Here is a 117,012-nt window from a genome sequence, read left to right on the forward strand (position 1 = left end):
CCTCCCATCATTTTTTCGCGCCCAATTCTGTTCAAGATTGGCTAAAAGAGAATGCTACATCCTCAAATTCTGACCTCTACCTGACTGGCCTTTGGTGGATTTGGAGACACCGTAACCTCATGTGCCTCGGTAACGAAACTTTGTCCTTAACCCAGCTGTGTTGCAAAATTTTTGGCCTGAAGGAAGCAATCAGTTCGTCTTTTCATAATATTGCAGCAGCTCCTCCGCATGACAGGCTTATCCGATGGAATACCAACGACTTTCAATGCACAATCCTGAATGTTGATGGCAGCTGTAGTGGAGACCCTATCCGAACAGGGTATGGAGGCATTCTCAGGGATCCTTCCGGCAATTTCATATCAGCTTTTTCGGGGTTTATCAGTCATTCAAATGATATTCTGTTCGCTGAACTTTCAGCCCTTCATCAAGGTATCATCATCGCCATTAGTCTGAACTTCGACACAGTAGCTTGCTATTCAGATTCCTTGCTGGCTGTCAACTTGATTCAAGAGGATTTAAATCATTTCCATGTCTATGCCGTGCTCATCCAAAACATAAAAGATCTCCTCAGCTCAAGAAACTTCTCTGTCCATCATACCTTAAGAGAAGGTAACCAGTGCGCTGATTATTTGGCCAAGTTTGGTGCTTCGAACGACGTGGGTTTAGCTATTCACTCCACCCCCCAAGAGGGCCTTCTCCCTTTGCTGCAGTCGGATGAGCTAGGAACGCTGTTTATAAGGCGTTGATCTCTGTTGTTTTTTGCTGTTTTCGCTTTTGTTTTTTTTCCTTTTCTGATTTCGCATTGTAACCAAAAAAAAAAAATTCAACAGAATCACAATGGAATGGAAACATATCCTTTTTGGATAATTTCTGTGGTACATCTCAAATTTAATAAATCATGTTGGGTTTTTTTGGGTATACCTTTTAATTGTTGCCCAAATTCAAATCAAATAAGCCAAAATGTAAAATGTAGAGGGAGAAATATTCTTCAACATCGAATGCGTTTTTTGTTTACAAGGCATCATCATCATTTTGGTTTCTATTGATCAATTTCTAGTAGATGATGCCATGATTTAGTTCACCTTCAAATTGTTCACTTAACCAATCTCTATCAACCTAATTAAAACCTGAAATTTTACTTTAACTATTAAATTAATTAAGTTGTTCAAATTTGTTTTAAATAAAAGTGTTTATTTTATTTTGTTAAATTTAAAGACTCAGTTCTCTGACATTTGCATCATACACAGATACATGAAATTTGCATCATATATATTCCGTATGCCGGTGTGCTTACATATGTATGTTTGTTATAATATTTAAATATTGAGTTTCTATGTTATTCAACAACTCTCCCGATCCTCTTTAAAAAAAAAAAAAAAACTCTCCAAACATCAACCGTAATGTAAGGGTGAAATAAACAAGAGTTTATATCACGTGTAATATTTTATAGGATAATTTACACACACATTCAATCATAAGATTTCACACACAATATTGTTCATATAGAGTCAAGTAATTGAATATGTTAGAACTCAAGCGTCAAAATTTCTTTTTAAAAAATTGAATATGTTAATAGACACATGAAATGAGGGGTTAAATTGCGTTGACAATTTAAAAAATCTTTTTCCCAAAGACATATATTTAGTTAAAGTGTGGTCTTCTTGAAATTCATTTTCACAAACAACTTAGTTTTTTTTTTTATCAAATCATTTAACTTCGTTTGAAACACTCTAGATAAAAGGTAAACTTAAATAAATAAAAAACCTAGAGCAATTAAAGTAAAGAGAGAAATAGTTGAGTAATGACACAATATGTTTATACCGGTTAACCAAACGATAGCTAGTCCAATCCACCTGTAACACGATGATTTGTCTTCTCCATGAGAAGGACTTCGTACAGTATGTTTAACGATTACCATGATTTTTGTATTTATACCATGATCTACACTCATATATCAACCTTAAAGATCTTAATCGGCCAAGTCCTTTACTACTCAATCTGATTTCACTTAACTAGTCCCTTTGAGGTGTCTACTCTTTTTCTTGAAGGGTTAACATTTTGACATTACAAGGGATGAGTTTGTATCAAAGTGATACAAAATCAACGCTCTCTTGAAGTGCTAAGATCGAACTCTCTTCTATAGAATATTATATTAATACAATCATATATCAAGTCTAGTGTATCTTGACAACTTGGTTGATTTTTTTTTTTTTGGTGGCCGGGGTTCGAATCCCGAAACTTGCATATATTATGCATTGCCCATATCAACTGAGTTAAGCTCACGAAGACACAACTTAGTTGATTCATTATATGATCTAATGACACTCTTTTCACTGGATTTATAATTAATCTCGAGATTAATATTCATGCCTTTTTCAAATTTTGATTTGAATAGACTTGCCTCTTTCTTGCAACCACCAAACTTAAAACTACGAAAACAAGACACAGTTGAGAAACTCCAACAAAATTAATGTTGATAAAAAATTAGAAAAAAATGTAAATTTTTATAATAAATTGATTTTTAAGACAACGATTTTGTAAATTTTCATTCATGGGATAAGCTACATGGAAGAGTATGAAATGTGATTTGACCTAGGGGTGTTCGCGGTGCGGTTCGGTTCGGTTTTAAGGCTAAATGTCATCCGAACCGCAAGATAAAAAAGCATGCGGTTTGGTTTGGTTCGGTTGACTTTTAAAATACAATCCAAACCAAACCAAACCAAACCAATGCGGTTTGGGTTGGATCGATTGGTGCGGTTTTTTTGAGACAATACAATTTTTTGTTTCCAACATTAAAATTAAGTTAAAAAGGTAAAATACAACATATTTTTAACAATGTTTTCGACAATGTTTTTAATTTCATTCCACATTATATTTTCATTTTCATCAAACAACATAAACCAAATTAAAAACATGGACAAAAATTAAAATACTAAGATTTTATCATTCTCTAAAAGTTCAAGTAGCATATAAATATATTTTTGACATAAAAAGCAAAGAAGAAAGTTAACAAGAGAAAAAATATGTCATTTTATAAAAGTTTTCATTGAGTTTCTATGAGTATTGGTCTAGGTGACATAAAATTAATTAGTGCTTTTATTATGTTGCGGTTTGGTTTGGTTTGGTTCGGTTGGTAAAATTAAAACCGCAAACCAAACCAAACCATGTGGTTGAGTGAAAAAGTGATCCGAATACATCCAAACCAAATGCGGTTTTTTGCGGTTTCGGTTTGGTTTGGTTCGGTTTGCGGTTTTTCTATTGGATTGGTTCGGTTTTGAACACCCCTAATTTGACCTAGCAGCACTAAGCTTCCAAAATAATAGAGAATAAGGGAAGGTATCTCGTTGTTTGATGGTTGTGTGGAGACAAGTCTCTTTTTCCCCTGTAATATGAAACTGTGAATATCAAAGTGGCTGTAACTAACATATCACAGTGTTAAAAGGCATCATCAAATAATAAGGTATTATTCAAAGGTTCTTGCTAATGAGTGTTTAAGGGCACTCTTTAAACAGAGGTGACAGTGAGCATGGTGGGAGGGAGGGCCGACCGTCCAGGGTATAATTTTTTAAGAATAAATCTATTAAACTTGAAACAAACATCCTCTTACAATTTTAAACTCTTAAATAATGTCATTAGGACACTCATCGTCAGCATTCCCCTTATCTAAATGGCATTGTCAATGAAACTAAAATTAAAAGGCATCATCAATGTACTAAAATAAGTTCCGACTCTCTTATTTGCCAAGAGCAGCAAGAACATCCATGAACTCTTGTTATTTCTCAAACGGAAATTTCACAAATGTTAAAATAAGGGGAGGCGAATGCTTTTAGGAAATTAGATGGGGTGTGACTGACATTTTGACATATCTTAAGGGAATGAAAGCACGAAATTAGTATGAAATTAGTGTAATTTGCCTAAACAAAAATAATATCATTTGCTGGGACAAATAGAAATGTTATTTCTTTTGTACTTCTATTCCTGATGAAGTTAAATACTCCCTCCGTTTTAAAATGAGTGTCGTTTTAGCCAATTACACACAGATTAAGGAATGAAATGAAATAATCATTAGACATAACACTTTTACTAAACTGCTCTTACTTTATAAGAAAAAGACGAACTTAAAGTGCATTGAAAATTGTGTGAGAGAAAAGTTGAAGAGAGTAAAGTTGGAAGAAAAAAATAAAGTTGTATTGCAAATCTAAAGTGACATTCATTTTGAAACAATTTTTTTCAGTTAAAGTGACACTCGTTTTGAAACGGAGGGAGTAGATGTTTAAGAATATGATGGATGAAAGGAAAAGCTAAAGAGGAAAATAATGAAGAAGGGGCTGCACAAATACAGAAAGCTAAAGGAACCAAGTTAGCAAAGCAGAAGACAATGAATGAGGTGTTGAAAGATAGAGAAGCAGTGATTCAACATATATGTAAATGCATATATGGCAATTCTTTACTCCCTCCATCTCACAATATTAGTCGTTTAATGTTTGTGCACGATTATTAAGAAAATGATTAATTGTGTTGATTTCAATGGTAAAATTAATAGCATTTACTAAAACACCCTTATTAATTGTAGGTAGTGGAGTAGTTAAGTTGGATGAAATTCAATAAATAAAGGTATAATAGTGGAAAAAAAAATAAATGTTGCATTGGTATTGTAAAATGACAATTATTTTGAGAAAAAGAAAAAATGCTAAAGAGACAATAATTGTGAGACGGATGGAGTAGCATTCAATTTGGTAAGAAGTCCATTGTTTATTAATTACATTTTTCCTTTTATAACTCTAATTAATACTACTTTCATCATTCTCAATTCAATATATTTCACTTTACATTTATGATAGTGGAGAATGCACCAATACTTAACAAGTGCACTTAAAACTATTTTTCTCTCTCCTTCATTTATACATTTTTCTTAATACGTGTGAAATGAGCTTTTGACTCAGTTAATCCAGAACGGAGGGAGTAATTACTATTAGAATAAACAATAAAAGATCATTATTTTATATGCAGGCAAACTAAAATATTTTGAGTTCATAAATAATTTTGTTATATGCCTTGACAATATTTTGTTTATAAATCAATATATCAATAATTTCCATTAATATTTAAAAATTTAAAAAATTTAATCAAAATTATACAAACAAACATAATAAAATAATCACATGCGTTAGTGTAACACCCACTTTGATATTTAATTATTTTTATTAAGTTAGAGTCTATCTATGTGATTTATTTTAAATATGTGAGGTGTTGGTATTTTATTAAGTGGCTTTATTCTATTATTTATTAGAATATGAGAATTATTAGAGTAAGTAGATTTGGGGGTTCGAATAGAAATAAGAAAGAGTTATTGGGCCTAAACAGATTTAGGAAGAGTATTTAGTATTATAAATAAGGAAGCTTACGTTAGAAAGAGTTTTTACGTTAAACCGCTTTTTGGAAAAGAGGAGAACAAGGAGAGAAGAGAAGAGAGAAGAGGCTGCATCGATTGTTAAGGTAAGGGTGAGACTATCATTCGGTAATATTAAGTCTGTAATTCTGAATTTGCAATAAACATGTTCTAGGATTAGTTTGTGAGAATTTGCAAATTAGGGTTCTGAGAAAGAATTGATGATTAGATGATGAGAAATTGTTAGATTGATGTAGAAATTGTGTACAGACCTTAGATAATCCATGGGTAATCATAATCATAGAGCTTGAAGTGAATTTATGTTGTTCTTGAAGGTTTTCATGAAAAATGGGTCAAATGGTGATTTTTGTTGAAAGGGTGTTTTAGTTCAAGTTTTATATGGATTTGGGTGTCTTTTCATGTTTAGAAACGTTTAAACAAACTTTGGGGCCAAATTTGGGCTTAGGGGATTCAAAATTGGGATTTTGGGATGAAAAATGGAGTTTTCCCAAGAGCTATCTCTGACAGCATTCTCTGTTTCATGTTTTTGCATCTTTTTCACACATTTCAGTTTTGAATTGGCTTTAGGTGTAAACACGAAAGTTGTAGGTATGGATGTTAGCTTTCTAATGCCGTTGGTTTGATTTCAAAAGGATTTATAGAACTTGAGCTATGGTCAGATTACTGCACGTAGGTCACAGTGAATTTTTATGGACTTTCAGCACAACTTTTCCGAATTTAAAATGAAAAATGGTATTGATAGGTACAGAATTGGTCTTAGGCGTAAACATGAAAGTTTTAGATAATTTTGTTAGCTTTCCAGTGGCTTTGATTTGACGTGAAAATGATGTTTGGTCTTTGAGTTATGATGAAAATACTACAAGGAGGTCTTAGCGAAATTGCACAGTGACAGCATTCTCTGTTTCATGTTTATGCGTTTTGTTCATATGTTTCTGTTTTGAATTGATCTTTGTTGTAAACATGAAAATTGTTGATAATTGTGATATCTTTCCAGTAGCCTTGGTTTGACATGAAGATTTGTTGTGCATGATTATTTATGTTCTTACAAAGATGCATGATGAATTGTTGATACTTGAATACGATGATATATGATGAATTGTTGATGTTTGAATACGATGTTATATGATGAATTGTTGATGTTTGAATATAATATTAATGATGATCTGTGAAGTTGTTATAAGATGATTTAATGTTGTTACTGATGATATATATAATCGTATATGCACTATATGTGTTATTTATGATGCTTATGTTGATGTGATGTTTAAGATGTTGATGTTTATCGTTTGATGTTGTTGTACCATGATACTGATATGATATGAATTAATATGTGCTGCATATGTTGCTGTTAATCTTTATTAAGATGTAAATGTCGGTCTAAGTCAAAGAGTTGTAAGATGTTCATGAAGTTTCTAAGACGTAAGATGTTGAGTCCATGCATACTCATTTAAAGATGAGGGCTCATGCCCTGGAGCTTTTGCTCAATGACGAGGAGGGCTAATGCCCTGGAGCTTTTGCTCAACGACGACGAGGGCTCATGCCCTAGGAGCTTTTGTTCAACGACGATGAGGGCTTATGCCCTAGGAGTATATTTATGGTCAACGACGATGAGGGCTTATGCCATAGAATGGTACCACATGCATTTGCATTTCATGATTATTCGAGATGGTTTAAGACGTTAAGAGTTGCATAGTCGAGTCTAGATGCATTGTCAAGTCAAGTTGTTAAGTTGTGATGTTTTAACGAATTACCTTGTGATGTCTTTTAGTATGATGATATGTGACGATGATTGTGACGGCTATATGATGATATATTGCTAAGATGAAATGATGATGTCTATGTATTTGATTATAATTGTTAAATTATAAGATGTTTATATTGTTAAATGTAATTTATGATTTATGAGCTTAATATTATTGTTTGAGAAATCTCACCCCTTCTGCTTGAAAATGTTGCTCTTCGTATGAGTAACTTGCAGGTAACCAAGATTAGTTGCGGTCGTGAGTGGACTCCTCATAAGTGTGCCTTAGGTGCTCTGATACGTAACGGGATGGGAATTTGTTATTGCTTTCTGTTCCTTACGTATTATTTAAGAAGTTTTCATGAATTATTATCGAACTAAGTTGCTTTGAGATTTTATGTTGAGGCCCTTGTGCCAAAGATCATTTAAGATGTTGAAATAATTTCCGCTGCGAAGTTTTAGATATTACATTGTTGGATTTTGAAGGATAAATTATTATTTATTCCATTTATGTTTTTTAAGAAGTGTAGAATTCCGTTTAAGTTGTTAAACTCTGATTTTTATTAAGAAATTTTTATGTTGGGAAAACGGGGTGTTATAGTTAGCGCAGTAGACAAAGCGGACAGACGGGCACGATTTCCGCTAGTTTGCATAACATACTTAATTTGCTTCTTCACATAAATACTTTTTCTTTGACATATCGGTTTTTAGACAAAAAAATATGTCATATCAAGTTTTTAAAATGTCAAACTCAAATCTACAAAATCCTTATTTATTAATTTTATTAGGTCTGCATTAACTTAACCTAATAATTTTTCTCTAAAATGATGCATTAGGTTAGCAGCAATTTAACCTAACAAATTCGATATAAAATGTAGCGCACCAATTTAACCTAACAAATTCCCTCTAAAATGCAGCAATCCCTAATATTTCTCCTCACTGATGAGCTTTTCATTCCTATCTTGTTGTGTCATCGTTTGTATATATCTATTGTTTCTGTAGACTTTTTTTTACAAGTTGTTGTACACTTATTTAATATGTTTACAAACAGAATACCCTAATTTTCATGCAAACTCGGCTACCCTAATTTCCATGCAAACTCGGTTATATATAGCAAACTCTAAACCGTGGTAAATTGCACAGACAGCAGAAGAATCATATATTTTGATTTTTTGATTTTTGCAAATGGAAGGACGTGACCTTGCAACCTTCCTCTCATACCACTGCTTAACTTGTATTCTAATTTAACATGCATTTTATCGATATGCATATTTTTTTTGAGAATTAGAATATCCTTTTTGCGTTTTTTGTTTTTAGTTTGAGATGTTTACACCAATTTTGGCAGTCTTCCTATTTAATTTTGTCTCAATTTCTTGGTCTATTATCTAAGGATTCAGACTGTGTCGTGTAATGTCATGTTTTTTGAACTTAATCTGAATTTTATTTCGTTCAAAACCTTATTCTGTTGTTAGCCTTTATTTCCTATGCATACTTTTATTATTTCTTTCTTTGCAAGCAAAGTTGTGCAACTGTGAATGAATTTTTAGGTGAGCATCACCTTTCCTTGGATCGGATTGCATATAGAGGAATGGGAAAATGATTCTGCAACAGGACTCGATGGTCTTTTGTTTTGTTAAATAAGTAGTCATTTATTTTACTGGTGATCATTGTTTTTAACTAATAATATCATCATCAATTTAATTGTATTAATAATTATGGAACAGCCGCTCAAAAAGAATTAATTATGGAACAGAATGTGAAGATACCAATGTGACGTCTAATGTCGTATATGAGGACGTATTTCGTAATGTGTGATGAAACTACATGCCAATGTACTAAAACTTTCATATTTCTTTTACCGAATTATTGATAGGATTACCGAATTTTCTATTATAATATTTTTCAGATTTTATACATTTTATGAAGTGTTTTATTTTGTCTACTATGGATTATCACCTGTTCTTTTTTTCACTGTTACCAATTATATATTGCATTTTATTATTCGTATGCCAGTCCCTTAACAATAAACTCGTGCGACGCACGGGTCAACTGTGACACCCTAAATCCCAAGAATAATTATTGCTATTATTTAATTAAAAATAGAGTTTGATTCGCAGCGGAAAGTGTCAAATAAAAACTTCTCTAATGATATAGGAATTCTTCCACAAAATTTAGGATATCACATTGACTCATAACAAACATAATTCATATTTCACTTCATTAAAAATTATAGTAATAATAACATCGAATCCTTTTCTTTTGAAAATATTTCATTTTACATCATAGACAATGGTTTTCTTGCACAAAATTAAATAAGTAAGCATATCCCTTTTCCCGTGTCACTATCAGAGCGGTGCTTTTCCCCAAAATAAACGACGACACAAGACAAGTCCTCACGAAAGGCATGCACTTGACTCCAAGACTCATAACCTATATAACTACGGTTTCGCAACCGCAGGGCCAAGCCAGCAAACACAAACAACGAAGGGGTGAGTTCCGAGAACATGTAATAGTATAAAAAAAAATGAGAAGAACACGTAAGCAATTAAGTCAAAGTCGTTTCACATCACAAACATAATATTCAGAACCTTGAAGAATATACTATATCATCTCAATCTATATTAGTAGAAAATATCATTACAACTTAAGAACCAAAAAAAACTTCACAAACACAATGTCACGTTTCACATCACAAACATAATATTCAGAACCTTGAAGAATATACTATATCATCTCAATCTATATTAGTAGAAAATATCATTACAACTTAAGAACCAAAAAAAACTTCACAAACACAATGTCACAATTCAATTCCAACTAGTCACATCACATGCAGTCACCAATAACCATCTTCATAAGAACATCAACAAATAATCACCTTCATCGTCTCACACAATTACATTAATAGACATCACAAAGTAATTCGTTAAAACATCACAACTTAACAACTTGACTCGACAACACGACTCAACTTGACAATGCACTCTTAACAACTTAACAACTTAAATCATCGTGAAACTTCTTGATATGCAAATGCATGTGGTACCATTCAACAACGTAAATGAGCGTAATTAGGCTCTTCAACATGTGAGCACAAAGGCTGCCGGGCTTAAAGCCCCCAACTTTAATGAGCACAATGGCTGCCGGGCCTAAAGCCCCCAACTTTAATGAGCACAATGGCTGCCGGGCCTAAAGCCCCCAACTTTAATGAGCACAATGGCTGCCGGGCCTAAAGCCCCCAACTTTAATGAGTATGCAATGGACTCAATCTTCCTACAACTTAGACAACAACGTGAACATCTTATACAACTTCATAATCATGGACAACTTCTTAAATTCTTGCAACTTAGACCGACACTTACAACTTTATGACATTAATGGTCAACAACATCAAACGATAAACATCAACATCTTAAACATCGCATCAACATAAGCATCATAAATAACACATATTTAAATCACACATCTTCCAAATAGCACTTCGTTATATAACACATCTTTAAAATAGCATCATTATCAAATACACATCATTAAATAGCACTTCAGTTATACATCATCAATTAACACATCAATTTCACATCATCAAATAATTCACAAATTACACTTAGTCAAATAATACATCAACTATACTTCTTAAATATCACATAGTCAAATAATATATTTCATTTACACATCTTAAAATAATACATTTAGCACTATGGTATCCAAGACACATCTATAAGGAGAATAAATCTTATTTCAAACACATTCAAAGATAGTAAGAATAATTTCAATTATTATCTCTATAAAATCACTTAAAAAAATAAACTATTATTTATACTAGACATACAGCACCACTACAATTCCAACTTCTAATACATAACATCACATCTATATCAATCATTAAATAAGTCATCAATCTAAATAGTGTAACACCCCGTTTTCCCAACATAAAAATTTCATTTAAATCAGAGTATTTTGATCACAACGGAATGTCACATACTACTTAAAAATCTTAAAAACAGATAATAATAATTATCTCTCAAATTCAACATCATGAAAATCTTAAACTGTTGCAGCGGAAAATAGTTCAACAATTGAAAGTCTTGGCACACAGGCCTTATTGAAAATCTCATAATTTAATTTATAAAAGTGACACGTATGGAATAGAAGTAAAAGTAAGCCCCCATCCCGTTACGTATCAGAGCACCTAGACACCAAGTGAGGAGTCCACTCACGAAAGCCTCTAATCTTTATTACCTGCACATTACCCACGGTCGAGGCAACATATACGCAGAAGGGGTGAGATTTCATAATCAATACATTAAGCATATAATCCAATAAAATGCATTTAACAACTTAAACATTAATAACATATCAACAATTAACAATTAGCATATTTTTCATTACATAACAAATACAATCATCAAATACCATTACTAATTTTCATCACAAATCATAATCAACTTAACACTCAACTTGACGACACAACTCATCCTTGACCATGCAACTCTATCAACTCAACAACAACCTAACAACACGACTCATCTTTGACCATGCAACGCTATCAACTCGACAACAACTCGACAACTTAAACATCATGAACTTCTTGATATGCAAATGCATGTGGTACCAATCAGCAACAAAATGAGCATAATAGGCTCTTCAACGTGTGAGCACAAAGGCTGCCGGGCCTAAAGCCCCCAACTTTAATGAGCACAAAGGCTGCCGGGCCTAAAGCCCCCAACTTTAATGAGCACAAAGGCTGCCGGGCCTAAAGCCCCCAACTTTAATGAGTATGCAATGAACTCAACTCCCAACAACTTAGACAACGACGTGTACAACTCATATGACTCATAATCATGGACAACTTCTTAAATTCCAACAACATAGACCGACTCATGCAACCTCAAGACACTAACAGTCGACAACAGAAAACAGCAACAACATACAACAATTAACAACGCTTGAATGTGTTAACATTCACGTAAAGAATTAATTACATCAATATAAATATCATAAAACATCATTATAGCATTCATGCAGCAACACTTCTAATTTCAGTCACCATAACAGACTTCTGGAGCTTATAAAAGCATCCTAAACAGCTCTCTAACTTACTTCTAAGGTCATCTCAAGACTACACGTGCGAAAGGATCGCATCGGGACAATTTTGGGCAACTAACAGCCTAACTCGCAGTGGCGAGTAACTTCACTCGCAATGGCGAGCAAAGTGTGCATTCTGGGTGCCTACGTATTTACTCGCAGTGGCGAGTTATTCTGCTCGCAGTTGCGAGCTCACAGGTCACTCGCAGTTGCGAGTTGTGTTGCTCGCAGTTGCGAGTTATGGGTTCTAGCTCGCAGATGCGAGTGTTCTTGCTCGCAGGTGCGAGCGATGAATGTCAGTACGGCCAGAAACCTAAAAATTCCAACTTTTCACTTAATCTCCTAATTCTAACCTCAATTTAACATCTAATTATCATCTTATGGTATAACTAAGTTCTGTACACTAATTTAGCATCAACCTAACATCTTTTCATGATTCAATCATCAAATTCGGTCTTAAACCTAATTCCCAATTCTCACCAAAACTTAACCTAATCATGCTAAATTCATCCTATAGAATCATACCCTTAATAGTAATGAAAATTAGTCTCACCCTTACCTGGTTATTGCAGAAAATCGACAGCCTCCTCTTGTTCTTCTCTCTTTCTGACTTTTCTCCCTTTTCTCCAAAAACGTACGTTCTGCCTAAAAACTTCTCTCAACCTAACTCCTTCTATTTATAACCTCACCCTAATTTCTCTTTACACCTCTAAAAATACTCTTTTCACATCACAGCCCAAATTCTAATATTCTTATTTTATTTTCATATCTTATTTTATTTAATAATAAAATAAGTCACACCAACATAACAACTTCACAACATCAATATATTTCACGTCATTCTAGAAAATCACATAATTTTTCTATAAATCATGCAAACTATCTAAATTCTTAAATCATATAAATATATATATAAATAATTATATAAATCCTCATTAAATTAAGTAAATAATTAAGACGGGCGTTACAACTCTCCCCAACTTATAGAATTTTCGTCCTCGAAAATTTACCTCAAGCAAACAACTCTGGATAAGACTCCATCATCTTACTCTCTAGCTCCCATGTCAGACTTTCACCAGTAGTGCCGCTCCAAACAACTCTCACTAGAGGTATTTCTTTGCCTCTCAACGTCTTCATTTTGCGATCATCAATCCTCAAGGGTAAGGTCTCTACCGTAAGGTTGTCTCTAACTTGCACATCATCACTCTGAATCACATGGGATGGGTCTGGAACATACTTCCTCAGCTGCGACACGTGAAACACATCGTGCAAATTCGATAAATGCGGTGGTAAGCCAACTCTATAAGCCACCGTGCCAATTCTCCCAGATATCTGATAAGGACCAATAAACTTCGGAGTCAACTTCTTAGACTTCAATGCACGACCAACACCGGTCATCGGAGTAACTCTCAAGAACACGTGGTCCCCTTCTTGAAACTCAATGTCTTTCCTACGCTTATCATGGTAACTCTTTTGTCGACTCTGCGACGCTTTCATCTTTTCTTGAATCATTTTCACCTTCTCCGTAGTCTGCTGAACAAGTTCTGGTCCTAAAACCACACTTTCACCTGTTTCAAACCAACACAACGGAGTCCTACACTTCCGACCATACAAAGCCTCGAAAGGTGCCATCCCAATACTTGAATGATAGCTGTTATTATATGTGAACTCTATTAACGGGAGATGACTATCCCAAGTCCCACCTTGCTCAAGTACACAAACTCTCAAAAAGTCTTCGAGTGACTGAATTGTTCTTTCCGACTGACCATCTGTCTGAGGATGATAAGCCGAACTCAATCTCAACTTAGAGCCTAAAGCCTCTTGCAAACTCTTCCAAAATCTAGAAGTAAATCGTGGGTCTCTATCTGACACAATGCTCGAAGGAACACCATGCAGCTTCACAATGTCTCTAATATAAATATCTGCCAACTGAGCCACAGGAAAACTAATATTAATCGGAAGGAAATGTGCCGACTTCGTCAATCTGTCAACAATCACCCAAATTGCGTCATTCCCTTTAGGAGTATTTGGCAAACTCGTCACAAAATCCATGGATATACTATCCCATTTCCATTCTGGTACATCTAACGGTGTCATCAACCCAGCAGGTTTCTGATGCTCTACCTTCGACTTCTGACAAATCAAACAAGAGTACACAAATTGTGCCACATCACGTTTCAATCCTGACCACCAAAACAGCTTCTTTAAATCATGATACATCTTTGTAGCTCCCGGATGAATGCTCAAGCTACTCCTATGACTCTCTTCCAGTATCATCCTTTTTATCTCATCATTGTCTGGAATACAAATCCTACCTCGGAACCTCAACACACCTTGATCATCGACTTTAAAGTCACCATCTTCAGTTTGATTACTAGCAACCAACAAGTCCACAAACTTAACATCAACCTTCTGTGCATCTCTAATACTTTTCAAGAAATCGTTATCAATTTTCAGCATTCCTAACTTAACGCTCCGAGACGACATTTCACAAACTAAGCTCATATCTCTAAACTGTTCAAGTAACTCAAATTCCTTCACCATCATAGCAGACATATGTAAACTCTTCCTACTTAAGGCATCCGCAACAACATTAGCTTTACCCGGATGGTAATTCAAACTAAAGTCATAATCCTTCAACAATTCGAGCCACCGTCGCTGTCGCATATTCAATTCTTTCTGATCAAACAAATACTTCAAGCTCTTGTGATCACTAAACACCTCGAATCTCGAACCATACAAGTAGTGTCTCCAAATCTTAAGGACAAATACGACTGCAGCTAATTCAAGGTCATGAGTAGGATAGTTTCGTTCATGAGTTCTCAACTGTCTTCATGCATAAGCAACAACTTTACCATCTTGCATAAGCACTCCGCCTAAGCCCAATTTGGACGCATCACAATACACCACAAAAGGTTCATCAGGTTTTGGCAAAATCAAAACTGGAGCCATCGTCAAACGCTTCTTCAATTCATTAAAACTATTCTCACAATGAACATCCCACACAAAGGCTTTACCTTTACACGTCAACTGTGTTAACGGAAGTGCCAACTTAGAAAATCCTTCTATAAATCTTCGATAGTATCCTGCCAAACCCAAAAAGCTTCTAATCTCTGTAACTGACCTAGGAGTCTCCCATTGTGATACTGCTTCAACTTTAGATGGATCAACTGCAATACCACTACTAGAAATAACATGGCCCAGAAAACTTACCTCGTTCAACCAGAATTCACACTTAGACAATTTAGCATACAACTTCTTCTCTTTCAGCACTTGCAAAACGATTTTCAAATGTTCCGCATGTTCTTCTTCTGTCTTAGAGTAAATCAAAATATCATCGATGAACACAACCACAAAGCGATCCAAAAATGCATGGAAAATGCGATTCATATACTCCATAAACACGCCAGGCGCATTACTAACACCAAAAGGCATCACCTTATATTCATAATGTCCATATCGCATCCTAAAAGCCGTCTTCTGCATATCTTCATCTTTTACTTTAATCTGGTGATAACCCGACCTCAATCAATTTTGCTGAACACTCGTGCACCCACTAACTGGTCCATTAAATCATCAATTCTAGGAAGTGGATACCTATTCTTTATCGTTACTTTATTCAGTTGTCGATAATCAATGCACAACCTCATACTTCCATCTTTCTTCTTAACCAACAATACCGGCGCTCCCCAAGGTGAAACACTCGGTCTAATGAACTTCTTATCTAGCAATTCCTCCAACTGTTTCTTCAACTCAGCCAACTCAGAAGCTGACATACGATAAGGCGTCATAGACACAGGCTTCGTTCCCGGAACAAGGTCAATAGAAAATTCAACTTCTCTCTCCGGTGGTACATCAGGGATTTCATCAGGGAAAACTTCAGGAAAATCACACACCACCTGCAACTTATTAATCACTGCTTGATTCTCCAAAGATAAGGATGCCATCAAGGAAAACATCAAGATCCCATCGCGTTCTAATTGCTTCAGCTGCTTAGTAGACAAAAATTCTGCTCCACTTTCCTCTTCAGCAGAAGAGAAGTACACCGCCTTACTAAAACAATTAATATGGACACGGTTGTACTCCAACCAGTCAATACAAGGGGTTACACAACAAACAACGAACAGGACAACAAGGACAATACAAAATTGTCACACAACACTACTAGGCTCGACATGACTCTACTAATTGGCCGGACGGACCGACCTGCTTTGATACCAATTGTAACACCCCGTTTTCCCAACATAAAAATTTCATTTAAAATCAGAGTATTTTGATCACAACGGAATGTCACATACTTCATTTAAATCATAAAATGGATAATAATAATAATTATCCTTCAAATTCAACATCATAAAAAAAATCTTAAACTATTGCAGCGGAAAATAGTTCAACATTTTAAAGTCTTGGCACGCAGGCCTTATTGGAAAATCTCATAAATTAGTTCATAAAAGAGACACGTAAGGAATAGAAGTAAAAGCAAGCCCCCATCCCGTTACGTATCAGAGCACCTAGACACCAACTGAGGAGTCCATTCACGAACGCCTCTAATCTTTATTACCTGCACATTACCCACGGTCGAGGCAACATATACGCAGAAGGGGTGAGATTTCATAATCAATACATTAAGCATATAATCCAATAAAATGCATTTAACAACTTAAACATTAATAACATATCAACAATTAACAATTGGCATATTTTTCATTACATAACAAATACGATCATCAAATACCATTACTAATTTTCATCACAAATCATAATCAACTTAACACTCAACTTGACGACACAACTCATCCTTGACCATGCAACTCTATCAACTCAACAACAACCTAACAACACGACTCATCCTTGACCATGCAACTCTATCAACTCGACAACAACTCGACAACTTAGACATCATGAACTTCTTGATATGCAAATGCATGTGGTACCAATCAGCAACAAAATGAGCATAATAGGCTCTTCAACGTGTGAGCACAAAGGCTGCCGGGCCTAAAGCCCCCAACTTTAATGAGCACAAAGGCTGCCGGGCCTAAAGCCCCCAACTTTAGTGAGCACAAAGGCTGCCGGGCCTAAAGCCCCCAACTTTAATGAGCACAAAGGCTTTACCTTTACACGTCAACTGTGTTAACGGAAGTGCCAACTTAGAAAATCCTTCTATAAATCTTCGATAGTATCCTATTGTAACACCCCGTTTTCCCAACATAAAAATTTCATTTAAAATCAGAGTATTTTGATCACAACGGAATGTCACATACTACTTAAAAATCTTAAAAACAGATAATAATAATTATCTCTCAAATTCAACATCATGAAAATCTTAAACTGTTGCAGCGGAAAATAGTTCAACAATTGAAAGTCTTGGCACACAGGCCTTATTGAAAATCTCATAATTTAATTCATAAAAGTGACACGTATGGAATAGAAGTAAAAGTAAGCCCCCATCCCGTTACGTATCAGAGCACCTAGACACCAAGTGAGGAGTCCACTCACGAAAGCCTCTAATCTTTATTACCTGCACATTACCCACGGTCGAGGCAACATATACGCAGAAGGGGTGAGATTTCATAATCAATACATTAAGCATATAATCCAATAAAATGCATTTAACAACTTAAACATTAATAACATATCAACAATTAACAATTAGCATATTTTTCATTACATAACAAATACAATCATCAAATACCATTACTAATTTTCATCACAAATCATAATCAACTTAACACTCAACTTGACGACACAACTCATCCTTGACCATGCAACTCTATCAACTCAACAACAACCTAACAACACGACTCATCTTTGACCATGCAACGCTATCAACTCGACAACAACTCGACAACTTAAACATCATGAACTTCTTGATATGCAAATGCATGTGGTACCAATCAGCAACAAAATGAGCATAATAGGCTCTTCAACGTGTGAGCACAAAGGCTGCCGGGCCTAAAGCCCCCAACTTTAATGAGCACAAAGGCTGCCGGGCCTAAAGCCCCCAACTTTAATGAGCACAAAGGCTGCCGGGCCTAAAGCCCCCAACTTTAATGAGTATGCAATGAACTCGACTTCCAACAACTTAGACAACGACGTGTACAACTCATACGACTCATAATCATGGACAACTTCTTAAATTCCAACAACATAGACCGACTCATGCAACCTCAAGACACTAACAGTCGACAACAGAAAACAGCAACAACATACAACAATTAACAACGCTTGAATGTGTTAACATTCACGTAAAGAATTAATTACATCAATATAAATATCATAAAACATCATTATAGCATTCATGCAGCAACACTTCTAATTTCAGTCACCATAACAGACTTCTGGAGCTTATAAAAGCATCCTAAACAGCTCTCTAACTTACTTCTAAGGTCATCTCAAGACTACACGTGCGAAAGGATCGCATCGGGACAATTTTGGGCAACTAACAGCCTAACTCGCAGTGGCGAGTAACTTCACTCGCAATGGCGAGCAAAGTGTGCATTCTGGGTGCCTACGTATTTACTCGCAGTGGCGAGTTATTCTGCTCGCAGTTGCGAGCTCACAGGTCACTCGCAGTTGCGAGTTGTGTTGCTCGCAGTTGCGAGTTATGGGTTCTAGCTCGCAGATGCGAGTGTTCTTGCTCGCAGGTGCGAGCGATGAATGTCAGTACGGCCAGAAACTTAAAAATTCCAACTTTTCACTTAATCTCCTAATTCTAACCTCAATTTAACATCTAATTATCATCTTATGGTATAACTAAGTTCTGTACACTAATTTAGCATCAACCTAACATCTTTTCATGATTCAATCATCAAATTCGGTCTTAAACCTAATTCCCAATTCTCACCAAAACTTAACCTAATCATGCTAAATTCATCCTATAGAATCATACCCTTAATAGTAATGAAAATTAGTCTCACCCTTACCTGGTTATTGCAGAAAATCGACAGCCTCCTCTTGTTCTTCTCTCTTTCTGACTTTTCTCCCTTTTCTCCAAAAACGTACGTTCTGCCTAAAAACTTCTCTCAACCTAACTCCTTCTATTTATTCAAGACTACACACATTGACACTACACAAGGTAACATGCATAAAATACCAGAAGCACACATTATTTTTTTTTTCCAGCACAATATGTGAACCTCTGCACAAGCCGTATGTTCCCGGATATATGCAAATATGGAACGTAAGAATTATGCAAATCTTTGTAGAATTGTAACTTATTTACAGTAAAGCATAATCATAAACAAATAGGATGCTACTTTATTATCATTTTTTTTAAACATGCAATTAAAGAAACAAAATAGGATACAAAAATCACAGCAGAACAAAATCACAATAGGTTTATACCTTCAAGGATTTATACCTACAAGAGCGTAAAAATCACACAAGAGGGAAAGAAAAAAAAAATCATCACCATGCAGTATTTAGAAGCACGACAGTTTCTCATTAGGAGAATTAAAATAAGAAAAAAAAAAAAAAAAACACATATGCAACACCACAAAAGCAGGTAACTCAACTCACACATTTCATTCTTTTATATGCAAAACTACCAAAACAGAACAAACAAGACAAAATAGAAAAGAAAAAAAAAAAACTACTACGACAACTAGTCCCACAAAGACTAAGAAGAAGGACCAGTTGCAAAATCACAGACCAACTATCAAATTTCAAAACCAAAGTATGAATTCTTGAAACCTAAAAAAAAGAACCAAACAATAACATCAAAGCTCTGCATATGTACCGAACATCAACCCGAAAACAAAATTTGTCACCAAAAGAGACCAATACCCAATGATACATAGCAGCAAAACGAACTAGATCAAAAATTCAATCAACCCAAAAACCCACAACAACCAAAAGTTATCCCCAAACTACACTTCTAATGAACATTATAGAAAGAAGAAAAAAATATAAGCAAAATTAAAATAAAATGTACTTACTTTAATTTTCTTTTATATGCAACTAAACTCGTAAATTTTAAATTCATCACTAAAGCTTCACTTGGCATCAAAATATGGAAGTAAGAATAATCTCACCAAATAATCAATGGCACACACGGATGGACAACTATTTCATGACATCTCCACATAGCACACAACAAGCACCATAGGCACATAACACATCATAGAAGGAAAACAACCACACAACTTTTTTTTTTTAATCGTGAAAACTACCAGACAATTGACAAGGATGCACACAAGCACAATAGACACATGACTGACACATAACCCACAAGGATTAATTGGACAGACCTGCTCTGATACCACTATGTGACACCCTAAATCCCAAGAATAATTATTGCTATTATTTAATTAAAAATAGAGTTTGATTCGCAGCGGAAAGTGTCAAATAAAAACTTCTCTAATGATATAGGAATTCTTCCACAAAATTTAGGATATCACATTGACTCATAACAAACATAATTCATATTTCACTTCATTAAAAATTATAGTAATAATAACATCGAATCCTTTTCTTTTGAAAATATTTCATTTTACATCATAGACAATGGTTTTCTTGCACAAAATTAAATAAGTAAGCATATCCCTTTTCCCGTGTCACTATCAGAGCGGTGCTTTTCCCCAAAATAAACGACGACACAAGACAAGTCCTCACGAAAGGCATGCACTTGACTCCAAGACTCATAACCTATATAACTACGGTTTCGCAACCGCAGGGCCAAGCCAGCAAACACAAACAACGAAGGGGTGAGTTCCGAGAACATGTAATAGTATAAAAAAAAATGAGAAGAACACGTAAGCAATTAAGTCAAAGTCGTTTCACATCACAAACATAATATTCAGAACCTTGAAGAATATACTATATCATCTCAATCTATATTAGTAGAAAATATCATTACAACTTAAGAACCAAAAAAAACTTCACAAACACAATGTCACGTTTCACATCACAAACATAATATTCAGAACCTTGAAGAATATACTATATCATCTCAATCTATATTAGTAGAAAATATCATTACAACTTAAGAACCAAAAAAAACTTCACAAACACAATGTCACAATTCAATTCCAACTAGTCACATCACATGCAGTCACCAATAACCATCTTCATAAGAACATCAACAAATAATCACCTTCATCGTCTCACACAATTACATTAATAGACATCACAAAGTAATTCGTTAAAACATCACAACTTAACAACTTGACTCGACAACACGACTCAACTTGACAATGCACTCTTAACAACTTAACAACTTAAATCATCGTGAAACTTCTTGATATGCAAATGCATGTGGTACCATTCAACAACGTAAATGAGCGTAATTAGGCTCTTCAACATGTGAGCACAAAGGCTGCCGGGCTTAAAGCCCCCAACTTTAATGAGCACAATGGCTGCCGGGCCTAAAGCCCCCAACTTTAATGAGCACAATGGCTGCCGGGCCTAAAGCCCCCAACTTTAATGAGCACAATGGCTGCCGGGCCTAAAGCCCCCAACTTTAATGAGTATGCAATGGACTCAATCTTCCTACAACTTAGACAACAACGTGAACATCTTATACAACTTCATAATCATGGACAACTTCTTAAATTCTTGCAACTTAGACCGACACTTACAACTTTATGACATTAATGGTCAACAACATCAAACGATAAACATCAACATCTTAAACATCGCATCAACATAAGCATCATAAATAACACATATTTAAATCACACATCTTCCAAATAGCACTTCGTTATATAACACATCTTTAAAATAGCATCATTATCAAATACACATCATTAAATAGCACTTCAGTTATACATCATCAATTAACACATCAATTTCACATCATCAAATAATTCACAAATTACACTTAGTCAAATAATACATCAACTATACTTCTTAAATATCACATAATCAAATAATATATTTCATTTACACATCTTAAAATAATACATTTAGCACTATGGTATCCAAGACACATCTATAAGGAGAATAAATCTTATTTCAAACACATTCAAAGATAGTAAGAATAATTTCAATTATTATCTCTATAAAATCACTTAAAAAAATAAACTATTATTTATACTAGACATACAGCACCACTACAATTCCAACTTCTAATACATAACATCACATCTATATCAATCATTAAATAAGTCATCAATCTAAATAGTTGCAGCAAATCAAGCATAAGCACCCACAAATTTATCCATGACTTCAAATACCACATATTCACATAGTTTAAATCAAGCAACACCTTAATAATGTTTTTAATTCTTCTTTTAACCTCCCACATCTAAATTTGCACATTAATTAATTATTCTCTCAAAGGGCTACAACCGTCGCGGTGAGCCCGAATGAACTTTGGGAAATACGGCTTTCCCGTTCATCCCAATTAATCTACACTCATGATCTCGAACTCTTCTCTCTCACCCCATACCTCGAATAAGAGAATCCACAATCCAAGAGAGCAAGGAAAGCTCGAAAATAAAACACGGGAATGAAAGTGAAGCTGAAAATTACGACGAGCACATGTTAGAGTCTAATTTAAATCGAAAGGGAAACAATTGAGAAGTTTTGCTGAAAAAACTCTCACCGTCGAAGAGGTATTGGAACTAAGGAGAAACTACATAAACCCGCTGCTACTTGACTCTCGGAATAAAGAAAATAGGTTGGAAATATATTTTAGGGTTATTTTTTTTTATATTGATGATTGTGAGAGATATTGAATTTCATAGAGGAGACTTAATGTGCGGCGCTGCCAGGGATGTAGAAAACTAGGTTTACATGTATATATATATATATATATATATATATATATATATATATATATATATGAAGGAATGTGGAACCAAAAACTGTTGACGGCACGTAAGTGGAAAGAAAGAAACTCCAATTAGGTTTACGGATGATATCTATATATACTACTATCCTTTCAAAACAAATATAATAATAGGCTACTTGTTTAATAGAAAATACATAAGGTATCACACATCACCACAATCTATCTATATATAATAATTAAAATACACAATCTATTTATATAATAAATAATTTAGTAATTTGTTATTTACAAAATTTAATGTAAGCTCAATTATCAAAATATAATTAACAAAGTAATTAAGTATTTTAAATAGCTTTACTATCATTAAATATAAGTAAACTACTATGCAAAAACTCAAATCAACCAAGTAGATAATTATCACATCATATCAAATATATACATTATAATGATAACTAATCACAATATTATTTATTTTTAAGAATAAAAAATTTGGGGTGTTACAACTCTACCCCCCTTAAAAGAATTTCGTCCTCGAAATTCAGAGCACAGGAGAAAATGGATTTAAATATTGTTTAAATATTTTAAACTATAAAGTATTTCAAACATTAACACACCATAAGTCTCACTATAATACATCAAAAAAATCAAAAATAAGTTTTTTTTTTTCTAAAGACCCTCAACAACGAAAGGAAGAACTTCAAGAATCACAAAGGCAAATAAATCAGTTATATAGCAGCAACACCAAAGCTTAAACTGTTGGAACAAAATGTGTTTAACAATGAACCTTAAAGGGTTTTGATGATAACAAGGTATTAAAAATTGTAAATTGGACTAGCTAATATTTGTTCAAGTGTACAGGACCATAATTATAAAGTTACATCATCATTGGTTCTGAATGAGCAAATAAAGAGCTATGGAAACAACAAAAATTTGAAGCTTGGACGCTCCTGAAGGCAACTTGCTACTGAAGAGAAAAAGCGCTCCTGAAGTCAAGCTGCTCCTGAAGAAAAAGCGCTCCTGAAGTCAAGCTGCTCCTGAAGAAATAGCGCTCCTGAAGTAAGCTGCTCCTGAAGAATAGTGCTTCTGAAGACAAGAGGTCCAGAAGCCACATCATCAGAAGCTGCGTCATCAGAAGCTGCAGAAGTCATATCATCAGAAGCTGCATCATCAGAAGCTGCCTCATCAGAAGCCATTTCACCAGAAGCTGAATATCAACTGGATTTGCAAAGAATCAAGAATTGAAGAATTATCAATGCAAAAGCTGTATATTGGATTCGAAAACACAAACAAAGGATTAGTGGAGTTTGCAACGGTCATTTCAAAGGTGTTTGAAGGCGTGTGTTTGCAATTTGGACGAAAGCGTTGACATTGTACTTTGTACGAATTGTACAACCACGTTCTCCACTACTCTGTTTTGTGTCCGCGCTACAGGACAAGAAAACAGCTCCAGAATACGGTTTCGCCTGCATAGATGTTCCTTTGGATAAGGAATGGATTTCAAATTTGTTCTTCATAGGACAACAGCCAAATCAGGCAAAAGATTATTGGTGAAAGATCAAGCTTCAACAACGACTCTTTGGTGTGCTGGCAATTTCACAACGTCTCTCTCACACCTCTATATAAAGGAGTGAAGACCTAGAGAATTGGTAATGCAAGAACGCTGAACGAAAGACTCACAAGATTTTCACAAGTACCAAACCTCTGCTGAAATTGTTCTGCATTCACTTAGAATTTCTGTGTCTCAAAGTCATATCTTAGAAATTCTTAAGTCCATTGAGTCTGTATCTGATTTGTATTGTGAGCACCTCTGATTGTATATCAAGTGTTCAACCTTAAACAATTTTCTGTGTAATTTTGTTTAGTTAGGAAGTCTCTTGCAGTTGTGCTTGAGCAGGAAGTCTCTTGATTGTGTTCTTGTGCAAAGGAAGTCTCTTGCTTGTGTGCTTGAGCATTGGAAGTCTCTTGCTTGTGTGCTTGAGCATTTGTAATCAGATATTACTCATAGTGAAATCTCCTTGGAAGTGCAAGGGGGACTGGACTACTTCCGGATTGTGGAAGGAACCAGTATAATTGCTTTGTGTCGTTCTTCTTCTCTCTCTATCTGTTTTATTCCGCTGCATTTAGATTCTGATTATCACTTCAGAAGCTGTCTCGCTTAGCTTCTGATCAGTGTGTTCAGTTTTTAGGAGAAACGAAGAATTTTTCTAAAACACAATTCAACCCCCCTTCTTGTGTTTTTCTCACCTTCAATTGGTATCTAGAGCCTTGGTCTGTTGTGTAACACTTAACCGTGCAACAGTCAAAGATCTGAGAAAAACATGTCTACTCCTACTCCTACTGGTCCTGGTGATACTAGCTATAAACATGTCTCACATGATTATAGTGATAGTAAGAAAACCAGTATTGGAAAAGTTCCAAAGTTCAATGGAGATGCTGAAGAGTTCTCTTGGTGGAAGACCAACTTTTACAGTTACATCATGAGCCTAGATGAAGAATTATGGGATATTCTGGAAGATGGTGTTGGTGATTTAGTCCTTGATGAAGAAGGAGCTGCTGTGGATAGAAAGAAACATACTCCAGAACTGAGGAAACTTTACAAGAAGCATCATATTATCAGAGGAGCTCTTGTCACTGCCATACCCAAAGCAGAATACATGAAGATGAGTGACAAATCCACTGCTAAAGCTATGTTTGCTTCTCTCTGTTCAAATTATGAAGGGAGCAAGAAGGTCAAAGAAGCAAAGGCTCTCCTGCTTGTACATCAGTATGAGTTATTCAAAATGAAGGATGATGAAACTATTGAGGAGATGTACTCAAGGTTTCAAACCTTAGTTTCTGGTCTACAGATTCTAAAGAAGAGCTATGTTGCTTCTGATCATGTAAGCAAGATACTCAGAAGCTTACCTGCCAGATGGAGACCAAAAGTGACTGCCATTGAGGAAGCTAAAGATTTAAACACTTTAAGTGTCGAAGATCTTGTTAGTTCTCTCAAAGTTCATGAGTTAAGTCTTAATGAACATGAGTCTACTAAGAAGAGTAAATCAATAGCTCTTCCATCCAAAGGCAAGTCATCAAAAGCTCTCAAAGTGGTTGAATCTGAAGAGGAAGAACAGTCAAGTTCAGACTCTGAACCAGATGCTGCAGAAATGGCCATGCTCTCAAACAGACTTCAATATCTGGCCAAGAAGAACAGAAAGTTTCTCTCCAGAAGGGGTAACTCCAGAAGCTCAAGGAAAGAAGATCAGAAGGGATGCTTCAACTGTAAGAAGCCAGGTCACTTCATTGCTGAATGCCCTGATCTTCAAAGAGAAAAGTCAAAGGACAAGTCAAAGAGGTCTACATTCAAACCAAGCAAATTCAAGAAGCAGATTAAGCAGAGTTTAATGGCAACCTGGGATGATTTGGGTAGTGAATCTGGATCTGATAAAGAGGAAGCTGATGAAGATGCAAAGGTAGTTGTTGGGTTGGTAGCAACAGCAACTTCAGAAGCTGGGTCAGATTCAGACTCAGAAGATGAAAACGAGGTATATTCCAAAATTCCCAGAGATGAACTTGTTGAGTCACTTAAAGAACTTCTTACACATTTTGAAGTAAGAACCAATGAGTTGAAGGATTTAAAAGAAAAATATGCTGATTTGGTACAACAGCAAAAATCAACTTTATTGGATCTGAAAGCTTCTGAACAAGGACTTAGGGGCTTTGACTTCATGTGTAAAACATATGAAGATCAGCTCAGGTTCTTATGTCAGAAGCTACAAGAAAAGTGTAATGAAAAACCTTTAAGTAACCATGAAATTGCTCTTGAAGATTTTATTATATCTGGCATTGACAGAAGCAGAGTGGCTTCTATGATTTATAGCATTTACAAGAACAATGGCAGAGGAATTGGTTTTCCAGAAGTGAAACTGGAGAAAACCAATCTAAAGTTTTGTTGTGAATGCATCAAGGAAGGTCTGAAAACATTCTTTGTACCAGAAGGGGCTGAGTTGGAAACTGTTGTTCAATCAGAACCTGAAGCTTCTAGTTCTAAGGCTAAGATTACTTCAAAGCCAAAGAACTCTAAGTCAAAGGCTATGATCAAATCTGATTCCAAAACTTCAAAGGTTAGGATCCTGAAAAGATCAGAACCTATTCCTCAGAGTCTGGTGAAACCAAAATCTGGGGTTCTGAAGTCTAAGTTTCAGAAGAAGACAGTTACTGCTTCTGAAGTACCAAAACCTAAGGTGATGGTTAATCAGAAGCAACCCAACTCACAGCACAAGGTACAAGAAGTGAAGAGTAAAGCCTTAAGTACTAACCTTCCAGGACCCATAGAACAATGGGTACCTAAATCTAAAAATGTCAATGATGCAGGTATGTCTAAGAGCAGTGCCAAAGCAAAGATCATGGTACCTAGACAGTGGTTGCTCAAGACACATGACAGGAGACAAGTCCATGTTCCTCAGCCTAACAATGAAAGAGGGAGGAAATGTGAAATTTGGAGGCAACCAGTCAGGCAAGATCATAGGTACAGGAACTATTGGTAACTCCTCTACCTCAATTAATAATGTATGGTTGGTAGATGGTCTTGAACATAACCTTTTGAGCATTAGTCAATTTTGTGATAATGGTTATGATGTGCTTTTTGAAAAACCCAACTGTACAGTAATCAACAAGGAAGACAAATCCATTGTGTTCAAAGGAAAGAGAGTTGACAATGTCTATAAAATCAATTTTTCTGAACTGGCTGATCAGAAGGTGATGTGCCTACTATCAGTGAATGATAAGAAATGGATGTGGCACAGAAGGTTGGGACATGCTAACTGGAGGTTAATCTCTAAGCTTAGTAAGTTACAACTTGTGAAAGGGCTACCAGACATTGACTATTATTCAGATGCACTCTGTGGTGCATGTCAGAGAGGGAAAATTGTGAAATCATCTTTTAAAACAAAAGATATTGTTTCAACCTCAAGACCTTTAGAATTACTCCATATTGATTTATTTGGACCAGTAAGTACTGCATCCTTATATGGAAGTAGATATGGATTAGTCATTGTTGATGATTACAGCAGATGGACTTGGGTTAAATTCATAAAGAGTAAAGATGTTGCGTGTGATGTATTCAGTAGCTTCTGCACTCAAATTCAATCTGAAAAAGAATCAAAAATTTTGAAAGTCAGAAGTGATCATGGTGGAGAATTTGAAAATGAGCCATTTGAAGCTTTTTGTGAAAAACATGGAATTTTCCATGAATTCTCTTCTCCTAGAACACCACAACAAAATGGGGTTGTAGAGAGAAAGAATAGAACTTTACAAGAAATGGCCAGAACCATGATTCATGAAAACAATTTACCAAAACATTTTTGGGCAGAAGCAGTGAATACAGCATGCTATGTTCAAAACAGGATCTATATTAGACCTATTTTGAAGAAAACAGCATATGAACTCTTTAAAGGAAGAAAACCCAATATCTCTTACTTTCATCAATTTGGATGTACATGTTACATTCTGAACAACAAGCTCTACCTAAAGAAATTTGATGCCAAGGCCCAAAGAGGAATCTTTTTAGGTTACTCTGAAAGGTCAAAGGCATACAGGGTGTATAATTCAGAAACACTCTGTGTTGAAGAATCTATGCACGTTAAATTTGATGACAAAGAGCTTGAAGATAAAACTTCAAAGCAAGGTGAAAGTTTTGCAGAGATACAGGTTCCTGAAGCTACTCCAGAACCTGATCAGATAGCTGAGTCTGAAGATAGTCCAGAAGCTGAACCCACATCAGAAGCACAAGATGAAGCTGCTTCTGATGAAGCACAAGATGACTCACATCAAGAAGATCCTCCCAGAAACACATTCAAACACAAGTCTTCACATCCTGAAGAGCTAATCATTGGAAACAAAGATAGTCCAAGAAGAACAAGATCACATTTCAGACAAGAAGAGTCAATGATTGGACTAATCTCAATGATTGAACCTACAACAGTTGATGAAGCACTTTCAGATGATGGATGGATCCTAGCTATGCAAGAAGAGTTGAATCAATTTCAAAGAAATGATGTGTGGGATCTGGTACCCAAACCTCAGCACAAGAACATTATTGGAACAAAATGGGTATTCAGAAACAAGCTGAATGAGCAAGGTGAAGTAACAAGAAACAAAGCCAGACTTGTTGCACAAGGGTATAGTCAACAAGAAGGCATTGATTACACTGAAACGTTTGCTCCAGTTGCAAGATTGGAAGCAATCAGGTTACTTCTTTCCTATGCAGTTAATCATGGCATAATATTATATCAGATGGATGTCAAGAGTGCATTTCTCAATGGTGTCATAGAAGAAGAAGTGTATGTTAAGCAACCTCCTGGATTTGAGGATATTAAATATCCTGACCATGTTTTTAAATTGAAGAAATCACTATATGGCTTGAAACAAGCTCCCAGAGCTTGGTATGATAGACTAAGTAATTTCTTAATCAAAAATGATTTTAAGAGAGGACAGGTTGACACTACACTCTTCAGAAGGACCCTTGGGAAAGATATTCTTGTTGTGCAAATATATGTTGATGATATAATATTTGGTTCTACTAATGCATCTCTTTGCAAGGAATTTTCTGAGTTAATGCAGGATGAATTTGAAATGAGCATGATGGGAGAGCTGAAGTTCTTCCTTGGCATTCAAATCAATCAATGCAAAGATGGAGTCTATGTTCATCAATCAAAGTACACAAAGGAGCTTCTGAAGAAGTTCAAACTTGAAGATTGTAAAGTGATGAACACTCCAATGCATCCTACGTGCAACTTGAGCAAAGAAGATGAAGGAACTAAAGTAGATCAGAAGCTGTATAGAGGTATGATTGGTTCTTTGTTATACCTCACTGCATCTAGGCCAGATATTTTATTCAGTGTATGCTTGTGTGCAAGATTCCAATCAGATCCTAGAGAATCTCATATGACTGCTGTCAAGAGAATCTTCAGGTATTTGAAAGGAACAACCAATCTTGGACTCCTTTATAGGAAATCCTTAGATTATAAGCTAATTGGATTCTGTGATGCTGATTATGCTGGTGATAGGATTGAAAGAAAGTCAACCAGTGGCAATTGTCAATTTCTGGGTGATAATCTTATATCCTGGGCTAGCAAAAGACAAACAACTATTGCTATGTCTACAGCAGAAGCAGAATACATTTCAGCTGCAAGTTGTTGTACACAACTACTTTGGATGAAACATCAGTTGGAAGATTATCAGATAACTGCTAACAGTATTCCCATTTATTGTGATAATACTGCTGCTATTTGTTTGTCTAAAAATCCAATTTTGCATTCAAGAGCGAAGCACATTGAAATCAAACACCATTTTATCAGAGATTATGTTCAAAAAGGAATTTTAGATATACAATTCATTGATACTGAAAATCAATGGGCTGATATATTTACTAAGCCTTTAACTGTTGAAAGATTTGATTTTATAAAGAAAAATTTGAACATGCACTTTGTATCTGATTAAATGCTTGCTTGCTCCTGAATAGGATTTTAGGTTCTGAAGTTAGTTCAGAAGCAGTAGTCCATCAGAAGCTCTTTATTGAGGTTCTGAGGAAAACTCGCTTCTGATGATGACGTCAGCATCTGAAGTCCAGAAGCTGGATTTATTGCTTCTGAATAGTTGAATTAGTGGAAACGTTGGAAGTTACCTTTTAAAAAGTAACTTTTGGCCCACTAACTTGGTAGTTACTCTGTTAACTTCTTACGTGGCCTGTATGTGTTGGTGTATAACTAAAAGGGCAATGATGATTTAAAAGCTTTGAAAGTACTTTTCACGCGCCCCCAATTTTGTCATTAATGTTATGTTTGTTTGTCTCTTTTGGATTGCAATCGTTTTACTTTTAACACTTTGACAATTCACACACTACTCACTCACAACAAACACATTTGCTCTCAAACCTCTTGCGAAGTAAGCGCATTCTCTCAAAACTTAGAACCCTAAAATCTTCATCTTCTTCAAATCTTCGTAAATCATCAAATGGCATCATCAAGCTCAAAAGTTTCAGAATCTACATCAAACAAGCAAAGCGTATCAGAATCTGGGTCCATCTACAAAAAGAAGACTATGGATATTCCATGGGAATCCTTAATAGTTCAAGTAGAGTCACCAGTGGATTTTGCTTCACTCAAGAAGTATGAAGTAAACATGGAAGGTTTGATAGAAACTCAGATGATGTCTGAGTATTTCAAGATGCTAAATGGGCCAACATATGTGAACTTGGTCAAGGACTTTTGGTTAAAAGTTGAAGTGTACAATGAAAAGCCTGCAAAAGTCGTAAGCAAACAAGCGGGGTCAAAGAAAGGGAAAATGGTCATGGATATGAATCCTACATCATTTGATAGCTTAGAAATAAGGTCTGAAGTGATGGGCATTCCTATAACCATCACTGAGGACGTTATAGCTAAAGCTTGTAGGATGCATGCAGAGGGAAGATTCCAAGAAATAGTCAGGAAGGAAGATGTCCTGCTAAAAGGTTACTACAACTCTCTTCTGGGTGGAAAGAAAGATGCCAAGCCTTCAGAGATGGAGATTCACAACAGAATGTTGGTGAAATTCAGTAATGATTGCTTCTTTCAAAGAGCAGGAGGGTCTGACCAACCCAACAACCAACAGAAGTTAGCAATTTATTTCATGACCAATCTTGAAAAGATAAACTTCCCCAGATATGTAATGGATCATCTCTGCTGGGCCATAAACGAAAGCACTACAAGAGGAAGAAAACAAGTACCCTATGGAAGATTGCTTTCTGAAATCTTTCATCAAGGAAGGGTGCTGGAGTTCTTAAAAAGGACAAGGAGTGCTTCTGATAAATGTTTCGAAGTCTCTACTGCTGAAAGGACTATCAGTAGCAGGAGCTTATGCTCTATGAAGTTCATCAAAGAAGCCCCTAAAGATGAAAAGTGGTTAGAGATGACAACTGCTGAAACTGAGATAATCAGGGACTTTCCTCCCATCTTTAAGGAAAGTGACTCTGATTTCCTAGTTCAATCAGTAGCTGAGTACGTCTTGGAGGAAGATGCGAGGTCTCAGGAGGAAGCTGCTCTTGCTAAAGGGAAAGGCAAGAAGGCCAAGGCAGTTGCTGTGTCAGAAGCTGCTGTTTCTGATGCACCTGAAGGGAAAAGGGCCAGAACTAGTTCTGAATCAGAAGCTGCTCCTACTAAAGGAAAAAAGGCCAGAACTAGTACTGAGTCAGAAGCTGCCAAACCTGTTTCTATCAAGGAAAAAGGAAAGATGCAGAAGGTTGGTGCTGCTTCTATTCCACAGAAGAGGAGAAAAGGTAAGGCAGACTTGGTAATCACTCAAGAGCAGCTGGATGAAGCTCTTGAAGAAATAGAGAAAGAGGAGGCTGATCCCAAGCTGAAGAAGAAGAAGGCTCCCCTTCAACTTGTGAGTCCTATGGTTGAGATGACTCGAATAAGGAAAAGGATGGCAGATGAACGTGCTTCTGAACTTATTTCAGACAACAAGTATCTAAAAGCACAATACACTCATCAAAGAGATGAAAAGCTCAAGGCCTTGGGTATGGAAGATTGTGATAGGTACTTCAAAGAGAAATTGGCTGAAGTAAGAGCCATTGCTGGTAAGCCTTCTGAAGACAATGAGGAAGACGATATGATGCTCATTTTTGAAAATGCTCCAGAAGAGGGAACTTCAGAAGCAGTTCCTCAATCTGCTGGTCCACAGAAGATCTCTTCTGAAGCTGGCCCTGCAGATCAGGCAATCCAGATTCCAGTCACCTCTATCCCCATTTCACCCTCTTCACCATCAGCACCTGAATCATTAGAAGACACTTCTGTCTTAGACAATCTTGCTCTCCACTACTCAGGTGAGTTACCCATAGACAAATCTACCTCAGAAAAGGCCTCTGAAGCAACTCCAGAAGCAGCTGCTTCTGAAAACGTTGTTTCAGAAAACCCCCATCAACAAACACCTGAACCACATAAACCCACAACACCCCCTCAATCACCAATAGCCACCATTGACCCCCAACTCAACACTCAAACATCAGCTTCACTACAACAACCACCAACTGAAACTGAATTTCAACCTTTACCTGAACACTCTCCAGAACCAACTCCCATGGATGTTGACATCTCTCAAGTCAATGTTCAAGACTCAACCTCCACCACACACATTGATTCTGACCAGCCTTCATCTTCAAACACTCAAACACACTTTACCATTCCAATTCCTAACCCTTTTCAAGATTTGGAAATCAGTGATTCTGATCTTGAAATCCTTGAACAACCACCCACAAACATCCTGGAATCTGGATATATTACTTCTGAGCTTCTGACAATCCTTAGTCAATTGCATAATCTTGTGGATCAACGAAGGACAATTGATCTCACAAGTGCATATGAAGACTCCTGGGCATCACTTCAGAACCGGGCAACTGAGCTAATTGAAAGCTTAAGGGCTAAGTGCATCAGAAGCAAGGAAGCTTCTGTCAGGAAGTTAATGGAGCATCTGAATCAGAGTCTCAGAGTAAGAAGTTCTACACTGCTCCTGGCAAACCAGCCTTTCTTCTCAGAAACGGACTACTTGACCAGAGAAGCCAGGTTGTGTAAGCTTCTGAAGAAACAGATGGCACAGCAGCAGCAAGAAGCTAGAGAAAGGGAACAAGCTCTTCTTCAGAGGCAACAACAACTTGAAGAACTGTTGAAGAAGAAGATTGAAGAAATGGAAGAGATGAAGAAACAACAACAAACCAACCCTTAGTTGCACACCCTTGTGTTTTTCTTTGTTTGTTGTCTGTTTTAAAATTTCTTAGTCCTTGCTTCTGAAACCATCTTGTCTTATTTCTCTTGCTTCTGAATGCTTACTGATTCTGACTGTTTAGCTGCTTCTGACAATTGATATACATGTTCATATATTTTGCTCTGACTTATTTAGTTCACTTTCTTTTATACTCTCTCCTGTTTGAGTTTTTCTCATATCTTTTTGTCTTTTATGCTTAAATTTATTTTAATTTTTTTTGATAATGACAAAAGGGGGAGTATATGTGACAAGTATTTAAAGGCTCTGAGCCCCATTAATGGCATTTGAAATTTTTGAAAACCTTCTATCATTTTTTTTACCTTATTGGTATAAGCTATGAACGAACGAAGGAGTATCAAAATTCAAGTAAAATTAATTGAACCATTCTTCTTATCTATAAGTTAATTCTTTCAATGATTCAATTTTGTTTTTAAGCTCTGATAATATTATTGCGCGAAAAATGAATTTAATTAACCTGGATAGAACTTAGGGGGAGCTTACAAACCTCACCTTAAAGACTATCAGACTCAGGGGGAGTTTGAGCTTACAAACCTCAGATTCTGAGCTTACAAACCTCAGAACCCCAAAGTCAACTTGTTAATTAGATTAACAACAATTGATCAATTTTAAATACTTTTGTTTGTCATCATCAAAAAGGGGGAGATTGTTGGAACAAAATGTGTTTAACAATGAACCTTAAAGGGTTTTGATGATAACAAGGTATTAAAAATTGTAAATTGGACTAGCTAATATTTGTTCAAGTGTACAGGACCATAATTATAAAGTTACATCATCATTGGTTCTGAATGAGCAAATAAAGAGCTATGGAAACAACAAAAATTTGAAGCTTGGACGCTCCTGAAGGCAACTTGCTACTGAAGAGAAAAAGCGCTCCTGAAGTCAAGCTGCTCCTGAAGAAAAAGCGCTCCTGAAGTCAAGCTGCTCCTGAAGAAATAGCGCTCCTGAAGTAAGCTGCTCCTGAAGAATAGTGCTTCTGAAGACAAGAGGTCCAGAAGCCACATCATCAGAAGCTGCGTCATCAGAAGCTGCAGAAGTCATATCATCAGAAGCTGCATCATCAGAAGCTGCCTCATCAGAAGCCATTTCACCAGAAGCTGAATATCAACTGGATTTGCAAAGAATCAAGAATTGAAGAATTATCAATGCAAAAGCTGTATATTGGATTCGAAAACACAAACAAAGGATTAGTGGAGTTTGCAACGGTCATTTCAAAGGTGTTTGAAGGCGTGTGTTTGCAATTTGGACGAAAGCGTTGACATTGTACTTTGTACGAATTGTACAACCACGTTCTCCACTACTCTGTTTTGTGTCCGCGCTACAGGACAAGAAAACAGCTCCAGAATACGGTTTCGCCTGCATAGATGTTCCTTTGGATAAGGAATGGATTTCAAATTTGTTCTTCATAGGACAACAGCCAAATCAGGCAAAAGATTATTGGTGAAAGATCAAGCTTCAACAACGACTCTTTGGTGTGCTGGCAATTTCACAACGTCTCTCTCACACCTCTATATAAAGGAGTGAAGACCTAGAGAATTGGTAATGCAAGAACGCTGAACGAAAGACTCACAAGATTTTCACAAGTACCAAACCTCTGCTGAAATTGTTCTGCATTCACTTAGAATTTCTGTGTCTCAAAGTCATATCTTAGAAATTCTTAAGTCCATTGAGTCTGTATCTGATTTGTATTGTGAGCACCTCTGATTGTATATCAAGTGTTCAACCTTAAACAATTTTCTGTGTAATTTTGTTTAGTTAGGAAGTCTCTTGCAGTTGTGCTTGAGCAGGAAGTCTCTTGATTGTGTTCTTGAGCAAAGGAAGTCTCTTGCTTGTGTGCTTGAGCATTGGAAGTCTCTTGCTTGTGTGCTTGAGCATTTGTAATCAGATATTACTCATAGTGAAATCTCCTTGGAAGTGCAAGGGGGACTGGACTACTTCCGGATTGTGGAAGGAACCAGTATAATTGCTTTGTGTCGTTCTTCTTCTCTCTCTATCTGTTTTATTCCGCTGCATTTAGATTCTGATTATCACTTCAGAAGCTGTCTCGCTTAGCTTCTGATCAGTGTGTTCAGTTTTTAGGAGAAACGAAGAATTTTTCTAAAACACAATTCAACCCCCCCTTCTTGTGTTTTTCTCACCTTCATAAACAACTAAATTACAGACCACACTAGATGAAAATAATAGCTACCAACTCATCATAGTTCCACTCATAACAAACATAAATTATAACCCAAACATAAATTATGAATCTAAACATATAGAGAACCAACTAGAGCACCAATAAATCACTTTCTAGACTGAAGTAAACTATAACACATAGACTCCATGCACTAATTTTAAAAGTGCAATATAAAAGTTGAAACAAGGTTCTAAAATCTTTGCCAACACGCTACATGTATTTTTTTTCTTTCTTCTCCCTTCTCTTCTCTTTTCTAAAAGAGTAAATTTATCGAAAGGACTCAATTTCAAGCACGAAGTAAATAAATTACAACCAACGTTGCAAAAAAAAAAAAAATCGAACTAACGGAGAAGAGAGTCAATCAAACTAGTCCCCTAATTGGCTAATACCAAAACTACTACAACGGCACCAACAAATTAGACACTCAACACAAGGCCAGCCACACAAAACACAAGTCTAAAACCTAAGAACCAATAAGCACAATTAAAACATAATTTACTTTAGAAATCTTATGTACCAATTGAACAAGGTTTTAGGGTCTTATTATAAGAACAAAAGTCATTCACAACCAATAACATTAGAAAATACTATTATTTAATTTAGTTGAATCGCATAAAAATAGTAACACAAATAATTAAATCATTGGTTCCATTAGCATGCTCAAGTCATAATTTAGTTTACATTGTATAAAATAAAGATAAAATACTCTACATAGAAAATACATTTTTTTTTCATAGTTAGACTTATTCAAGACTACACACATTGACACTACACAAGGTAACATGCATAAAATACCAGAAGCACACATTATTTTTTTTTCCAGCACAATATGTGAACCTCTGCACAAGCCGTATGTTCCCGGATATATGCAAATATGGAACGTAAGAATTATGCAAATCTTTGTAGAATTGTAACTTATTTACAGTAAAGCATAATCATAAACAAATAGGATGCTACTTTATTATCATTTTTTTTTAAACATGCAATTAAAGAAACAAAATAGGATACAAAAATCACAGCAGAACAAAATCACAATAGGTTTATACCTTCAAGGATTTATACCTACAAGAGCGTAAAAATCACACAAGAGGGAAAGAAAAAAAAAATCATCACCATGCAGTATTTAGAAGCACGACAGTTTCTCATTAGGAGAATTAAAATAAGAAAAAAAAAAAAAAAAAAACACATATGCAACACCACAAAAGCAGGTAACTCAACTCACACATTTCATTCTTTTATATGCAAAACTACCAAAACAGAACAAACAAGACAAAATAGAAAAGAAAAAAAAAACTACTACGACAACTAGTCCCACAAAGACTAAGAAGAAGGACCAGTTGCAAAATCACAGACCAACTATCAAATTTCAAAACCAAAGTATGAATTCTTGAAACCTAAAAAAAAGAACCAAACAATAACATCAAAGCTCTGCATATGTACCGAACATCAACCCGAAAACAAAATTTGTCACCAAAAGAGACCAATACCCAATGATACATAGCAGCAAAACGAACTAGATCAAAAATTCAATCAACCCAAAAACCCACAACAACCAAAAGTTATCCCCAAACTACACTTCTAATGAACATTATAGAAAGAAGAAAAAAATATAAGCAAAATTAAAATAAAATGTACTTACTTTAATTTTCTTTTATATGCAACTAAACTCGTAAATTTTAAATTCATCACTAAAGCTTCACTTGGCATCAAAATATGGAAGTAAGAATAATCTCACCAAATAATCAATGGCACACACGGATGGACAACTATTTCATGACATCTCCACATAGCACACAACAAGCACCATAGGCACATAACACATCATAGAAGGAAAACAACCACACAACTTTTTTTTTTTAATCGTGAAAACTACCAGACAATTGACAAGGATGCACACAAGCACAATAGACACATGACTGACACATAACCCACAAGGATTAATTGGACAGACCTGCTCTGATACCACTATGTGACACCCTAAATCCCAAGAATAATTATTGCTATTATTTAATTAAAAATAGAGTTTGATTCGCAGCGGAAAGTGTCAAATAAAAACTTCTCTAATGATATAGGAATTCTTCCACAAAATTTAGGATATCACATTGACTCATAACAAACATAATTCATATTTCACTTCATTAAAAATTATAGTAATAATAACATCGAATCCTTTTCTTTTGAAAATATTTCATTTTACATCATAGACAATGGTTTTCTTGCACAAAATTAAATAAGTAAGCATATCCCTTTTCCCGTGTCACTATCAGAGCGGTGCTTTTCCCCAAAATAAACGACGACACAAGACAAGTCCTCACGAAAGGCATGCACTTGACTCCAAGACTCATAACCTATATAACTACGGTTTCGCAACCGCAGGGCCAAGCCAGCAAACACAAACAACGAAGGGGTGAGTTCCGAGAACATGTAATAGTATAAAAAAAAATGAGAAGAACACGTAAGCAATTAAGTCAAAGTCGTTTCACATCACAAACATAATATTCAGAACCTTGAAGAATATACTATATCATCTCAATCTATATTAGTAGAAAATATCATTACAACTTAAGAACCAAAAAAAACTTCACAAACACAATGTCACGTTTCACATCACAAACATAATATTCAGAACCTTGAAGAATATACTATATCATCTCAATCTATATTAGTAGAAAATATCATTACAACTTAAGAACCAAAAAAAACTTCACAAACACAATGTCACAATTCAATTCCAACTAGTCACATCACATGCAGTCACCAATAACCATCTTCATAAGAACATCAACAAATAATCACCTTCATCGTCTCACACAATTACATTAATAGACATCACAAAGTAATTCGTTAAAACATCACAACTTAACAACTTGACTCGACAACACGACTCAACTTGACAATGCACTCTTAACAACTTAACAACTTAAATCATCGTGAAACTTCTTGATATGCAAATGCATGTGGTACCATTCAACAACGTAAATGAGCGTAATTAGGCTCTTCAACATGTGAGCACAAAGGCTGCCGGGCTTAAAGCCCCCAACTTTAATGAGCACAATGGCTGCCGGGCCTAAAGCCCCCAACTTTAATGAGCACAATGGCTGCCGGGCCTAAAGCCCCCAACTTTAATGAGCACAATGGCTGCCGGGCCTAAAGCCCCCAACTTTAATGAGTATGCAATGGACTCAATCTTCCTACAACTTAGACAACAACGTGAACATCTTATACAACTTCATAATCATGGACAACTTCTTAAATTCTTGCAACTTAGACCGACACTTACAACTTTATGACATTAATGGTCAACAACATCAAACGATAAACATCAACATCTTAAACATCGCATCAACATAAGCATCATAAATAACACATATTTAAATCACACATCTTCCAAATAGCACTTCGTTATATAACACATCTTTAAAATAGCATCATTATCAAATACACATCATTAAATAGCACTTCAGTTATACATCATCAATTAACACATCAATTTCACATCATCAAATAATTCACAAATTACACTTAGTCAAATAATACATCAACTATACTTCTTAAATATCACATAGTCAAATAATATATTTCATTTACACATCTTAAAATAATACATTTAGCACTATGGTATCCAAGACACATCTATAAGGAGAATAAATCTTATTTCAAACACATTCAAAGATAGTAAGAATAATTTCAATTATTATCTCTATAAAATCACTTAAAAAAATAAACTATTATTTATACTAGACATACAGCACCACTACAATTCCAACTTCTAATACATAACATCACATCTATATCAATCATTAAATAAGTCATCAATCTAAATAGTTGCAGCAAATCAAGCATAAGCACCCACAAATTTATCCATGACTTCAAATACCACATATTCACATAGTTTAAATCAAGCAACACCTTAATAATGTTTTTAATTCTTCTTTTAACCTCCCACATCTAAATTTGCACATTAATTAATTATTCTCTCAAAGGGCTACAACCGTCGCGGTGAGCCCGAATGAACTTTGGGAAATACGGCTTTCCCGTTCATCCCAATTAATCTACACTCATGATCTCGAACTCTTCTCTCTCACCCCATACCTCGAATAAGAGAATCCACAATCCAAGAGAGCAAGGAAAGCTCGAAAATAAAACACGGGAATGAAAGTGAAGCTGAAAATTACGACGAGCACATGTTAGAGTCTAATTTAAATCGAAAGGGAAACAATTGAGAAGTTTTGCTGAAAAAACTCTCACCGTCGAAGAGGTATTGGAACTAAGGAGAAACTACATAAACCCGCTGCTACTTGACTCTCGGAATAAAGAAAATAGGTTGGAAATATATTTTAGGGTTATTTTTTTTTATATTGATGATTGTGAGAGATATTGAATTTCATAGAGGAGACTTAATGTGCGGCGCTGCCAGGGATGTAGAAAACTAGGTTTACATGTATATATATATATATATATATATATATATATATATATATATATGAAGGAATGTGGAACCAAAAACTGTTGACGGCACGTAAGTGGAAAGAAAGAAACTCCAATTAGGTTTACGGATGATATCTATATATACTACTATCCTTTCAAAACAAATATAATAATAGGCTACTTGTTTAATAGAAAATACATAAGGTATCACACATCACCACAATCTATCTATATATAATAATTAAAATACACAATCTATTTATATAATAAATAATTTAGTAATTTGTTATTTACAAAATTTAATGTAAGCTCAATTATCAAAATATAATTAACAAAGTAATTAAGTATTTTAAATAGCTTTACTATCATTAAATATAAGTAAACTACTATGCAAAAACTCAAATCAACCAAGTAGATAATTATCACATCATATCAAATATATACATTATAATGATAACTAATCACAATATTATTTATTTTTAAGAATAAGAAATTTGGGGTGTTACATCAACAATCTAGTAAACATATATTAATAAACTACCCCCTCCGTCCCATAATAAGTGAGCCTTTTGTAAAAAAATATTGTACCAAAATAACTGACCCATTTCACTTTTCAATGCAATATTAATTACTTTTTTTCTTCCAGTTATAACTCTAATTAATAATACTTTCATCACTTCTAATTCAATATATTCCACTTTGCATTTATGATCATGGTAAATGCACCAATACTTGAAAAGAACACTTAAAATCATTTTCACCTCTCTTTCATTTATACAATTTTCTTAATAAGTGTGAAATGAGCAAATTGCTCACTTAATTTAGGACGAAGAAAGTATAAACTAAATTTAAGTGTTGTATATTGCTCGGCTCGACGCAATCTATTCCGACCCCAACTCACAATCTTGTTTACTTAGACCATCTCCAATGGGAGAGTCTTAACCTTTTGAGATCCGGTACCTCAATTGAGGATGAACTTTGTTGGGGTCTTACAAGACCCGAGTCTCACTTAAGACCCCATTCTTAAGTGGGATCCACACATTTTTAATATTAAAAATTTGATATGTAATGATATAAAATTGTTGATAGTTGATTAGTGTGTCCCATTTAAAAAAAGTGGGACCCACACATTTTTAATATTAAAAATTTGATATGTAATGATATAAAATTGTTGATAGTTGATCAGTGTGTCCCATTTAAAAAAATTGTGTGAGATGCTAGGTTGGAGGATTGAGTTTTTATTAGGTATTATTATTAATAGGTTGGAGGATTGAGTTTTTATTAGGTATTATTATTAAAAAATTATAAATAAGTGATGAAAAATGTTAACGAGTGCCCCGGGGCATTGGTTAAGGAAACTAAAAGAAGAAAGTGAAAGTCAAAAAAGACACTTTTTAATCTTTAATGCATTGATTACACAGCTTTCAAAATAAATATTATTATATTTGTTTTCTTAACCAGTCCCGGGGCATTGATTAACAAGACCCGTAAGTGATATGTATACATGAGATATCCATTTAAATACTAAAAATGGATGTCTTTACTGTTCTTATGTAGTACTAACGGCCTTTTAATCTAGTCACTTTTTTTTGGTTACACATAACTAACCAACCGCCCTTTATTTAAAGAGTTATGATTGGATTTGAGTATATATATAAAATGATTTTCACGTGAAGTATTAGTTTATGATATCTTTGAGATCGAATAGATGAGTTTGAGACAGCTCTGACTAGAGAGTTGGATTAAATAAAGTAGGAGTTTCAAGATTCTTTCCTAGTTGGCTTGTTTCGTCTTCATCGGAAAATATCGTAACTAATTCATTACTCTAAAAAAAGAAACTTTATCCCCACAAATCACAATAATTCTTTTTTGTAATAATAGAAGGTTTTGTTTCGTTGAATTGAATTTGCGTTCTCTGAAAAAATGGGATCATTGAAGAAGATGGATTCGGTTGAGCGCGATTTGAAGAACGATTCTCCAATATTATACGTTAACGGAATTCGTAGAGTTTTGCCTCATGACTTAGCTCATTTCACTCTACTTGAATATCTCAGAGGTATATATTATTATTATTATACTCAATTTTCTGCTTATTTATTTAAGGTGTTTGACTTAACGTATTTGAGATTATCTACTAATAATACAAGCACTTACGACACTTACTACTTGTGAGAACGTTTGGGAGAGCTTATAAAAACAACTTATAATTAGTCCGTCTGAATTGACTTATACGAGTTTATCTGATATAACCACTTGTGAGACTGTTTAGGAGAACTTATTACACGTTCATATGTTGATTTCAACATTTTTCCATAAGTTCAAGATAGTTTATGAAAATAGCTTATGGCTTATGCGGAAACAATTTTGCTTTATTTTATTGTGTGTAATAGAAATAGCATATTTATAAGCAATTATATGATAAGCGCTTGTGATATGAGCTGCAAAGTTAGTTGTTTATCCAAACAGGACTATGTCCATAAGCTATTTTCAGCTTATTTTTATAAGCTAGCTAATTAAAACAGTTCATAGTTAGTAAGACGACAAATTATCATTATTTTATATTGTTATAGAAATAATTGATACATTAGCACTTATGCCGTAAGTGCTTAGTAAGACCAATTTTTAGCTTAAGTTAAAGTCATTTGGTTCATGAACCAATTTCAGCAAGTTAATTGTCGATGCTGAGTCTTGAACTAATTTGAGTTGTGGTTTGGTTGATCACGAACCCTACATAAGCACTTCATGATTAAATTGAAATTTTGTTTTTTCATATGTACTTAATTTTGGTTTGTCAATTTAAATGTTTTCCTTTGTGAAGCTAAACTGATTATAGTTTTCCACTCTCTTTGGTATAAAAGATATAGGTCTGACAGGGACTAAACTAGGCTGCGGTGAAGGTGGTTGTGGAGCTTGTACTGTTATGGTTTCTCATTATGATACCAATTTGAGGAAAACCTTGTGAGTTTTTCTTTCTCATACTGTGCGCTCCTACTACTTTGGAAATGTTTCGTTCTTGTATCCTAACATAAGAAGGCTTACGATTTTAGTTTGAAAATATTCTTTCAGACACTATGCTATCAATGCTTGCTTAGCACCTCTGTATTCTGTTGAAGGGATGCATGTGATTACAGTCGAGGGACTTGGAAGCTGCAGGCTTGGATTGCACCCTATCCAGGTGATTGTTTATGATGTACTTTATTATTGTTTATGATGTACTCTATTATTTATTGGCTTTGGTTATTATCTTTTGTGTTATTTTGAATTGATATTTATCCATCAATACTTTGTACTTATTAGTGTGACATCCTTTCCAGGAATCTCTGGCTCGTACTCACGGTTCACAATGTGGATTTTGTACACCTGGTTTTGTCATGTCCATGTATGCGTTATTGCGGTCAAGTCAAACACCGCCTAGTGAAGAACAAATTGAAGAATGCCTTGCTGGAAATTTATGCCGATGCACGGGTTACAGAGCAATACTGGATGCATTCCGGGTCTTTGCCAAAACTAATAACATGTTATATACTGGCGTTTCTTCAATGAGCCTTCAAGAAGGCCAGTCTGTTTGCCCATCAACCGGGAAACCCTGTTCATGCAACTTAGACAGTGTAAATGATAAGTGTGTAGAAAGTGTTGATAGACATAAACCTACTTCCTATAATGAAGTAGACGGGACCAAATATACAGAAAAGGAGCTCATTTTTCCTCCTGAGCTGTTGTTAAGGAAACCAACCTTCTTAAATTTGACTGGATTTGGAGGGCTAATGTGGTATCGGCCTTTAACACTTAACAACGTATTGGATTTAAAAGCCAAATATCCTGATGCGAAGTTGTTAGTTGGTAATACTGAGGTAGGAATTGAGATGAGATTGAAGAGAATACAATATCAAGTTCTGGTTTCTGTAATGCATGTGCCAGAACTAAACGTTTTGGAAGCAACGGATGATGGCATAGAGATAGGTGCTGCAGTGAGATTATCCATTCTCTTGAATTTTTTCAGGAAGGTTGTGACTGAGCGAGCTGCTCATGAAACTTCATCTTGTAAAGCCTTTATTGAGCAACTAAAATGGTTTGCTGGATCACAGATAAGAAACGTTTCATCAATTGGTGGAAATATATGTACTGCCAGCCCAATATCAGACTTGAATCCTCTCTGGATGGCAGCCAGAGCAAAGTTTCGAATTATTGACACAAAAGGGAACATCAAGACAGTACTAGCAGAAAATTTCTTCCTGGGTTATCGCAAGGTGGATTTGGCATCTGATGAAATTCTTCTGTCAGTATTCTTGCCATGGAATAGGACCTTTGAGTTTGTAAAAGAATTTAAACAGTCCCATAGAAGGGATGATGATATTGCAATTGTAAATGCGGGTATTCGTGTTCATCTTAAGGAACACAGCGAAAACTGGGTTGTTGCTGATGCATCACTTGTTTATGGTGGGGTAGCACCATGTTCACTTTCTGCCATAAAAACTAAGGAATTTCTCAATGGAAAGATTTGGGACCAAGTCATGTTGCAAAATGCATTGAAAATTCTGCAAAAGGATATAATACTTAAGGAAGATGCTCCTGGTGGAATGGTAGAGTTCCGGAAATCTTTGACTCTGAGTTTCTTTTTTAAATTTTTTCTATGGGTGTCTCATCAAATGGATGGCATCAAAGAGTCTATACCAATATCCCATCTATCTGCAGTGCACTCGGTCCACCGGCCACCAGCTACAGGGTCTCAGGACTATGAAATTATGAAGCACGGGACATCTGTTGGTTCTCCCGAGGTTCATCAATCTTCAAGACTTCAGGTTCGTTGAGCTTATAATGTAAACTCATGTCGCAAATTTAACAATTATGCATTCATCTATAGATTTGTTAGTGTTCTACGCACTCAAGCATGCTTGTATCTTCTTTTCTACTGCTTCTCTTGTTGTTTAACTTTAAAAAATATGACATTGTGAAGGACTAGATCATTATACTTATCTCTGTTGCGGAATTTCTAACTGTAAAAAGTCAGATGTTAAACATGAGATGCATCCCAATGAATCCTGTATTGTCTATTGTTCCCACTAATGAAACGAAAATTTTAACCTCAAGTCCTCAATGTTGGCTATATCTGCTTTTTCCTAATAACATTCTTGCATCAAGGCATGTTACTGACATTGATGCCTTTGAGGGTCATTCAATAACAGACATACATGTTTTTTATTAAGACTAGAGAGAGAGAATGAAATGTGAATATTATTTGATTATATTTGAGTACAAGCATAAAGACTGTTATTTAGACACACGATAATCAAGCAACAGGAAATGAAATATCCTAATAATTATAGGCTATCCTAAAGATGCTTTCAGAAAATAGAAAAAGGAAAGAGTGAAATACTCTATCCTAAAATAGTGTTATTTACATATTTACAACATACCATCTCAAGCTGGTGAATGGATGTTCAACATTCCCGGCTTGCAAGAAGCTGATAAAATCGCTCCGTGCAAAAGGTCTTAACTCTTAACTAGTACATTTACTAGCCAATGTTCAGAAGGAACACATGATATATTAATTGAGTCTTTCGTAGATTTGTTTCTTGTTGTATATATTGATTGCTTGCATCCTTTGTTACCTCCTCTTTCTCTCTACAATGTTTTTAATTGTTATTCTCTATCTTTCTGTTATGTTTGGCTTGCATTGTCTCTTTAGAAAATTATGTCTTTCTCTATTTAGTAAAATGTTGGCTTCATGATTCTTAAAACTTACGTTCAGGTTACAGGAGAAGCATTATATGCTGATGACACACCAATGCCTCCAAATGGCTTGCATGCTGCCTTAGTTTTGAGTAGAAAACCCCATGCCCGAATACTTTCAATTGATGATTCAGTGGCCAGGTCTTCACCTGGATTTGTGGGCTTGTTTCTAGCCAAAGATATACCAGGTGATAATATGATTGGAGCAGTTGTTGCTGATGAGGAGCTTTTTGCCGTAGAATATGTCACCTGCGTGGGTCAGGTATCCAGCTTACTGAATATTCTCTCAGTTATGATCTGTTTTTTTTTTTTAATTTTTTTTTATATAATTTTGAGCTTAAAGGGAATGGAGTTGTCCTGCTTCCTTTGTGTGGCATTTGCAGTTTGTGCCCGTTCTTAACTGACGGTGTCATGTTATGAAATGAAGATCTTCAAAGTCACTTGCAAAACAGAAGAAAATTATGATATGCAATGCATTAGATGTAAATATATATTGTGCACATGCATGAATTAGACTTGTAGTGCATACTATAGCTAGTGAGGAGACTTGTATTATTTTGGTATACAACACTTTACGATCTACGTATTACAGTTTTATAATTCGCATATGTAAAGAAGACTAGTATGTTCTACTTCTCCTTATTCAAGACTCACGTCTCTTCATGCATTGACTTTTATTCTCACACTTTTCATTATTCTCTATTGTACCCTGTAATCCTTGCCTGCAATTTTTTTCACACAAGCATACTGTAATAAAATCGGGTTGCTGAACCGAGTTGGAGCCTCTAGAATATTCTACAACGATCTTATCAACTCATAATACAATAAATTGTAGTTCCAGATCTCATATAGTATCATGATGATTTTCCCAATTCACCGCGTGTACCTGTTCTCAATCACTCTGAATGCCCACTTAGCCTTGTACTATCAACTATCTTTCACTTTCGGCATATTTATGAACAAATCTTGAAGTTGAATTTGGTGGATGACCTATAAAGTGTTGGTTATGAATTATTGTGGAATATATAGTCTTGCATGCCTTTTGCCATTATTAGTTGATTGGTTTTACATGTATTTTCCAGGTAATAGGGGTTGTTGTGGCTGATACTCATGAAAATGCAAAGACAGCAGCAAGAAAAGTTCACATTGAGTATGAAGAGCTCCCTGCTATCTTGTCAATACAGGACGCCATCAATGCTAGAAGTTTTCATCCCAACACAGAAAAGCACATGAGAAAAGGTGATGTTGATCACTGTTTTCAGTCTGGCAAGTGTGACAGAATAATTGAGGGGGAAGTTCAGATAGGAGGTCAGGAACACTTTTATCTGGAGCCACATGGCAGTTTGGTATGGACAGTGGATGGTGGAAACGAAGTTCATATGATATCATCTACTCAAGTAAGTTACACAATTTTGTAGTGAATGCCTACAATTTATATTTTATGTATCTTTTGGAAATTGCAGTTTCTGAAATCTTTTGCTTGTTTCATTGTATCGATTGCATTATGGAAATTTCAGCCAAGTATTACTCAACCACTTATTTGTTTTTGTATAATTAAGTGTCAAGAACTGCAGATCAGTATAACGATGTTCAAGAATTAACAAATAACAATGGACAATGTTACAGAACCATTATGCCAGCTTTGTCTTTGGCATAGTTAATATTTCTTTGCTACTATGTTTTTTTATGCTGTCCAACCCTAAGTGGAAATGGAATTTTCCTTTGAAAAAACCATCTTATAAGGTGGTGGTAATAGGGACATTTCAAATTGTATTTTATGATGACAATTCCATTGAAAAGGATTCTCAAACTAAACAACTTGACATGTTCTGGCTTGGAAGAAATAACTGCATTGTGATAATACCATTGTGTTATTGCAGGCCCCTCAGAAGCACCAGAAATATGTTTCTCATGTTCTTGGTCTTCCCATGTCAAAGGTAGTTTGCAAAACAAAGCGAATTGGTGGTGGATTTGGGGGAAAGGAGACAAGATCAGCTTTTATTGCTGCTGCAGTTTCAGTTCCAGCATATCTGTTAAATAGACCAGTGAAAATCATACTGGATCGAGATGTAGACATGATGATAACTGGGCAACGCCATAGTTTTTTAGGGAAGTATAAGGTATTTCTTTCTTTACATAAATAGATTTTATTTGTCTATTTCATCCCACATCAATATTTAGTGTAAAACTAAATCCTGTGAATTATTTTCATTTAAATGTCATCTAGGTCTAAGAGCTACTGATTCATTCTGTTTGTGCCAGAAATATACGAATTTGACAATATCTTGATATTTCTGAGTGATGCTTGAAATGGTGGCATATAATATACTGTTGAGCACCCTACTTTTTCTCATTTTGATGCCCATTGGCCCTTGTTTTGCTTTCTTACAACAACAACCAAGATTTATCCCACTATTTAGTATTGAAATGCTGTAAAAAAAAGAATTTGACACAGGAGAAACGGTCAGCCTTGTTTTGTTTCTCTCACCCTTGGTTTCTTTCATCCCAATGTTTCTGTCCATTGTTTGAGACTTCGGGTGCAGTATTAGCATTGGTTTCTTCATTTTTGATGTGGTTGGGTAATTAATTAGAGGTATTATTTGATTCAGGTTGGATTTACAAATGAAGGGAAGGTGCTTGCACTGGATCTTGAAATTTATAACAACGCTGGAAATTCACTGGATTTGTCACTTGCTATCCTTGAACGTGCTATGTTTCATTCAGATAATGTGTATGAAATACCAAATGTGAGGATAATGGGAAGGGTTTGCTTCACTAATTTTCCTAGCAATACCGCTTTTCGTGGATTTGGTGGCCCTCAAGGCATGCTTATTACTGAAAACTGGATTCAGAGGATTGCTGTGGAACTCGATATGAGCCCAGAAGTGATAAAGGTAAGATATAAAATTTTGGATTATTGTCAATTTGGAGTTATGAAATTGTACTGTCATCCTACTTGATGTTGGATTTTCTTGTGAATCTTCCTAAACTAAGTTTCCTTTCAGGAAATTAATTTTCAAGGTGAAGGATCCATTTTGCATTATGGCCAGATACTTGAGCACTGCCCTCTAACCCAGCTATGGAATGAACTGAAGTTATCCTGTGACTTTGTGAAGACACGCGAAGAAGTTGACAAATTCAATGCTCACAACCGCTGGAGGAAGCGTGGCATTGCTATGGTTCCTACTAAGTTTGGTATATCCTTTACAACGAAGTTTATGAACCAGGTAAATTCTGACTTCCATCATGTTTTGAAAAAAGAAGAAGTGATCTTACATGAAATTCTAGGAAATTCATGGATGATTAGAAGGAAGCTTGTCAAGTTTGTTTTATATGTTGTTGTGGAAACAATTTTCTGGCATAAGATTGGATAGCTTCTGCAAGGGATAGGTTCAGAGGTTATTTATCTGTTAAAGATGTCTCCTAATTTGGTTTCAATTTTTTTTATTTGAATTTTAAAACTTTTCCGTGTTCACTTGTATACTATTGGTGATTAAGCTTTCCCAGGAAAAGCATTTCATTTGAACTCTTGAGCACTTTACCTGTTAAATAGGCTAACACATTACCATTTAGTGAAGGATTCAAGTTTATTATTCCTCTAAGCACCAATAAACTTTATTAAACCTCTCTTGATGCTAAGAAAGTAAACAAAGATTAAGAATTGTGATCAAGGGTAGGGAATTTGTAGTATGAAGCAGAAAATGTGGGTTGCGGGTTATACATCACTTCAAATTTTAAATTATAACATATGCGGCTGAGTCTATCATCTTAAGAGTAAGGGTTTTATATGCTAGATTAGTTGTATATTACTAAGCTCAACCGTTAATAAAAACCCCACGATGCTAGTAATGTGACTAAATACAATAAAATCTGTGTTAAAACAACATAGAATGGAAAGCAAGAAATAACTTGTAAATAAAAAAATTGAAAGAGCTTGATGGGTTAAATGCCACATATATAGTCTATTGTTTCAAAAATTCATTTGAGTGGTTGATATTTTCACGGTATTGATCGACATTACTTCCTAATTGTGCTTGATATTTTTGAGGTGCTTTTCATTGAAGATTTCATTTCTGTTTCATATTCCTATTTTCTTAGTTATGAAATAATTGCATTATTAGAATAGAGATAACATCATGCTTGCATATTTTCTCAACAACTGTAGGCAGGTGCTCTGGTTAATGTTTATACAGATGGAACTGTCTTAGTTACCCATGGGGGTGTGGAAATGGGGCAAGGTTTACATACGAAAGTTGCTCAGATCGCAGCATCAGCTTTCAATATCCCCCTTAGTTCTGTGTTTATATCAGAAACAAGTACTGACAAGGTATTAAGTTACTCTTTTAAAAGATATCAAGAACTTGTGAAAATTATGTACGAACGGCTCTCTTCTCTTCATAAACATTCATAAATTTTAATAGGGTTTAATCTATTTAGGGTCCATTTGAATTGGCTTATTGTTTGCTTACTTGTGCTTATCTACTGACATAAGCATGTGACATACATATATGATATATTTACAAACACATGTATTAGTCTTCACTTAATTATTATTGTAAAAAAAATCGTCACTTAATTATTTCATTTTGAATACACTTGTATATTAGATTATTATAATATATACGACACTAGTTTGATTTTTAAAATTTAATGTCTAAATAATAATTTTGCATTGTGGAGATTGGTAAATTTTTAAAATAATGTCGTGATATATTATGGTATTTTATAAATTATTAGTATAATTTTAGTTATGGTTTGACTCTTCAATCATTTAATTTTAAAAAATTATAACATCTTATTAGTATTAGTAGTAACACATCTAAACGCTTCAATTTTTGTAAGTACTTTTCAATGTACATATCAAAACACAATTAGTTTACTCAATGAAACACTTACGACATAAGCTCTCATGTTATAGAGTATAAACTATTATGCTATAAGAACTTAAATAAGTTTTGTATCCAAACGGGGCTTAATGTCTATGACAAATGATATACACAAGATTTCCTTACAACATGGTTGAAACACAGTGTGTGTGTGTGTGTGTGTTGTGTTATTTTTTTTTTTGGAAATTAGAGTCTGCCAATAATATCAGGTAAATGGTGGTAATATATTATTTCCTTCTCTCCTTCCCATTGTTATTTTAATAGAAAAGCAACACAGGCATAATATCTTTTCATATAAAACTTCAACGAATCTCCAAAGTAATTTCATAAAATAACTAAAGCTTCCAAGACAAGATAAAAATGATAGTTGGTTTTTTGCAACCTTGCTGATTATATTTTGAAATTGGGATATAGTATCATGCAGTGCTTCTCTGTTTTACCGGATTACCCTTTTCTTTTTCGTCCCTTTCCTCTTTATTGGATCTGTGCCTATTCTTTCCGATGCTAAGTTGTTTTCATTTCTTCGTGCTTGCTGTAATTAGGTTCCTAATTCTTCTCCAACAGCAGCTTCTGCAAGTTCTGATATGTATGGAGCGGCAGTTTTAGATGCATGTGAGCAAATAAAGGCACGCATGGAACCTATTACTTCTCGACATAACTTCAACTCGTTTGCTGAGGTATGCTTGTATTTGCAGTTTTTGTTTCTCAGTCTATGAAGTGATCCTCTCATAATAAATGACTAGAAAACCAAATTAATTAATTGTACCACTGAAGTTTCTTTTTTTATTATAAATTTTATACACATGCTGAGAGTTGGCAAGTTGAGAGGAAATCAAGAAAGTATTGAGAATATTCGAAGTTCTTCGAAAATAACATTTACTAGATATTATATATATTTTTCCTATTTGATTTGTTCAAAAAATATATATTTTTCGTATGAATATATTCGGTTTCATTAAGAATAAAAAAATACATACGATTACAGTAGTTCAAGGCTTGTGTAAGAAATTACATGTACTATATCAGAATCTTATTGATAGGATTTGGATTCTCCAAATTCACTTTAAAGGTGAAAACGAGGAATTACAGCCGTGTACATGTATAACAAATTACATTGTTGTTTAAACTTTGACCATTGATTTTCCAGTTAGCGGTTAACTCCTTATTTTCCCCTCTGAAGTGGGGTATCCCTACAAAAGGTATATGTTGTATAGGTTTGTCAACAAGTTCTAATTACAGGTAGCTTTTGTGATTGTATCTGCTGTTATGAAGTGCCCTGTGTTTGAAAACTACTGAACATGTTTGGTTATGCTTTTGTTGTTTTCAGCTAGTTAATGCATGCTATATGGAGAGAATAGACCTTTCTGCCCATGGATTTTATATCACACCTGATATTAATTTTGATTGGATCACGGGTAAAGGAAGTCCTTTTAGCTATTTCACTTACGGGGCTGCATTTGCCGAGGTTGAAATTGACACCTTGACTGGAGATTTTCACACTAGGGCGGCAAACATAATTTTAGATCTTGGTTATTCTCTGAACCCAGCGATTGATGTTGGCCAGGTGCTTTTCTTTTACAATTGTACATTATTCTTTTTATTGATTTCCGAATAAGGAAGGAATTTATTAAAGATGGAGAATCAAGAGAGGATAGGAATTTCACTAATCAAAATGAGGATTTTGAATGAAAAAAACAAAAAATAGTTTACTTATATTTTATATAGTGAATAAATTTTAGCTTTCGTCAATAATTTTATATTTGTGTTAATCGTTTTTTCAACAAATTGCCTGTGTTGACTTTATAATTGATTGTAAGACTTTATTTGATCAGGATAACATAATGTTTGTTTGTATGAAATTATCTTCACTTTGAGAGAATTGTAAAAATATTCAAAAGCTGTTCTCCTGGAATTCTTTATTGCTGAATGTGGGATGTTTGGTTCTGGATTCTCGTTATATGAACTTTTTCTGTAAAAGATGAAAGATGTTTTTCTGGTTGTAGAATATTTAAAACTCTCAAAAATATCCTCTGAATTACAACTTCCTACCTTTATTTTTCCTCCCCATTTTTGGAAATAGTTTTTTAATATATTTGTGCATGATACATTCATATTTAATTTATTGCTAAATATGTTCACAGATCGAAGGAGCTTTTATTCAAGGTTTGGGTTGGGTTGCTTTAGAAGAGCTTAAATGGGGAGATAGAGCACATAAATGGATCCCCTCTGGGTGGCTTAACACTTGTGGACCTGGAGCTTATAAAATTCCTTCTATAAATGATGTTCCCTTGAAATTTAATGTCTCGCTTTTGAAGGTATGTTCCTGAACCCTGAACATGTTTCAGTTCTTTTCTTGAGCTATGTCACCTGATGAGACAGTGGAGTCATAGGTGTAATCCAAGGCATAATAGTATCCGACTCACATTTTGGTTATTTGGCTATCTGTGATGCATACTGAACTTGAAGATAGCAGCTACATATTAACTTTCTTTTGTTGTGTAATCTAACTTGCAGGGTCATCCAAATGTAAAGGCAATCCATTCGTCTAAAGCAGTTGGTGAGCCTCCGTTTTTCCTAGCATCAGCTGCATTCTTTGCCATCAAGGATGCCATCAGAGCTGCAAGAGTTGAAACGGGGTGCACCGACTGGTTTCCTCTTGATAGTCCAGCAACTCCTGAGAGAATTCGGATGGCTTGTTTAGACGAATTTACATCATCTTTTCTTAACTCAGATTTCCATCCCAAACTTAGTGTTTGATACTATATTTATTCATTTATTAAGTTCCTTGCTATATCAACATGTGAAATCTACAAAGAGAGCATCATATGTACATACACTTGATAGAAAATAAGTTATATAGGGGCGTGAGAGCACCAATAATGGACTCAATTCTAGAGAATGTCCAAAATCTCACACCTAGACATGATGTGGCAACTGCAGCGCTGCACCGAAGCAATAGAACTTACACTTTCATCTGGTAATATTATCTGTTTGATTTCTATATTTCATTTCCGTAACCACTGCCATAAAAATGCATGTTTATACTAACTGTCGCATAATGGATTTGTCATGTGTGAATATGAACCTTAAGCATTGCTTGATTAGATTACCATTATAAATTTTATATTTAAACTTAAGGCCTGCAAATATTATTTTATAGTCATGAAAGGAACCACTTGAATTGTTTGGATTAGATTAAATTTTTATGGGAAAAAATAATTCTATTAATTAAAAAAAGTCTTTCGAATGAGCAGAATAGACTTAACAACAGTTCCAATATGTAATATAATACGAAGAATGTTTAGAACAAAACAAACTTTTGAATTGAGAATGAAACAAAATGATACAATAGGGCTACATTCATAGCAATGCTCTTTGATGTAGACCCTGATATAAATGAAATAGTGATAATGTAATGCATAATATATATTGAAACAAATTAAGTTGGTTTAGCCGCATCAATAGACTCTTGGAGGAGGTGGTGGAGAGTTATAGAGGTAGGGAAGGTGATAAGCCGGATGCTTGCGAACATGACGAGAAGGGGAAGGTGATTTATGAATATATGGTGGAGGAGGTGAAGAAGGTGGAGGTGGAGACTTGTAAACGTATGGAGGAGGCGGTGAAGGTGATGGTGGGGGAGGAGACTTGTACGCATATGGAGGAGGTGGTGAGGGGGAAGGCGGTGGTGGGGACTTGTAAACATATGGAGGAGGTGGTGAGGGGGAAGGTGGTGGTGGGGACTTGTAGACATATGGTGGTGGAGGTGAAGGAGAGGGAGGAGGTGGAGACTTGTAGACATAAGAAAGAGATAGTGATGCAGATGGTGGCGGAGGAGATTTGTAGACATATGGAGGCGGTGGTGAAGGAGAGGGAGGTGGAGGAGATTTGTAGACATATGGTGGAGGAGGTGAAGGAGAAGGAGGTGGTGGTGACTTGTAAATATAAGGTGGAGGTGGTGATGGGGATGGTGGTGGTGGGGACTTGTAGATGTAAGAAAGGGGTAGTGATGCAGATGGTGGAGGAGGAGACTTGTAGACATACTTAGGTTGTGGTGAAGGAGAGGGAGGTGGAGGAGATTTGTAGACATATGGCGGAGGAGGTGAAGGAGAAGGAGGTGGTGGTGACTTATAAATATAAGGTGGAGGTGGTGAAGGAGATGGCGGTGGTGGAGATTTGTATGTATATAATGGAGCTAATTTGGGGTAGAGGTGTGAGTGTTTTGCATGATGTGGGGTGTATTGTGATTGTGGATATTTTGCATGCTTTGGAGGTGGTGGAGATTTGTATGTATATAATGGAGTTAATTTGGGGTAGAGGTGCGAGTGTTTTGCATGATGTGGGGTGTATTGTGACTGTGGATATTTTGCATACTTCGGAGGTGGTGGGGATTTGTATTTATATAATGGAGTTAATTTGGGGTAGAGGTGTGAGTGTTTTGCATGATGTGGAGTGTATTGTGATTGTGGATATTTTGCATACTTTGGAGGCGGTGGGGATTTGTATGTATATATTGGAGTTAATTTTGGATAGGGATGTGAATGTTTTGCATGTTTTGGGATGTACTTTGATTGTGGATATTCTACATGTTTTGTAGGTAGTGGAGATTTGTGTTTATATAATGGAGTTAATTTGGGGTAGAAGTGTGAGTGTTTTGCATGATATGGGGTGTATTGTGATTGTGGATGTTTTGTATACTTTGGAGGTAGTGAGGTTTTGTAAGTATATAATGGAGTTAATTTAGGATAGAGATGTGAATGTTTTGAATGCTGTGGAGTGTATTTTGATTGTGGATATTCTGCATGCTTCGTAGGTGGTGGAGATTTGTGTTTATATAATGGAGTTAACTTGTGATTGGGGTGTGGGTGTTTCGCATAATAATATGGGGTTTTTTGTGACTCTGGATATTCTACATGTTTTAGAGGTGGTGGAGAGTAGTAGACTGGCTGGGATTCATATGGTTTATAAGCAGCAACATTGATACTAATACTAATTGCAATTAGGCAAAATGCCATTGCATAGATGAGTGGAGTTCCCATCTTTTATCAATGTGTGCAGCTACTCTTGTCTTTGGAATGTGCTTGCTTTGGAAATTAAAGTATGCATCATCCCTTTATATAGTGTTACCCTCTTTACAATTATGGCCTACAACATCTATTTGTGAAAGCATCAACAATCTTGTTTAACATTTTAAATTATATGTATGCTGCTCCATTACTCTTTTTCTTGAAAGCATTTTCAAGTTGAAGACTTGAAAGTACTGGTTCTCCACTAAGTGAGTTCATATTCTTTTAGTTTCACAATATAAAACAGAAATTAACAAAGTCAAGGAAGAGGGTTGGTAATAGCATGGCTGGATATAATATAACCATTTGTTAAATTCTATCGAATTTTGGAAAAACCACATAAAAGCCAACTATGGTTATTTTCATTTATTTTTAGAGAATCAGTGATTATGATGGAGAAAATCTAAATTATATAAAACATCACAAAGTCAAATGCCAAAGTTGTCTCTCTAATCTATCTATCTTTTTCTAGTTCTTAGCTAAATGATTTGGTTAATTCAAAAGAGAGTAAAAGTAAATGATCAAATTGTTGATTCAAATTATACTGCGAGGTCATTTTAGTCTAAATTTTACGAATAGGCAAATATTTGTAACACGTAAGTCATTTTAGTCATTCTATCAAGTTTTCTAGTTAGATGGTATGAGCTAAACGTTAAATTTATCTTTGACATCTTTGCATAGACGCCATCTCGGAGAGATTATTTTGTCTAAAAATGTACCATAACAATTTAATAATTTACTCATTCGAATGATCACATACACAAGAATATGGAAATTTGTGTTAGTTTTTTAGTTAAATTGTGAGGGTCGTTCAATTTTGCACTCAAATTTATAAAATAACAAATTAGTCCGATAAATTAAAGAATATTGATCAATTAGCCACTCCATTACAATATTTCTTGAGTAAACATCCATCAAAATCAATAAAAGACAGACATATATATCGCATCAAAACAAGCATGTAACATTTAAAATTTCCTTAAAAAAACATTTAAAATTGTGCAAGTTTTGGGAAAATGACTAAATTAATTGATTTTTAAGAGAAGAAATTGCTATTTCCCAAATTTGAAAGATTAAATTGATTGACCCTCACAGTTTCAAAGAAAAATGTGTAGAGAGCAAAACCAAAATTGTTATTTAATTGAAACAAAAACATATTTATTCATTAAAATATACCGATGGAGCATTTGATAGGGTTTTGATATTGAGGATTGCTGTATGGTGCGAGAAATCAAAGCACCACTGGCACACGAACCATGTAACATATTGATATTATACCTTCAAAATAAATTACAATCTATTACACATCATACGGTTCCTATTTGTTCGTCATTTCTTTGTTTTTCGTAGTTAGCATTGTCATACTATTAAGCTTTTCCCTTTGATATTTGAAATGACGTGCCAAGCACACTTAAAGATAGTACATAGACAAGTAGGTATTGTCATTGGAATGTATGATAACTCCTTGTGGGAATCACATCTCTTATGTGAACAATGTTATGCAAATTTGTAACAATTGATAGAAAAATAATGCTAGCATATCATATAAGGTGCCATTTAGCTTGAACCCATTGAGGTATTGGTCCATGATGGACCAATTTTTTCTACCATTAGATTAGACTATCCACAAAATCTTATCATGGTCCATCAACATCAAATCCAACTCATTTACTCTCTCTCATTGCATTCTCTTCTTCTTCCTTGGACTATGTCGAAAATCCATTCAGGTGAAGCCTAAAGTTGAATTTGTTTCTTTCATTGATGATTGTCCATTAATTCCTAAAGTCTTAGTGAAGCTTACTAGCTTTCTTCTATACTTTGAACAATTTTCTACTTCCCACCAATTTTAATCTCTCAAGAAAACTTAACCCACAAAGCAAAATGGAAAAGTCAGCTTCACCCAAAAAAAATAAATTGTTTTTTTTTTAGGAAACCCAAAAAAAATATATTGGAAACGGGTTATGTACATAAATGAAGAGTCTTGCTTCATTTGCATGTACAGTAATGCATTAGTTTTCCATCTTCCCCCATTGATTTTTAGTTTTTTTTCTACATCTGATTTTTTATAAAACAAAACATTTGACTCTTTTCCTTTAAAAAAAAAAAATTTGACTCTTTGATTATTTCATTTGTTGAACTTGCTGTTTTGCTATCTAGCGTTTAAGTTTTTTACAAGTTTACATTTTTTTAACGAGTAATTATAAGTTTACGTAAAGAAATCAATGTTAATTTAAATTGACAAAATTCCAGCAAAAGTGAGATTCATAAGATGGATGATCAAGATACCAAAATTATTCATGACCAGAAATTGTAACATTTTTCTCCCAAATTTTTTATTTTTGGATTGAGCTTTCGTTAAAAATGAACAAGAAAAAAGATTATTGTTGTATTCCATAGTTGGAAGAGAGAGAGAAGAGAGAAGGTACAATGAAAGGGATAGAGTTGGGTTAGATTTGATATGAGCAGAAGATAATAAGATCTAGTAGAAAATTTAATCAAATGGTGCAAAAAATTGGTCCATGATGAACCAATATTTGTAAGGGTCCATTTTATACGGAACCATCATAATCTAACACACCTTTTTAAACAAGCTCTCTATTATTGATCAAAATTTATGTATTCCGTTCAATCATGCGAGTTTCATTCTTTATTTTTTTATTTGGTAGTACACACTCTCAAACTGAAAAAATCCAAAAAATATTCAGCAAACTATAGAGTACATTGAAAAAATAGTATTTATCTCCAAAGAAAAAAATAATCAATTTAACAGTCTAAACTGATTTGTTGTTTTTTTCACCATCATCTTATGCTGTATAAGGTTTCTTGTTGATTGATAATTAAGCTCCACCAGAACCATATTTCTTTCCCAACATAAGCACCTGAAGTTTATCATAGCTTGCAAGCACACCAGCACCAGCAACTGCTCGAAGAATGTTTGCACCAGCACCTTTGAAGAGAGATTTTGGACCTTCAGTTTTCACAATTTGTGAGAAAGCATCCAAAGAACTCTTGTACTTTACAGCTTCACCTGATGTCATCATCATTCTTCTACGAACAGTGTCTAAAGGATAAGATGCTACACTAGCACCAACTGTAACAGCCCATCCTAGGGCAAAGCTAGCTAGGAAACTATCCTGAAATTTTGTAAAATAATATTTTAGAGCAGCAAATTTTGGTTATAAATAACATATAAGTAAATGCACACAAAAATGATTGATAACAAAGTTCGTCCAATACTCCAATTGTGTCAACATTTTCGACGGTAGAGTGGCTTGAGGAGTTTTTCCGCTATGCAATTCATAAGGTTACATAGTACAGTACAAAGTTAAAATACCATGATTTAATCTGCCCCTACCAATATTTTAAAAATTTGACGAAACAAAAATTTGGACAGATCGCTGTTTGGTTTGATCCTAATTGTAACACATTCTGATTGAACCGGATTGAACTGGTTGAAGTCTTGTTTGTTCAACCGGTTTTCTACTTTTTAATATATATTTTTTCTTGTCTATCGATTTATATGTTATCTGATTCAAGTGTTTAACTGTAGTTGAACTATGATTAGGAGGTTTCACTAGTTCAATTTCCGATTTGGATTTTAAAACATCGTCCCCTACTCACTTATGAGTGAATATGAGTCATACTTAACAGAATATGAAATTTTCATGTGTTTTTCTCTTTCATGTTCCGTCATGTTCAAAATCTTCATCCTTAACTAACTTTTTTCTCTTTCTTTTCAAAATCCTCTTCTATTTATCCTTTAAGGTAAAAACCTCCCACATTTTTTCTGCGTATTGGTTTTGACATGAGAGGATCCAAATCCATAGTAAGACAATCTTTAAGGAACATGTTATGTAATAATAATGAACATAAAATGAAGTGTAATGAAATGCCTCACTCTTACCTGAAACGTTCCTACCAAGAGCACTGGCTTAAGAGAATCATACAGTCCAAAATACAAACCACGGTACACAATGATTCCAACAACTGAAACATTGAAGCCGCGATAAAGACCAGCAATACCATCTGATTGCAATGTCTTCTTGTAGACATCAATCAAGCCATTGAATTGCCTCTCTCCACCTTTCTTCGTGGACTTGGCGTCGCTTGCAAGGCGAGTTCGAGCATAATCCAACGAGTAAACAAAGACGGAAGATGAAGCTCCTGCTGCAGCACCAGATGCAATATTTCCTGCAAAGACTTTCCAATATCCATCTCTCTCTTGCTTGAAGTTAAATAGCTTCTTAAAGTAGTCTTTGAATGCAAAGTTGAATGCCTGTAATAGATTAATCATGTTAGACATTTGGCCTAATTAACACACAACAAAGCGAAAATGTAATTTAGACATTGGCCTAAAGAAATAATTAATGCAGTTGAAAATTTGAAAGGAAACCTGTGTTGGAAAGTAACGGATAACATTGACGGTGTTTCCTCTCCAAAGCGAAGTAAATCCTTCATCTTTAACTGTTCTTCCAAAACAATCTCCAATACCCTTGTAAGGCTCAGAGAGCCTACCAGCCTTAATCATCTCATCTTGATTTTGAATCAGAAGCTTCACGCGCTCAATAGGAGCTGCTGCTGATTTTACCACTACTTAACTTGTATTCTAATTTAACATGCATTTTATCGATATGCATATTTTTTTGAGAATTAGAATATCCTTTTTGCGTTTTTTGTTTTTAGTTTGAGATGTTTACACCAATTTTGGCAGTCTTCCTATTTAGTTTTGTCGCAATTTCTTGGTCTAATATCTAAGGATTCAGACTGTGTCGTGTAATGTCATGTTTTTTGAACTTAATCTGAATTTTATTTCGTTCAAAACCTTATTCTGTTGTTAGCCTTTATTTCCTATGCATACTTTTATTATTTCTTTCTTTGCAAGCAAAGTTGTGCAACTGTGAATGAATTTTGAGGTGAGCATCACCTTTCCTTGGATCGGATTGCATATAGAGGAATGGAAAAATGATTCTGCAACAGGACTCGATGGTCTTTTGTTTTGTTAAATAAGTAGTCATTTATTTTACTGATGATCATTGTTTTTAACTAATAATATCATCATCAATTTAATTGTATTAATAATTATGGAACAACCGCTCAAAAAGAATTAATTATGGAACAGAATGTGAAGATACCAATGTGACGTCTAACGTCGTATATGAGGACGTATTTCGTAATGTGTGATGAAACTACATGCCAATGTACTAAAACTTTCATATTTCTTTTACCGAATTATTGATAGGATTACCGAATTTTCTATTATAATATTTTTCAGATTTTATACATTTTATGAAGTGTTTTTTTGTCTACTATGGATTATCACCTGTTCTTTTTTTCACTGTTACCAATTATATATTGCATTTTATTATTCGTATGTCAGTCCCTTAACAATAAACTCGTGCGACGCACGGGTCAACAATCTAGTAAACATATATTAATAAACTACCCCCTCCGTCTCATAATAAGTGAGCCTTTTGTAAAAAAATATTGTACCAAAATAACTGACCCATTTCACTTTTCAATGCAATATTAATTACTTTTTTTCTTCCAGTTATAACTCTAATTAATAATACTTTCATCACTTCTAATTCAATATACTCCACTTTGCATTTATGATCATGGTAAATGCACCAATACTTGAAAAGAACACTTAAAATCATTTTCACCTCTCTTTCATTTATACAATTTTCTTAATAAGTGTGAAATGAGCAAATTGCTCACTTAATTTAGGACGAAGAAAGTATAAACTAAATTTAAGTGTTGTATATTGCTCGGCTCGACGCAATCTATTCCGACCACAACTCACAATCTTGTTTACTTAGACCATCTCCAATGGGAGAGTCTTAACCTTTTAAGATCCGGTACCTCAATTGAGGATGAACTTTGTTGGGGTCTTACAAGACCCGAGTCTCACTTAAGACCCCATTCTTAAGTGGGATCCACACATTTTTAATATTAAAAATTTGATATGTAATGATATAAAATTGTTGATAGTTGATTAGTGTGTCCCATTTAAAAAAAGTGGGACCCACACATTTTTAATATTAAAAATTTGATATGTAATGATATAAAATTGTTGATAGTTGATTAGTGTGTCCCATTTAAAAAAATTGTGTGAGATGCTAGGTTGGAGGATTGAGTTTTTATTAGGTATTATTATTAATAGGTTGGAGGATTGAGTTTTTATTAGGTATTATTATTAAAAAATTATAAATAAGTGATGGAAAATGTTAACGAGTGCTCCGGGGCATTGGTTAAGGAAATTAAAAGAAGAAAGTGAAAGTCAAAAAAGACACTTTTTAATCTTTTAATGCATTGATTACACAGTTTTCAAAACAAATATTACTCCCTCCGTTTCAAAATGAGTGTCGTTTTAGGTGTTTACACACATATTAAGAAATGCAATGATTAAGAGAAAGAGAATGGTTATTTTACCAAATTATCCTTATTAACTATTGGTTAGTTTTAAAAGTAATACTTTGGAAGTAGTGTGCAGAGTATTAATTGGAGGGTACAATTGAAAATAAAAAGTTATTATTGCATTGGAAAATGAAAGCGACACTCATTTTGAAACAAATTTTTTTAGCTAAAACGACACTCATTTTGAAACGGAGGGAGTATTATATTTGCTTCCTTAACCAGTCCCGGGGCATTGATTAACAAGACCCGTAAGTGATATGTATACATGGGATATCCATTTAAATACTAAAAATGGATGTCTTTACTGTTCTTATGTAGTACTAACGGCCTTTTAATCTAGTCACTTTTATTTGGTTACACATAACTAACCAACCGCCCTTTATTTAAAGAGTTATGATTGGATTTGAGTATATATATAAAATGATTTTCACGTGAAGTATTAGTTTATGATATCTTTGAGATCGAATAGATGAGTTTGAGACAGCTCTGACTAGAGAGTTGGATTAAATAAAGTAGGAGTTTCAAGATTCTTTCCTAGTTGGCTTGTTTCGTCTTCATCGGAAAATATCGTAACTAATTCATTACTCTAAAAAAAGAAACTTTATCCCCACAAATCACAATAATTCTTTTTTGTAATAATAGAAGGTTTTGTTTCGTTGAATTGAATTTGCGTTCTCTGAAAAAATGGGATCATTGAAGAAGATGGATTCGGTTGAGCGCGATTTGAAGAACGATTCTCCAATATTATACGTTAACGGAATTCGTAGAGTTTTGCCTCATGACTTAGCTCATTTCACTCTACTTGAATATCTCAGAGGTATATATTATTATTATTATACTCAATTTTCTGCTTATTTATTTAAGGTGTTTGACTTAACGTATTTGAGATTATCTACTAATAATACAAGCACTTACGACACTTACTACTTGTGAGAACGTTTGGGAGAGCTTATAAAAACAACTTATAATTAGTCCGTCTGAATTGACTTATACGAGTTTATCTGATATAACCACTTGTGAGACTGTTTAGGAGAACTTATTACACGTTCATATGTTGATTTCAACATTTTTCCATAAGTTCAAGATAGTTTATGAAAATAGCTTATGGCTTATGCGGAAACAATTTTGCTTTATTTTATTGTGTGTAATAGAAATAGCATATTTATAAGCAATTATATGATAAGCGCTTGTGATATGAGCTGCAAAGTTAGTTGTTTATCCAAACAGGACTATGTCCATAAGCTATTTTCAGCTTATTTTTATAAGCTAGCTAATTAAAACAGTTCATAGTTAGTAAGACGACAAATTATCATTATTTTATATTGTTATAGAAATAATTGATACATTAGCACTTATGCCGTAAGTGCTTAGTAAGACCAATTTTTAGCTTAAGTTAAAGTCATTTGGTTCATGAACCAATTTCAGCAAGTTAATTGTCGATGCTGAGTCTTGAACTAATTTGAGTTGTGGTTTGGTTGATCACGAACCCTACATAAGCACTTCATGATTAAATTGAAATTTTGTTTTTTCATATGTACTTAATTTTGGTTTGTCAATTTAAATGTTTTCCTTTGTGAAGCTAAACTGATTATAGTTTTCCACTCTCTTTGGTATAAAAGATATAGGTCTGACAGGGACTAAACTAGGCTGCGGTGAAGGTGGTTGTGGAGCTTGTACTGTTATGGTTTCTCATTATGATACCAATTTGAGGAAAACCTTGTGAGTTTTTCTTTCTCATACTGTGCGCTCCTACTACTTTGGAAATGTTTCGTTCTTGTATCCTAACATAAGAAGGCTTACGATTTTAGTTTGAAAATATTCTTTCAGACACTATGCTATCAATGCTTGCTTAGCACCTCTGTATTCTGTTGAAGGGATGCATGTGATTACAGTCGAGGGACTTGGAAGCTGCAGGCTTGGATTGCACCCTATCCAGGTGATTGTTTATGATGTACTTTATTATTGTTTATGATGTACTCTATTATTTATTGGCTTTGGTTATTATCTTTTGTGTTATTTTGAATTGATATTTATCCATCAATACTTTGTACTTATTAGTGTGACATCCTTTCCAGGAATCTCTGGCTCGTACTCACGGTTCACAATGTGGATTTTGTACACCTGGTTTTGTCATGTCCATGTATGCGTTATTGCGGTCAAGTCAAACACCGCCTAGTGAAGAACAAATTGAAGAATGCCTTGCTGGAAATTTATGCCGATGCACGGGTTACAGAGCAATACTGGATGCATTCCGGGTCTTTGCCAAAACTAATAACATGTTATATACTGGCGTTTCTTCAATGAGCCTTCAAGAAGGCCAGTCTGTTTGCCCATCAACCGGGAAACCCTGTTCATGCAACTTAGACAGTGTAAATGATAAGTGTGTAGAAAGTGTTGATAGACATAAACCTACTTCCTATAATGAAGTAGACGGGACCAAATATACAGAAAAGGAGCTCATTTTTCCTCCTGAGCTGTTGTTAAGGAAACCAACCTTCTTAAATTTGACTGGATTTGGAGGGCTAATGTGGTATCGGCCTTTAACACTTAACAACGTATTGGATTTAAAAGCCAAATATCCTGATGCGAAGTTGTTAGTTGGTAATACTGAGGTAGGAATTGAGATGAGATTGAAGAGAATACAATATCAAGTTCTGGTTTCTGTAATGCATGTGCCAGAACTAAACGTTTTGGAAGCAACGGATGATGGCATAGAGATAGGTGCTGCAGTGAGATTATCCATTCTCTTGAATTTTTTCAGGAAGGTTGTGACTGAGCGAGCTGCTCATGAAACTTCATCTTGTAAAGCCTTTATTGAGCAACTAAAATGGTTTGCTGGATCACAGATAAGAAACGTTTCATCAATTGGTGGAAATATATGTACTGCCAGCCCAATATCAGACTTGAATCCTCTCTGGATGGCAGCCAGAGCAAAGTTTCGAATTATTGACACAAAAGGGAACATCAAGACAGTACTAGCAGAAAATTTCTTCCTGGGTTATCGCAAGGTGGATTTGGCATCTGATGAAATTCTTCTGTCAGTATTCTTGCCATGGAATAGGACCTTTGAGTTTGTAAAAGAATTTAAACAGTCCCATAGAAGGGATGATGATATTGCAATTGTAAATGCGGGTATTCGTGTTCATCTTAAGGAACACAGCGAAAACTGGGTTGTTGCTGATGCATCACTTGTTTATGGTGGGGTAGCACCATGTTCACTTTCTGCCATAAAAACTAAGGAATTTCTCATTGGAAAGATTTGGGACCAAGTCATGTTGCAAAATGCATTGAAAATTCTGCAAAAGGATATAATACTTAAGGAAGATGCTCCTGGTGGAATGGTAGAGTTCCGGAAATCTTTGACTCTGAGTTTCTTTTTTAAATTTTTTCTATGGGTGTCTCATCAAATGGATGGCATCAAAGAGTCTATACCAATATCCCATCTATCTGCAGTGCACTCGGTCCACCGGCCACCAGCTACAGGGTCTCAGGACTATGAAATTATGAAGCACGGGACATCTGTTGGTTCTCCCGAGGTTCATCAATCTTCAAGACTTCAGGTTCGTTGAGCTTATAATGTAAACTCATGTCGCAAATTTAACAATTATGCATTCATCTATAGATTTGTTAGTGTTCTACGCACTCAAGCATGCTTGTATCTTCTTTTCTACTGCTTCTCTTGTTGTTTAACTTTAAAAAATATGACATTGTGAAGGACTAGATCATTATACTTATCTCTGTTGCGGAATTTCTAACTGTAAAAAGTCAGATGTTAAACATGAGATGCATCCCAATGAATCCTGTATTGTCTATTGTTCCCACTAATGAAACGAAAATTTTAACCTCAAGTCCTCAATGTTGGCTATATCTGCTTTTTCCTAATAACATTCTTGCATCAAGGCATGTTACTGACATTGATGCCTTTGAGGGTCATTCAATAACAGACATACATGTTTTTTATTAAGACTAGAGAGAGAGAATGAAATGTGAATATTATTTGATTATATTTGAGTACAAGCATAAAGACTGTTATTTAGACACACGATAATCAAGCAACAGGAAATGAAATATCCTAATAATTATAGGCTATCCTAAAGATGCTTTCAGAAAATAGAAAAAGGAAAGAGTGAAATACTCTATCCTAAAATAGTGTTATTTACATATTTACAACATACCATCTCAAGCTGGTGAATGGATGTTCAACATTCCCGGCTTGCAAGAAGCTGATAAAATCGCTCCGTGCAAAAGGTCTTAACTTTTAACTAGTACATTTACTAGCCAATGTTCAGAAGGAACACATGATATATTAATTGAGTCTTTCGTAGATTTGTTTCTTGTTGTATATATTGATTGCTTGCATCCTTTGTTACCTCCTCTTTCTCTCTACAATGTTTTTAATTGTTATTCTCTATCTTTCTGTTATGTTTGGCTTGCATTGTCTCTTTAGAAAATTATGTCTTTCTCTATTTAGTAAAATGTTGGCTTCATGATTCTTAAAACTTACGTTCAGGTTACAGGAGAAGCATTATATGCTGATGACACACCAATGCCTCCAAATGGCTTGCATGCTGCCTTAGTTTTGAGTAGAAAACCCCATGCCCGAATACTTTCAATTGATGATTCAGTGGCCAGGTCTTCACCTGGATTTGTGGGCTTGTTTCTAGCCAAAGATATACCAGGTGATAATATGATTGGAGCAGTTGTTGCTGATGAGGAGCTTTTTGCCGTAGAATATGTCACCTGCGTGGGTCAGGTATCCAGCTTACTGAATATTCTCTCAGTTATGATCTGTTTTTTTTTTTTATTTTTTTTTATATAATTTTGAGCTTAAAGGGAATGGAGTTGTCCTGCTTCCTTTGTGTGGCATTTGCAGTTTGTGCCCGTTCTTAACTGACGGTGTCATGTTATGAAATGAAGATCTTCAAAGTCACTTGCAAAACAGAAGAAAATTATGATATGCAATGCATTAGATGTAAATATATATTGTGCACATGCATGAATTAGACTTGTAGTGCATACTATAGCTAGTGAGGAGACTTGTATTATTTTGGTATACAACACTTTACGATCTACGTATTACAGTTTTATAATTCGCATATGTAAAGAAGACTAGTATGTTCTACTTCTCCTTATTCAAGACTCACGTCTCTTCATGCATTGACTTTTATTCTCACACTTTTCATTATTCTCTATTGTACCCTGTAATCCTTGCCTGCAATTTTTTTCACACAAGCATACTGTAATAAAATCGGGTTGCTGAACCGAGTTGGAGCCTCTAGAATATTCTACAACGATCTTATCAACTCATAATACAATAAATTGTAGTTCCAGATCTCATATAGTATCATGATGATTTTCCCAATTCACCGCGTGTACCTGTTCTCAATCACTCTGAATGCCCACTTAGCCTTGTACTATCAACTATCTTTCACTTTCGGCATATTTATGAACAAATCTTGAAGTTGAATTTGGTGGATGACCTATAAAGTGTTGGTTATGAATTATTGTGGAATATATAGTCTTGCATGCCTTTTGCCATTATTAGTTGATTGGTTTTACATGTATTTTCCAGGTAATAGGGGTTGTTGTGGCTGATACTCATGAAAATGCAAAGACAGCAGCAAGAAAAGTTCACATTGAGTATGAAGAGCTCCCTGCTATCTTGTCAATACAGGACGCCATCAATGCTAGAAGTTTTCATCCCAACACAGAAAAGCACATGAGAAAAGGTGATGTTGATCACTGTTTTCAGTCTGGCAAGTGTGACAGAATAATTGAGGGGGAAGTTCAGATAGGAGGTCAGGAACACTTTTATCTGGAGCCACATGGCAGTTTGGTATGGACAGTGGATGGTGGAAACGAAGTTCATATGATATCATCTACTCAAGTAAGTTACACAATTTTGTAGTGAATGCCTACAATTTATATTTTATGTATCTTTTGGAAATTGCAGTTTCTGAAATCTTTTGCTTGTTTCATTGTATCGATTGCATTATGGAAATTTCAGCCAAGTATTACTCAACCACTTATTTGTTTTTGTATAATTAAGTGTCAAGAACTGCAGATCAGTATAACGATGTTCAAGAATTAACAAATAACAATGGACAATGTTACAGAACCATTATGCCAGCTTTGTCTTTGGCATAGTTAATATTTCTTTGCTACTATGTTTTTTTATGCTGTCCAACCCTAAGTGGAAATGGAATTTTCCTTTGAAAAAACCATCTTATAAGGTGGTGGTAATAGGGACATTTCAAATTGTATTTTATGATGACAATTCCATTGAAAAGGATTCTCAAACTAAACAACTTGACATGTTCTGGCTTGGAAGAAATAACTGCATTGTGATAATACCATTGTGTTATTGCAGGCCCCTCAGAAGCACCAGAAATATGTTTCTCATGTTCTTGGTCTTCCCATGTCAAAGGTAGTTTGCAAAACAAAGCGAATTGGTGGTGGATTTGGGGGAAAGGAGACAAGATCAGCTTTTATTGCTGCTGCAGTTTCAGTTCCAGCATATCTGTTAAATAGACCAGTGAAAATCATACTGGATCGAGATGTAGACATGATGATAACTGGGCAACGCCATAGTTTTTTAGGGAAGTATAAGGTATTTCTTTCTTTACATAAATAGATTTTATTTGTCTATTTCATCCCACATCAATATTTAGTGTAAAACTAAATCCTGTGAATTATTTTCATTTAAATGTCATCTAGGTCTAAGAGCTACTGATTCATTCTGTTTGTGCCAGAAATATACGAATTTGACAATATCTTGATATTTCTGAGTGATGCTTGAAATGGTGGCATATAATATACTGTTGAGCACCCTACTTTTTCTCATTTTGATGCCCATTGGCCCTTGTTTTGCTTTCTTACAACAACAACCAAGATTTATCCCACTATTTAGTATTGAAATGCTGTAAAAAAAAGAATTTGACACAGGAGAAACGGTCAGCCTTGTTTTGTTTCTCTCACCCTTGGTTTCTTTCATCCCAATGTTTCTGTCCATTGTTTGAGACTTCGGGTGCAGTATTAGCATTGGTTTCTTCATTTTTGATGTGGTTGGGTAATTAATTAGAGGTATTATTTGATTCAGGTTGGATTTACAAATGAAGGGAAGGTGCTTGCACTGGATCTTGAAATTTATAACAACGCTGGAAATTCACTGGATTTGTCACTTGCTATCCTTGAACGTGCTATGTTTCATTCAGATAATGTGTATGAAATACCAAATGTGAGGATAATGGGAAGGGTTTGCTTCACTAATTTTCCTAGCAATACCGCTTTTCGTGGATTTGGTGGCCCTCAAGGCATGCTTATTACTGAAAACTGGATTCAGAGGATTGCTGTGGAACTCGATATGAGCCCAGAAGTGATAAAGGTAAGATATAAAATTTTGGATTATTGTCAATTTGGAGTTATGAAATTGTACTGTCATCCTACTTGATGTTGGATTTTCTTGTGAATCTTCCTAAACTAAGTTTCCTTTCAGGAAATTAATTTTCAAGGTGAAGGATCCATTTTGCATTATGGCCAGATACTTGAGCACTGCCCTCTAACCCAGCTATGGAATGAACTGAAGTTATCCTGTGACTTTGTGAAGACACGCGAAGAAGTTGACAAATTCAATGCTCACAACCGCTGGAGGAAGCGTGGCATTGCTATGGTTCCTACTAAGTTTGGTATATCCTTTACAACGAAGTTTATGAACCAGGTAAATTCTGACTTCCATCATGTTTTGAAAAAAGAAGAAGTGATCTTACATGAAATTCTAGGAAATTCATGGATGATTAGAAGGAAGCTTGTCAAGTTTGTTTTATATGTTGTTGTGGAAACAATTTTCTGGCATAAGATTGGATAGCTTCTGCAAGGGATAGGTTCAGAGGTTATTTATCTGTTAAAGATGTCTCCTAATTTGGTTTCAATTTTTTTTATTTGAATTTTAAAACTTTTCCGTGTTCACTTGTATACTATTGGTGATTAAGCTTTCCCAGGAAAAGCATTTCATTTGAACTCTTGAGCACTTTACCTGTTAAATAGGCTAACACATTACCATTTAGTGAAGGATTCAAGTTTATTATTCCTCTAAGCACCAATAAACTTTATTAAACCTCTCTTGATGCTAAGAAAGTAAACAAAGATTAAGAATTGTGATCAAGGGTAGGGAATTTGTAGTATGAAGCAGAAAATGTGGGTTGCGGGTTATACATCACTTCAAATTTTAAATTATAACATATGCGGCTGAGTCTATCATCTTAAGAGTAAGGGTTTTATATGCTAGATTAGTTGTATATTACTAAGCTCAACCGTTAATAAAAACCCCACGATGCTAGTAATGTGACTAAATACAATAAAATCTGTGTTAAAACAACATAGAATGGAAAGCAAGAAATAACTTGTAAATAAAAAAATTGAAAGAGCTTGATGGGTTAAATGCCACATATATAGTCTATTGTTTCAAAAATTCATTTGAGTGGTTGATATTTTCACGGTATTGATCGACATTACTTCCTAATTGTGCTTGATATTTTTGAGGTGCTTTTCATTGAAGATTTCATTTCTGTTTCATATTCCTATTTTCTTAGTTATGAAATAATTGCATTATTAGAATAGAGATAACATCATGCTTGCATATTTTCTCAACAACTGTAGGCAGGTGCTCTGGTTAATGTTTATACAGATGGAACTGTCTTAGTTACCCATGGGGGTGTGGAAATGGGGCAAGGTTTACATACGAAAGTTGCTCAGATCGCAGCATCAGCTTTCAATATCCCCCTTAGTTCTGTGTTTATATCAGAAACAAGTACTGACAAGGTATTAAGTTACTCTTTTAAAAGATATCAAGAACTTGTGAAAATTATGTACGAACGGCTCTCTTCTCTTCATAAACATTCATAAATTTTAATAGGGTTTAATCTATTTAGGGTCCATTTGAATTGGCTTATTGTTTGCTTACTTGTGCTTATCTACTGACATAAGCATGTGACATACATATATGATATATTTACAAACACATGTATTAGTCTTCACTTAATTATTATTGTAAAAAAAATCGTCACTTAATTATTTCATTTTGAATACACTTGTATATTAGATTATTATAATATATACGACACTAGTTTGATTTTTAAAATTTAATGTCTAAATAATAATTTTGCATTGTGGAGATTGGTAAATTTTTAAAATAATGTCGTGATATATTATGGTATTTTATAAATTATTAGTATAATTTTAGTTATGGTTTGACTCTTCAATCATTTAATTTTAAAAAATTATAACATCTTATTAGTATTAGTAGTAACACATCTAAACGCTTCAATTTTTGTAAGTACTTTTCAATGTACATATCAAAACACAATTAGTTTACTCAATGAAACACTTACGACATAAGCTCTCATGTTATAGAGTATAAACTATTATGCTATAAGAACTTAAATAAGTTTTGTATCCAAACGGGGCTTAATGTCTATGACAAATGATATACACAAGATTTCCTTACAACATGGTTGAAACACAGTGTGTGTGTGTGTGTGTTGTGTTATTTTTTTTTTTGGAAATTAGAGTCTGCCAATAATATCAGGTAAATGGTGGTAATATATTATTTCCTTCTCTCCTTCCCATTGTTATTTTAATAGAAAAGCAACACAGGCATAATATCTTTTCATATAAAACTTCAACGAATCTCCAAAGTAATTTCATAAAATAACTAAAGCTTCCAAGACAAGATAAAAATGATAGTTGGTTTTTTGCAACCTTGCTGATTATATTTTGAAATTGGGATATAGTATCATGCAGTGCTTCTCTGTTTTACCGGATTACCCTTTTCTTTTTCGTCCCTTTCCTCTTTATTGGATCTGTGCCTATTCTTTCCGATGCTAAGTTGTTTTCATTTCTTCGTGCTTGCTGTAATTAGGTTCCTAATTCTTCTCCAACAGCAGCTTCTGCAAGTTCTGATATGTATGGAGCGGCAGTTTTAGATGCATGTGAGCAAATAAAGGCACGCATGGAACCTATTACTTCTCGACATAACTTCAACTCGTTTGCTGAGGTATGCTTGTATTTGCAGTTTTTGTTTCTCAGTCTATGAAGTGATCCTCTCATAATAAATGACTAGAAAACCAAATTAATTAATTGTACCACTGAAGTTTCTTTTTTTATTATAAATTTTATACACATGCTGAGAGTTGGCAAGTTGAGAGGAAATCAAGAAAGTATTGAGAATATTCGAAGTTCTTCGAAAATAACATTTACTAGATATTATATATATTTTTCCTATTTGATTTGTTCAAAAAATATATATTTTTCGTATGAATATATTCGGTTTCATTAAGAATAAAAAAATACATACGATTACAGTAGTTCAAGGCTTGTGTAAGAAATTACATGTACTATATCAGAATCTTATTGATAGGATTTGGATTCTCCAAATTCACTTTAAAGGTGAAAACGAGGAATTACAGCCGTGTACATGTATAACAAATTACATTGTTGTTTAAACTTTGACCATTGATTTTCCAGTTAGCGGTTAACTCCTTATTTTCCCCTCTGAAGTGGGGTATCCCTACAAAAGGTATATGTTGTATAGGTTTGTCAACAAGTTCTAATTACAGGTAGCTTTTGTGATTGTATCTGCTGTTATGAAGTGCCCTGTGTTTGAAAACTACTGAACATGTTTGGTTATGCTTTTGTTGTTTTCAGCTAGTTAATGCATGCTATATGGAGAGAATAGACCTTTCTGCCCATGGATTTTATATCACACCTGATATTAATTTTGATTGGATCACGGGTAAAGGAAGTCCTTTTAGCTATTTCACTTACGGGGCTGCATTTGCCGAGGTTGAAATTGACACCTTGACTGGAGATTTTCACACTAGGGCGGCAAACATAATTTTAGATCTTGGTTATTCTCTGAACCCAGCGATTGATGTTGGCCAGGTGCTTTTCTTTTACAATTGTACATTATTCTTTTTATTGATTTCCGAATAAGGAAGGAATTTATTAAAGATGGAGAATCAAGAGAGGATAGGAATTTCACTAATCAAAATGAGGATTTTGAATGAAAAAAACAAAAAATAGTTTACTTATATTTTATATAGTGAATAAATTTTAGCTTTCGTCAATAATTTTATATTTGTGTTAATCGTTTTTTCAACAAATTGCCTGTGTTGACTTTATAATTGATTGTAAGACTTTATTTGATCAGGATAACATAATGTTTGTTTGTATGAAATTATCTTCACTTTGAGAGAATTGTAAAAATATTCAAAAGCTGTTCTCCTGGAATTCTTTATTGCTGAATGTGGGATGTTTGGTTCTGGATTCTCGTTATATGAACTTTTTCTGTAAAAGATGAAAGATGTTTTTCTGGTTGTAGAATATTTAAAACTCTCAAAAATATCCTCTGAATTACAACTTCCTACCTTTATTTTTCCTCCCCATTTTTGGAAATAGTTTTTTAATATATTTGTGCATGATACATTCATATTTAATTTATTGCTAAATATGTTCACAGATCGAAGGAGCTTTTATTCAAGGTTTGGGTTGGGTTGCTTTAGAAGAGCTTAAATGGGGAGATAGAGCACATAAATGGATCCCCTCTGGGTGGCTTAACACTTGTGGACCTGGAGCTTATAAAATTCCTTCTATAAATGATGTTCCCTTGAAATTTAATGTCTCGCTTTTGAAGGTATGTTCCTGAACCCTGAACATGTTTCAGTTCTTTTCTTGAGCTATGTCACCTGATGAGACAGTGGAGTCATAGGTGTAATCCAAGGCATAATAGTATCCGACTCACATTTTGGTTATTTGGCTATCTGTGATGCATACTGAACTTGAAGATAGCAGCTACATATTAACTTTCTTTTGTTGTGTAATCTAACTTGCAGGGTCATCCAAATGTAAAGGCAATCCATTCGTCTAAAGCAGTTGGTGAGCCTCCGTTTTTCCTAGCATCAGCTGCATTCTTTGCCATCAAGGATGCCATCAGAGCTGCAAGAGTTGAAACGGGGTGCACCGACTGGTTTCCTCTTGATAGTCCAGCAACTCCTGAGAGAATTCGGATGGCTTGTTTAGACGAATTTACATCATCTTTTCTTAACTCAGATTTCCATCCCAAACTTAGTGTTTGATACTATATTTATTCATTTATTAAGTTCCTTGCTATATCAACATGTGAAATCTACAAAGAGAGCATCATATGTACATACACTTGATAGAAAATAAGTTATATAGGGGCGTGAGAGCACCAATAATGGACTCAATTCTAGAGAATGTCCAAAATCTCACACCTAGACATGATGTGGCAACTGCAGCGCTGCACCGAAGCAATAGAACTTACACTTTCATCTGGTAATATTATCTGTTTGATTTCTATATTTCATTTCCGTAACCACTGCCATAAAAATGCATGTTTATACTAACTGTCGCATAATGGATTTGTCATGTGTGAATATGAACCTTAAGCATTGCTTGATTAGATTACCATTATAAATTTTATATTTAAACTTAAGGCCTGCAGATATTATTTTATAGTCATGAAAGGAACCACTTGAATTGTTTGGATTAGATTAAATTTTTATGGGAAAAAATAATTCTATTAATTAAAAAAAGTCTTTCGAATGAGCAGAATAGACTTAACAACAGTTCCAATATGTAATATAATACGAAGAATGTTTAGAACAAAACAAACTTTTGAATTGAGAATGAAACAAAATGATACAATAGGGCTACATTCATAGCAATGCTCTTTGATGTAGACCCTGATATAAATGAAATAGTGATAATGTAATGCATAATATATATTGAAACAAATTAAGTTGGTTTAGCCGCATCAATAGACTCTTGGAGGAGGTGGTGGAGAGTTATAGAGGTAGGGAAGGTGATAAGCCGGATGCTTGCGAACATGACGAGAAGGGGAAGGTGATTTATGAATATATGGTGGAGAAGGTGAAGAAGGTGGAGGTGGAGACTTGTAAACGTATGGAGGAGGCGGTGAAGGTGATGGTGGGGGAGGAGACTTGTACGCATATGGAGGAGGTGGTGAGGGGGAAGGCGGTGGTGGGGACTTGTAAACATATGGAGGAGGTGGTGAGGGGGAAGGTGGTGGTGGGGACTTGTAGACATATGGTGGTGGAGGTGAAGGAGAGGGAGGAGGTGGAGACTTGTAGACATAAGAAAGAGATAGTGATGCAGATGGTGGCGGAGGAGATTTGTAGACATATGGAGGCGGTGGTGAAGGAGAGGGAGGTGGAGGAGATTTGTAGACATATGGTGGAGGAGGTGAAGGAGAAGGAGGTGGTGGTGACTTGTAAATATAAGGTGGAGGTGGTGATGGGGATGGTGGTGGTGGGGACTTGTAGATGTAAGAAAGGGGTAGTGATGCAGATGGTGGAGGAGGAGACTTGTAGACATACTTAGGTTGTGGTGAAGGAGAGGGAGGTGGAGGAGATTTGTAGACATATGGCGGAGGAGGTGAAGGAGAAGGAGGTGGTGGTGACTTATAAATATAAGGTGGAGGTGGTGAAGGAGATGGCGGTGGTGGAGATTTGTATGTATATAATGGAGCTAATTTGGGGTAGAGGTGTGAGTGTTTTGCATGATGTGGGGTGTATTGTGATTGTGGATATTTTGCATGCTTTGGAGGTGGTGGAGATTTGTATGTATATAATGGAGTTAATTTGGGGTAGAGGTGTGAGTGTTTTGCATGATGTGGGGTGTATTGTGACTGTGGATATTTTGCATACTTCGGAGGTGGTGGGGATTTGTATTTATATAATGGAGTTAATTTGGGGTAGAGGTGTGAGTGTTTTGCATGATGTGGAGTGTATTGTGATTGTGGATATTTTGCATACTTTGGAGGCGGTGGGGATTTGTATGTATATATTGGAGTTAATTTTGGATAGGGATGTGAATGTTTTGCATGTTTTGGGATGTACTTTGATTGTGGATATTCTACATGTTTTGTAGGTAGTGGAGATTTGTGTTTATATAATGGAGTTAATTTGGGGTAGAAGTGTGAGTGTTTTGCATGATATGGGGTGTATTGTGTTTGTGGATGTTTTGTATACTTTGGAGGTAGTGAGGTTTTGTAAGTATATAATGGAGTTAATTTAGGATAGAGATGTGAATGTTTTGAATGCTGTGGAGTGTATTTTGATTGTGGATATTCTGCATGCTTCGTAGGTGGTGGAGATTTGTGTTTATATAATGGAGTTAACTTGTGATTGGGGTGTGGGTGTTTCGCATAATAATATGGGGTTTTTTGTGACTCTGGATATTCTACATGTTTTAGAGGTGGTGGAGAGTAGTAGACTGGCTGGGATTCATATGGTTTATAAGCAGCAACATTGATACTAATACTAATTGCAATTAGGCAAAATGCCATTGCATAGATGAGTGGAGTTCCCATCTTTTATCAATGTGTGCAGCTACTCTTGTCTTTGGAATGTGCTTGCTTTGGAAATTAAAGTATGCATCATCCCTTTATATAGTGTTACCCTCTTTACAATTATGGCCTACAACATCTATTTGTGAAAGCATCAACAATCTTGTTTAACATTTTAAATTATATGTATGCTGCTCCATTACTCTTTTTCTTGAAAGCATTTTCAAGTTGAAGACTTGAAAGTACTGGTTCTCCACTAAGTGAGTTCATATTCTTTTAGTTTCACAATATAAAACAGAAATTAACAAAGTCAAGGAAGAGGGTTGGTAATAGCATGGCTGGATATAATATAACCATTTGTTAAATTCTATCGAATTTTGGAAAAACCACATAAAAGCCAACTATGGTTATTTTCATTTATTTTTAGAGAATCAGTGATTATGATGGAGAAAATCTAAATTATATAAAACATCACAAAGTCAAATGCCAAAGTTGTCTCTCTAATCTATCTATCTTTTTCTAGTTCTTAGCTAAATGATTTGGTTAATTCAAAAGAGAGTAAAAGTAAATGATCAAATTGTTGATTCAAATTATACTGCGAGGTCATTTTAGTCTAAATTTTACGAATAGGCAAATATTTGTAACACGTAAGTCATTTTAGTCATTCTATCAAGTTTTCTAGTTAGATGGTATGAGCTAAACGTTAAATTTATCTTTGACATCTTTGCATAGACGCCATCTCGGAGAGATTATTTTGTCTAAAAATGTACCATAACAATTTAATAATTTACTCATTCGAATGATCACATACACAAGAATATGGAAATTTGTGTTAGTTTTTTAGTTAAATTGTGAGGGTCGTTCAATTTTGCACTCAAATTTATAAAATAACAAATTAGTCCGATAAATTAAAGAATATTGATCAATTAGCCACTCCATTACAATATTTCTTGAGTAAACATCCATCAAAATCAATAAAAGACAGACATATATATCGCATCAAAACAAGCATGTAACATTTAAAATTTCCTTAAAAAAACATTTAAAATTGTGCAAGTTTTGGGAAAATGACTAAATTAATTGATTTTTAAGAGAAGAAATTGCTATTTCCCAAATTTGAAAGATTAAATTGATTGACCCTCACAGTTTCAAAGAAAAATGTGTAGAGAGCAAAACCAAAATTGTTATTTAATTGAAACAAAAACATATTTATTCATTAAAATATACCGATGGAGCATTTGATAGGGTTTTGATATTGAGGATTGCTGTATGGTGCGAGAAATCAAAGCACCACTGGCACACGAACCATGTAACATATTGATATTATACCTTCAAAATAAATTACAATCTATTACACATCATACGGTTCCTATTTGTTCGTCATTTCTTTGTTTTTCGTAGTTAGCATTGTCATACTATTAAGCTTTTCCCTGTGATATTTGAAATGACGTGCCAAGCACACTTAAAGATAGTACATAGACAAGTAGGTATTGTCATTGGAATGTATGATAACTCCTTGTGGGAATCACATCTCTTATGTGAACAATGTTATGCAAATTTGTAACAATTGATAGAAAAATAATGCTAGCATATCATATAAGGTGCCATTTAGCTTGAACCCATTGAGGTATTGGTCCATGATGGACCAATTTTTTCTACCATTAGATTAGACTATCCACAAAATCTTATCATGGTCCATCAACATCAAATCCAACTCATTTACTCTCTCTCATTGCATTCTCTTCTTCTTCCTTGGACTATGTCGAAAATCCATTCAGGTGAAGCCTAAAGTTGAATTTGTTTCTTTCATTGATGATTGTCCATTAATTCCTAAAGTCTTAGTGAAGCTTACTAGCTTTCTTCTATACTTTGAACAATTTTCTACTTCCCACCAATTTTAATCTCTCTCAAGAAAACTTAACCCACAAAGCAAAATGGAAAAGTCAGCTTCACCCAAAAAAAATAAATTGTTTTTTTTTTAGGAAACCCAAAAAAAATATATTGGAAACGGGTTATGTACATAAATGAAGAGTCTTGCTTCATTTGCATGTACAGTAATGCATTAGTTTTCCATCTTCCCCCATTGATTTTTAGTTTTTTTTCTACATCTGATTTTTTATAAAACAAAACATTTGACTCTTTTCCTTTAAAAAAAAAAAATTTGACTCTTTGATTATTTCATTTGTTGAACTTGCTGTTTTGCTATCTAGCGTTTAAGTTTTTTACAAGTTTACATTTTTTTAACGAGTAATTATAAGTTTACGTAAAGAAATCAATGTTAATTTAAATTGACAAAATTCCAGCAAAAGTGAGATTCATAAGATGGATGATCAAGATACCAAAATTATTCATGACCAGAAATTGTAACATTTTTCTCCCAAATTTTTTATTTTTGGATTGAGCTTTCGTTAAAAATGAACAAGAAAAAAGATTATTGTTGTATTCCATAGTTGGAAGAGAGAGAGAAGAGAGAAGGTACAATGAAAGGGATAGCGTTGGGTTAGATTTGATATGAGCAGAAGATAATAAGATCTAGTAGAAAATTTAATCAAATGGTGCAAAAAATTGGTCCATGATGAACCAATATTTGTAAGGGTCCATTTTATACGGAACCATCATAATCTAACACACCTTTTTAAACAAGCTCTCTATTATTGATCAAAATTTATGTATTCCGTTCAATCATGCGAGTTTCATTCTTTATTTTTTTATTTGGTAGTACACACTCTCAAACTGAAAAAATCCAAAAAATATTCAGCAAACTATAGAGTACATTGAAAAAATAGTATTTATCTCCAAAGAAAAAAATAATCAATTTAACAGTCTAAACTGATTTGTTGTTTTTTTCACCATCATCTTATGCTGTATAAGGTTTCTTGTTGATTGATAATTAAGCTCCACCAGAACCATATTTCTTTCCCAACATAAGCACCTGAAGTTTATCATAGCTTGCAAGCACACCAGCACCAGCAACTGCTCGAAGAATGTTTGCACCAGCACCTTTGAAGAGAGATTTTGGACCTTCAGTTTTCACAATTTGTGAGAAAGCATCCAAAGAACTCTTGTACTTTACAGCTTCACCTGATGTCATCATCATTCTTCTACGAACAGTGTCTAAAGGATAAGATGCTACACTAGCACCAACTGTAACAGCCCATCCTAGGGCAAAGCTAGCTAGGAAACTATCCTGAAATTTTGTAAAATAATATTTTAGAGCAGCAAATTTTGGTTATAAATAACATATAAGTAAATGCACACAAAAATGATTGATAACAAAGTTCGTCCAATACTCCAATTGTGTCAACATTTTCGACGGTAGAGTGGCTTGAGGAGTTTTTCCGCTATGCAATTCATAAGGTTACATAGTACAGTACAAAGTTAAAATACCATGATTTAATCTGCCCCTACCAATATTTTAAAAATTTGACGAAACAAAAATTTGGACAGATCGCTGTTTGGTTTGATCCTAATTGTAACACATTCTGATTGAACCGGATTGAACTGGTTGAAGTCTTGTTTGTTCAACCGGTTTTCTACTTTTTAATATATATTTTTTCTTGTCTATCGATTTATATGTTATCTGATTCAAGTGTTTAACTGTAGTTGAACTATGATTAGGAGGTTTCACTAGTTCAATTTCCGATTTGGATTTTAAAACATCGTCCCCTACTCACTTATGAGTGAATATGAGTCATACTTAACAGAATATGAAATTTTCATGTGTTTTTCTCTTTCATGTTCCGTCATGTTCAAAATCTTCATCCTTAACTAACTTTTTTCTCTTTCTTTTCAAAATCCTCTTCTATTTATCCTTTAAGGTAAAAACCTCCCACATTTTTTCTGCGTATTGGTTTTGACATGAGAGGATCCAAATCCATAGTAAGACAATCTTTAAGGAACATGTTATGTAATAATAATGAACATAAAATGAAGTGTAATGAAATGCCTCACTCTTACCTGAAACGTTCCTACCAAGAGCACTGGCTTAAGAGAATCATACAGTCCAAAATACAAACCACGGTACACAATGATTCCAACAACTGAAACATTGAAGCCGCGATAAAGACCAGCAATACCATCTGATTGCAATGTCTTCTTGTAGACATCAATCAAGCCATTGAATTGCCTCTCTCCACCTTTCTTCGTGGACTTGGCGTCGCTTGCAAGGCGAGTTCGAGCATAATCCAACGAGTAAACAAAGACGGAAGATGAAGCTCCTGCTGCAGCACCAGATGCAATATTTCCTGCAAAGACTTTCCAATATCCATCTCTCTCTTGCTTGAAGTTAAATAGCTTCTTAAAGTAGTCTTTGAATGCAAAGTTGAATGCCTGTAATAGATTAATCATGTTAGACATTGGCCTAATTAACACACAACAAAGCGAAAATGTAATTTAGACATTGGCCTAAAGAAATAATTAATGCAGTTGAAAATTTGAAAGGAAACCTGTGTTGGAAAGTAACGGATAACATTGACGGTGTTTCCTCTCCAAAGCGAAGTAAATCCTTCATCTTTAACTGTTCTTCCAAAACAATCTCCAATACCCTTGTAAGGCTCAGAGAGCCTACCAGCCTTAATCATCTCATCTTGATTTTGAATCAGAAGCTTCACGCGCTCAATAGGAGCTGCTGCTGATTTTGACACTGCTGCAGAAACTCCACCCATGAGAAAATCAGTCGCAAAGCTTGCAAAGTTTTTCTCTGATGGAGATGGAACAAACACTGCATTTGAGGATGAAAACTGTTTCTGAAACAGAACAGGTTTTTCTGAACCTCCATAGGAATTTGCAATATGTGGAGAAAGATTTGATCTTAGACCAAACTTTTGTGCTACTGTTGGGTATTGGTGCCTCTTATCAGCCATCATCAATGCTTTGAGTGCTTAATTTTGTTGTTACTATTGTTAACTTACTGCAAATTGCACCAAAACAAATTATGTTAGGCTAATTATGTTATGTACTTTAAGGAAATAATGAAAACTTAGGTTGTTTGAGAAATCAAGAGTAAACATTGAATTACAAAATAACATTTATGCAGCCAATTGACAGCTTGTGTTAATTTCTAGGTGGATTATAAGGTGAAGAAGTGTCACATATGGTATACCGTGGACGATGTTTGAAAAACATTTGAAAATAAAACAACGATTAGTGTTGCTCTCTGTAAGTAGTAGCTCATGGTCTTACGTGTTGTCATGACTGAGACGGTGACATAATTGGTGTTGATCGACAACAACAAAAAAACTAAATTTTAAGGATCTAAACGGTAAAGATGCGGAAGACCCTACATTTCTACTTATAGGTGGCAACATTGCTCATCGTCGAAATTTGAAATGATTTTTAAATATCCGTTCACCATAGACCATATAGGAATAGGACATACACAAAGTTCTCAAATAGCAGCACATTCATCAGGTCCTTAAAATTCAACGATATGACTGAATATTCTATATGATGTTATTTTGATACCAATCATATTGCATTGAGTTCAACTTCTATACTTTGTATCAACCATATATTAAAATAAATCAGCCACCTAACCTACAAAAGTTAAGAGAAATGATATTTGAACATCTATTTAGTGACAACTTTTGCAACAACTTTCTCTCTCATACTCACATTATTTTTTACTTTATCTCTCTGTTACTATGATTTATGTGTCAATACCACTTTTTCCTTTGTAAAGTATGGTTGTCAAATAAGTTGTCACCAAATTGGTTGTTCAAATAACACTCTTCAAAAGTTAAATAGACTTTCTGTTTCCTTAGAAACATATATGTCACTATGTATGACCATATGAGATATGACCCACCTTCCTATGCACATAAATATGCTTGGTTATTATTATAGTGAAAAGGTTGGTTTTATCATTTATGCAAGTAGTAATATTCCAATTTGATCATCATGCCCATACAAAAACCAGAACGGACATCATCATGTGTAACTTTTCAGATTTCAAGTTCGGTCCTTGTTAAACCTACTAAAACACTGTTCAAAATCAAGTTGTCTACTAAACCATTAAATTTGTCCTTAACTTTGTAGGACACTCTCAAATAAAAAAGGTATCTGGCTCTATCAAATTTTACACATATTAGCCCTTATGAGAGTATGCTAGGGACTAAATTCACACTAAATTATTATGTATAATAACCAACTTGACTGTTTAACCTTTTTGAAATATTCATAATTTTCGGGACCTATTTGAAAGCATTTCACAAAATCAGAGACTAGTTTGATGGTTTACTTGCCTTTAATTCCAATACATAATGGCTTGAGAGTTGAAAGTAAGGGCACGTTTGATTTGACTTATTTGAACTTATTTATTTGCTTAAACACTTATGTGACTGTTTGAGAGAGCTTATGAAAACAACTTATTGCATGTTCATAAACTATTTTCAGCTTATTTCCATAAGTTCTCCGTGATAGCTTGTAAAAATTGTTTATAGCTTATATGAAAACAATTTGACTGTATTTTATTTTTAGTTATAATAATACCATATAGATAAACACTTTGAGCTATAATTAAGTTGTTTATTCAAACTGGACCTAAGTCTAGACATGAGTAACACGGTGTGCTACTTTTTCATATTAAATCATACTCAAGGGTTTAAAAGGAGAAAACAAGGCACAGAAAGTAACATGTAACTTAACACAAACATGGTTAGTGAAAAAAGACATAAAAAATAGAAGCCAAACCTGACTGAAAGATAGGTTGTATCCTTTATGTGGCTGATGGAATATGAACAAAAGATCTGATCTTGTGGTAAGTGTATGAATGAAAATATTTCAGATTTATAAGCTCCTGGAGACGTGAAAATCGTTATTATATTGCAAGCTTATATGTGATGGTGCAAAAGGTTGAATTTACTTCTTATAATAGAATAGTAAATGCTGCAAAATTAGTTATCAGTAGTACTCCTGAGAAAATGGAAAGAAAGTTCCATGAAAATTTGTTCTTATTTTGACTTGAGAAAAGTTTGGCTGCGCTTAATTTTCAACTGTTGAATTCATTATACTAATCTTTTCAATGAAACTGATAGTTCAATGTATATTAGTATATTAATTATACTAATCTTTTCAAGTACATCATGCTATGGTTGCTTTTGAGTTTTGACACGACTCTCTAACTGTCTTCTAAGGTGAACAATCAAGTGTGAAAATGGATTCTCAATAAGGATATTCATACATTCACAAAGTCAATGCATTATTGTTCCTTGGATTCAGCTCATACAGTTTACAAAAACATGTAGTTTTGACATTCATAAAAAATCTAAAATAGCAAGTTTAAAAATATATTGCAAAAATTCAGATTATCTAAAGAAAAAATATATTATTTGTAGTCAAGGTATGAACGGCACTTAATATTGCTCAAATGATAAGCTACCATAAGTAAAAATATATCAATTTAATATTTTCATGAATATAAATCATGACATATTTTATTCGACTAAAGAAAACTATATTCTTCCTCTTTCCTCATTTTAAAAATGCCACTTATTAAGCTTAATGTATATTTTGATGAATTTAAATAATTTCATTCACCAAAAGAAAAAATATATTCTTATTTTGAAAATTAAACCGAGCGTTCACGATGGGAATGAAACTATATATCAACGAATATATTTTGAAAATATATTCTTTTTTCTTTTAAAGAAGAAACTCAAATCATTTCACTAATGATCAAAGGAGCAATACAAAGTAGGGAACATAATAAATTTGGGGGGATTAGCTGTGAATACAACTGCTCTCACTAAGTGATGAGCAACATGATTTGCTTGTCTTCGGACAAATCTCACCTCTAGGTTTGGCTTACTAGAAATAATGTCTACAGTCACCAACTATAGTACCTAACTTTGTAACATCAATAGTAGAACGATATGCCTGAAGCTTCCCCTGTTGAAGCAGGAAAGCAAGGAGAGATGGTGGAAGTGCAAGATGCACGGAAACATCCACCAGAATCTCTAATGCAGCTTCCCAAAGAAGTGCAGCCATTATCTGGGAAAAAAAACCACATCTATACTACATTTTAGCCAACCCCTCTGGCGGAGGCTCCCATATGTGTACCACCGCACTGATATTATTCTGCTGTGACCTGTTCTTTTCTCCCTGAGCATTACTTCAATTTCGGTAGAAAGCCTCTGTTGCAGTTGTAATTTGTTGCAGGCGTTTGTATTACGACCTTTCACAGTAAACAAACTGCATTGTGTTTCATCCATGCAGTTTAAGCAATTAAAGGCAATTTACGGATACAAATCTGAGGTCTGTGAGGTTGAAGAGATCCGGACATATGGACATATCTGAGTTAGCCTCCAAACTTCCACACTCACAATGCAAAGAAATAACAGGTTGGTTGCGTTGTCCTCACCAATATTGCAAAGAGCATAGTTGGGTGAGCATTGAACATCATGATGAAGAAGGTTAGTAGTCATTGGAATACATTCCCGACAAATATTTTTTTAGTTTTTGGGAAGATAAACAACATAACATGATATTAAGTGAAGTCCAGATATACACAGACAAACACACACACCAAACCTTTCGGGTGTGTTTGGATAGAGGGTTTAGGAAGGGAAGAGGAGAGGACTTACTTTTCTTTTTTAAATTATGGACATTATAAAATGATTTTTAAAAAATTGAATTAACAACATGATAAATGATCATATAATACTTCAAAAACACTTAATTTATTTTCAAAAAACATTTTACATTGTTCGTAGTTAAAAAATAAAAATGAGTCCTCCTCGTAAGGGAATAGAGAAAATCTATTTCAATGTGGGGTCTGTTTACATAATAATCTAACATAATTGCTGTTAAACAATTTGAAGTGCACAAAAATATATAATTTGAATTGCTGTTACACTTCTGTGCTCAGTTTTTAATGTTTCGGCACTGCAAAACAGCATAAGGTTAAAAATAGAGATAAAAGATGGCAACAAAGGACAAATGTCTAGTAAAATAACTTCTCAACCATATATAGTTCAACCCAAGAACAAATAAATATAGCATTCATATTCAAGGCCAATAGTTTCTACACATATAAGACATATATAACCTGCTAAGTTAGTATAACTGTTTTAACAAAATTTGAAACATCATAATCAAAAGGGTTTCATTTCATACATAATTTAAAGCAATGATGATCTATCCTCTCTGGAAGCTAGTGCTGTCTAGCCAAGTTGATATGTTCCCTCCCTTGTGGCCTCTTGATACCAATGGAGGTAGGGTCTAAGGACATCTCAGACCTACTGAACTCTGCCTCCTGCTCTCTCTGCTTCAGCTTTAAGATCCTGTGCTCATTTTCAAATTGCATTCTCTTGTTCTCCATCGCCAGCTTCTCCAGCTCCCTATCCTTCTTGCTGCGGTATCTTAACCACTTAAACCGCTGTTTCTGAAGTTCAAAAGCCCTGGCTTGGAAGTCAACATTTTGCTCTTGGAGCTGCAACAACTGTTCCTTAATCCACTCTCTTTTCTCCCACGGAGACTTTGCAGGGTCTTGAAAAACCCTTGCCATTTCACTCTCAAGTTTCTTCATCCCACTAGACTGCGGCCAAAAGTGGCCATCCTCCTCACTTAATTTATTTCTATCACAAAACCCTTCCATTCTCCCTCCATCACCACGTGCATTAATATTAATTCCATTATCCAACTCATCATCCTCACTTTCATTGTTATCTTCATCTTCATCATCAGAGCCATTGTGATCTCTCGAGCCCTTCCCGTGTTCCAACGAATAACTATGCAAGTCAAGATCATGACTATTTGGTATCCTTTGACCATTGTGGTATGCACACATTTCCTTATAAAACAAATGTTTTGAGCTCAATATCTTTCTAACGTCATCCTTAGCCTTAGCAGACAAGTTAACCATTGAATCCATCAATGCAGGATTCTCAACCACTTGACAACAAGTTCCCCTACCAAGTATCTCATTCAACCTCTTATACCTCTTATTCAAGTCATTGAACTTATCCTCACACTGTTGCGGCGACACATGACAACCTTTACTTATCATTATCTTAGAGACAGTTTTCCACTTACCCTTCTTCTGTGACACCCCGGATTTCCTCTTAACACCATCCACACCACTAATTGTTCCATCATCACCAACACAACTCACCACTGCTATAAGAAGCCCAACCACATTATCCGCCCACTTCATTCTCTGCCAAGGAGACCCTTTTTTCCCTTTCCCACCATCGAAAAAATTCTCGCAATTCCCATCTTCTCCGTAACCATGCTCATCGTCTTCGCTCATATCATTACTATTATCATGATTAGAACTAGCAACTCCCTTTCCTTTACCAAAATTCAAATTTTTCACTTCAATTAAACCAATTTGATTATTATTATTATCATTTTCCAAACCAGTTATCATATTCATATGTTGTTGACCATGAGCTAACTGAGTCTGTTGTTGATGCCTATGAAATGGAGATTCAAGGTCCAAAATACCCCCAGCGGGACCACTCAAAAACCCACCACCCAAACCAGAAGAACCATTCATAATTGAAACACAATTCTCAAACCCTAATTTCTAAATTCTCGGTGCTGATTATCAAAACTGAAATTCCGTACTACTGGGAAAACTGAAAGAAGAAGGAAAAAAACATTTTCTTAATATGTCATAATAAAACAAAAAAAACAAAACAGCGCAAAATTGGGAAAAAGGTAAAAACCGAAGACATAATAATAAATGAAGAATAATGAAACACATGACTGTAGAAACAATACCTGTTGATGAGTACCAAGGAGAGATCAATGGAAGAGTTGGAGTTTCTTCGTACTTGTCAGTTTCTTTGTCTTGATCTTTGGCTTCGGAATATGGCATGAGTTTGAGGTGTAAAGAAAAAAGGTCATGCTATGGTCATACAACTTTTCTCTTTTTAAGACAAGGTCAAGAAACTTGAATACATTACCTTTTTGCAAAATTATACACTTCATCCTTACTATTAAATTACATTTAATATGGTTTTTGACTTGATTTTTTTTATGTTATAAAATGTCAAGACGATTATCATTTTTTATGGATTTTTTTTATATGAAACATGAGTTCTTAGGTTGGAATTATGAAGATTGAGATTTGTTTATTAGTTTGATGAGTTTTTGCTAAAAAAAAATAACAATATTAACATTTTATAATATAAAAGATTAAATTGGGACAAAAAAAGTGCAAAAGTGTTAACTGAAATTATGTTAATGGATAAATTGTGTGGTTTTGACTGACTTTTCATTGCTTTTTAATTCGTAAGTTTTTTTTATATTTTATTAACAAGTGTTCTAAGGATTCCCAATAATATATTGGGAAATGTTAACTTGTGCCCTTAAGACACAAGTTTAGAAGGCAAATGTAGAAACTTATTTTTGAAAATTGTGCATTCAATGTCTTGGAAAGTTAAAAACTTATTTTTTCAATACAACACACATGTTTTAATTCTTTTTTTAGAGGGCACAAGTTAACATGACTCATAAATTTTTTAGGGAAATGCTAACTAGTGTCCTAAGGGTACTGGTTAGCAAAACCCATATTTTTAAGGGTTAAATGTGTTTTTTTATCCTTATAAATATTTTAACTTTTCGTTTTAGTCTCTGAAAAAATTTCTTCAACTTTTGGTCTCCTAAATATTTAAGATCGCCACTTTTATTCCTTACTTTTTAAATCAAATCATGTGTATCATTGAAAATTTTGAATTAATTTTTGCATGAATGTTTAAAATATTATAAGAATCTTGTTGAATATTCATACTATTCTCACCCGCCCATGAATCAGTGACCCAACATCACACCCAAGGTATGATCGCTTTTTACCACTTTTAAGCACAAATCCTCCACATTCATATACTGATTTGAACGTTGTAAAAGGTTGCTTTCCTCCACACCGGAGCATCGTAAACCATTGTGTCATAAGCCTCTTAACCGGAGCTTCTTCATCAAGTTTCTGATCTTCACTGAACAGATCAATTACTTGTTCCAAAGTTATAATTCTTTTTCAAACCCCTATTAATGGATATACACCATTTATTGCAGAAGTATATTTGGAAGGGTTAATTAAGTAAATGGTCCCTATAAATATTTAGAATTTTGCTTTTAGTCACTACAAAATAAAATCACACTTTTTAGTCCCTATAAAATTTTACATCAGCATTTTTAGTCCCTATAAAATTTTTCCATCAACATTTTTAGTCCCTGTAAAAAATTTCCATCAACATTTTTGGTCCCTAAAATGCTTAAGGAAAATGTCACAGGGACTAAAAAGTGTGATTTTATTTTGTAGGGACTAAAAGCAAAACTGAATATTTATAGGGACTAAAAACTTAATTAACGAATAATAATTTACTTTTGTAACATTTAATGAGCTCCTTGGTCGTTGTGTTTTTTTTAAAAAAATTATTAGACTTTCCTAAACAATACTCCCTCCGTTTCAAAATACATAAGTCAACCACTTCACATATGGCAATGCACAGTTTTGATCGTTAATATCTTTAATTATCTAAAGGCAAAAATTATAAAAATTTATCATTTAGAAAATATTTGTCGAGACAAATCAAACAACATCTTACATGCTAATATTTGTATTTATACATTAGTAAAAAAATAAGGTCAAAGTAAGTCAAATGAATAGTGCACATTGCAAAAATTGGACATGTATTTTGAAACGGAGGGAGTATAAATTTTTCTTATATTAAAGAATGTGGGAAGTAATGTTATAAACTTGTCTTGAAATATGAAAAATTAACATTAAAAACATTTATACATAAAATGTGGCTGTGTAAAAGTCGTACACAAATAAATTTACCATTACAACAAATTTTCTTAACATCGTTAGAAGTTAATTCAATGTTTCGATGCCCTCATGAGAAGGTAATTATGTATCCTTTAGTGAATAATCTTCGATGACCTCCTCCTAATTTTCCCTATTTTTCTCCATCTGTGCGTGACCTTTTAGCTGATCTTTTCGAGAACGATATTTTTGATTTGTTTTGAATTCTTCACTTCCATTTTTTTTATAAGTGATGGGGATTCTTTTTTATTTAAACTTGCATGATTTACTATCATGTTTTTAGGTCTCTCTCGAGAACTAATCCTGGCCACATTATCAATCTTGGGAATTCCGCTACCCCTTCTTCGTCAATTTGATTTGAATTTTGTTAAAACATTTTATAAAAATCAAACCAAACCAAACCAAATTAATTAGTTTTTGGCCTTTACTTTTTCTATTTTATGTGTTACTTGCGCGTCCTATTCTATTTACCCAAATACAATTTGTTCTGATTATATAATATGAACTCCTTTATAGGGATTCTAAAATCCAAAAATCCTTATAAAAATGTTTAGATTATATAATTTGAGCAGATTGTATTTATTATATTTAAGAAAAGGTAACTCATATCCTTGAGACATAAGTTAAGAAACTAAATGTAAAAAATTTTATTTTAATAATTGTATATTCAATACTTTTTTTAAAAGAAAAATAATTGTATACTCAATATCTTAAAAGTTATATTTTTAATATAAAACTTATATTTTAATTCCATTTTAAAAACGATGAAAAATAATAACCAATTTATAAAAAGATGGCACAAACCCATGCAAAAAAAAAAAAAAAAAAACACAAACAAACACTACTTGTCACGGTTCCCAACAAAGGGGTGAAAAGAAAGAAACAAGGTGAAGTTAGAACTTAAAACAAATCCCTATCCCCCAGACCCGCCGTGCTCTGAGTCATTTCCGGCCACCACAGCACAAGCTTACTCCGCCGTGGTGAGAGTTTCTCCTTTCATTCTGACTTCTGATATGGGCTATAGTAAAAGCCCAGCCCATATTAAACCCGGTTTTGTCTGACACTGCCAAACGCACGAGCGGTTAACGAAACACATTCAATTCAACCGTGCAACACAACACAATCACTTCACTTCACTTCACTTAACTCACTTCCACATTCAAATTCCACAGCATCACCAAAACGACACACAATTCCCCTTCACAATGCCTCAAAACGACGACATCCGTTTCATTTCTTCATCAATCAAAATCCCTCTCCCTTCTAAACCCAAACCCAGCACTTCACCATTCAAAACCTTACATTCTCACTTCACTAACGCAACTAACTCATTCTCTCATCTAATTCACTCCTTCACAACTCACTCCACTCAGTTAACTCGTTCCGTTCTCCAAAAATCTCATTCTCTATGCTCCGCATCGTTATCCCTCACCGCCCCAAACCGATCGCCGTCACTTTCGTCGGCGGAGGAGACGCAGTTGAAAACGCGACAGAATGAGGAGAGAGTTTTAATCAGTGAAGTATTGGTGAGAAATAAAGACGGTGAGGAACTTGAACGGAAGGATCTAGAAGCCGAAGCCGCTCAGGCGCTTAAAGCTTGTAGACCTAATTCGGCGTTAACTGTTCGTGAGGTGCAAGATGATGTTCATCGGATTATTAATAGTGGATATTTTTGTTCGTGTGTTCCGGTTGCGGTTGATACGCGTGATGGTATTCGATTGGTGTTTCAGGTATAATGTTATTTGAATTGAATTGAAATTTATGGTTATAATGTTGCATTTTTTGAATATGTTGAATTAGAATTGTTAGTGATGATAATTAGATATGTTATGTGAATGCTGGTTTCTTGTTGTATAAGGTGGAATTAATTGAAATTGTGTCAGAGTGTTGTATTTTTAAATGTGTGTTGAATTAGACTTGCTAGTGATGATATTTGAATTGAATTTCAGTAGAATTGAATTAAAATTTAGTGTTATAGTGTTGCATTTTTTTAAGGTGAATTGAATTAGAATTGTTAGTGATGATAATTGGATGTTATATGAGTACTGTTTCCTTGTGGTATAAGGTAGAACCAAATCAAGAGTTCCAAGGATTGGTATGTGAAGGAGCTAATGTTATTCCGGCTAAGTTTTTAGAGAACTCTTTTCGGAATGGATATGGTAACTTATTCCTCTCTCTCTCTCTCCCCCCCCTTATGTGTGCAATTGTTGCCAGTGCACATGTTGCTAGTGTATTACATTCGCTGTTCTCAAATTTACGTGGTAAGTTGCGCAGGGAAAGTTATCAACTTGAGGCGATTGGACGAAGCGATTTCTTCCATTAATGATTGGTATATGGAGCGTGGTCTTTTTGCCATGGTAAATTTCCCTTAACTTGTGTTCAAACTTCAAAATATAGTCATGCTTTGTGATTGGTGGAAATTCAGGTCAATTTTTCATGTTTTCAGTTGTCTTGGCAGCAGAAAGTAGCATCATATTACATCCTTAAATTATACATATGCTTTAACTGGCTTTCATTGGCAATTGACCTTTTATTCTTTTTCAGTTGTCTTGGCAGCAGAAAGTAGAATCATATTACATCCTTAAGTTATACGTATGCTCTAACTGGTTTTCATTGGCAATTGACCTTTTTTATTCTTTTTCCCGGCCTTGATTTCCATATTAGGTATCAGCCGTAGAGATTCTCTCTGGGGGTATTCTGAGATTACAAGTTTCAGAGGCCGAGGTCAATAATATTTCCATACGATTTCTTGATAGGAAGACGTAAGGACTTTCTTTCAATTTTGATTTACTCACACAAATATTTCCTTGCACACACAATACCCAAAATATTATGTTACATATTTTTGTGGAGATATTTTCTTTACCAATTTGATTTTATATGTAGGGGTGAGACCACTGTTGGGAAGACAAAACCTGAAACAATACTTCGGCAAATTACAACCAAGAAGGGGCAGGTAGTTTTTTGACCCAGCACTGGATATTCAATTAAATGATTGTTAATATTTTATTATTTAGCTTTTGGAAATTTTATGAAGAATTGACGTGCTTTTAATTTTTCTGCAAAACCGCGAATCAAGCTAAGACACGTAGTTTCATATTTGTCTAATTTATGTTTTAAAGCTTATCGTGGCATTATTTTTAAATTTGGTAGTTGACAACATTCTACGGTCAGTTGATTGATATAATTCACTAAAGGGAAAGTATAAGATATTTCTTTATTTTCTCTTTTATGAAATCCACCTTCTTGATTTTTCTCAGTAACTGATAAGGATTTTTGGCATCATCTGTAATTGCATTTTCAGGTCTACAGCATGCATCAAGGAAAAAGAGATGTAGAAACTGTATTAACGATGGGGATCATGGAAGATGTTAGCATTATTCCCCAACCAGCAGGTAATTTATACATGCAGAAAATGGGCTTTAATTTAAGGTGAATAATTGTAACAAAGAAACACCGTCAGTTGTAAGTGCTAACTACACTTGCCAAGTTGTAATGTAATTTCATATTGAGGCAGGGCCTTTATAAGTTTACCTTCTTTGTTCAGCATTTTATAATCCTAACTCTTGCCAAAGGGTATCTTTTAATTTATTATTAGGATTTGTTTTGTTTATATCTTAGTTTATTTGTTTTGTTTAAAACAAATCCTAATAATAAATTAAAAGATACCCTAATGGCACAATGGGAGAGCTTATGAAAAATTAAAATGTTGAAGCTTTTTCAACTTCTACAAAAAGCTACTGTTTCAAAATTCAGTGTTATAACAAAATTCTTTTAATATACTTTTTCATAAATGTTTGTGGAGAAGAATCATTAAGAAAAAAAGGAGAATTATTCATGCTAATTTTGTTAGAAATCAGGAAACTGAAGTTAAAGAAAATACAAGACCAAAGTGAAAGAAAGGAAAAAACAAACATCGGCATTATTCACTATTTGAAAGTATAAGTAGCTTGCTTTTGTAGAGGTTACTAGTGCTAACCAGGACTTAAATGAGTTGTAATGTTCTTCAAGTGGCCCGAATCTTTTCTTATTAGTCATCCAGTAAGGTGTTATATATGATGATACCTCGCTATTCACTTCACTTCAACCCATGTTTTCAAAAGGGAAATACATATTCTAAAACAATGGACACATCATTTTCTACTTTTTTTTTTTTTTTTGGTTTTCCCCTATTAGTTCAATGGCACTCTCTAAAGTATAGTTTTGTTGTGTTATAGATACAGGGAAGGTTGATTTAGTGATGAATGTGGTGGAACGTCCTAGTGGAGGATTTTCTGCTGGTGGTGGGATATCAAGTGGGTAAGTGATGCGAGTCTAAAGCACCCTTAAATAATACTTGTTTACTAAATATGCAAATTACATCGACCTCCTTGACGTTTTTTACAGATTCTAGCTTCCCCAATAATTTAGGAAATTATTTTATGCTTCCTTACTTTAAATTTCCACAAGACAACTGCCCCTTCATATTTTAGGTTTAGACAGATGCCCCCTCTGTATGCTACGTGTTGATGGCAAATATAAGTAGAAGGAGATTATTGATACATATCATTAAAATAGAGGGGAGATAAAAAAAAAATCTCTTGGTTACTATATAATCTGACTAGCCATTTATATCTGCAGGATTACAAGTGGTCCACTCAGAGGTCTCATTGGAAGGTAAGCTTCTTTTCTAGTCACGTGATGGGTGAAGTTAATGAGTTAATGCTTTGTCTTTTAGGCATCCTATGCTTTCTTTGGTTTAATAACCAAGGTTGCTTTCATTCAAATAAAACCGTTTTACAGGTTATTTACCTCTGTTACTGGCTCCATATACTGCTAGTTCCATAGTGTTTATTTTTGACATCGTTGAATACTGTAAATATGCCCCTTGTAGCTGTAAGCACACTGCGTCCTGTACACAGTTTTGCATTAGATAAAGCTGAGTCATATGAAGATTTTATTTTACATTAACTTATCATAATAGTTTACCAGTTATTCTTTAACTATTGGTTTGTTTAATTCGCTAAAAAATAGAAGACTAGACAGCACAAAACAATTTTTATTGTGTTTGATTGGACAAAACAAACTAAGAGATGAGACATAGGGTAAATGATAAACGCACTCGCTAGAGTAAGGGACAACTTTTCAAGTATAAGATAACTCAAAAGTTAAAGTTATCCCTTCTTTTCTCTCCATTCTCACTTTCCACCCCCTCCCAATGAATCCCTTCTCTCTCACCAAATCTCTTGGCTGCACTTAGGTTTCACAGGCAAGTACCACCGCTGTCCAATTAGAAATCTGGTGACCGACAGCGGTGTCCACAACTCCTCTTTCTGTTAAACATTTTCTCCTATTCTTGTTTGGGTTTCTGGCGGCTATATCCATGCAGCTGCTCGGAATCGCAGATGCTGCATGACCATCACTACAAATACCACAATAGCCCTTCCGGCTCCGCACTGGCGTTTGATGAAAGAAGAACATTCCAGAACAAAATAGGAAGAAAGAAGGAAGCATCGGTGTTTTGCATTATCTAGAATAAAGAAATAAGCAACCCAACAAAGGAATAGATCATAATATATTAATATAGTGGGAACCATCGTTTTTTTTCAGGCTTTCTAAGGACTTGGATCTTGAAGCAAATGGCTCCATGATAATTCATGAAAGACACATGACTTTAATTTAACTAATACAATATAAAAATTAATATGATAAATATAAATTGCAACTAAAAACAATCAATTACATAAAAAAAATATATAAACATGAGTAGTGTGAAAAAATTTAATTTATTTAATTATAAACATTTGGAGAATAACAAATGTTAAAACACTTGTTTTTGTTTTTTATAGTGAAAAACAATTGTTACTTAATATTTTGGGGATTTTAGTGAACTCCAATTTTTTTTTCAAGCATGTATGCTTCACAAAAAATATGCACACATTTCCTGTGATGTGTGTCGATATCCAAACAACATATAAAATAAAAAATTGTGTTGGGACTTGACTACTTATCCTGCACAGGGCTGCATGTGTTTTGCTGAAATGTGTATCAAAACGCGCCCTACATATGCTTTCCCCAGTATGTTTTCAATGAAACAGAATAAAGCTGTTTTTGCCTTAATAAATGTTCATATTACATGTTGCGAATGGTCGAACTGCCACTAGTTTACACATCACTGATCCACTCAACTGTATTTTGTTCCCATTGCAGCTTTGCCTACTCTCATAGAAATGTTTTTGGGAGAAACCAGAAGCTCAATGTTTCCTTAGAGAGGGGCCAGGTTGACTTAATCGTTCGTGCAAACTACACAGACCCTTGGATTCAGGGAGATGATAAGCGAACATCTGGAACAATAATGATTCAGGTAATCTCTAAAGGTTTATTTGTTAAGCCTCCTTTGGTGATAGAAAGTTAAGTATTGTGTTTGCTTATATTTAATTAACTTCAATTTTAGAATTCAAGAACGCCCGGAACAATTGTTCATGGTAACCTGGATGGTAACAGTAGCCTGACCATTGGCCGCATCACAGGTGGTGTAGAATTGAGTCGACCGATCAGGCCAAAGTGGAGTGGAACAGCAGGACTGATTTTCCAGGTGCTTCATTAACTTTTTTGGTGAATGTTTGATAAGCTGTACAATAGTTTGATTTCTAATTTAAGTCTTTCCACTCTAACTCTTTCAATACTTCTTGCGAGTTGTTGATTTTCCCAGTGTAGTTAAACCAAGGTAATTAAAACTGGACCGGACTGGCCGGTTCAACCAGTTGGGCCGCGAACCAAACCTATATCTGGTCCAAAAGGTCATGAAAACCGCCCTATATAAGAACAGGGAGAAAACCGGTAAACCGGGCAAGAACCGGGAAAACCGGCGGTTGAGCCGGTTGGTTGAGCCAGTTTGAGAGTTTGGACCGTGATTTCCATTTTTTCTGTAAAAAAAACATCAAACTAACCACCACCAGCAACCACACACACTTCCCCTTTGTTGTGGATCGAAAATCTCTGTTTTTCTCTCTTAAGAAATCACAGAAGTATTACTTTGAGAGAAGAGAAGAGAAGCAGAAAGATACAGACGAAAATTGAGAAAGGAAGAGACGGTGAAATAATAACTTGCTAATGAAGGCTGAAAGATACACGAGAAAGAAAGAAAGAGCAGCGGCACATATTAGACGAAGTTATGCTGTCAACACATGCACTAGATTCGGGTTATTATTACTTTGCAATGAAAAGTTTGGGCCTACACCACTACAAAATTTTCTTAAATTTTTTTTTTTCAATTATTGTTTACGCTTGCTTCATATATAAAGTTTTAAAGGGATAGTAAGAAACTAAATAAACCCCTTTCAAAAAAAAAAAAAAACAAATAACACTTATTAATTCATATATAATTTAATTTTTAATTAGTTATATATATATATATATCCCACATAAAAACTAGTGGGTGTGTTCTAGCAAACCCCATATATATATATTTGTCATTATCATTTTTAATTTTATATCATTTCTTAAAATTTTTAGTGAAGTTTAATTTTTAATAGTGTGACATAAATTTTTTTTGGTATATTTTTTCTTATTATAAAAATAAAAAAATGTATTTAGCTATTACCGGTCCAACCTTTGAACCTTGAACCTGTAACTACACCGGTTCAATGTCCGGTCCGATTTTGATTACCTTGAGTTACACCATGTAATCACTAGCGAGATTATTCTTGCCATAAATTAAATGTAATAGGGACCTTGCTTCTATGTTTATTAATACTATTGATTCTTTTTTAACTTTTATGAATTATCTCTATCTATCACTTCAGCGTGCCGGAGTCTGTGACAACAATGGTGTTCCTATCATTAGGGATCGTTACAACAGCCCTCTTACTGCAAGGTTGTAATCTAAGTAAATGCTATATGTTACTTGTTTTGGACAGTATGCTTATGATGACTTTATGTTGTTCCTAACTTCAATCAAAAAATTTCCTTGTAGTGGCAATGCCCATGATGATACGTTGCTTGGTAAAATTGAGACTGTTTACACTGGTTCCGGTGAACATGGGTCTTCTATGGTTAGTTATCAACTGAATTCGGTCCTTCAGTTTAAATGTAAATGTTTCTTATCATTACTTGCCTGGTTTTGCAGTTTGTCCTTAACATGGAACAAGGACTTCCTCTTTTGCCTGATTGGTTATCCTTCACTAGGGTGAATGCAAGGGCTAGGAAGGGTGTTGAGATAGGTCCTACTCGTCTTAATTTAAGGTATGATTTACATATATTCAACACCCTTCTCTTGGAAAGAGTAACTAGTACCATTGGTGGAACTGGTGCTTTATTGCTTACAGTTTATATTAATACAAAAAACAATCTTATGTTTTTCTGACTTTAATTGGTAAACTGCCAGTCTCTCTGGTGGTCATGTGGTAGGAAATTTCTCTCCCTATGAAGCTTTTGCCATTGGTGGAACAAATAGTGTGAGAGGCTATGAAGAAGGCGGTGTGGGCTCTGGTCGATCATATGTTGTTGGTTCTGGAGAAATCTCTTTCCCTATGGTACTTTAATTTTATTAAGCTTTTTCCTGCTCAATTAGTTTAGCTTCTTATGTGTGTTTATGCTAATCCTAATTTTCAAGACAAGCACTTGCTTCAACCTGGCTGAATATGAAATTTGTTGCCGAATTGTGTGATTTCTTAGTGGAGAGGCATGCTTTTGAAATATAGAGAATAGAGTAGAAGACTTCCTGATTCTTCACTGTTTCTATTTGCAGATGAAGCCAGTAGAATGTGTCATATTTTCTGACTATGGAACTGATCTTGGATCAGGCTCGACTGTCCCTGGTAGGTATTTTTGGACTGAAGTTCATTTAATTTAATTGATCCTTACCCACTTGGGTTGGCCTGGTGGTATTGGCTTGGGTCTTGGGAGTGTGCTCCTCCGCAAGGTCTCAGGTTCGATTCTCTCCGGCGCCAATTTAGGTGGGCAATTTAGCTTCTTCAAAAAAATTTAATGCATCCTTTCTTTTGAGGATTAATATTCTGGACATCACCCAGATGCACGAGTGCCATTCAATAAAGAAAAAGAAAAAAGATGCACATGAGTACTATCATCGACATGAAAAGAGTTAATTTGTCCTATTTTATGATGTTTACAGTCAAGGAGGACAACTCCAAACACACACTTCAAATCTACAATTATAGGCTAGAATCATTTACTAACCAGATCCAACTTTATTGGCTTATCTTTGTACTTTGGATCCTTTAAATGACTATATCCACAATGTTCTTATATATATTTTTTAAATTGACTTCTCTACTGGTATTGCTTCTCTTGATGTTTGCCAATATAGTTTATCTAGGTCCTTTATGAGGCGTATATTATTATATATTATGTGGGTTTTTGTTTTTATTAGGTGACCCTGCTGGAGCAAGAAATAAGCCTGGAAGTGGATATGGGTATGGTTTGGGCATCCGTGTGGATTCGCCTTTGGGTCCTTTGCGTCTTGAATATGCTTTTAATGACAAGAAAGAGAAGAGGTTTCACTTTGGAGTTGGATACAGAAACTAAAGGTTTCACTTTTCGTTGTTGTAATGATTCTTTTTTTTTCGCGTGGCCTTATTTCAGAAAAGTCGTAATTATTTTCTGTCAAATGTGTTCAGTTTCAGCTAATGCTTCTTTGAATGTTTCCCATAGATGAATTGAAATGGCTCATTCTGGTTTTCATCTTTTGTGATTTGAGATAATTTACAGGATATGCAAGGTTAGTGGAGAATGGATCTATCATGTAGATTTTGTACTATAGGATCATTTGAAGAGGAAGATGGGGCATCAAAATAGGGTTCTGACTTCTAAGTAGGGCTTCTCAAATAATGAGATCATTTGTAGATTTTTTCTACTTTGATTTTTAATTTTAATACACATCATTTATTTGATATTTTTTTCACTTAAGTCAATCATAATATTTTAGCTATTAATATATCAATTATATTATTAATATAAATTTTGAAATTTAATTTATGTCTGCCTCTTTTTATTACCATTTAAATATTTTAAAAAACTTCATTTTAAATTATTAAAATGTTGCAAGTAGTTATAGCATTTTAAAAGGCACGCAGGTGAAAATGTTTAAATAAAAATAAAAACGACATTCTATGTGACGAATTTTAGAACAACGATATATTTACTTCCGGTGAAGTTGGTGCAAATGTTCAGGAGAAAAGCAGTACACAAAAGAGATTGAAGAAAAATAAGTGAAAAATAAACAGTAAGTTGTACATGCCACCTAAGGTGGTCTATGTATCACTTCCCATAAAAATATAAAGATTTGATACGAATGTCTCAGCTGACAATCATATCATCACACAAAATCATCACACAAATACCGCACAATTTTGATATGAATGGTCAACACTTGTCCATGATATCATAATTCACCCTAGAAGATAAGCAAGAAAGAAAAAATAACAATGAATGAAGAGAGGATTTGCAATGAAAATAAAGAATGTCAATACTATTTATAGTCACATTCCTAGACTATAACTACAGTCAAAGGAAACTTTTTTTTTTTTTTAAAGAATCTAAATTAGTCAACCTAAATTGATACTGGAGATAATCGAACTTGAGATTTTGAGGAGGAAGACACTAAAGGAAACATTTAAAATGATTAAACTGATAAAAAAATGAATTAAACACACATAAATTGTCCAAACTTGCTTGTAATACCGACATCTACATTCTGAAATATTTTGGATTTTATAATCCAGAATCATGTAAGATTGTGTTTTTGATACATTTATGATTATGTAATCTGAATCGTGTCAAAAACACATAAAATTAAAAAATTATTATTTAATCAAAATCTACCAGATTCAGCAAGATCATGCATATCCTTTGTCCATAAGTCAAACTACCAAATTCAAAAACGTACATTAAACAACACAATTTTAACAACATAGTTCAACAACGTAAAACAACATAATTAAACATAAATAAGAACAAGGATCAGTCAAACTAAATCATTCATTGGGTCTATCAATGCAAGCCCTGATTCTTCGTAGGTCCTCATCTGAATCAAATTTTTCATAATATCATGAAAAGATTTGATCAGGGAAGTGTTTAACTCGATCGTGCCCTTTGAACTATACTAACCAAATATATAAACATGGTTCTCACTTTGTCGTTGTTCTCAAGCTTCATCTGGGTGAATCAGACGCTTCTATTTGATTCGATAAACAGACGACGATACTTAACACTGTCCACTCTTATTGTGTAGTTGAGACAACCATTAATGTAATCTAGCAGATCCTTCAGACCAGTCAGTGTGACATCAATGTGGACTCTAAACAACTTAGGTTTTCCTCTCGTTGATGTAAATTGCAGCTAGCTTAATGTTTATATCAACTGAATAAGTGCTCATGGTTTTGTTGTGTGGTTTGCAAATGAACCAAGCATACAATTTATTGAAGTTCTTGTGCATTGTGGAGCAGAAAAGTTGTTGGTGCAATGTGGGCCACAATAAAATCTTGTATTTAATCGGTTCAAATTATATAATATGAAATGTGCCAAACCCTTAAAACCACAAGTTTGTACATAGTCTGAGCACATTCAGATAACATAATCCAAAATGTGACAGACTGGGAAAGGTTGCTTGGTCAGTAAGGTTGGTTGGTTTTTCATGCATTTTTTTAAATGTTTGAGCACATTTTTTGACTGTTTGACAAAGGTTGAAGGATCATTCCTATAGATACAAGAGAGTGGGGTTAGGATTGCAGCAGAGACCTTCGCATTAGTAGTTCTTGGGTTAGTATGAATGGTCAAATTGACCACATGAACTTGTGTTCCCGCCTTCGTATATGTAATGTAGATATCTTTGGATATGTGATAATTTAATTCATTTCCCACCTTTTTCAGCCACATCATTATGTGCTCCCAAATTCTTCTGAGGGTACATGAGAAGGATGACAAATCTTCTCCCTCCTTCCACCTCCATCTTCTTGTGCTACATATATAATTTTACTTGCCAACATTTTGTACAATATAATGTTATGTTAACGTAATTGTATTATGAAATCTTATTCAATTAATAAAATGTGATGAGTTATTAATTTTTGTTGTCGGTTTTAAATTATGTCCTTATAAATTTTGCTAAACTAATAGATTAAACGGGATAAAATGATCCATTTAAAGAACGCGTGAGAATCGTGAAAGCGTGAGAACTGTGAACATAGAAAAAGAAATTTTAAATATTATTTCCAAGAGATAAATAGGTAACAGACTGGTCCATCACCAAACTATACATACTATTATTACTGGAGGGCCCTAAATTGAAAGTAGAAAAACAAAAATTCTATGAAGGGTACAAGAGATGACAATCCTCCAAATCACACCACCGAGTATTATGTTAATTTGCCGCAATATTCAGCATTTTAATAATTTTATAACTACTTTTTTATGACAAAAATTATAGCTTTGTTTTCGGGGTGGCACTTTGGTAACATAATGTCACCATGACATTAAATCTGGGCCACACAACACGCATCTTTGTGTGACCCAGATTTAATGTTATCCATACAACACATCTAGGCCACACAACACAACCTTTGTGTGGCCCAGATTTAATGTCACGGTGACATTATGTCACCAAAGTATTATCCTTGTTTTCGTCATAATTTCCCCTTTCTTTTGGTTAACTTTTTGCTGGTAAAGTTGCATACTTATAAAAGATTAGATCCACTGTGACAGTCCTGTATAATTCAGAGAGTAACAATTTTAGTCGGTACACTACTTTGTAATTATCCTATTAAATAAACGAGGTAGCTTTTCTTCCGTGGAAAAAATGGACGTACTTTATTCAAAGAAATATAAAATATTCACCCATCAAAATTATGTTATGATTAGACCTTGAATAATTAAGATTAAGAACGTAACCAAAACTTCTCATATAAATTAAGGATTTAATTTGTATGCATATTTAATTAATCTTATAAAAGTTTTACACAAATCACAAAAATTTATATTTTCAAAATTACGTCTTCAATTATTAGATATAATCGAAAAATATAGTCAATAAATGTTGTCTTATCTATTAAGAAGTTGACTCATATACCGCAAAAATATGTGATTTCAACTCATGTTGTCAACTTTATGATCTCTTTTTTTAGCTGATGATCTATAAAGATGAATTTCGATCTAATATACAAAATTAACATAGTATTATTGTTCGTCGTTCAGACCGTTTGTTCATTATTCTTTGTAGTGTTGAATATGAGAGATGTATTGAGAAAAATACAAGTCACACATTGAATAAATAAATATATGGATATAAAAATCTAACGGTGTACTATGGATATAAAATATGGCAAATGTTAACATTTGCCCTAAGGGCATATGTTAAGGATTTTAAAATAGAAATAATTATTTTAAAAGTTGTGCATTTAACTTTATTCAACTTTTTAAAGTCAAAATTTTATTCTTTTTAGTGAAAAACTTCTAGTTTAGGATTCCTTAACTTGTGCCCTAAGACCATTTACAATGGTCACCAACATTAAACACCCTTCAACACCCACTTTTTCAATTCCCAACACTCCACATCATCTTCTCTCTCTTAATTCAACACTCATTCAACTTTAACCTCTCCAATGGTTTTTTTTCATTCAACACTCTACCCCACCACCTTTTATTTCTTATTCTTATTTAATTTTATATTTTTGTTTTTATAATTACATAAAATTACAATTATCGATTATAATTAAATTAAAATAAAGAAACACTTAACATTTTTTTTTGTAAAAACAAAATTTATTTAAATAATTTATTTTTATTTTCTTAACTTAAAATGCAATACAACAAACTAAGCACGCAACACACAAATAACTTAAAATGCAAGAAAAAAAAAAGCACACAACACACAAGCAATTTATTTAGTACGATACAAATCATCTTCAATCACGAAACATTCCAAACTTTTGTGTGTGTTTGTAATTTTATTTGGCGAGCATGTATATTTAAGTATTTAATTTTTTTTTTCCATGTTTAACATATCAAATGGCGCCATTTGTTGTTTTTTTTTTACTATTTTTTTTTGTTTGCCATGTGAAATGGCGAGCATAATATTTGTTTTTTTTTTTTTTTTTTTTGCATGCCATGTGAAATGGCGAGCATCCTATTTGTTTTTTTTTTTTTAATTTTTTTTTGCATGCCATGTGAAATGGCGAGCATCCTATTTGCACGCCAATTGCACGCCGCCACGTGGCATCCTGTGGCAGATTAATTGGTGTTGAATCCGTTAATCCTCTCTCTCGTCCAGCAGTTCATTCAACACAGTTTCAACATGCCATTGCAGTGCTTTTGCTTGTTTAATGTCAGGTTCAACAGCACCATTGCACATAGTCTAAGGACACAAGATAACAAGACCCATATAATATTAACCTCTTAATTTAAGCATATAAACACATGGACACACACTTTGTTTGACAAAAGACACATAGTTTCCATTTGTCACATTTATTTATACACACGCGCACAAAATATTGAAACTATAATAGCCTAGGTGATCTCAAAATGAAAACAGGTACCAAAATAGTGTTGATGATATGGGTGGCAATGTTGTTGAGTTTACTAGCAGAATAGTATTTATGTCAAAGTGTTTTGTGCTGTGACACACAATGTTACTGGTTCTTCCCTTAACTCCAAAATGTCTTGTAAAGACAAGGTGGATGAAACAGTGAACATTTTCTTTGATATAGTGAGAAAGCATTAGAAGAGGAGACACGGACTGAGTATCTGATCCAACCCGACCAGAGTGTGCAGACCAAAGCACTTGCTGGTTTAAATGTTAACTATTTGTTTCCCGAGGTTGAGAAAGATCACCATGAGAGGGTGTCAAACAAACAACACACATTGTGTGTGTATTTCCTTGGAATCATTCATCAATTAAACAATCTATGTATGTGATCCAACAACACAACTTGTTCATTCATTAGTAATATTTTTTTTAGTACTAAAAAAATTCTATTCATTATAAATATAATTCTAGAAAATATAAGGATAATGCTAAATAAGGTCTTTGGAAACTCTTTAAGAATCTTAAAATGTTTTTACGAAAATTTATGTATTTAGTGCTTTGAAAATTTGTGTATATACATTATATAATCATACATGATCACTTTCTTTTTCCTACTCTTTATGGTGCATTTGATTTGCAAAACAGTAAGTACTGGACAACATAGTATAAGATAGAACAACACAACATAAGATAAAACAACACATGACAAATTTTTATGGCATTGAATGATTTTATGTCTCATATGATTTTTGGTGGACAAAATGTTATTTTGGTATTTTAGACAACTTGTATGTAGGACAAAAAGTTGTGTCAGGGTTTGGTGAGGGACAAGAATTTCAGTTTTTGTCTTGTCCCTTGCCTCCAGTTTGTATCATCCTTGAAACAGTTTTACAAATCAAATACTATACAACTTGAGTTGTCATGTTATGTTCTTCATTTTTTAACAAATCAAAGGTAACCTATATGTATAATTAGGGCAGATAAGAGTTATATATACAATCGAAAAACAGGGTATTGATACAAAAAATACTCGATCATCGCTCCTATAGGACATGCTACAATCCAACATGATACACAATCCAACATGATACACAATCCAACATGATATACAATTAATAGAAGAGTTGTCAAATTAATGGACCACCCAACATGATACACAATCCAACAGGACATGCTAAATGTCACGTCAGACTAGCTCATACTAAATTAGGTCATATATTTGATGTCATGGTGTTATTAATTTTGGCACCATCACATTCAACGTCGTTCTCGACGTGTTTTCCCTACCTATCCACCACTTTGAACACTTTTCTATCGCCACAACATTGTGCCCTAGTACCCTCTCATATTCCATATAAGTAATCTCCCACGCTTTTGTGAAATCCACTATAACCGCCTTTCTTCTAACGATCGACACCCTAATCAACACCATAGTCACACCCTAATATACGACTCAATTGTGTGAGTATTTTTTCCTCTTGTCTCGTGATGGTAACTCTACTTTTCAATTACTTTTGTACTAGTGCATTAAAACATAAGGTATGTACTTCATATCACATATAAGATTTGTCTAACATGGACAGTCAACAAGGATCTAAAGATGGACCCTTACTATTTGTAGTAAAACAAATTAATTAGTTAGATTGACTTAATAAATGAATCAACTTCAAGATGCTAGCTTTTTCTCACAAACCAAACTCAAATTTTAAGTGTTCGGTCCCCTCAACTCGCTTATACTTCTAGTTATGAAATAATAAAAGACTCATGCATTCGCGCGATTATACTACAATACTAATAAAAAGGAAAAGAGGTGTAATATTTTATTAAAATTTAATAAAAATAGCAAAAATCAACATTTGAATGTTTTTTTAGAGGTGCATGTTAAATGCACTTTCATATGTACTGCCATAAATTATAATAACATGTAATCTAAATCTTGATTTAGATAAAACCTAATCAATTAAATTCACAAAGTACTGATTTTTTTTTTTTTTTTGGTACAACAAAGTACTGATTTTTATTATTATACAAAAGTACTAATATTATCAAAAGAGTAAATATTTTAAGATGCGGTGTTACTCATGTCTCGCTTCTCTCTCACAAACACTGATGGGGCTAGAAGGTAGCTTAGTTTATGAAATTCAGCCCCTCGTGTGAAAAGGAATGTGATAGTATAGTTTTGGGGGAACAGATAGTCTTCAAAATTTCAACTTCAATGACATGATTTTGTGTTTTGGTCTTATTTCCAACCTTAATGGGTAGGTATAGAATTGTTATACCAGTTTTATTTTAAATTAAGATAATCTATATGGATCAAATTAACATGTGTTTTTAAGGTGTTCTAAAGACACATGTTAAAGATTCTACGAATAAAAATTATTCATTATTAAAAATTAATTTTTAACTTTTTAAAAACTAAATTATCACAATGTTTACGACAAAATTTTCATATTGAGTTATTTAACATTTCCCTTAATGACACATATTAGCATTTTCTTATTTATATATTCTACATATTCTATATTAATATATGTCCCTTTTTTCCACACTGTTCATACAAACCTTCTTTCAAGTCCCAAGATGATCTCCTTCTCTATACGACCAAATCAGATCAATGACTTTTCCCCACTCTCTTTAGTCTTTACCATTCCTTCCTTTTAACATTTTTTTTCTCCATTGTTAAGTCACACTTCACAAGTGATTTCTTGTCTCCTTTTCTTTTCTTTTTTTTTTAAACTTTATTGGGTTAGCTTTACCAACATTGGATTTCTACAAACTCTTTCATTATGGCTATTATTATTATTTTGTTAAAAAATCTAAAATTTTATCTTTTTCTCAACTTTCTCTCTCCACTACCCTTTTATTTTCTTTTCCTTGTATGCTCTAGTCTATAATAACCTAACCCTTTTCCACTATCATCATATCATATATCTCTCCTTTCCTAATCTTTCATCATCATCATGAGTACTCATCCCTACTTCTCCAATGACTTCAATGGTTATTGGTTTGACCTAAATAACCCTCCATTCTATAATTTTCCTTATAGTAACAACATATCTTTTGCATCTTCTCCTTCATCTCCACCTCCAAGAGAAGCTCTTCCTTTGCTTAACCTAAGCCCTACAAAACATGAAGATCTTCTAGAATCTTCCTTTAGTTCCATGGAAATGATGAATATGAAGGAGAAAGAACTAAGCATATCATCAAATTCTTTAGATGATGATGCCGTTACTGTGGCTTTGCATCTAGGGCTTCCAAGTATAAGTTCATCTGATTTAGCTTCTTCAAATATTTACAAAGATGATGAAAAAGTAGTGACTGTTGATTCTTCTGAGTGTCCACCAAATAAAATTAGCAGGGGTCAGTATTGGATCCCTACCCCTGCTCAGATTCTAATCGGTCCAACACAGTTTTCATGCCCTCTTTGTTTCAAGACCTTCAATAGATACAACAACATGCAGGTATATATTTAATTTCACTCTTTTCCATTCATACTCAGGTAAAAGAATATTGAAAACATTATAGCAATTATTTTTATGAAAACATTATGACATAAATTGAAAGCTGTGGCACTGTGAATGATATATATAGAAAGAATTTAAAGAAAGAAAAAGGATGTTTTTTCTTTTCCCTTTATTTTTCTACCCCTTTACTTTGCCAGATCTTAATTACTTTTGAGGAAATTTTCTGAAAAAGAAGAGGCTCATTTTTTACATGCTGTGGTTACACTCTTCTTTTGTAATATCAATTTAATTTTTCACTTATATATATTCATATATTGTCTACAATTCATGAAATTGAAGATATTTTTGTATGTTTGTAATTTAGGGTTTTCTCATGTGTGCTTACTATTGCACACCCCTTTCCTTTCCTTTTATATACATTTTATCTCTTTTTAAACCTTCAATTATATTTTTGTATTAGATAAAAATTTGATGGAGGGTGTCTAAAATTGACAATTGATATCTAGGGTTTATTAATATTAGTTTATATACTATGCAACAATAATGTTAATGTTAACATCATCACGGGAAGACATAAAATGAGACAGGATCCATAATTTTTCAAACTCTAGTACAAACACGCATGGAATGAAATTAATTTTTCATCTCCATAAAAATAAACATAAATAGCTGTACAATATTCCCTTGTTTGCCTTCCGAACTACTTCTTTATTAGGATGTCCTACATATATTGTCACCTTTTCCTTTAATCCTATACACCATAGGGACTAAGAAATAATTGAAACACGTTGAAAACGACAAAGGCTCCAAGATCATATACATCCTCTTAGGCATGGTAAGAAAAATCACAATCTTAACAAAATTACATCCAATATAATAAATACATGGTTTCAAATAAATGTTGTTTGAGTCAAAAATAAAAAAGTAAATGCTGTTTCACACAATGCAAGTTTTGGACTATAGATAAGATAGTACCAAAAATTTATTTGTGTAAGTTAGTGAGTGTTACTTTCATTCTTTCACCCATACTTCCCTTTTCACACTACTAAAAAAATTGAATCTAGAACAAAAACAAAATTGAATCCGTGGTAAAACAATTGAAATGATTAAACGTTTTTCTTCAAAGTGGTTAGCACCAATATTTTGTAATGTCCCTTCCAAAAAAAATTGTAATGGGATTGAGTACCCTTGTACTCATTAAAAAAAAAAAATTGCTTATAAAAAAAATGAAATGATTGAACCATCTCTAATTCTATCTTTATGTGTTACAGAGTTGGGACACCTAATGATTCTATATTAGTAAATTTAGGGTTTGGTGTTGCTACAAACATTTGTCAATAAAACAGGGTTATAAATATCAAAATTTGAGACTAAATAAATTTTTTTGTCTTTCATTCAACCTTTTCTATTAATATCAACTAATTATTTGCTCGTATGTATTGCTTCCAAAATATATAGATGCATATGTGGGGACATGGATCACAATATAGAAAGGGACCAGAATCTCTAAGAGGAACACAACCAACAGCAATGCTAAGACTCCCATGTTATTGTTGTGCACCTGGATGCAAGAACAACATTGATCATCCAAGAGCAAAACCACTCAAAGATTTTAGAACACTTCAAACACATTACAAGAGAAAGCATGGAATAAAGCCATTTATGTGTAGAAAGTGTTGCAAAGCATTTGCAGTAAGAGGTGACTGGAGAACTCACGAGAAAAACTGTGGGAAACTTTGGTATTGTTGTTGTGGGTCCGATTTTAAGCACAAAAGATCACTTAAAGATCATATCAAGGCTTTTGGAAATGGACATAAAGCTTATGGAATTGACGAATGTCTTGATCAAGATCAAGATGATGAACATGGTGGCTCTGAAATTGAGCAAGACAATGAATCTTTTCAGTCATAGTTTGATGTATGTGTGTTTTAACTATAAAGACAAGACAGCTGTGGACATGTTTTGCACTAATTACATTGGTGACTAAGACTAGTATGACTAAATTTATTTTGTCTTCTTTATTAATTTCGTTTTTGTCTTTGTATTTGCAATATATACTCAGATATGTTGTGGCAAATTTTGGATTCATATCTCTCCCTCTCTCCTTAATTAGTGTACATGACATGCTGATTCAAACTTATATTATATAAAAAATGAAAACTTTAATTAATTTGCATATACTACAAAGCATAAAAGGGTTTACTTCATGCGGTAATGGTTGATATATTTGATCTATATTATAAATCATGTACATATACCAACTTTTAATAACTCATTTGTCTGTTAATTTGCAACTATTTGAGCCATTTAAAAAAAAAAAAACTCATTTGAACTTTTTCTCATTAAATAATACTTGTGTGAGAATTTGAGTAAATTATTTTAGTTAATTTCAATAAGTTGGTGATATATAGTACCACGCTTACCTAGAAAGAATTCAAGTTTATTACATCTGAATATAGATATAATTTATATTTAAATGTCGATACAAAATATAAATGCTTTGACTAAGCTGTTTTCCAAATGAATTATAAATATATTTTATTCAAGTTTCTTTTATAACTAATTGTGTAAAATCATTTATGAAAAAAGAAAAACAAAAATTTGAAAACATAAACCTAACTTGGTAGAATAAAAAATACAACAAAAATAAAATTAAAAAAGATCATCAAATAAGGTTGTCTTTCTTATATTATCGAATATAGTCCTTCTATATCACTTTATAACTCCAAGAGCCAGCAATATGCATGAGGAAAGAAATTACCATGTTGATCCTCTATTTGATTTTTGGTTTGATTTTCCACCAAATCTGCAGCATGTAGCGGTAATGGTTTGATTTTTGTACAAGAATTGGTTCCTTAGTGATACCTTGTAATAGGATCATTCTATCATACACGCCTACATCTTTTTATATATCTTAAATCAGACTCAAACTGAGGATCTCAATCTTTTAATTTATAACGGACCTTAATTTAAGAGTTAGGACCCACTTCAAAGGTTTATAAACTATCATTCCATTTAAACCCTTTTATGTGAGCCCCTCACCTTGTAGACATTTTTTTTAATCAAGTATTGTTTAATTGCTAGTATTTTCATATATTTAAGACTAATTAAGAGGTCCATATAATATGAACCTCTAAAAATATCTAAAGTGAAACTTACTATTTTGAGTAAATTCTAATAAAACATTACATTTTTTCTTTGTTATCGTTACATAAAACTCAGTATTTTATGTTTTAAAAAATTTATTCTTTTATTAAAAACGACAAGAGTTTTACCTATGGATTTTTTGGGAGGTTCAAATTAGACAAGACCCCAATTAAAAGTCTTCGTTTAAAAGAGTGTAAGATTCAAGCAATGGTTGTTAGGTTAACCTAGCTATCTCATTCCTTTCAAATGGTACATCAATTTTTATACTCATACTCCTACACCTCACTTGCATGGTTAAAAATGGAAAGAGAAAATTTTTCCTTCCCTCATAACCACGCTAGCTACATAGGTTCTACTGGATATGATGTAACAAAAAACCGATATGAAAAGATCATGTTCCTATTAATTAAGGTATACTAGTGGTAGTGAGATTGTACTTATACTTAATTCCAATTGCAGAGAGACTCACGTGCATGTTTAAACTTTATAATAAAAGCTCTTATGATTTTTGCTAAGAAGTTTCAAAAGTTACCAAAGTTAGCTGATCCAACGATGTTCATGTACAAAGTTTACATTTGCAATAACAAGTGAAAGTGTGCAGTAATATTTATAAAGAGAAAAATGAATATAAAAATTGTAGCTAGGACGTGTACATAACATATAGGTAGCAAATGAAGTTTCTGGATGGAAGCTTTTGTGACTGTCATCATTGATCAGCTTTATTATGATTCATATGATGCTAGCTGCTGTCCACCACGATGGACCGATCAAATACTATGTTTAGTCTCACCATAATGATTTCCATCAAAATAAATTATTAGCTTTTGAAGATAATAAATGATGATTTTTTGCTTAAAATATCTTATTTTCATAAACATTTTGAAATGTCATGAGAAAAAGGGAAGAGCGCAGAAGCTCAATTATAACAAACATTTAATTTATATGACTTGAATTTTGTATGCATTTGAGCTCATTGGTTAGATAGGTTAAAATTCATCATCATGAGCTTAGCTCAGTTGGTATGGACAAGATCTGAGGTTTAAACCCCGACCACCACAAAAAAAAAATAGGTTAAAATTCTCACTTGTTTGTACGGTTGAATAATATATTCAACGCAAATTCTAAAAACATATTTGTGTATATATTTAAGGAAATTATGTAATAAATCTTTTGCAATAATCATTCATATTTACAAAAGATGAATGATGTCCTTCATTATAAATTCTTTTCAATTTTATCTCTTTTTAATGTTGAATTGAATTTTTTTTCCAATAGATATTTTTTGTTGTCAAAGAGCACAAAACTCACACAAACTACATGTTGAAAAGATTAGATATTGCAAGTTTGAACTAGCACTCCAACTACCATATGACCAGTATTTATACGACTTTCCAATATATATTTTAATATATACAAATAGTGAGATTTAATTAAATGTTTGTATCTTGTCAAAAAAAATTAAATGTTTGTATAGAAGCTTTTTACACCTTCAATATATAAAACTAAACTTAAAAAAAAAAAAAAATCGACATTGATATTGCGAATTCAGGGCTGGAAGATTTTCTTTTTCCTTTAGAATTTAGAGGTGGAAGTTGGAAGGTATGCATTGGAGGTGATATTGATGACAAGTATGAAGGTTGAGAGAAATAAATTCAAATAACATAAGGTCAGAGCTTGTTTGAAATGTCATTTCAAAGTACAACACATTATTATTCAGAGTATATGAATATGAATTGTTTAATTCACTCACTCTTGTGTCTATTTTTCCCTGATCAGCCCAACCAACAAAAACGGGACTCCACGTTCTCTGTCTCCAATTTTTGCCCTCTCTTCTTAGGTAAATTCTCTTTCCATCTTTTTCTGGGACTCCACTTGTGTAACATTGGGGGTTTTAATGTTATATAACATTGACGAATCAAGATGTGCCACGTGGCACACCTTTTTTTTTTTTAAAAAAAAAAGACAAAAGAAAAGGAAACAACACGTGAGAGACTAGAAAGAGAGAAAAATCTCAAAAGTTCCAACCCTTTTCTTCTTCTTCCTCTTTCTCTTCAAAACAAAACCCAGCCACCATCATCATAAGATTTTCGTCCACCGCCGTCGCCTCCGCCTCTGCCGCCGTTTTTGCAATTAAAGTACCGTGTTTCTGCTTTCATTTTGTATGTTGATAATGGTGATAATGATTCGATTAAATAGATAAGATTAATCATAATGAAACAAAAAATCTCAATTCAATATGTTCTAAAAAAGTTACAAACTTATATCAAAAGAATCTCAATTCATTATGTTCTACAACTATGCCTTCTATCAGCTTCAAATCTGCCTTTGTGCTGTCAAAGTCAAGTGGAAGTGTTTTAAGCAACCTTGTGCTTGTCTTTGTGATTATGTTTTGAAGCGGAAGGAAGAAGAAGAAAAGCGTTTGCCATTTCGACGGCAGCGAATGCAGCGGCGGAGACGGCGGAGGCGGCGGACGAAAATCTTATTGTGATGGTGGCTGGGTTTTGATTTGAAGAGGAAGAGGAAGAAGAAGAAAATGGTTGGAGTTTTGAGATTTCTCTCTCTTTCTAGTCTCTCACGTGCTGTTTCCTTTTTTTTGTCTTTTTTTTCAAAAAAAAAAAAGGGTGTGCCACGTGGCACACCGTGATTCGCCAATGTTATATAACATTAAAACACCCAATGTTACACAAGTGGAGTCCCTTTTTCTGCAGGCACTATCACTGTTACCAGGGTTTCTATCTATGTACTCCATTTATTTTTACTTTATTATTACCAGTAGTACATTTGTTCAGATTTAACATAACAGTAAAAATGGGGGTGTTGAAAACTATAACTAATAATTATTATGTGATTCTTTTCTTGTTATGCTTTGGATTACAGTGTAACGTCAATCTGTCATAACATCCTCAATCAGTCCACAAACCTGTCAGCTTCACTTATAACACTAGATGTGATTGATCCTTGTAGCTACATATTAACCATATTTATTTTTCATTTGAAAATGTGGGCGCAAGAAAATTAATAACTACTGTGGAATATTCATCATTCATCACCATCCAAAGGTTATATATATGTATACATTTTGGATTTGCCTTTTTTTTACTGCAATTTTTTACTGCTATTGTCCACTGGATTAGACATTTGAGAACGTACCCGTGAGCTTAGCTCAGTTGGTAAGGACAATGTATAATATATGCAAGGTCTGGAGTTCGAATCTCGTATACCACCAAAAAAAAGACATTTGAGAACATGAAGTAGTGGGATCTTCATAATTTTTATGAGAATAAATGTTGAGTGTTGCAAAAATAATACTGGCATAATGTTTACGTTGCATAATGTAACTCAAGATTACTAATAAGTTTTTGGTAGTATTATTACAAAACGATAGAAAGAGAGAAACATGACATTAAAAACCCAGAGAAATATGCATTATGCTTCCATTTTTTTTGGTCTGTGTAGGACAATTTTGTCCCCTTATCAAATATGATTATGAAAGCACATGCATATATTGAATGCAAATATATTTGAGGCTAAAACTGACGTTTTGTCCTGGAGTGCTGCAATTCAATATGCATGTGTGTGTTTGTGCATACATCTATTTTTAATTGAAAAATGCAATTTGCCTTTACAATGAGGAGTACTATTTATTCAAAATTAATATAAAACAAATTTGTTACCTAACTATAAAGGGATACTCAACCCTTGTACAAAAATCTGGCATCGATCATGATCCTTATAATATGATCTTAAACACTAACAAGACAAAAACATTAATATGAAAGTAAATACTTAATGCTTACTTCTTTTAGAAGCAAGAAAATATTCGTTAATCAAGAAATGTACCTAGTGCTAAACATGAGCATAAGTCATTTTCAGGCCTTGAACCACACCAAATAAGCATAAGTAACCAAAGTAACAAACGCAAAATACTTGCATCGAGGGTTTGGTACAAAGTTTTTTTAGATGGCTTGGTTGGAAGTTGATCCTTCCTAGTGATTTGTTGGGACTTTTTGAAGAGTGTTTAGTGTTTCTTAGGAGAGAGTATTAGGTGTGATTTTTTGTTGATCTGACATCATGTGGTGTGGTCCATCTGGTCTGCTCGTAATGATCTGGTGTTCTCTGGTAGGACGCTGGATGTAGAGCAATTGGTTGATAAAATACACGTTACCTCGTGGCACTGGTTTTTTTACGAGACATTTTGGTCATCCTTGTTTCCATTATGAGTGGGTGGTGGAACCATCGATCTGTTGGGACCGATAGGTTTATGGTGAAGAGTTTTGCTTAGATGCCTTTGAGCAGGGATTTCGAGTTTGTTTGTTTTCTTTGTATCTACTCTTCAGATAGTAGGCTTGGTTCATTTCCCCAGAGTTTGGGCTCTGAATTTGGTTGGAAGGTTCCTTGCTTGCCTTTTAGGGGTGTGGAGTGTTTCTCCTAACTCGTCTTTGGGTTTGAGTGTTTTCTCTTTCCATTGATGTTGGTTGGGTATTATCTTTTCTATTTTTAATTTCGATCTGCAGTTTTTCTGCGAATCTTAATATTTTGTATTATTGACTTAATTTAGTTTTTATAATATTCTTTTTGCCATTAAAAAAACGCATAAATACTTAGTTTTGTAAGTTTCTTACACATTTGGTCGCATCAAAATAAATGAAATTAATTTTTGTCCCTCGTGATATCTTTTGTGTAGAACTACCTTTCATAAAATAACTAAAGTAATATATATGTATATATATATAAGCCACGAAACTAAATGTGAAAAGATTCACAACACAATACCATTAATTTAGATATTTTAAAGGAATGAACTTTTTTCACCTCCAAAAACACTTGAAATGTATTGAAAAAAACATAATTTTTGCATCATTCAAATGTATATTTTCGGATTAAAACACAGCTTTAGTCCATACAAGTAGTGTCTCCAAATTTTCAAAGTAAAAACCATGGCAACGAGTTCCAAATCGTGTCTGGGTTTTCTTCAAAATATAAAACCCTCCTAATTTAGGGAACTAAAAAATTGTATTGGAGAAGCGGTTTGAAGGGTTTATATGAATTCTTCAAATTTAATATACGTTGTTATAATATTCTTAAAATTAAAAATATATTAATCATAAGCATTAATTTATCACTCTCTAAACAAGTACTCTTTCAAAAAATATGAAAGATTTCTCAATTTTCCTCTATATTTTTGTCCATCCAAAGTCATTCCTTCCCCTCCCCTCCATAGTCCCAAACAAAGCCGTATTATTATTATTATTATTATTATTATTATTATTATTATTATTATTATTATTATTATTATTATTATTATTATTATTATTATTATTATTATTATTATTATTATTATTATTATTTCAGACCAATTTTAATAATTTCTGTTTTGGATTTTCGGTCTAGTAGGGTTTCCTTAGTATTTAAACACTTCAGATGTAGTCAGAGAGACATTTTTTTCATTCAATAATATTTCAGAGAGTTTTCTCAATTTCTGGTAGATTTCAAAGCCCTATTTTTACAGGTTTGTCGCTTGCAAACTTGTTTTTTTCAATTTAAGTTTAGCGTTTATAGCATTCGCTTCCGACTGCATCACTTATGTATCCATGTGAATAGTTGGTTCTTTCTCATAAATTGTGTCGATGGCACAATAATCTTAGCAAATCCATATCTATTTCCCAAATTATGTTCAATTTTTTGGAAATGTGGGGTGACTAAATTTTTTCTCTATTTCAAAACATAAAAGCTACCACTAGCCTTCTACACAGGCACAATTTTTGTCCAAAAACACAAGAGGCACACAATAATGGAAACTGACCTTATTTGGCGGTTTATACTTTATATCGGTTCGGACAAAAATCTTAAAAGTTGGTTGTTGTTTATGAGTAATATTTAGAAAGACATAATGTGGATATATATAGATTTTGTTTCTGTACGCATGTGAATCTTATTTCACATCTAGCATCTTAGTTTCATTTAAAGTTGATCTTCATATCTAGCATCTTAGTTTTATTGATGATTAATTTATTATAGTTTCAAATATAAACAAAAAGAGCAAACAATTTTTTTTAATAAACTAAACGCTCACACACAATTGCAGAGACTCGAATCAGATAGGATCACATGGACGAAAAAATCTCCTTTTAAGAGTTTTAACATTACTACATTGAAGTTGGTTTTTTTTTTCCTTAGTTCCGTGATAGATTTTAGAGCTCTGTGACGAATAAATTGTTGTCGCAACCTATGACGGAATTAGAACCCCCGCATTC

General features: G+C 34.0%; 9 protein-coding genes and 2 long non-coding RNA genes across 12 annotated transcripts; 4 read left to right on the forward strand and 7 right to left on the reverse strand.

Moving 5' to 3' along the window:
* Window positions 1-19,554: 19,554 nt before the first annotated feature.
* On the reverse strand, window positions 19,555-23,016 carry LOC146951012 (uncharacterized). The gene is made up of 3 exons (XR_015027757.1): window positions 22,783-23,016; window positions 22,627-22,698; window positions 19,555-20,890 (listed from the first exon to the last, which is right to left on the reverse strand). It is a non-coding gene; the product is annotated as an uncharacterized LOC146951012 (long non-coding RNA).
* Window positions 23,017-38,046: 15,030 nt separating this feature from the next.
* Window positions 38,047-40,391, reverse strand: LOC146951013 (uncharacterized). Its single transcript, XR_015027758.1, has 3 exons — window positions 40,193-40,391; window positions 40,037-40,108; window positions 38,047-38,300 (listed from the first exon to the last, which is right to left on the reverse strand). It is a non-coding gene; the product is annotated as an uncharacterized LOC146951013 (long non-coding RNA).
* Window positions 40,392-41,953: 1,562 nt separating this feature from the next.
* Window positions 41,954-53,991, forward strand: LOC146951014 (xanthine dehydrogenase 1-like). 2 transcript variants are annotated; one of them, XM_085746981.1, is made up of 15 exons: window positions 42,243-42,428; window positions 43,231-43,330; window positions 43,439-43,547; window positions 43,687-44,952; window positions 45,065-45,171; window positions 46,122-46,364; window positions 47,185-47,499; window positions 47,983-48,222; window positions 48,712-48,996; window positions 49,108-49,329; window positions 50,268-50,429; window positions 51,531-51,665; window positions 52,316-52,552; window positions 53,130-53,303; window positions 53,503-53,991. In XM_085746981.1, exons 5-15 carry the CDS (start codon window positions 45,115-45,117, stop codon window positions 53,743-53,745), a joined length of 2,313 nt encoding a protein of 770 aa, XP_085603107.1. In that variant the 5' UTR covers window positions 42,243-42,428; window positions 43,231-43,330; window positions 43,439-43,547; window positions 43,687-44,952; window positions 45,065-45,114; the 3' UTR covers window positions 53,746-53,991. The 2 variants fall into 2 exon arrangements, with proteins under 2 accessions (XP_085603106.1, XP_085603107.1); XM_085746980.1 differs by having other exon boundaries at window positions 41,954-42,428; window positions 43,687-45,171.
* Window positions 53,992-54,288: 297 nt separating this feature from the next.
* Window positions 54,289-56,160, reverse strand: LOC146951015 (uncharacterized). The gene has a single exon (XM_085746982.1). It carries the CDS (start codon window positions 56,022-56,024, stop codon window positions 54,447-54,449), a length of 1,578 nt encoding a protein of 525 aa, XP_085603108.1. The 5' UTR covers window positions 56,025-56,160; the 3' UTR covers window positions 54,289-54,446.
* A 2,470-nt stretch (window positions 56,161-58,630) lies between these two features.
* LOC146951016 (ADP/ATP translocase, mitochondrial) lies at window positions 58,631-60,640 on the reverse strand. The gene is made up of 3 exons (XM_085746987.1): window positions 60,445-60,640; window positions 59,956-60,327; window positions 58,631-59,185 (listed from the first exon to the last, which is right to left on the reverse strand). The coding sequence occupies exons 1-3, from the start codon at window positions 60,577-60,579 to the stop codon at window positions 58,889-58,891; spliced, it is 804 nt and encodes a 267-aa protein (XP_085603113.1). The 5' UTR covers window positions 60,580-60,640; the 3' UTR covers window positions 58,631-58,888.
* A 2,364-nt stretch (window positions 60,641-63,004) lies between these two features.
* Window positions 63,005-74,845, forward strand: LOC146951017 (xanthine dehydrogenase 1-like). The gene is made up of 14 exons (XM_085746983.1): window positions 63,005-63,285; window positions 64,088-64,187; window positions 64,296-64,404; window positions 64,544-66,028; window positions 66,979-67,221; window positions 68,041-68,355; window positions 68,839-69,078; window positions 69,568-69,852; window positions 69,964-70,185; window positions 71,124-71,285; window positions 72,385-72,519; window positions 73,170-73,406; window positions 73,984-74,157; window positions 74,357-74,845. Exons 1-14 carry the CDS (start codon window positions 63,153-63,155, stop codon window positions 74,597-74,599), a joined length of 4,083 nt encoding a protein of 1,360 aa, XP_085603109.1. The 5' UTR covers window positions 63,005-63,152; the 3' UTR covers window positions 74,600-74,845.
* A 258-nt stretch (window positions 74,846-75,103) lies between these two features.
* Window positions 75,104-76,878, reverse strand: LOC146951018 (uncharacterized). Its single transcript, XM_085748700.1, has one exon. The coding sequence runs from the start codon at window positions 76,876-76,878 to the stop codon at window positions 75,301-75,303; it is 1,578 nt and encodes a 525-aa protein (XP_085604826.1). The 3' UTR covers window positions 75,104-75,300.
* A 2,608-nt stretch (window positions 76,879-79,486) lies between these two features.
* LOC146951019 (ADP/ATP translocase, mitochondrial-like) lies at window positions 79,487-83,692 on the reverse strand. Its single transcript, XM_085746986.1, has 4 exons — window positions 83,545-83,692; window positions 81,300-81,763; window positions 80,812-81,183; window positions 79,487-80,041 (listed from the first exon to the last, which is right to left on the reverse strand). Exons 2-4 carry the CDS (start codon window positions 81,717-81,719, stop codon window positions 79,745-79,747), a joined length of 1,089 nt encoding a protein of 362 aa, XP_085603112.1. The 5' UTR covers window positions 81,720-81,763; window positions 83,545-83,692; the 3' UTR covers window positions 79,487-79,744.
* A 2,102-nt stretch (window positions 83,693-85,794) lies between these two features.
* LOC146951020 (uncharacterized) lies at window positions 85,795-87,705 on the reverse strand. The gene is made up of 2 exons (XM_085746984.1): window positions 87,580-87,705; window positions 85,795-87,434 (listed from the first exon to the last, which is right to left on the reverse strand). Exon 2 carries the CDS (start codon window positions 87,350-87,352, stop codon window positions 86,006-86,008), a length of 1,347 nt encoding a protein of 448 aa, XP_085603110.1. The 5' UTR covers window positions 87,353-87,434; window positions 87,580-87,705; the 3' UTR covers window positions 85,795-86,005.
* A 2,797-nt stretch (window positions 87,706-90,502) lies between these two features.
* OEP80 (outer envelope protein of 80 kDa) lies at window positions 90,503-99,584 on the forward strand. Its single transcript, XM_085746988.1, has 17 exons — window positions 90,503-91,356; window positions 91,692-91,785; window positions 91,901-91,983; window positions 92,291-92,388; window positions 92,513-92,582; window positions 92,931-93,021; window positions 93,844-93,925; window positions 94,247-94,282; window positions 95,816-95,969; window positions 96,060-96,200; window positions 97,411-97,481; window positions 97,581-97,659; window positions 97,734-97,849; window positions 97,992-98,139; window positions 98,355-98,424; window positions 98,997-99,153; window positions 99,335-99,584. The coding sequence occupies exons 1-16, from the start codon at window positions 90,832-90,834 to the stop codon at window positions 99,149-99,151; spliced, it is 2,013 nt and encodes a 670-aa protein (XP_085603114.1). The 5' UTR covers window positions 90,503-90,831; the 3' UTR covers window positions 99,152-99,153; window positions 99,335-99,584.
* Window positions 99,585-107,001: 7,417 nt separating this feature from the next.
* On the forward strand, window positions 107,002-109,688 carry LOC146951022 (zinc finger protein WIP5-like). The gene is made up of 2 exons (XM_085746989.1): window positions 107,002-107,608; window positions 109,070-109,688. Exons 1-2 carry the CDS (start codon window positions 107,108-107,110, stop codon window positions 109,520-109,522), a joined length of 954 nt encoding a protein of 317 aa, XP_085603115.1. The 5' UTR covers window positions 107,002-107,107; the 3' UTR covers window positions 109,523-109,688.
* The last annotated feature ends 7,324 nt before the right edge of the window (window positions 109,689-117,012 follow it).

The sequence above is a fragment of the Medicago sativa genome, chromosome 2 (genome assembly GCF_051527215.1).
Source record: "Medicago sativa cultivar Bolivia chromosome 2, Bolivia_mono, whole genome shotgun sequence".
NCBI classification, from domain to species: Eukaryota; Viridiplantae; Streptophyta; class Magnoliopsida; order Fabales; family Fabaceae; genus Medicago; species Medicago sativa.

Excerpts from the sequence above, each read along its gene's own strand:
- LOC146951014 (XM_085746980.1), top strand. The coding sequence starts at position 42,296 with ATGGGATCATTGAAGAAGATGGATTCGGTTGAGCGCGATTTGAAGAAC. Across the intron at positions 48,223-48,711 it reads GTTTTTTAGGGAAGTATAAG|GTTGGATTTACAAATGAAGG; the intron begins GTATTTCTTTCT and ends TATTTGATTCAG. Across the intron at positions 53,304-53,502 it reads TTAATGTCTCGCTTTTGAAG|GGTCATCCAAATGTAAAGGC; the intron begins GTATGTTCCTGA and ends TCTAACTTGCAG.
- LOC146951015 (XM_085746982.1), bottom strand. The coding sequence starts at position 56,024 with ATGGGAACTCCACTCATCTATGCAATGGCATTTTGCCTAATTGCAATT.
- LOC146951016 (XM_085746987.1), bottom strand. The coding sequence starts at position 60,579 with ATGATTAAGGCTGGTAGGCTCTCTGAGCCTTACAAGGGTATTGGAGAT. Across the intron at positions 60,328-60,444 it reads TCCGTTACTTTCCAACACAG|GCATTCAACTTTGCATTCAA; the intron begins GTTTCCTTTCAA and ends AATCTATTACAG. Across the intron at positions 59,186-59,955 it reads TCTTGGTAGGAACGTTTCAG|GATAGTTTCCTAGCTAGCTT; the intron begins GTAAGAGTGAGG and ends ACAAAATTTCAG.
- LOC146951017 (XM_085746983.1), top strand. The coding sequence starts at position 63,153 with ATGGGATCATTGAAGAAGATGGATTCGGTTGAGCGCGATTTGAAGAAC. Across the intron at positions 67,222-68,040 it reads ATGTCACCTGCGTGGGTCAG|GTAATAGGGGTTGTTGTGGC; the intron begins GTATCCAGCTTA and ends TGTATTTTCCAG. Across the intron at positions 69,079-69,567 it reads GTTTTTTAGGGAAGTATAAG|GTTGGATTTACAAATGAAGG; the intron begins GTATTTCTTTCT and ends TATTTGATTCAG.
- LOC146951018 (XM_085748700.1), bottom strand. The coding sequence starts at position 76,878 with ATGGGAACTCCACTCATCTATGCAATGGCATTTTGCCTAATTGCAATT.
- LOC146951019 (XM_085746986.1), bottom strand. The coding sequence starts at position 81,719 with ATGATGGCTGATAAGAGGCACCAATACCCAACAGTAGCACAAAAGTTT. Across the intron at positions 81,184-81,299 it reads TCCGTTACTTTCCAACACAG|GCATTCAACTTTGCATTCAA; the intron begins GTTTCCTTTCAA and ends AATCTATTACAG. Across the intron at positions 80,042-80,811 it reads TCTTGGTAGGAACGTTTCAG|GATAGTTTCCTAGCTAGCTT; the intron begins GTAAGAGTGAGG and ends ACAAAATTTCAG.
- LOC146951020 (XM_085746984.1), bottom strand. The coding sequence starts at position 87,352 with ATGAATGGTTCTTCTGGTTTGGGTGGTGGGTTTTTGAGTGGTCCCGCT.
- OEP80 (XM_085746988.1), top strand. The coding sequence starts at position 90,832 with ATGCCTCAAAACGACGACATCCGTTTCATTTCTTCATCAATCAAAATC. Across the intron at positions 92,389-92,512 it reads CGATTTCTTGATAGGAAGAC|GGGTGAGACCACTGTTGGGA; the intron begins GTAAGGACTTTC and ends TTTTATATGTAG. Across the intron at positions 93,926-94,246 it reads GGTGGTGGGATATCAAGTGG|GATTACAAGTGGTCCACTCA; the intron begins GTAAGTGATGCG and ends TTATATCTGCAG.
- LOC146951022 (XM_085746989.1), top strand. The coding sequence starts at position 107,108 with ATGAGTACTCATCCCTACTTCTCCAATGACTTCAATGGTTATTGGTTT. Across the intron at positions 107,609-109,069 it reads ATAGATACAACAACATGCAG|ATGCATATGTGGGGACATGG; the intron begins GTATATATTTAA and ends CAAAATATATAG.